The sequence below is a fragment of the Carya illinoinensis genome, chromosome 1, assembly GCF_018687715.1.
Source record: "Carya illinoinensis cultivar Pawnee chromosome 1, C.illinoinensisPawnee_v1, whole genome shotgun sequence".
NCBI lineage: Eukaryota > Viridiplantae > Streptophyta > Magnoliopsida > Fagales > Juglandaceae > Carya > Carya illinoinensis.
The window spans coordinates 52,484,271-52,605,394 of record NC_056752.1 but is presented as its reverse complement, the minus strand read 5'-3'; the positions used below and the strand labels follow the sequence as shown (position 1 = coordinate 52,605,394).

The window sequence follows — 121,124 nt, the reverse complement described above, 5'->3', positions numbered from 1 at the left end:
GATAAGTGTTGTATATATATGGCAAATGAATGGACTTGGAAAAGAAAGGACAAACGTACGTTTGTGATAGGAATTGGGTGCATCAGATTCAAAAGAGCCTCACCCACATCACATGGCATTATCATCGATAATAGGATTTCTGACTTTAAGTCCGTTCACTTTTATAAAATTTTTCTATCTCAATTTTTTTAATTATTATAATTTTATTAAATTTTTACATTAAATAAAATATAAAATCAATTTTTTTAAATTTTAATATAAAAATAATATATTTTAATAATATTTTATTTAATTTTTAACTTTAATCTTATTTTATCTCTGAAAAAAATATAAGTCTTAGGATGATGGATGAAGAATAATTAAATATATACCGCCCCAACTGCGCTTTTAGCTTATAAAATAAAAATAAATTAAGATATTAGAAATGGATCGGTCCAAAATAGGGTTAAATAAATAATTGAAAAGGGCTATCAATATCGCTGAGCAGCTAGGGTTCTATTGGTATATTTCCCTGAGCATGCAGTACTTGAGAAATCATGTACTACAAATATATTATCATGTTTTTTTAAGTATAAAAATAAAATAAATAATATTTACAATTATAAAATAAATAAATATCGCATATTTTTTTAAAATAATATAAATAAGTATAAATGTACAACACTTATCCAACTCGTAATTATATTTAATATTATTAAAAAATTAATTTTCAAGGGGCGCGTAAATATATTTTATATTTATACATGTTTGCCTGGAATCAAACCAAAAATATTCACACATCATGGAACTTGGAACAGATGTTCAAACAACCCAGCTCATGACCTAGCTATCCATCCAAGTTAGGTGGGGTGTCTGACCCAATACCAACTTTGTGAAAGGATCATGATCTTCAGTTCATGTGTTGGACTATATAGCATATTATGTATATATATATATATCGGAACCAATTATTTATATGTTTAATTATAACCTAATTGATTGTTGACATATATATATATATATGACGTCACTATGTATGGGTGGATAAGGTATAGGTATTGAAGAAAGGAATAATAGCCATTTTATGATGGAACACTCTTTAATTATTAAGCAACCTACCTCACACGTTGCTTTATAGATAATTACAGTAGCGCCCTTTTAATACGACGTACGTATGCTTTCATTCGAGTAATATTGCATGTATTGATTTGGCATTGCCTAATGGTAGATCAACTCTAATTTTTTTAGAATAATAAACTATACAAAATTAATGGATATTAGTATTACATTAATACATGCAGTACGGTAAGAGTACTACTACTCATGTATGATATTGAGAAAAAACGACATTTAATTATAACTTTGGGTCATATTTCTATATGCGTTCATCCCCACTTTAATAAATGTAACACTAATTTTCATATTTTTTGAATCATCATAAAAAAAAAAAAAATGCAAAATGAATGGACAATAAGAACGAAATAAGAATAAAAGGATAAACCGTTTGGATTGAGAAATATTCTCATTTTATTATTTCAGTTTTTTTAAATTTTAACATAAAATATAATAAATAATTCAATTTTTTCAGATTTTAAAAAATAATATTTTATTTAATATTTCTTAATTTTTATTTAAAATCATCTCATCTCATCTCGTATCATTATCTAAAACAACTCAATGCATAAGAATTTTCAGATCACTTCAGTTAAGAGTGGCGAAGGCATGTGAGATTATATATACAGTCGCTTGCTTTCAGGGTACGTACGTATGTAATTGGTTAGATCAAGACAGTCCTTTTAAATTTGAGGACGATTGCTGGAACAATTCATGTAAAAACTCTATTTATACAAAATTGAAATTGTCTCGTCTATAGACAATAAGTAATGTTATGTATATTTATATTTTTCTTTATAATTTTATTTATAAAACTCATTTTATTAGTATATTTTTAGATTTAAATTTTAAATTTCATCATTTTCACTGACATGTAAATAAATAAATTTTTTATAAATTTTTCTTAAGTACATTAATTTTATATTTTTCACTGTTTATAAGCCTATGCCCTTTTCACCTTTATTTTATTTTATTTTTTACATGGAATATTATGAGTTTACCCTTCGCTTTAAAATACTCATCTGCATATATGCCACTTCTTCACAGGGTTATAAACTTGGCCATCAGTTTTACGATTCCTCGTCCATATTCATAATTCTCAGACTTTCATTTCATTATATATGCCTCTTCAAGAATTTTTATTCAAACTCTAAGCTGACAATGCAACCGTTCTTAAATATTTTTAACTATTATTTATTATTATTTATAAACTATAATTTAATATTATCGGTAAAATATTAATTACTATTTACAAACCATTTCACTATTATTTATATATTATCTAAGATATCTTTAATATTCAAATTGTATAATAAATTAATTTTTATAAATATTATTAGATAAAGAATTAATAATAATAATAATAATAATAAAGCGGGGCAAGTATTGGATCAATCTTGTTCGATTCTTCACATTAAAACAAAAGCTTTTATTTCCCACGTGATCAAATATATAATATGCTTCAAAATTCAAACGCCCGACTTTGTAAGGTAATTGGCATATTCTCGAGAATTTAATTTACCTATTGTCAGTCAGAGTTGACAGGCTATTATATATCTCTTGATTTAAGGAATACCTCTGGACCTTTATGAAAAACTCCGCCCATTATCTAAATAATATATATGTTTGCTTTAAAAAAAATAAAAAAATAAATCAGTTCGGATATATTACTATCATATATCTTTGAAAAATGGTAGAAATCTAAAATGGGATTGCTTTTGTGACATTAATATTAAAGTAGTGGTGGCGTGCTGCCTAATTTTGGCCGTTGGTTGTGTTCGTTAGCATAAATTCTTTATCTTATTTTTTTAATATATTTAAATATTTTTAAAAAATAAAAAAAAATATGTCAATACACTATAAATTATTTCATTAATCATTAAGTAAAGCAATAAATTAAAAAAAAAAATTAAATAGATGAGGGGTTAAAATGAAAAGACAAATCCAAATGCCATACTAAACATTTTCCTTAATTTGTGAAAACGGTAAAAGGAGACACAACAACGAGAGAGAAGGAATCATTCGTGGCATCTGGACAAACAGCTTGATATGGTTCTCTTTATCAGCCCACGCACGTTCATACACAAACATATAATATAATACAGTATTTATTTTAGTACATATGTTATATACAATTTTAAGGTACGCATTGTGTGATTATTGCGTACTTTTTTTAAATAAATTTTCTAGTCTTGAATCATAATTTTCTCATTTTTTTTTTGGAAAGTAATATTGTTGCATACAATAAAATTATACAAATCATTTACTTTTTTATATTTCTTTGTTACCAACTAAGTGGGCGTATGCAGATTAAAGAGTCAAACGCAAACATTGCAGGTTCCATATATTATTTCTAATAAAATATTTTATATTATTTCTAATTAATTGCACATTGCATTGATTATTTTCCATTAATTGAAAGAGAAAAAACATGGAATGGGTATTGAAATAAGGAAAAATATAGTTATAAGTATAATTATGTACTAATATGATGTAATTGATCAAAAAATAAATTTTCATAAATAATGTTAATTTAAATTTTAAATATAAATTAATCAATATTAATATATAAATTAATACGCGACTGTGCTTATATATAATAAAACTTTTAAAATAAAGATTGAATGGTTATGTTTATTTACACGTATGGTACTATAAATATTGTTTTCGGCATTAAACATTTGGTCATTTAAATAAAGCCACGTGGCTTGATTCCAATCTAACATCTACCCAGATTGAAACCTCATATCCATCTCTCTCATCTCATTACTTCTATTTTTCATTATTATCTCGTTATTTGATAATATGATATTAAATAATTAAAAAGTATTTTTAATTTATTCCTCCCTATATCATGAAAATGAGATGTGCATAAAAAATTAATTAATTTTTTAATAATAATTTTTTTTTTTTTTCCAAAAGAATGTTTACACGCTCATATATCCATTATTTAAAAAAATAATAATAAATCCATACACAATCATAACGGTTGTATTATTATGATAAGCATGTAAGCAGTGACCTCAGAATAATACAGTGGATGTAACTCTCAAACATCAAACTCATGGCATAGTGGCCACCGAATCTGGTGGAAGTAACCCGAGATAACCCAACCCCCACCATCCAAAACTATTCAGAATGTCAAACTTTCTTTTTTGTTCGATCCTCTCGTTTATCTCCAACACTCCGGTAAACAAGGACCGACACACGTGGAGGCCGCCAGATCATCTAATAACGATTGGCTTGTCTTTCCACTTATCAAATTTAATTATATATATATATATATGAGTAGATTACAAATTAGTTACTATTTATAATTTCACACTACATATCCCACACTCATACTTTTTAAGAAGTGATTGTTTTTCATAGAGTGTATAGATATTTTTTTATCAAAAACTTTACTTACAATCACTTTTGTGAACTATTTTATACATTCCCATTGATATGATTAATTATGTATTTAAAAAAATTAATACAGTCAATCACATCAATAAAGTATGTAAAAAATACGTAAAATAATTTTATGTAATATTATTTAATTTTTTATAGAGTGTAGAGTGTGAATGGTAAATAGTAATTGATGAGAATAATTATTCTATATATATACACTGCTAATGTTAAATAAAGTCATTAATTGTATAAGTATTGTGCATTTATTTTAAAAAATAATAAAGTTTATTATTAATAAATTATTATTTTTATACAGATCTTATATTTATTCATTTTTTTTAAAAAAAATGTACAATATTTTCATTTACGATTACAAACATTATTTTTCTTCATCGCTCAGCAAATATCAAAAAGTTATTCTATTTCATTTTTAAATAATTTTATTTCATATTTTTGTTTTGATATCTTTATTGATAACCTAACAATAGTAGATTAAAATTTAAAAATAAAATAAAAAATTCAGCTGAGAGAGTGATAAACGTATAAATGAAGGGTAATTAGTTACGATTAACGTGCCGCCGCAAAGTCGCCGTGCCGGCAAAATTCTCTTTTTTAATTTTTGTTGTTTTTCTTATTCATAATTTTTTAACATTTTTAAATATTTAAAAAAATATATACTAATCATCACTTTCTTAATTAGTAAACAACAAAAATTAAATACGTAAGCAGCCAAAATGAGGAAACAAAATGAAGGGTATATTAGCATTATCAATATATAAAAGTGTAATGTTAGATATATTAGCATTATGTAAAATATATATACACAATATATTTTATTATGAATAATATTAGATATAATCTTAAAATGTATAAATATCGCATACTCATTTAAAAAACAAACGAGATCTTTCATTAAATTTTTTTTTTATGTATATGTTATATTTATTCACTTTTTTAAAAATAAATACGTGGTATTTACATATCTTATGACAGTAAATATCATTTATTTTTCATAATTACATTTTAAAATAAGTGTATATTTTATAAAATGATGTTAATTTTATGATTTATTTTACAAAAACAGATATCATTTTAGAATAGAATGTTGTAAAACATACTACATATTTCTCATTTTCCTTAATTCTATATGGATATTGAAATTTTATTATGATGTGAAATGTTGTAAAAATATATTCTCATTTTCCTTATTTATATATGGATACTGCCATCTTATTAAAGCACCCTTTGGATGTTAAAATTGACTCAACACATCTCACATCATCTCAATATCTAAAAATTAGTTAAATATAAGTATTTTTTAATTTTTAATTTTTAACTTTTTAACTTAATAATTTTCTAATTATTATAATTTTCATAAAATTTTAAATAAAATATAAAAAATAATTTAAAATTTTCAAATCTTAAAATAAAAAATAATATTATAATAAAATTTTAAATTTTTCAAATTTTAAAAATTATATAAATATTTTAACTATTATTCATATATTAATTCAACACTATTCATAAATTTTGAAAGCTATTCTCAACGCCCAAACTTGACGTAAAACTCAATTGAAAAGGTGACGAAGGGCGACGTGATCAGTACGTAAATATCGTACCCGCATTAGTTATGAGCCTAAATAGGTAGTGACATTTATTGGGAATGATGGTGGGCAGGCCATCCCTCATTCATCCTCTCAACACTGCCTGTCCATTTTCAAAGCTCCGGCAAATAGTACTTTTATTTTTTATTTTTTATTTTTTTTAAAGATAACACGAAGCATTTTCTTTAGGGTTATATTGAGTTGAATTGAATTATTTTTTTTTATAAATAATAATAAATTAAAATAATAAAATGAGTTTTATAAAATTTATTTAAGATGAATTTAAATGTATCTAAATATTAAAATGAGTTTAGTATTATTTATAAAAAATTAAAAAATATTATGTGTTTCATATATAAAGAGATATTGAATTGAAAAAAATAAATTTTAAATTAATATGAGTTAATAATTTAATACTTATGTATTTAAATATTATATTTAATTTAAAATTAGACTAAATTAAATTAAACTAAATAAAATCTAACAACTAAACTAACCCGTAATAGCATGACTCGGAAATAATTCTGCTGGCATACAATAATTAAAAAAAAGAAGAAATGTCACGTATTGTAATATTGGATGGTCAAAACGACTTATATATATTTTTTAATGCGAAAATAACAAAATCTGAAAAAAAAAAAAAATTTCCTGTTTTTGATATGTGTAAATAAATTATAACCTCCTAACAATACGTGGCTGCCAACAAGACGTGGGCCGCACATTAGTGCACGGGTTAATATCCTAGACCTTAAAGTTTCACATTTACCTGTCTCTTTCACTGGGTGGGTACGAAATACGAATGATCCGTAATTTCAGTGAAAACCGTGGCTATTTTTACCTTTTCGTGTCAGTGGATATCGATGACGTGGCTCTCTGTGCTACTCTGTACTAACTAATAGCAGCAGGGACATTGAAAAAAGGGAAATGCTACACATCATTCCACACCACACATTTTATATATTAAAATAATATTTTTTATTTATTTTTATTTTTTATTTCATTTTATTCTTATTAAACTAATTAAATTATTCTATTTATCATCTACACACTACATATTTATTATAGAAAAAATGAAAAAAAAAATTAAAATAAGTGTGGTGTGTGAAGTGTGAGGATGATAAGAAGAATTTTCCTTGAAAAAAATCCTCCCATTACAGGCCCCACTGAGGCTGCTTTTGATTTTTCAATTCCTTTTAATTCTATCTTAATTTAATTTATTTAATTATTATAATTTTTAATATAAAATATAATAAATAATTTAATTTTTTAAAATATTAAAATAATATTAATATTTTAAAATAATATTTTATTAAATTTTTAATTTTTATCTCAATTCAACTAAATCCAACGCTCAAACCGAGCCTAAAAACGTGATCTACGATTTATGCACCCAACAGATATGTCACTGTCACATGTCTCTCCTATTACAAATTTAAGACAAGATAAATAAATAACTCTAAGTTTAAAAAACTAAGGTATGATTTGAAAAATCAATCGTCCAACTTTCTGAATGAATTGTCATAGGGCATTGATTATTTTAACTTATACTGTGATTCAATTCCTATAAAATGTTGCAATCATGGGCTTGACAGTTTCATACATATATATATATATATATTATACGAGTACAAACAATTGATTTTGAATTACAGTCTAACAACTTTTGTTGACTTAATATACTAAATTATTTTATCTAAAGGTCTTTACACTACATCTCATCTACGTGGTATTATTTAATTAAAAATATAAAATTTGAAACTTAAATCTTATAAGACAAATCATGCCAGGTTAATAATGTACAGTATAAAAATATTATACTTAATTATTATATAATTATTATAATTTTTTTTAAATTTTTACATAAAATATAATTAATAATTTAATTTTTTTAATTTTAAAATATTAATTATATTAAATAATATTATTCTAATAATATTTTATTTAATTTTTAACTTTCATCTCAATTTACTATCTAGACCTCCTCTTAATTTTTTTCTTTTATTTTATTTAATGGGAAGAGACAAGAGTAGTCATTTGAATTCATTAACTTTATATCCATAATATGAGTTTATTTAATAAAAATTTAGTATTTAATAAATTGTGACATTATTTAATTTTAAATATTATAAATAAAAGCTTAGAATGACATGCTCTATATCGATAATAGAATAACTTTTATACTTTACCTAAATAACTAAGATAAAAGTTATGTTCGAGTGCATATAGGGAGAAGGCATCCACTTTCCAAAATTTTATTATTATTTTATAATAATAATAAAAATACTGTCTGACAACTGATAACGTTCTTTCTTGGCCGAACAACCACAGACAACTTTATTCAACAAGTAATGTCCTCGAACGTTAGATTGTTATTTATATAAGGAACCTTTTTTCTTTCTCTTCTTATATTTTTTGTCATTAACTCATTTATTCTTCCAATTTCTCAAAAACATAGACTTTCTCGCGACATGCTGTCTTTAAGTTCGAGATATTTTGTGGATTACCATTATCGCGATATTATATAGGATTAAAATAGTAGTTTCATTATCTCGGATCTGGTGAAAGTCTAATGGCTTGGCTCTTTATCGTCGTTCAATACCGTTTTTCCCACAAAAACTAATAATAATAATAATATAGAATATGTGGCGAAAGTGACATATCCTGAAAATTAATGTTGATGAAGCTAAGGACAGGCGAGCCCCCACTCTACATTGTTTGTGGTGTGGACCGTACAAAATTTTCCAGCTTTTACCCCCCTTACTTTTTGAGTAATTTCCCTTTTTCCGCCCTGATGTGGAATTCACAACTGGATTGTTTAGATAAAATTAAATTATTTTATTTTATTTGATAATTTTTGTAAATTTACAAGCAAAATATAATATTAATAAAATTATATTATAATAATATTTTATTTTATTTTTAATAAAATATTTTATCTCATCTTATTTAAACTGTATAATAAAACGAGATACGTAAAAGATTATTTGTAATAAATAAATACAATATATAAGTTTATAATACACTTCTCATTCTCATCATCATCACATACATCAACGATACGTCACAATATAATATAATAAAATAAAAATGTGTATATGATATTATTGTTAAGGAACAGTAAATTCATTTCCTTACAATTGATCTTTTGATCAATGATTGAAAAAAAAAAAAAAGGTTCTACAATGAAAACGTACGTTTTTAATATAACGGTAAGAAGTTATAGGTCCATGTATGTATATATATATATATATATATATATAATATTGATGCATTTTTCGACGTCGACGGTAGGGTCAGATGACTTGCTTAGTAACCAAACGACTAAAAATTTTAAAAAAATACATATTTACATAGTTCAGTACTAAAACTTACGTCATAGGTCTTGATGTAAACTTATTCTTAATTTATTTTTTGAGATGAGATCAAATAAGTTAAGATTAAAGTTAAAAATTTAATAAAATATTATTAAAATATATTATTTTAATATTATTTTTGTATTAAAATTTGAAAAAGTTAAATTATTAATTTTATTTTTATAATAAGATTTGAAAAAATTAAATTATTTATTTTATTTTATATGAGAATTTGAAAAATTAAGACTTGTTCACTTAACTCTATGAGATCATTAGCTTTGAAGCTCTCGTTTTCCCATTCTCCACATAGTCCCTTCAAACCTCAAATGAAACATGTCACTGTCTTTGTTACCTCTCCTATTTCTTTAGGTCACTTTTTATTATTTTATGTCATGTCTTCAAACTTTATGTCTCATTTTTTTATTTATTTTTTAATATTGGATCAAATATTGTTATTGTCATTTTCAGACCCTCTATTTCTCTCTTTGTTCCTATCATAACGAGTTTTCATCTTCCATTGATCTTCGGTAGGCTTTACATTTGCGCTCATTTTACGTCCTACTTTGATGGTATCGCGGGTTGAAAGTAGGAGGTTACGGCCTAGAAACTTGTAGATGGTTTCATCACACGGATCTGCAGCTAGCTTACAGTGCTTACTAGTGGGCAAGTGGGGTTTGATTAATGATCATCCAATTAATAGAGCTATCGATCCCATGACGTCAAAAAAATAAAAACGACAGCGACACATGATCTAAGATTTATGAACATGGATTGAAAAGAAAAGAGGGTACGTAGGGGGATGGAAAGAACAAAATTGGGAAAATGACAGGTTATATTGAGATACATGATCTCTAGATTCATTTTGGGAATTGATAAGAATGACACTGAGCAACCAATTAAAAGGTTTCCTTTTCATCCCTAGCTAGCTTGCTTCAAGTGAAATCATAATATTTAATTATTACCATGCATAAAATTATGGACAAAATAATAATTACACAAGCTCGATGATCTGAAGATAAAGGGTCCCTTTCAAAATGCGTTTCCATGAAACTTCTCACTGTCAATGGTTGGCATCATCAACACCTTTCCTTAATTTAAGGTGTCTCAATCGGACAAAAATGCCTTTCTTCTTCTTCTTTTTTTTTTTTTTATTCTTTCTCGCCTTTCTTCTTTTCTATTATTACTATATATTATTATTATTATTATTATTATTATTATTATTTGGGTGTAAAAGCATGCACGAAAGAATGTTCATGTGGCCCTCGGGGCTTGGGTTGTGATAAGGTTTGATAAGGTGAGTTCTATAGTTGTAGTGAGATGGCTGCTAGCTGTACTTTGGCCGAAGAAAGAATTGCATGCAAACTCAGGTCATTATATTTATGGGTTCATGTACACGCGGGCAGTGTAGCAACGTGGTACTGTACGTGAATGGCCGTTAATGTTATTTATGAAGTTTAATCAAATAATTAAAAACTATTACAAGATACATCAATAATTAATATAATTATAAATGACAAACAAAATGTGCGATGAAAAAAAAATGATAATCATAATTAGTCTAAATTATAACTATGTTTAATTACAAGCTTCGCTACATGTTTCATATAATCATCTCACATACCACGTGACAACACATATTATATTTGTTTTTATTTATTTATTTATTTTAAATTAATTAAATTTTTTTATTTATTATTCATATACTATATATTTGATAAGAAAAAAAATTAAAAAGTTATGTATAATATATAATAAGAGAATAATTTCTCAATTTTAAATCACTAATTCATGCATGGTCCTAATACTTAAAAAGAAATTAAAAAAGAATAATGCTATATACAATCGTAAAATTGTAAACGTCGTGTAATCATTTAAAAAAAAGTGAGATTTACGATTAAAAAATTAATTTTTTTATATAAATTTTATATTAATTTATTTTTTTCAAAACGATTACATGTTACTTATAAAATTATAATTATAAATATCATTTTTGATTAAAAAATGAATTAAGTATGAAAACGCAGTACTGCATGCAGTAGTACTACTCGATCCTGGGCCCTCGATTGTCATCCTTTATGAACTTCACGAGCATGACAGATCAGATGATAATATCAACGCAATGAATGGCTGAGTTTGCAGCCAAACGTATAAATGGGTCCCTATACGTACAGAAGATGTCATATAAAACGCACGTACAAAACATAAATTAACTAAATAAAACAAACGCGTCACTGCGCGCATTGATGATGAAATTTTTTCATGTCAGTATATAGAGCGAGGGGTAATGATTATCTAGAAAAGTGCCTCCTTTGAGATGCCATTGGCCATTCATTGGGGCAGCGATCCTTGGATATATAAGACTTGGAACATTAATTAATGGGTTTTGGATGTTTGCGGATCTACGTACTTACGCATCCTATGATCGCCTTAGACGCCACGTACCGATCTTAAATAGTCAGTCATGCATCGATCGATCTGATGATTCCCATGCATGCATGTATGGACCATCCCCCACATTACATACATGCAACATAAATAATACATTTACATCATATTCTTTTTTTTTTTTATTTCATTTACATCATATTCAAACTTGCAAAGATAGCCCTTCATATAATATATATATACTAATATCTATAGTGTTACAATTACAATGAAATTTTATAAAAATAAATTTATAAATTAATATAATTGTATTTAATACATTAAGGCCTCGTTTACTTTTGCTAAACATTTCATCTAATTATTATAATTTTTTAAATTCTCATATAAAATAAAATAAATAATTTTAAAATTTTAAATTATAAAATAAAAATAATATTAAAAAAATTTATTATAATAATATTTTATTTAACTTTTAACTTTTATTTCAATTCATTTTATCTCATTTATAAAAATAAATAAGACTTAAATTTGATTTATAATAAAAATAATTCTATAATTTTAAAGTATCAAATCATATTACATAGCTAAAATATTTCTATGTACCATATAGAGCCTCAATTGACCTTAGGGCTCAATTCTAGGGTTGAAAAACCCTAGCACTATTTTTATTTCTTCAAAATAAAGTGGTCCCCAACTAAATCCTATCCATCTGTCTATTTTAGATTTTCTACTTTAGTTGTCAAATCATCAGAAATACAAAAATGTAAGACTTTATTTGAAAATAAAACTATTATTAAATATTATCAAATTATTTTATTATTATTAATAAATTATTTATTATTATTTTAATATTATCTAAAATAATCCTACGCCAGTTTGAATCTCAAACTTCTCTCAATTTATTTTAACTTATTATATCTAATTATTATAATTTTTTAAAATTTCAATACAAAATATAATAAAATTTTAAATTTTTTTAAATATCAAAATAATAATAATACTTTAATAATAATTTATTTAATTTTTAATTTTTATTTTAATTTAATTTAACTCAGCTCAACATTTAAACTGAACGATAATATCCAAACGAAATCTAATATTCAAGAGAAAGAAGTAAACTAGCGCTAAGGATGCTGATGGAACCTTCATTATTACCTTTGATTACTTTCCAATTGATCATAAAACAAGAAAAGATAAAAGAATAAAATGGGTACGCGATACTCACCACCTTGTACAAAGTAACTAAGAATTTGATGCATAATTGAGGATAATTGATAAATCAATGAGAAAAGAGACCTAGCTTTACACGTAGTAGCAATGTGTGAATCATGTCCTACGTCCTATCTTGTGACTTCTGTAAAGTCTTCAATCATACAACTCGCAAAAAGAGAGAGAAATAAATCTCCCAAGTGCTTGTAATTTGGTTGGTCTCGTTCTTTATACCTATAATAGTTTCTTCTTATCCTCTTTCTCACGAGTCACGAGTGTGTGATGGGTATCGGGTTATGGGAAACAGTTTTCCTCGTATAATTATTTTTATAAAAATTGACTTAAAAAATCTGGTTTGAATTTAAAAATAAAATAAAATGAGATTAATTAGTTTTAAATAAAAGATAAAAATAAAATAAAATATTATTATTATTAATTTTAAATTTAAAAAAATTAAATTATTTATTATATTTTATATAAAAATTTAAAAAAATTATAATAATAAAATAAAATAAAATAAAATGAGATTAATTAAAATGAGTTGACATGAATTGCAATCCAACCCAAAGTTAAAAACAACGAAAATAGAAGCTAAAATGAAAAGCCTTTAAAACTACGTACGGTCGATTAATAGAATGGCCCCACCGTTTGAATTCCACAACCAGACGAGGAAAAATGAAGAAATAAAAATAAAAATTCCACAAGCTAGAACTAGAAAGTCTACAGCTGTGACGCGCACGCGCTTACTGACAGTTTCAAACACTGTTAGACGTGACTATGTCTAGGTTGGATAGTGAGTTGATGTAAATCCATCTCATTGAAATTATTTTAATTTTTAAATAAAATATAATATAATTTTTCATTTTCTTCCATTTCAATTTAATTTACCGTCCAAATCTTTCTTGGGGACACACGGCAGCTTACGACGCCTGGCCCCTCCCCGCGTCTCACTCTCTCTCTCTCTCTCTCGTAAAACCAATTAGTTCAATCGGCGGAACATGCGTGGGGACCATTTTCCGGACGCAACTCACACGCCCACTCTGTTTCCTTTTCAGTGGCTCTTGCTGGATAGCGCGCGTGAGCATCCAGTTTTTGCACCGAAAATTGTTGCCCAACTTGCCCTTTACTTGCACTACAATCTACACCTTTTTTGCAATCAACGGAAATTATTTCCACGTACATAATTACACCTCTCCAAGTACAATGCTATAATGAGTATTAAATGTGCATATTAAATGTTTATATTAATATAAATATTTTTTATTTTTAATTAATTTTTAAACATATTTAATTATTAAAAAATTAAAAATATATAAATTTACTAATATTTATTTCTTTAAAAATTAAAAAATAATAAATAAAAATATATAAGTATAAATTTGATAAACATATTTGATAGTTATATTATTATTTTTATATCTATATATTATCATTTTCTATATCTATATATTACCTTTACTTATTCTTTAGATCACATTTAATAAAGAAAATATTTTAGTCACAAAGTTATTATACAAAAATAATTTTATAAATTAACATAATTTAATATGATTCGTCAGATTATAAAATTATTTTTATTATAAAATAAATCTAACGAATTAAATAAAGTTACATGAGTTTGCAAAATTATATTTATGTAATTCTTTTATAAATGTAGCAATACTCTTAACACGTAAGTAAGAAGAGTCGTCCACCGATAATATTATACGGTCAAATTGAAGTGATTCGTAGGTGTATTTTTTGAAGAAACACCGAGTCATGACATTATCTTAATCGTAACAATAATTTAGTAGGAAATTGATTAATAATGATAATGGCATGAATTAAGCTTATTCCTTTAGCATTAAATCAACAATAACTCAAATAGGTGACTTTATATTAATAAGCTAGTCAATCATAGCGACTTCATTCACCCACTCTTCCATGATGTAATAACGAATGATTCAAGATTATATGTCATATTTTATTTATAAATTAATTATTTAATATTGAATACAAAATATCAAAAGAATGATAATGAAAAGAATGATAAAAATGAATTTTTTTTACATAAATTATCTTTATTAAAAATAATAATTTTATCTCGTTTAGATAGTAAGTTGAGATAAAAGTTAAATAATATTATTTTTTAATATTATTAGATTTTATATTAAAATTAAAAAAAATTATAATAAAGACACAATATCTTCGATCGACATGACACGCCTGTAATCCATTTCCCTTGCTAATATACATACGGACAATTTATATAGTACCGCGAGTATATGCCAAAAAAGCAAACACAAAAGTTACACTCACGTGTAATATGCGTGCATTGTTTGGTAGTAGGTAGTTGTTTATTTAAAATAAAAGGCTGAGTTGCATTCATGTTACAAAGTGACAAGTGGGGCCTCCACATAAATCCATTAGGTGAAATGAAAGACATCATCAATCATCTTACTCAACACCATCCTAATAATTTCCTGGCCTTTCCTCTATTTAAACAGCAAAATTCTATATCATATCATCTTAAATGTAACATCTGCATCGTGATAGTATTGACATGACAAATAATAAGAATAGTTTATATTTTAAATTAAATGATGTCACATAAATACGATATTATATAAAATAATATGATCTATTACTAATTTTTATTATTATTTTATAATATAATAGTAGATAACTAGAAATAATTTATTATATTTTATTTATAAATTTATTATCTAATATTATATCATGAGATAATGAAAAGATGATAAAAAAATAATAAATAAATCTTTTTAATAAATTTAATCTATACACAATAACATTTTAATTTCCAATAATAATTTTAAAAAATATTCAAAATTCTCAGCCACGATAAAGTAGCTTATTATTTACCGCCGAGTATCTCGTTTAGTATCGCAATCATGAACGGTATTACTGTATCACGTGATAGATGGTAATAATTATGTGTAGTTTAGTACAACTACCGTGAGTGGAACAATGGCAACGAGAGTAATATTGTGGCTATTCCCGGGGTCGAAGTTTATGGGACTCGTCCGAGACAGCTTGTCGTTTCATGAGGGATCTGAGACACAGTAAAAATCGCTTTCTCGGACATTTTTCAATTTTTTCTCGAGTGTTCCTCTACCTTGTTTATGTACCGTTGGATGGGTTTCGGTAAGTAGATAAAATTTCAGTGGTTGAAATCTACCGCAGCAAGTGAAGGGTAGTCGTACGTACTTTATGTAGTCCATTCTTTCTTATTTAAGTCTCGGTCCAAATCAAGCTGAGGGACAGCTGTCAGCTAGAGATTCCGAGCCGATGACCTCGACAATGTCTAGCCGGCTAAGTGGGACCCGTCCTGATTGGACTTATAGATAATCAAGTTGACGTATCGCCATAACTTGGATATGTGGAGGAACGTATCAGTTGATATGTCCACTTGCTTATCAGTGCTTTATCTGTCTGCCTCCTATAAAATCCCCATTTCTGAAAGCTCAATGTCTCATTATATAATTGTCTAGAGAGAGACAGAGAGAGAGAGAGAGCGAGTTTTTAGAGAAAGGAAGAGAGAGAGAGGGGGAGAGAGAGCGTCATACCATTCCATTCCTAGAGGGGGAAAAGCTTCTCTTAGCTCTCCCTTCTGTGCGCTCGTGTTCGTTGGTTTTCAAGGTAAGGGCCTCCTTCAATTCTCTCAACCTCTCTCTGAAACTTAGAATCTTTAACTTTAAAGTCTGCAGTTTTTTAACCCTTTTTATTTTTTCCCGGGGGGGTGGGGGTTTTGCTTTTGCATCTTTGATGCCCATATGGTCTAAAAGCAGCCTTCTCTTCCGTGAAAAATATCACCCTTGATTTTTTTAAAATATTTTTAACCCGATGTTAAGCTTCACCCATGTCGGTATTTTCCAACCAAAAATGGGTTTCTTTTTTGTCCGATGGGTGGTAGTTGACTGATCTATTTCAGGGGATAGATTTGAATCTATGTGCTATTTTTTTTTTTATTGCTTTTCCAATAATTAAGCTAGTCAGAGATGGACCCTTTACGGATTTATCTGTCGCTTATGATATTTTTTCAGATCTAGTGCCGTTCTTGGTGATTCGAATTTTTTGAATCGAAGAAGACGGGGCGACTACCATGTCGTCGCTTAGTAGAGAGCTTGTATTCTTGATTTTACAGTTCCTCGATGAGGAAAAGTTCAAAGAGACTGTTCACAAGTAAGCTACTTAAGAATTTAGCTTTCTTCTTGTTTTTATTTTTATATTTATTGTTAAGTGATTTCGAACAATTGATTATGTACTTTTGTCTCATCAGTTGCTTTGTTTATGAAATAGGCTTGAGCAGGAATCTGGGTTTTTCTTTAATATGAAGTATTTTGAGGATGAGGTGCAAAATGGGAATTGGGAGGAGGTTGAGAAATACCTTTCCGGGTTCACAAAAGTGGACGACAATCGGTACTCAATGAAAATCTTTTTTGAGATAAGGAAGCAAAAGTACCTTGAGGCATTGGATAAGTAAGCTTTCAAGTTTTAGGTTATTAATTATCTAAGCGTCGGTTTTATGAAAAGTGATTGTTTGTCTTTTGAGATTCTGTGGCATATAGCATGTGAATGAGACTGTTTAAATTTTGATAGGCATGATCGTTCCAAGGCTGTGGATATATTAGTAAAGGATTTGAAAGTTTTTGCCACATTTAATGAAGAGCTTTTCAAGGAAATCACTCAGCTCTTGACATTGGAGAATTTTAGGTATGATGAATTTGTGTTCAAGTCTTGCACCTTACATTTGAAATCAACTATAGAAAATGTTGTTAAAATGGGTTTGTTTTATCAACAGAGAAAATGAGCAACTTTCCAAATATGGAGATACCAAATCTGCCAGAGCAATCATGTTGGTGGAGCTTAAGAAACTAATTGAAGCAAATCCTTTATTCCGTGACAAATTGCAATTCCCAAACCTTAAAAATTCAAGGTTACGGACTCTCATCAACCAAAGGTAACTCATTTAAAGATGCTTTATTCTTCCGTCTAAATGGAATATCTTTATGCTAGCTTCAAATTGACTTTGAGGTGGTTTTACTTGGCAATGAACTTATTTTGGTGTCTTCATGTCTCTTGAATGGCATTTGAAATGACTATTTTATAATTTTAGCTAATGATCATGATCTTTTGACCATTTCTTTTATGATTGATCTTACCCTGTAAGTTGGGACTGTGCCATGAATGCTGGGATAAACAATGCAACAATAATCAACTTTCCAGTGATGCCAAGAGTTTAGGGTGCTCGGAATTATATTAATTTAAGAGAAACTTCATTAACATTACTGTTCGTCATAAGCTAGTGTAAGCTTACAATCTGATTTAAGTTCTACAATCTGATTTATCATTGTAAATTGCAGCTTGAATTGGCAGCACCAACTGTGTAAAAACCCTAGGCCAAATCCAGATATAAAAACCCTATTCGTGGATCACTCTTGTGCACAACCAAATGGTGCACGTGCTCCATCACCTGCAAACAATCCACTGCTTGGATCCTTACCAAAAGCTGGGGGTTTCCCTAATCTAGGTGCACATGGGGTAGGTTACATATTGATTGGTTGCAATAGTTGGATTTTTACAGCCTTTCATTAATTTTCTTGAACATATGTTTTCAGCCTTTCCAACCTGCACCAGCACCTGTGCCAACGCCCCTTGCAGGTTGGATGTCCAATCCTTCCACTGTAACTCATCCAGCAGTTTCTGGAGGAGCTATTGGTCTTGGTGCTCCATCAATCCCAGGTATTGTATTCATTTGTTTAGGTATTAGCTACCAAGTACATCTACAATTTTTTTTTTCCAGATATAAGATGTTGTTTATGGTTCCAATTTTAACTATGGAAGTGTTTCTTTGACGTGAACAGCTGCTTTGAAGCATCCAAGGACTCCTCCGACTAACCCTTCACTAGACTACCCATCTGGGGAGTCTGATCATGTTTCTAAAAGAGCTCGACCAATGGGGATTACTGATGAGGTATTATACTTGTGCAAATGTAGTTTCTCATGTATACTACCTATGTACCTGGGCTTTATTTCTATAAATATAACTTCTTGATTATCTATCAAAAAACTTGTGCAAACATATTCTTGTTCATTGGGTTGAGAAATCATGTTTTCACATAACTCTTCATGTCCCTAAATTATTTTCAACCTTTTTTCGGATGTTAAAAATAATTGTCCATGATTACAAGTGAAAAAGTAACTTTAATCGCATTTTCAACATTATAGTTCTCATTGTAATAATTCCATGTTGAGATAATTATGATTTCTCTAATAAAAGTACTACCGATAAAAAAGGTTTCTCTAATAAAATTACAATGAGGAGAAAATTGGAATGCTAGAATACAATCAATCGGTGTGCATTCATATGATGGACTCCAGTAAAATAGTCTGATGTTTCAGAGTGGTCTAAAATTATCGGACGGCCAGATCAGAATCATATTTTTCTTTCCAAGTCTCATCATTTATTGATTACTGTTCATGTGTGCAGGTTAATCTGCCCGTTAATGTGTTGCCAGTAACATTCCAGGGTCATGGTCATGGTCAGCCATTCAATGCGCCCGATGACTTGCCAAAAATTGTTGCTCGGACCTTAAATCAAGGGTCATCTCCCATGAGCATGGATTTTCATCCTGTTCAACAAATCTTACTTCTTGGTTGGCTCTCTTTTAAAGCCTCTTGATTTTATATATAAACATATAAGCTTGCTACCAAGTGTTGTAAATGTTATATTTCCTTCCTTCAAGTGTGTGGTGTTTTATTTAGGGATTGTGCATTGAATATTTTGCATGTTGTGCTTCAGTTGGTACCAATGTTGGGGACATTGGGTTGTGGGAAGTTGGTTCTAGGGAGCGGTTAGTTTTGAGGAATTTCAAAGTTTGGGATCTCAGCGCATGTTCAGTGCCTCTGCAGGTGTGTCCCTTCTTATTTTCTTTCATTAATGATACAAGTTAATGTTAGTGCTTTATCCTTGATGCCTATAATAGTAGAGTAATTGGAACTTGATTACCGATAAAAAAATTGTAGAGTAATTGGAACTGATATTGATGGATTTCAGGCAGCTCTGGTTAAAGATCCTGGTGTATCTGTTAACCGTGTGATTTGGAGCCCTGACGGTTCTTTGTTTGGTATGCTTAATACATTGGAGTTTTTCGCTTCATGTACACAACCAATATATATCTTAAAGGCGAACTGGACAATTAGATGATGTCTTCTTTCTATTCCAATTACAGGAGTTGCATACTCCAGGCACATCGTTCAAATATATTCTTATCATGGGAATGATAACATACAGCAGCACCTGGAGGTATATCTAATATGAATTTTTCCATTTCATTCTTTATTTACTTTACCTTCTGTGGTATTTGAGATGCTATACTGAAAGTTGCTCTAAATTTGCTGATATAGATTGATGCTCATGTTGGCGGAGTAAATGACATAGCATTCTCCCACCCAAACAAGCAACTTTGTGTCGTAACCTGTGGTGACGATAAGACCATCAAGGTCAGTTGGTCTTGTTGCATGTTTGGTTGTTTTGATGTTTTGAGTGGAGGTAAATTTGCCATTCCTTCCTAATCTTGTTTGGTAATTGTAGGTGTGGGATGCTACTACTGGTGCAAAGCTGTATTCTTTTGAAGGTCATGAGGCTCCTGTTTTTTCTGTCTGTCCTCACTATAAGGAAAACATTCAGGTATCATTTTCATTTATGATTTTTTTTGTTATGATTGTTTTAGTTGAATGCTTTGAGCTTATTGTGGTTATTGGTTTGGCCTTCCTCTCATGGATTCTTCCTTAAGTCTCAGTATATTTGTTCCTAACATCCTTTTTGTGCCTTTATGCTTAGTTTATCTTTTCAACTGCACTGGATGGAAAGATAAAAGCATGGTTGTATGACCACTTGGGATCTCGAGTTGATTATGATGCTCCTGGTCGCTGGTGCACGACAATGGCTTACAGTGCTGATGGTACTAGGTAATAAAATGGACCTGTTGTGTTGGTGCTGCTTGTCCTTTGCTCTTTGGTGGGGGCATGGTCAACTAAATAGGGTTTTATTTTTATAACCTTTGTTTTTCTCTGTTTATTTGTTTTTTTATTTTATTTTATTTTATTTTTTTGCGTGGGTGGTTTGTGGAAATTTCAGGCTCTTTTCATGTGGGACAAGTAAAGATGGGGAATCGTTTATTGTTGAATGGAATGAAAGTGAAGGAGCAGTGAAAAGGACCTATCAAGGATTCCGTAAGCGTTCTTTGGGTGTTGTGCAATTTGATACAACTAAAAACCGGTTTTTAGCTGCTGGTGATGATTTCTCTATCAAATTCTGGGATATGGACAACGTTCAACTTTTGACTACTGTTGATGCCGAAGGAGGCCTCCCAGTAAGTCCATTAACTTTTGACTACTGTTAATTGAAAGTGTCCCTTTGAAATATTAGTTGCTCAATTTTTCCTTTTCTACTTCCTAGGCAAGCCCACGTATCCGCTTCAACAGGGATGGCAATCTCTTGGCTGTTTCTACCAGTGAAAATGGAATTAAGATTTTGGCAAATGCAGATGGCAGTAGGTTGTTACGCACCTTTGAAAATCTTTCTTATGATGCCTCAAGAGCATCTGAAGCTGTGACAAAGGTAGCTTTATCAGATCATTAGTTATTGTGGCGCCTTACCTCAGCATGAACTAATCTTGTGTCCATGCGTGACATCTCTTACAGCCGACAATAAACCCAATTTCAGCTGCAGCTGCTGTGACTAGTGCTGGACTTGCAGACAGAGGTGCCTCTATGGTTGCTATTACTGGAATGGTTTGTGGCATTTACTTTTCCCGCTTCATATATAAAATTTATATAAGTTGGACCATCATAGTTTTTCTGCTTGTCATAGTTTGGATAGAAATTACTATTCAATCACAGAAAATATCGATATCATATTTTTCTCATATATGTTTAAATGCATTTTGTATCATGAATTATTATTATTCTTCTAATATATATTAAATTGACATTAATATTTCCAGAATGGGGATGTCCGGAACTTAGGGGATGTGAAACCTAGAATAACAGAAGAATCTAATGACAAATCCAAGATTTGGAAGCTCACTGAAATCAATGAACCATCTCAATGCCGGTCTTTAAGGCTTCCTGAAAACCTAAGAGTGACTAAGGTGTGATATTTGCTAACTGGCTTTATTCTTGGGAGATTATTTTACATAACATTGGTTTGATTATGTTGCCAATCTGGCTTTCTTCTTCCTAAGGCACTTCAGCTCGTTCAGCAACAATGTGTTCCTCTTCTACAATTTATTGATATGTGCCGTGCTTACTACATTCTTTCATGCACACAAACTGCTGCTTATTTCAAATAAAGCTTTAGAAGCATTATGAAATTTTTTGTGGTGTCTTTCTGTGCACTTAGCTACATTACTCTTGCTCTTTTCATTAATCGAAACTCCTTAAAGTACATAAATATTAGTTGGATAGCATGGTAATCTTCTTGTTAGTGAGAATAAACTTTGTGAGTGCAACTGATGATGAATTTGTAGGTGTAATTACCTAAAGACTCGAATAATTAATCAAGCATACCTGGCATGCAATAACATACGATTAGTAGAATAAAGTTGGTACTTTTCAATTGATGAATGCTTTGTGATTGGCCAGTTTAGCCTAGCATACACATAAGTTCACATTCAAGCCATCTTGCCTTGCAAAAGCTGCTTCATCTGCTTCAACTCAATGGATCATTTACAGTTTGCTTCATCTCCCTTTGCCTTGAAAACGGAGTGGACTGGCAAGTGAGTCACGGCCATTGGTCTTGATTAGACACCGGCAATTCACCTATCAGACTCCATCAAAGGCAGGAGAGGAGCCAAATCCCTCATTTACTTTTCTCAATACTTTTAGGTAGAAACAACCGAGTGTTAAGATCCAGTTAGCACAGAGATTGTCCTTGGCTTGTTCAGGTGTATCATTCTACCAGAGTTTGAACTATAGTAAGAAGGTTATGCACAAAATAGGTGGATTTGTAGAGAAAAAAATTCAGTAGGAATGATATAATGTTTGCAAAAAGAAGAGTTGTTTGATGTGGTATAAAAGAAGAAAAATATGTGATTGGTACAATATGAAACTGTAGATACTGAAATAAGAACTAGGAGAGGAAAACTACTAGAAAGAATGATCTACAAGCAAGAGGGGGGAAAAAAAAAACAAGAAGAGAGAGAAAAGGGGGGGGGGGTGGACAAAGCAGTGATGAAGCACTATATTTATTGATGAAAAAAATGTAGTTTTAATCTTAATTCAATGCCATGCATGATAACATGATCAAGAGGATTAATTAACTAAGGAGGATTGACTTTGTTAATTTTAATATACTTCCAACTGAGGAAGTCAGCATATTGGGGCTAAATCTACTTGTGTGCTAATTTGAAGATGATAAGTTGGTACAAATAAGTATTAAATTGAAAAGAAAGTCGACATTCATATTAACTAAAGGCTCATGAACTGTAGAACATCTATAGTAGGTTATGGTGCTGCTCGGCATTTGTTTATTACTAGAAATTAGAAGGGCAATTGAATTCAAGAAGCATAAAATGGGATCTCAAGCTGTCTGGCATTTAAATGTTATGCAGCTGTTTAATTTTTCTTCAACTTTTAGCCTGCTGTAATTTATAATGGTTATTTCAGGATAAATAGACATATTCTATTGAACTCTCATTTTGCTATAATCTTAAACAGTAAAAAATCTCCGTTTGTACCTATGTGATTGCTAAATATACCTGGCCTTTCGTTTTTGTATATTGGCTATCCTGTTACCCTGTATTAGATCGAACTTTCAACTTCATTTTGACTCATAAATTTTTATCATATTCCATCCTGTCTCCAACAAAATATCCTCATTAGCTTCCTCCATGATTATTACAGATATCAAGGTTAATATATACAAATTCAGGTAATGCCGTTCTGGCATTAGCATCAAATGCCATTCATCTGCTCTGGAAATGGCAACGAAGTGATCGTAGTACTTCTGGAAAGGTATGAGGTGTCAACCCTTAGTGGTTCTTTCATCATAGACGTAAGGAAACTCATTACATTTTATCTACAAAAACGGTGCTTTATCTTGCAGGCAACTGCTAGTGTGTTACCCCAATTATGGCAACCATCAAGTGGAATTTTAATGACCAATGATGTTTCTGACACTAGTCCTGAAGAGGCCGTGCCCTGCTTTGCTTTGTCCAAGAATGATTCTTATGTTATGTCGGCATCTGGAGGAAAGATCTCCTTGTTCAATATGATGACATTTAAGGTAAGCCATAAGTCCTGTGTGGCATTTAAGTTTATTTTCTTGTTTCATTCTGACCAATTTCAGTTTCTTTTGGTAACCGCAGACAATGACAACTTTCATGCCACCACCACCTGCAGCAACATTTCTTGCTTTCCATCCTCAAGATAACAACATTATTGCCATTGGCATGGATGATTCCACAATTCAGATATACAATGTTCGCGTAGATGAAGTATGATGCAGCATATTGTCACAATAGAATTCATGGTTTGAAATGTTATTTACTTTAATTTTCTTGATGCAGGTTAAGAGCAAGCTTAAAGGACACTCTAAAAGAATAACTGGCCTTGGCTTTTCTCATGTACTGAATGTTCTAGTTTCATCTGGAGCGGATGCTCAGGTAATAATTGTTTTATTCAGATGTGTTTTGTAGTTTGGTCTTGCATTTCAGATCACTTGTGAACTTTGATTCAACCTAATCAAAGTCCCCAATCTCATTCTGTAATGAATCTGCAAGCATCATTAGATTTCAGCAAGGCAGAGCTAAAGGTTGATTCTACTGCTCTCTAAAAGGCCTGCTGATTCAGCCTTTATACGATCAAAGGATTAATCAATGTTTCAACTTATTTGTGTCGCATCTTTAAATAATTTCAAGATAACAATCATGCTTATTTCGTCTGAGATGCAATGCTTTAACTAACTCATGCATTATTTATTTTTTACTGTAATTATCCGTATCTTCGATTTTTCCAAACAATCATTAAAGTTCGAGGTACTATTATCAACAAATTACTCATATATTTTGAATTGGGCATGATCAATAATTCTCAATTCTAGAAGGATTTTTATGTTGGTTCACATAAATGGTACAATACTTTCTCCAGCTCTGTGTATGGAGCTCTGATGGATGGGAAAAGCAGAAGACTAGATTTCTGCAGCTTCCACCTGGAAGGACTCCTGGACAGTCAGACACTCGTGTACAGTTCCATCAGGATCAGATACATTTTCTGGTTGCACATGAAACTCAGCTTGCCATATATGAAACAACAAAACTCGAATGTGTCAAGCAGGTATTTTAATATCCAGTGTTTTATATTTTGGAAATAACATTTTTCTTCCCTCCCTCTTCTTTTTGTTCTAATATGAATTCTTCTATCTGTAGTGGGTCCCACGTGAATCTGCCCCCATCTCTCATGCAACATTCTCATGTGATAGCCAGTTGATATATGCCAGCTTCTTAGATGCGACAGTCTGTGTGTTTACTGCTGCAAATCTCAGACTACGATGTCGAATCAATCCTTCTGCTTATCTTCCTTCTAGTGTCAGGTACTTTACCTAGGCCAAGCCAACTGAGGTTCATTTCAGATAAATTCCAGCTTTGCTTAGATTAGATTCATCTTTTTGTGCTGTTATTGTTCACTTCCTTGGTGTATCTGAATGGTGAAATTAAACCTTTCAGCATCTGACACTTGGATCAATTCCTCGACTGTGTAGGATATCCATACCAATTAGAAATATTGTGCAGATATTTTCTTCATACTAAAAATATACTGCTAATTGTAATAATAATGGACAGAACCTTTTCACCATACCACTGCCCAACCAATCTTTTGGTCATGTTAGATAATTGGGTCCTACTTTTGTGAGACCGAAAAAATATCGGTCAAAAACTTCTTTGAGCCCTATGCACTAAAAGATTCTTTAATAAAGTCTCACATATCTCTATCGAAACTCAACTATTCCATGCACACGTGTTCAGCTGAAACTTTCAGAATATTTTTCTTTTTTGGAAAACTACACAAACCACCATTTGTTTTTGAATTTGCATCCCAAACCATCAAAAGTCTCAAGTTGGACCCTAAACTATATATATTTTCAATTTGCACCCCCACCGTTCATATGAACAAAAAATTGCCCCCATGGCATAATTGCAACTGTCGATCTAAAGCGACAGTACACATTGAAGGAATAGGTGTTTTGGGGTGCAAACTGAAACTTAGGCACAATAAGCTGTGAATATACTTCTTGATAATTGAATCCACGGACAACCGAGGATTGACTGTCAGAATAAGGTTTACAAGTTGATGGTTCTGGGTGCAAAGTGAAGAACAAGTCGTAGTTGTGGTAAAAAGTTTCATTCCCTCAATATTTTTAACCCTAGATAATTTACTAGACTGCTGAAGTTGAGGCTCCAAAATATGTCAAATTCTATGCATTGGCATCTAAATTTAAAATTTTGATCAAGCCTATCTTTTAACTGGTAAATTGCTTGTCCAACGCCAAATAATTTCAGTTCAATATGCATCTTTTTCTGCAATTACTTATTTGATAGGTAGAAATTGCTAGTTTGGCTGGGGAAACTTGACTGCACTTACCTACCTATGTGAGTGGTAGATTATGACCCTTCGTTTACTCAATGCAGCAGTTCTAATGTACAACCACTTGTGATTGCCGCACATCCACAAGAACCAAATCAATTTGCATTAGGGCTGTCAGATGGGGGGGTTCATGTCTTTGAACCCCTTGAATCTGAAGGCAAATGGGGTGTTCCCCCACCTGTTGAGAATGGGTCAGCAAGCAGTGTGCCAGCTACTTCTCCAGTTGGAGCTTCTGGTTCGGACCAAGCCCAGAGATGATCAAGCAGCTGCCAGTGAGAAGTTCTTTTACATGCTTGCTTGCTGGCCCGTCTCGAATTCAGGTATGCTGTACATGGCTTGTTTTGCTTGTTTATAAGCAATGTAGGTCTATCGAATCTCAAGACTTCAACTTTAAGATATCATCTGCTTGTGCATTTGCTTGTTATGCAGTTTGCGGGTCACGACATGTAATTTACTGAAGGACGGACGCTGCAAAATGTGTAGAGTTGACATTTTTAATCAAATTCTAAGGTAAATGCTGTAGTAGTATTAATAGTTGAAGGTCAATTTAGTTTTTGGAAGGAAATTCTTCGAAAAAGAATGTCTTTTGCTCTCAATCTCTGCTACGAATCATTGAACTATAAATTATGTGATAGGTATCAAATATCAGTGCAGTCTAATTGGTCATTATTTACTCAAAAATTCTAAGTGCAGTCATTTTTGTGCACTCCAGTGATATGATTAGTTGGATATTAAAAAAAAAATTAATCCAACCAATCATATCAGTGGAGTGCGCAGGGAGTACGCAAAAGTGACTGTACGTAGCATTACTCAAATAATGAGTGAAAATTTTCAAGTATTCTTGTAAAATTATAAAATTGTCTACTAATTTTCTTGAACAAATTGGTTAGATTTCAATTATCAAATATTATATAACAAATCAAATACTTAAAATAAATAATCAAACTTGTAAGACATAATGATTGGTTAAGAAGGGAAATTCTTTAAAGAATTTTTTAAAAGTAAAATCTTACAAGACAGTCAAATTTAGGAAAGTCAATCTTATTGTTTAAAAATCAATTACAAGTAATTTTTAATTATAAAATTTTTGTAACTTGATTATCTTATTTGTCCAAACAAATAACTTATTTGTCTTCTACAGTAGTAATCAGAACTTCTGGCGGTCTTCAAACTATTGGCTTTCTTTCATTTCAGTGGTTGAAATCCAATCAATGATTCTTCACACTTGAAGTACAATCACATTCAAAGAGATCACAAATATAAAAATTCAATAAGGAATTTTCTCATCAAAATATGCACTAAAAAGTATTCTAGAAAACATGTAGATCTGAATCTCTACCAATTCTAACCAATAGGATCTCTTAAATAGACAATCTGAAAAGAGTTTTAGTTAAAGTAAGATTTACTGACGGATAGAATCTATTGCGAGAATGTCTCCTGACGAATTACTGACATTTCGTGATAACACTCTTTTGCAATAACTGATCTCTGTTTAACTTTCATTATGGATAAATACAGAGCCTTCTAGACTCAATTTTTTACCACAATGACTTATTTAAACAACTTTTAAGATTCCTAAATAAACTCAATAGTTTAGAGATAAATAAATAATTATTTTACATTTGCCTAATAATATCAAATATAATAATAAGATAAGTCTTATCATATAATCATCTAATTCTAACCAATTTTTACTTTTACAATAAGTAAATATCAGATTCCAGAGTGCTTGCCTGTTGAGTGCACAACATTTCTCTGTATCGCTACTCATTTCGGGTCCTCTGAAGCGGAGCAAGGAGTTTACCCGGACGTGTAATACCATCCATAAATCGGTGAAACTAGCTCTGGACCGAGTAATTGAAAAAAATGGACCAAATTAGTTTTGGGCCAACGACCTCAAAAAAACAAAAAAAAAAAAAATTCTGAAAAATGGTCCGAAAAGGAGCATTGTGGCCCAGGTAGGCTGCAAAATTTCCCAAGCAAAGGCGGTAGGTTTATTTGACTTCGTTTTCTGAACCGATTCTGACCCGTGTGGCTTAAGAGATCGATCATATCTAGGGCTGTAAGACTGGACTGGACCGATAATTTTTTTATTTACTCGGTTGGTTTATTTTTTTAGACTGAATCAAAACTAACGGAATTTATATATATAAAAATATTTTTTATGTATATAATATATTATATTATATACTAGTTGTATAAATTAATTATTTAATTTTTATTCAAGGGATCGTTATTGATTATATATAATGAAATTATCTAGTATCTATTAATCATATATAAAATATTTAAGAATTTAATTAATTTTTTGTATTTAAAAAAAAAAAAAAAAAAAAAGTAAAAAAACGTTTATGGATCAACCGGACCGATTCCTGAGGTTCTGGTCAGCAAAAATGGATAGAAAATAATTTTCAATCCGTGACACCGACCTCCCCGGACCGGACTGACAATATATCCCTTCCTAACTCTTCAATATTTCGCTTTTAAAAATAAAAAATAAAAAAATAAAAAAACTCATCAATATTTCTAAATGCTATTTGTATTAAAATTCTGGCACCCAAATATCATCTAAACGATCATAAGCACCTTCTGCAATTTTGCGTGCTTGCGAAAAAATAGAAAGAGATTCGTTCATGGAAAACAATCCAACTATTTGAAAGCTTCTTGTACCCACTTAAAAGAAAACGTTAACGATGCCCAAGTGTGCCTACTTTCCTATGCCTAACGCTATTACTGACCAGAATAGAACTAAATTCATTTCTAAAGCCTATATCATAACATTCTGCAACAAAATAACGTTCGTTACCCTTCAGCAAAAATTAGGGTTCGGGTGGGACCAAGTCAACCAGCAGTAACTGGAAGGCAGGAAGAGAAGAGCAGCAAGTAATTTTTACAGAGATTTTAATAGATAGGCCATCAATCGAGAAGCAAAGACATTTAAAGGGAACTGCAGTATATATTTATTTATATGTCAATAAATTTGGTGCAATACCAGGCACATGATGATATATGTACAAACCAAACCACGGCTGAAAATAGCCCATTGCCAAGGAAGCTTTTATCTACATTTTCTTTTGCACCACATTTGATTCAAAAGAATGCTTCACACAAAGCATTGGGATAATTCCTGGATTGCTTACTTCCCAAGCCAAATTCTCTAATCCCCTTCATGTTTAACCATATGTACTGTACCTCAAACGTCTCCTCAACTCAAATGTTATTTTTATATACATAGCTACCCCCAACACCAAAGGTCGCTTCACACACAAATCTTACACACCTCCATGGTTACTTGGGACGGAAGCTCACCAGATTAGGCAGATCAGTTGACTGTAGCTTCTTCATATCATTTGCTGTCACCTTGCAGGCATCCATTGTTAGTGATTTCAAATTCTTCAGAGTTTTCAAATGGCGCAGTCCTGTACTGGTGATGCGAGAATTTGTAACATTCAAAGAGACCAATCCTGTCAAGCCTGCATTCACATGGAAGGATGTGAGAGGATGAACAGAAGAAACCCCAACAAAATCCCTATAAGACGTAGATAGTGGGTCAAAATATTGTTCATGAGAAGTTCATCCCCAAACAGCGTTTAAGAATATAAGCGGGCCTGTAGATTCTTCAACAGGCTGCAGCATGCCAACGGTGTAACCAATACAATTTTAAGGCTGGAGCCACAAAGTCATCCTTGCAAATTTAGCTTGGTTCCCATTATAAAGAAAAGCATATTCATTTAAAAAAGAAGAATAGCATTTTCTTGCAAGTCAAGTTGTCCATTCCACTTCTGGTTGAATGATAGTGCGCCCTAATATACTGTGTAGGTACTTCATGTTTTCCATTTGCAGTAAATGATCTATAAGTAGCTTAGACAAAAAAAAAAAAAAATGATCTATAAGTAACCTTTTAATACAAGTGCCCCAACTTATTTTAAAAAACAGAGCCTTAGAGGAAATCCATGCAAAGATATTGGTGGTCGGTTCAATAGATGTGGGAGATAATATTGGCCACATAAATTTCAGGACTAATATTTCTATTATGAGCCACACAAGAGAATGCATTTCTTTCTACCGCATAAACTAAAAAGAAAAAAAAGTTCATGGAGCTACCAGAAATCAACTCCAAGGTTTTATCTGTCAGGTTGGAGTTTTGTGAAAGATTGAGCACCATCAGGGACGAAAGATCCTTGATATTCTTGACACCAGTATCTGTCAGTCCACCACCACATATTTCCAGGGACCTCAGGTTCTTGAAGTCTGGTTCATCAAACAAAGGGAAGGAAACACATGAGAATTAATCTAAATCAGAACTTGCCATTCATTTGCAAAACCGAAGTTCAAATTGTTTCAAGAATGTTGCTTGTTAAGTTGGATAAGGCCTGTCGTTATTCATAGTTCTAAACTAGTGTGCTCTCATATTCAATCATCAACGGAGGAACAATTTGTATATATTTTTTGTAAGTAATTTGTTGCCATATTTTATAATTAGTATCTTGTGACTAATAGAATTCCAGATCTCTTTTGTGTTTAATTAGATATAAGTATGTTATAACATAGGTGTAATTAATATAGTACTCAGCATTGTTCTCTCAGACATAATTCAGTGCGCCCGCGATTGCTATGTATGATAAAGAAATTTGTTAAGATTGGCAACCGCATTAGCGTGCTAACTAACATACTTCGCAGATGGTTTGTTCCAGCATCTGTAATACGTGCTCCAAAAAGATCAAGATGAGTTAATCCAGTCAAACCTGCTTACAAAAAAGCATGGAAGTGCATCACTAAATTTAGAAAAGAAAAAAAAAATCAAACATTTACGTAGAACTAAAAGCATAATCATGCAATCCACAATAAGCTGCAGTGTAACACAAAGAATTGAATTTTATGAGGCTTGAGGACTCGCATTCATATCATAACCCAGTTGTGATCATTAAGAGGCTCAGTAGCCCAAATATACACGTTTGTTCTAGGTTATTGAAACATTTATATTGTTCAGTATCTACTGAACCAAAAGAAAACATTTTTTTTTTAAGGAAATGGTTCAAATTACAATAAAAAATAAAAATATAGATTACTCCCACCGCATGCATTCTCGCCAATGTTGATCATCACAATTCCATTATGTTCCCATTTAAAACACCAGGTCCACTAAGATTTAGTTTGAATACAGAAACAGTTTGATCTCATCTCATCTCATCATAACTTTCCCAAATTCCCACACAAAATATAATAAACAATTCAACCTTTTCAAATCTCAAAACAATAATAATATTAAAAAATAATATTCTAACAATATTTTATTCAACTTTTATCGAAAACCATCTCATCTCATCTCACAATCCAAACTACACCTAAATCACTTACTGGTAAGAGCTGCAAGTCCAGCATCTGTGATATGGCGAACATCCAAATTAAGTGACTTCAGTGATTTGAGTCCAGCCAATTTTCTTAAACCTCCATCAGTAATGTCAGTGAATGATAAATTTAAACTCTCCAGATTGGTCAAACCTAACAGGAAACCGACAAAAAATTTCAGGTTATCAGCAAAATCTTTTGGAAAAGACAGTTTTATTAAGATGGGCACTAGGGCCGCAGCCCAAGTACACAGGAAGCATACAAAGGAGATACACCTAAGACAAATGAGAAGAACAAGAATTTAAAAAATCTGCAAAAGATGTCAAGGGATAGCATAAAAAGCTTTTCTTTCTGCTTTGATCTCTTGTTGGGGCTACATAAGCCGAGAGACAACCAAATATATAGCATGTGCAAGTTGGCTAAGAGCAAACTTGGCAAAGGGAGTTATATGTTGTGAATATGGTCCACGCTGCTCTATGCACGAAAGAATTCACACCATCACTATGCAAACCATAAGAGAGAAAAAAAGAGAAAAGAAAAAAGAAAAGAAAAGAAAAAGAAGACTACTTTAATCTAGATATGCTGATTCTGTCTAACGTACCACCCATCTCTATGCAAACCAACATTTGGCTAAAGAATTTAATCAAATTCAAATACCTCCACCTTCAGTACCCAACTTGAAAACTTTTTCATAAATTAAAATAAACCAATTTCTCAGGACCATGATATTATTCAAACAACTTTATTTATTTATTTATTTTTAATAAATTATATCATTCAAACAACTTGCTCCGGAAGCAAAAGTCCAAAAAATAACTATATAAAACATAAATTGAATCCAAAAGGCCATAAAACCCATTAATCCTACATAACAAAGAACAACCAGTTAAGCTTGACAAGGCTCCCAGAAAAGATTTGCTTGGTGCGATAAAATCTTCAACAACAATAGTGCAACTATATAAACAAGCATGGAATTTATCGACAGAATGCAGTCTACATCAATAACCCAAGTGAATATGCCACACTGAAGTTATAGAAAAAAATACATATGGAAACCAGCCATATTCCATAATCTATCTGCATATAATTTGTTTATACTTCATAATCTGTAAATAAATAGAATGTGAACATCTAACCAGATAGATGGCGAAGTCCATTACTTTTAACTTCAGTATCAGATAACACCAAGCATTTCAGATGTCGAAGGCCTAAACATCAAAGCATTGCATATTAAAAATTTCAGTATTATTTACAAATGAAGGGGGAAACAAATAGAGGAGAAATAATGGAGAAATAATAATACAAAAGGAACAAAAGAAATCGAGAATCTTATACGCAAATGAAAAGAATAAACTAAGCTGAATTTGCAAGTCTTTGTGCAATGCGGTGACAACGTTTTCAAAAACTTCTTACTTATCATGTGATGAGTGTTGAAAAAAACAAGGATCTAGATGCAAAATATGGTTTGCATGCCTACACATATACATCACCCCTCAAACTATTCTGAAACAATGCAAATTAGAGCCGGCAAAGACAACTACCCGAAGAGATGTTAGCAATTTGACCCTACTAATTTATTCATGTTACCCAGATGAAAATAGAATCATCAACCTTGAAAAAACTAGTATGCAAGATGGGAGAATTGTCTTTTCTTTTTTTTCTTTTTTTCCTTTCTTTTTTTTTTCAAGCAAAAAATGTATATCAAAAGCAATGTTTTGAATACCGTACCGGATGTCGTACCGGTCAAGGCACTGGAACGAAATATTTCGGTACCGGTACCGTTTCGGAATAGTCGATATATAAATAAATTATATATAAAAATATATATATAAATTATATTTCAAAATAATAGTCTATATACGAATAAATTATAAATGAATAAATATGTATATATAAATTATAAATAGTTTAGTATGAATTGGGGGTCAAAAAATAAGATTATTGCTTAAAAAAATGAAAAAAACCGGCCGGTATTTCAGCCGATACAAAATAAGTACCATACCTGTACCGGCCTAGTGACCGGTACGGTACAGTACCAAAAACACTGATCAAAAGCACCTTCAAAAGAGCATGCAACCCACACACACAGTTCATAAACATGAGAGACCCACAACCCAAACTAAGGAAAGTTCATTGCATGTGTGGGTGAGGTTTTAAATGCAAATATAGCCATCAGAGCAGCTCTGGTATTAAATCACATGGCACACAAGCAAGCAGCAATTATACTCTCTCTAAATGCAAAGGAAAGAAACACAAAAAATCAAGTATTTTGTGCAAGTATTACATAAAATAAATCTTTTTCCAGACCAATTTGGTTGGAAGCAGAATGGTTGCAAAATCCAGGCAGAAAAGAAATTTCATAGATGATAAGGGAAACCATTTGAACACCTACCTGTCAAGTTAACCAGCCCTTCATCACCAATCCTACCCGAGTCCAAGTTCAAGCTTTCCAAAGTTGTCAGACCTGTTTGAAGCAAGATCAATAATTATGTATAGAAACCATCATTCAAAATGTAACAAACACAAGCAGCAAGACCAAGTTATGTGATAACTTATTCAAGACATCACATGCATGCACTCTCAAACTTCTTTTGCACACTTTCATGAACTAGCCATGAAATCCCAATGCTCAAAGCAGTTGCAGAGGTGAACATTGTAGAAACAATTAAATTCTCTGTCGACAAATAATATTGCTCATGCTTAATTGTCAACAAGAACATTAATACATTAATAAAACAAGAAATTAATCATTTCTATCTTGTGCATAGAATGAAGAGGAAGATCTCACACCCCAAATACCTAACTGAATCATGGAGACTGCAGTTAATAAATTTTAACAGACATGGAATGCTTCCATATAATATAAGGCTCAACCCTTAACACTCAAACCAACTCTTCCATTGATAGAAAATGAAGACAAAACGGAAATTAAAGACCAATGTTTTTGAACTTGTGTAGGGGAGTGAAAAACACCAACCTTTCAAGTGCACCAAGCACCCATCTGAGATCTCATTGAACCCCAAGTTTAACACTTTTAAGTTCCTAAATCCTACAAAAAAAAAAGGTATGCTAAAAGTTCAAGGCAAGGTTCTTCTTTCAATAAATAGTAAAGTAAACCACCATAATAGAAACATTCTCGATAAACCGCACAATATATCAGTCTTAATGCTACTCACGGGAAAACTTCTCACATCCATCATCAGTCAGATTACATCCATTAAGATTCAAATATAAGAGGGCAGAAAGAGCTGGCACCAAAAAAAAATGCAAGTTAGATATCAGGCCAAAACAATTCTTGAACAAAAGATTGAGATCATATAGTCTAGAAAATGAACACTTCTTCTGAAATTTTAATTGACAATGAAGTGTATAATTTCATGAGATACTGCTTCAACCATTATCAATTTAACATGCCTGGTTCAAATTATCAATGTAGTCTAATTCACCATCCCATCAAGAACTTAATTTTCTTTAATTTTCACTCCATGTCACCAGAACAATGTGAATGAACATATAATAGTGAATTTGAATTACATACTTAAAGCATCCAATTGAACCATAAAAATCCCTTCCTCACCCAGCAAAAACATTTCTAGGGGTCAAAAGAAATCAAAGCTACTTCACCTTCAGAAGCATATCATGCCCAAGCTCCCTGTCCTTTAGAGCCATATATATTTCCACAAACTAAAACTTCATTCGTATACATGCACATTGAGAAGAAACTTCGAGTGCACATAAACGTGATAAAAATATCTATAACAAAGTAAAGAGTTATTGGCAATATTTTCTCAAAAATAAAGTGAAAAAATGTTTGTAGTTTAGGGCATGTAACGTGTGGTTGGGGGGTAGGGAAGAAAGAATGAAGAGAGACTGGAGAAAGGTAAGTTGGGTTAGACAATAAGTTACGATATTTCAAATCAATAGACTCGACAAAAGTAATAATATATGTACAACCCTTTTTACAACCCTTTATACAACCATGTTTTAAAATGAGGGTATTTATGTAAAAGTGAAATTAATTTTATAAGTTATTTTACAAAAATGCCCCTCATTTACAACATAGTTGTATAAAGGATGGTAAAAAAAGTTGTATGTCTATCATTTTCCTCTTTTTTTTTTTTAATTTTTTTTTTTTATCAGTGCTTATTGCCTTTCATGATAACAATTACAGAGATGCAGAGAACATGAGAATGTTCGAGAATGATATCCTAGAGCTGCAATTACATCATATAAATAACATTGTGTAATTAAAAGCCTTATTCATATTGGAATAAGAATAAACAGATTGGCAGACCCTTGAAAAGAACTAAAACCTGAAAGAGAGTCCAAGCATGCAACAGTAACTGGGCATCTCTCCAGGTTCAACATAGAAAGCTTGCACAGCCCTACAACACACAGAAATAATATGACGGAAATTACAACAAAGAAAGAAGAGAATACAATGTTAGATCAAGAGAGACCCAAAATCTTTTCCCACAAGTTTAAAAAAGAGACCCTGATTAGAATACATTGAAATAATTCAAAACCAAAAAGCCAAACAATCATGAGAGTATCCGTATCATTCCCATCATTTCAGTTTTTGATTTTTTATAAGTCATTTCCTTCATTAACTTAGCAGAATACAAGAAAGAAATCCTAGATATATAGAAGATGAAAGGCTTCAGCCCAGAGGATCTCCTGCGGCCTGATTCACAATCTACGATAACCTTTAGGGCTTGGATCAAGTGGTAAAGGCCTTGGGCTTGGGGGTATGCTCCCCCTAGGTCTAAGGTTCAAATCCCCTTGGGTGCAAACAATCTCTAGGGGCCATCGGATTGGGGGATTTTCCCCTCAAATTATCCGAGATGCACTTGCGAGAAACTCATTGCTGAGGGCATGTACACCCCCGTTCTGGACACCGGTGCCAATTAAAAAAAAAAAAAAAATCTAATTTCTACGCTACAGAAGGAGAGGCAACATCTTTCTTTTATGAGTATTGCATAAAAAAGAGACTTACAGCTACTCATAAAATATTTGTTAACAACCAAGTTTTCTAACCGAAACATAATTACCAAATACAAAACCAATCCAAGTTAAGTGCAAACAGCTGTCACCAGGATTCAAGGAAAAGGTGGCACATAATTAAAATGTCTGGTTCAGCTACCATTACTTTCTTGGCAAGCTAGTTCCAGCCTGACAGCTTCATACCTTTTTTAACACAGAAAGAGAACCTTCCACATTAATTTTCTTTCTTTTCATTTTTTTTCCCATTTAGTAAAAACAGAACACCCCAAGGTAACCGGATAAGCCCAAGGCATGGGGCCATGACCATTACAGGGTTATCCTCATAACATGAAGGCTAAATAAAATATAACAACTTATATAGAAAACATAACTTATTAGAAAAATATACCGATGGTACCTTTTAAGAAAGTAATGCCGAAATCAGTCACCTTGCTGCATGAAATCTCCAGTCCTTTCAAGCTGATAAGCCCTGAAATTTTATGAATGAGTGATTCACACAGTTCCACAATAGACCATCTCAATTACTAAGCACAAATCATAACTCAAAGCACATGCCAGCACAACAAAAGCTTTAAATGAAATTATCAACATGTATTTGTCGTAATTCCACAAGCTGTTTAACTTCACAGTCCACATATGATGCAGGAGCTTATCAGAATATATTTTTTAGGAAAACACGGGAAAAACCTCTTGGGTAAAGCTAAATGCTCAAGTTTTATTGCAATCAGAAGAAATCCTAGAACCTTGATCTGGCCCAGAATTTCAAACACTCCTAGCCACACATCAGCTTAAAAAAATAATAATATAAAATAAAACCCTTAAGGACCCCAGCTAGACTAACACAGTCATAACTGTTAAAACACTGCCACAATGTCCGAAGGAACATTTTCTTTTATTCCCATATTTTTTTTCATGCGTCAATGCACCACATTTATAGTCTTAACAAACAATTCTTCAGAGACAGACAGACAGACAGACAGACAGCGAGTGATGATAGCCATACAAGAAAACAGAATTTTTTATTTTTTATTTATAAGTAACCATACAAGAAAACAGAATTACGGGTCATACCACCACTAAGAGAAAAAAATAAACTAAAAGAACCCAAATTGTAAGTTACCAGAGAGAGGCTTCATGTCATCATCTGTAATGCAATTACAGCACTTGAGATTGAGAGACTCCAACTTTTTTAAACCTGCAAAAAGATATATGCCGCACCATCAGTAAGAAAGCAAAAATTGGCTGTTGCGTGTGATGTTCTTGTTGTCAAGGGAAATCTAGTGTCAGCAGTACCCAAGTCCTTTATAAGTTCATTTTTAGAGATATCCGATGACACCTCTTTCAAGTACTCATTTTGTTTGAAAACAGAAACTTTCAACAATATTTCATTGAATTTTTATTTCCACTCTATGGTCAGCTTTGATCATCTTTACAAAAGAAACTCTACCATAATTTCTTCTAAATTAAAATAAGTTTAACCGGGTAGTACTCATCCCTTCAGATGGGGGAGGTCTTGGGTTCAACCTTCAGGAGGGAATAGATTTGTAAAACGAGAGCACTACCCACATTCTGTATCCCCCAATTAACATTTAATCTAAAATAGTATTAGCTAACAATATCATTTATTTAATCAACCGCCTAACTCATCATAATTCATGAAAGCATTTGTGTTTTTTCTTCTCTTTTTTTGGGGGTGTGTCCCGGATGAAAGTACATGCAGATAATAAATACCTTTGAGATGAACAAGCCCACCATGAATCTCAAGACATCTCTCCAGATCCAACTTGACCAGGTTAACTAGACCGGAAAAGGCACTCATTCCCTTAGCAGTAATTGCATTGTTTCTTCTAAAACTCAGACTTGTCAAGTTTGAAAGACCTGAAACGTTTAGTAATTGTCATATACAACATACATAAACCACCCAATTCAAGAATACAGCGAAGGCACGATGGCAATTCACATCTATCTCAAGTTTGAGGAAAAGTTCAAGAGCACGGAGGAAGATAAAGTTAATTTATGTAGAGTTATGCCCAAAAAATAAATGATTTTAAGAGAGAACATCTGACAAGATGGAAAAAAAAATAATAAAAAAAATAAAAGGAAGAAAGAAGAAGAATTAATCTTGCAGTAACATATGGTAGACAAAATGCATGTCATAAAACTACAATCTCCAACACGTTACCCAGAACTTAGCACACCAATGACATGAAACCAATCTTATTTGATTAGGAACATCTGGCTTCCTTTCCTCTCAGCTAATGTAAAGGTTGAGCATACAGTTAAGAGCCCCTTTGGCTCTGAAGAACCGAGACACCTATGTCTGAGTTTGGTTTTCAGATACTTTTAGACTTCTTGATTACCTATTAAAAAAAAGTCTCTTCTTTTATTCTTTTTTATAAGTAATAAAGGGTTTTATTGATGAGAATATTAGCCATAGCCCATGTACACGTTATGTATTTTTCTATTAAGGGAGCATCATTAGTCTTATTCTCTTTTTCTACACTCTACCCAGCACTTCCCCTTTACCTTGCATCCAATTTTCATTCTTTTCTTGATTCTTCTGTAAGTAATACCTTCTTTTTGTAGATACAACTCCTCGTACTACAGTACATTCACTATCAAATACTTCTGCTAATCATCTAGAAAAATTAAATTAATGAGTAAAAATAGAAAATGACCAAAACCAACACATTAACAGAGAAAGCACAGGAATGACTACCACTAAGGTATTCCAGCCCACGGTTGGAAATTTGGTCGCAACAATTAAAATATAAGGCTTGAAGATTTGTGCAATCCTTGAGATGAAGCAACCCGGTATCAGTAACTTCAGAACCAGACAGATCAACAGAAAGCAAAGATGACCCCTGTGAAGAGATCACATCCATCCAATTATCATTCACCCCAGGGTATTCTCCCAAGTAAAGATCCTGTCAAGCACATGAAGGAACACTAAAGCATGGCAGACTGAGAACTAATGGGAACTTACTTATCAAAACTTGGGAAATTTAACACCAGCAAATGAACTAAAGCCAACTTTCCAAATAATTCACCGTGAATTACCTGAAGAGCACAATCTCGAAAAGCTTCCAGAGAAACACCAGTTAGAAGCTGGCAATACACCAATTCATTAAAGATCTGCTGACTAATATCCCTTGGGAGCAAAGAAAAGGTTCCATACCTATCAATGTCCTGTGAGAGAGGAGCAAAAGAGATCAGACAAGGGGTTGGGATCCTGCACCAAGCATGATATATACAAGAAGTACCTCACGTATTTTACATATACACAAGTCCATAAGTGATGGGCATTTTCCTCTACCCAGGTGATTATCTATAGCAGGCCGTAAAAATGAAGTTGCCAACCACTTCGAGCTCCCACTTTTACAATATCTTCCAGATGAACCTCTAAGTAAATCGTCTTCATTGTCTACCTGGTCTCTCTTCCTCGAACAAGCTCCCCCCATTGAGAAAATGTCTCTTAATCAATACAAGTCGCAAAAAATGCGGCAGAACACTACTTAATCCATTGAATTATAAAAAAAGAAAGCATGCATTCATCTTCATCCTGTAAAGCAAACAAAGCATATCAGAATAAGTATTCAGCACAAGCGAACAGTAAATCAGCTATTTAAAAAAAAAAAAAAGGTAATAAGAGATTATATTCTGAGTAAATCATCTAAAAAATGCCTTTAAAGAAAATGTTTTTATGAAAAACTGACCATATGCACATAACCAGATTTGTGTGATAACAGGACGAAGAAGAGTAGATATTAGAAAATGCGAACAGAACCATGGAGATGATGCAAAAATGTGATTTTCTACACCAGGTGCCGCTGCAAGCCAAAAGAAATCTTCCTAGTATATTCAGGTGTGTATTATTAACAAGAATGCTCTGACCTATATACTTCAAATGTTTTAAAACTTAGGATTAGATTTTATCTCCATTGCGGTTTTAGCACTGGAATGGTGATGGGATGCACTATGGCAAGGTTTTCCATCTGATTATCCGAATCTCCTCATTAAGCTCACAATTTACAAGTTTCCCTCCATTCTTGCCACAAACAGGCTGGGGGCAAAACATTGATCCCCATCAACCCACCAGATGAAGTCGTCTATGCCCAGATGCAACCCACTGCAACTAATTTGGAAAAGAAAACAAGATCAAATTAGATAAAAAGAACCCCTCTTGTATACTTCCTAGTACGTGGGCTATGCCTTTTGATTTTTATAACAAAATCTTTGATTCAAGAAATGAGGAAAAAATAGATAAAAATGATGGTTACTCTTCTTTTTTTTTTTCTTTTTTAATTGGCACCAGGTGTCCAGGAATAGCGTCCCGACTAATCCCAAGAATGCACACGCCATTAGCAAGGAGTTTCCTGCAATTGCACCTCTAATAATTCAAGAGAAAAATCCCTCAGTCCAATGGCCTTTAGAGATTGTTTGCACCCAAGGATATTTAAACCTTCGAACGGGGGGAGCATACCCTCAAGCCCAAGGCCTTTACCACTTGAGCCAACTCCTAGGGGTTAAAATGATGGTTATTGCTCCGCATGAGCTTGAAAGACAGATAAATTAGTTGGGATAGGGTCTGTACCCCCGTACAAAGTACAACCCAGCCCCATGCTAAAGACCTGTTGGTTTACAATACTCGTACCTGCCCCACCCTCCATTTATCGGACTCTAAATGGAGGGACTCCTTGTGCATCCATTAGGTAAAGTGGTAAGGCAAGCGACCCTTTTGGCCCACCTCATGGCCAACTCTTTGGAATAATAGCCTCCAGCCATAATGAACTCGATCATATTGATCTACACATTTATTGTTACATCTTGTTCCCAATTTTTTTTTTATTGGTACTAGGTGTTCGAGAACAGCGTCTTGACTAATCCCGGAGGTGCACAGTCCTTCGGTAAGGAGTTTTCCTTGAGTGCACATCAAGTAATTTAAGAGGAAAATCCTCCAATTTGATGGTCCCTAGAAATTGTTTGCACAAAAGAGAATTTGAACCTTAGACGTGGAAAGAACATACCACCAAAATGATAGTAAAGCTCAAACTGATGACTTCCACCACGTCAAGGTAACACTCTACCACTGAGTTATATCCCTTAATCCCCATCGAGAAATAGAACTGACTAATCCTAAATCAAAGGACCAAGGCTTTTACCACTTGAGCCAACCCCTAAGGGTTAGTTGTTCCTACATTTTTGTTTGGGGAAAAATAATAATCCTAATAAATAAAGTCCATATAATGGCAACCTAGAGATAACGAATCACATAAACATAAGTCATGCCTATGTAAGTCCTGCATTCAATTTTCCAACAATACCAGAAATGCGCAGATTGCACAAATATACAACTAAACCGTGTATGGTATATGTGTTCGCACATGCATGTATATCACACTCCAAACAGCTACACAATATCACTTCAGTATCATATTTTATATTTCTTCCTAGGTTGCCACACTGATACGGTAAGGTAACTAATTAAGAAAACTTTTACGGAAAATTCACATAATTTATCATCTCAACCCGTTCGACTGCTATGGAACACATTTATAAACTCTACGATTTCCCTTCCTTCCACCAAGTGGCTGCGCACTCATCAAGCATAAACTGAATAAGCCCTATTGGTTAAATTTAGCTCAAAGCAGCGTATGCGTAAGTTTTCTCCTCTCTCTTTTTGCTCAGATGAATAATATCTCTTGAAAAAAAAAAAAAACGTTTAGATTATTTCCTTTCCAAAACTTTTTCAGCAAACAAACATGAACCCATCATTGATATAAAAACATAAGTACGAAAGGAACGCACCACAAAATCATCCCTTCAACTGTAACAGGAATTCACCAAAAAGGAAAACAACCCAAGACAGAACAACATCATACAAATCGAACGCAAGGAGAGGACACTAAGATCGCATAGCACACGACACTTTACGCCGTTCGATTCCCGATAGCGCCTTTCCACCGAAATTTTACCGGAGAGAGAGAGGAAACATATTTAGCGTAAAGATTAAACTCTCTCGGCACCGAACATCACAACAAGAACCACTCGATACATCCATTAACATGGACAGGGAGACGAGAAAACAAAAAAAAGGCGATCGTTTCCCAACCAAAAAACTTTCCGGGAAAAGTTTCCACGGAAAGAAACAAGTCCAAAATCAAAAAAAGAAATAGAAAACGCCGATCAACCGAATATACCTCATCAAGATCAATAACCGATGACCAACACGTCTCTGGGTGGTTTTTTTTCGGGAGATAGACAGAGAGAGAGAAACTGCGGGAAGAGTGAGGAGGGGACTGAAAAAGTGCCGGGTTGCGTAAGACCGAGGCGGAGTCCAAAGCAACAGATGAGGGACAGGTGGAGTTTATTGGGCAGATACGAGATGGTTCGGAGTTAGGTTTGCTGCCTTGGAAGGATGAGATAAGAGAGAGGAAATAGTGGGTCCCGTTTTGGGCCTTTGCTTTTCTCTGGGGTTTATCCATTAGGGAGAATGGGCCACCGGGGGACTTTGGAGGACTTTGGACGATTGTGTACGCAACGTTTTCTTAATTAAAATTAATTAATTAATATTCCAATCTTAATCATTTTTGCACTCTAATGGCGGCATCATTAATTATTATTATTATAAGAGTAGGTGAGGATAAGAATGCTAGTATTACTGACTGTGAGTTCGGGGTGGGTTGATTTGAATAAACATCTTTTTTTTCCTAACCTCGGCCCAAACTTATTCAACGTCTCTTTCTTTTTCTACAATTTGGACATTGATAATTATATTAGTTAGCACTACATATTTTTAGCTGACTATTTCTTTAGATGGTTGACCTAAAAAAATTATTTAAAACACCTATTTTTATTGGAATAGGAAATTTTAAAGGTTTTTTAATCATAATTTTGATATTTAAATACGATAATTACTACAGATATAAAAATATTACATAAATATAAACCCACAAACTGACATGATTTTACGTGATGTGTTAGATTTACTTTACATTAGAAGTAACTTTACAATCTGACGTATTGCATCAAGCCACATCAGTTTATAAATTTAATTTTGTATAATTTTTTTGTTGTTAAAGTATTTCTCTTTAAATACAGGCACATATATATTTAGATATTTTTTAAAAGAGGGATGAGATGAAATTATTTTAGATAAAAGTTAAAAGTTAAATAAAATATTATTATTATTTTGAAATTTGAAAATTTTGAATGAGAATTTGAAATAATTAAATTATTTATTATATTTTATGTAAAAATTTAGAAAAGTTATAATTATGAAATGAGATGGGTTGAAATTATTTATCAATCCAAACGGCTTCTTAATATTTATGTTTTAGTTGATGTAGATCATTTTCTTAATACGTGTAAGTGCATCTAACATTTATATTTAAAAAATTTTCTAGTCCTCATACAAACGCAAATGAAATCGAGATAATAGTTCCTCTCGCAGCTAACTTCTAGTAGTTATTTACGTACCCATCGTTAAAATTATCGACATTTGTCATCTACACCAATAAAAATAGAAAAATATTATAAAGAAACCTTACATTATACACATTCATTTAATTAATATATAATTTGTCATTCTTATTTAAATACATATATAATATTTAACCATTAAGATAGAATGATAAAACACACCTTAATTTTATGAAAATGTGTGATGTAAAGCTTTCATATAGAATTTCATGTAAAAATAATAACAAGAGTTCTCTCCCTTATACGAACAACTTGCAAGCAAAACAAAACCACTTTCTAGGAAGTTTCTTAATTTATTAGCCAAAATGACAATCTACCAATAGGTCGGCTTAATAGTAAAGCCATTTAGACCGTTGCTTAAAATCAAACCCTGTGCAAGATCTAAAAAATAAAAATGAGGTTAAAAAAATTAAAAACAATTTTATTTAATAAAATTTTAAATAATTTTTATATTTTTTAATATGTACAAGGCTCCATAATATTAAATTTAATATTTGATATAATGAATTATTTATATTTTTAAAGATCTTGTTAAATTTAAGCACAAAGTTTGCATGGAGGGCTTCTTTTAAATTGTTGTATTAAATATGAATTCAAAATTTATTAAAAGATTTTAAATTAAATATAATTTTCTTACAATTTTTTAAGAATATTCTATTTAATAATTTATATTTTATTATATTATAATTATAAATAACTAACTTAAATTTCATCTTAAATCTCAATTTATAACAAGCCACCCCGGTCTACTGGCGATCATTAATATCCAATCATGAGATTAGAACTGGCATGATGTGTTGGGTCCTATTTTACAGCCCTTGCATTGTGCCAGACAGTTCACAACCCTCCTGAAGCTGTGTTTGGTTAGCAAATCTAACTTAATTTAATTTATTTTATTTAATCATTACAATTTTTTAAATTTTTAATGTAAAATATAATAAATAATTTAATATTTTTAAATTTTAAAATAATAATAATATTAAAAACTAATATTTTAAACTTTCATCTCAAGTCAACCTACAATCTAAATCTAAATTTTATAAATTAAATCTTATCATTTAAGTGAAGTGAAATGACATGCTATATACAATGATTTGATAATAAAATAATTCTAAAAATAAATAGATTATGAATATTAGCACGATGTAATGAAAATAAGTTGATTAGAAAATAATATATTATAATAACATAACTCTTTTAAGAAAACGGGCCACCCCATTCCTCCATAATTTTCTATATCTATACGTTGGATTCATTTCTGACCAACCACACTGTTTTATATGGGAAAATATTGGGAGCAGCCCCTGTTTGGGAGCAGCCGGGCGCACACAATACGTGGCGTAGTCTAATGACGAAAATGACCCTGCTTTCCATTCCCTCCCTCAGCATTCTGGTACATTTGATTTTTGAGAAAGAGAAGAAACAGAGCTCGTGTTCCCTCCTCTCTCCCGAACGTAAGAAGTCGAAATCCCTCTCGCCCTCCCGAATCTCCTCATCCTTTTGATTTTTGAGAAGGTTTCATAACTGGGCGCTCTAGTTAGCTGATCTCTCCCGAAACGTGTGTTCTCGGTTCTCGAAGGTTTCATAACAGCACTCTCCCCCTCGTCTCGCAAAAGCTCCCCCTCCCGAAAGCTCCTCAGCCCTAGAAGCCAAGCAACCACCGACCTCAACCCTCCCCACCAAGACCCTCAGCCCTCCCGAGGAGATTAGTCCCCATGCCCTAGGTCCCTAAGTCTACAGATTATTTGGTACCGGTAAATAATCTGTGATTCTAGGGCTTGGGCAAAATTAATTTTTTTTTTGTCTATTTGCTTCATTATTTTTTGCTCCGTGTATTTGCTAGAAACTAATGGTGAAATTCAGTTCGTCTGTCATTTTCTTTTCAGGAACTGGAAATGCTTCAGGAAGAATTTATTACTCGCTATCCAGGTTATAAGTTCAAGCTCCTTCATTACAATGTATCGTTTATTTTGTCTAATTTCTGACTGTTCTTTTAGATTACGTCTTAGACCTAAATTATGGTAATTGTATGTTTTAAATATTTGAAGGTTATTAGTTTGCACATTCTCGTGGACAAAAACTACTTTTGACATCACAATTTTATTGTGATGAATACTGTGATATGATATGAAAAAACAACATTGTTGCTTGGGTAATTGTAAGCTAGCATTCAATGATTCACAATTTGATCCAAACAAAACTGCTTGACTTGCAACATTTCATTTCATTTCATAAACTGGACAAGTTTATGAGGACTTTTGATGCTTGTTTGTTTCAATTGTTGCATGAGATTTTGTTCCTCGGCAAGTTCTTATTGTTTAAAAAGCTTGATTGTAGTTTAATGCTTGCTGTTATTTTAGATTTACTTGTTTTTTTTGTCTTCCTTTTTTAATTTTTTTTTATTAAATTTTTTTTTTTAACTTTAAAAGCCTCAAATAATGTTCTCTGCTATTAATTTGCAATTGATTTAAACTTTCAGGTACCTCCTTACCATTTTAGCAAGAAGTCTCTCTTTATGTTCTGTTTGTGCTTCATCTGGTGTGGAGTAACTTCTGGATAGCTTTTTATGCTAAGCTAGTTTTTCCTGAAATTCTTAAGATGGAAAACAATAGCTATTCCAACTTTTTTTTTCATGCATTTTCTACTGGTGTTTAGGTTATTGTGCATTAGACTTTCTGTGTTCTATAGTTTCTTGTCCATGAAGTTCTTCATAAGCCCCAAAGCCACACCGATTCTTTAGATTTATCAAGGTGTGAGTTTTTCTGATTTCAGTCAATTGGGTATGTTCTTTTCCTCAACCATGATATATATATATTTTTGATATATAAACAAATTTTATTGACATCCCGAAAGGCACAGCCTGAATTACAACTCTGATGCCCCACCTAAGTAGGTGCATTAGAGGCAAGAAAGCCTCCTACGGCCAAATTCTTTAAATATTTTTCCTCAACCATTAGATATTGAATGCATATTTTGTCATGCTTCCACTGCAAATGAGTGCGCCTCTGGCTCTATCAGACCTTTAGGTGTCTTAGACGAAGTTCACAAAAATTTCTTTTGAACTCTACAAAGGAGCTGAAAGTTTTATGCCATTTTCTCCAGATCTTATATACTTTATTTGGATTAACCGTCACTATAGCTGGAAAGGAATTCTGGAATTTGTAATTGTTATCCTTTTATTCAATTGGCTCGAGTTTTAAACCATGCTGCAGGTCCCCCCGCGCTAACGTAATGATGTCTTGATGATTTAAAACACGTGAATGTAAGTTCTCAGTGGCTGCACATTCATTGGTCTGAAAACCATCATTCTGACCAGTACACTTTATTGGTAACATGGGTATTATTTTGCTATTTCATCATTTTTATTTATTGGTATAGAACCCGTTTATTTACTTCTCACACGCACGCACAAATTTTATTTGCTTTTTCAGAATCAGCCATGTCAGCATCTCAATCATCATCTGTTGTTAATGATTTTCGCATGGAATCTCCAACTTGTTGGTGTGGTTTGAAAACACAACTAAAGACATCTCACATGTCAAAAAATCCCGGAAGGAGATTTTTCGCTTGCCCAAACTATAAAACGGTAAAGCCAAATTTGATGTTGTGGTTTGTTTTGTTGTGTACTTCCAATGGTTTGATGCTTGAGGTGTATTAAGACAGTACTAATTGGGAATTAATACTGTGTAGGGAGATGCAAGGTGTGAATTTTTTGTATGGGCCGATATACTTCATTTGCTAGATGAAAATTTTCGTGCCCGTGAGAATAAGGCGACAAGTTTTTTGTTGAATGATGTATTGCAGCGCGAGTATGCTGTTCGGAAACGGGAAGATAAAGTGAGAGAGATGGCAAAGAATCTGAAAAAGCAAAAGCGAAAACTTCTGATTTTGTACTGGATTCTGACATTTGTAATAGTGTTTATTTGGTTTGCATAAATTATATGTAAAGTACTGTGTATGATAGAATGTGTGTTTTGCATGCTCCTTTTGAAGTGCACATGGTTGGTGGACCAAGACCATGTATTTAAATTGTATGGTGTTAAGACATTAACTGTGTAAAGAACTTTAGTGCAATTATCTTGTCCTTGTAGACTCGGTCTAGGTGTTATTTAGTGACATTGCTCAAAAGATGCAAGATATTTTATAACATTCAGTTCTTATGCAATTCACATATTGGTGTTGGCTATAACTGATCCTAGTCTGAGTTGAAGGGCAAGGTGGATTTTTGAATGATTATTGCTTAGCTACGTGTTTCGACGTTCAATGGCAAAACTTACCCATTATTTTGGTAGTTCTAACATCCTGATGGCACTTCAATATTTACCTCATCATTAGGTGAGATCCGGTCCCACTTTCACAAAAAGATATCATTAAATAGAATGAAGAAAATGTACATGCAGATTCACCTTTAAATCTATAAGTCATTCAACATATTACCCCGTACACTCTCAGCTATTAAGTGTGGCTCCATTTTCAAGTGCCATACAAGAAAGCTTTGCATACATATCCATTGGACTGTACAATAAATTCCCCTCATCATCTCTTAAAATGAAAGATATACAAATGAAGTACACCAGGCACATCGCACTTGATGGACATTATATCAAGCATTCAAAATATTTAGGGTAAGAATTTTTAAATCTTCAGTTCAGTGCAGCTCCTGGACAACTTCTGGATAACTATCAACCATGAAGCAAGCCCACGTTCCTTTGCAATCCAACTTCTCACATATTCATTGGCTACAAAAATAGGAATAAATTAGTGGTATTCTTGGTTAAATGTAGCATAAAAAATTACGGCTACATCGCAGCCGTAATTACGTAGAAGCTAAATCTCTAAAAATCAATAAATGCTCACAATTGCATTATGTTTATATTCAGCTTTCAATAGAAATAGAATACCACCCTTTTTATTGTTCCTGAAATAAAAATGGTACTTTATTTGTGTTATAACTTCTTAACAATACTGCTAGAAGTATTGTGACAAGTAGGGTGAAGCCATTAAACTAACATCATAAGTATGCAGCAGTTCAATAGAATCAGCAGCATCAAAACTAACATACAATCTGGGCATTTGTCAAATAGGTAGATGGATGGACCCAAGAATTTGACATCCAAGATATACAAAGAATTTAGGTCAAGCCATGAAATTCTAAAATGCATACACCATACATACTTTCTCCATCTAAGCTTCTCCCATTCGAAGGCATATATCTCAAAATTCCAGGTCAAGCCATTTCTTACATTGCTAACAATAAGGGATAATTAAAATTTTCATATATGAGAAGAACTACCTAGGGGTACAAAATTGCAGTATTGTGCAATCAGCATGGCAGTATTCTGCTTGTCACCAGTTAACCTCCTTTGTGTTATTCCTTCTTTCCTTAGCCTTTCTCACTGTTTAACCAACACCATCCTGAAACCATAAATAAACCTCATCAGCATTTAAATAAGGTTGACATTTAACAGATGAACATAAGTATCATAAGTTGTTTTCCTTGAAACTTGGTTGCTGTGGAGCGTAAAGTTGTTTTATTCCCATTAAAGTCTGACAATAGAATCCTGACACTTAATAAACTGTTTCATATTATTGTCACATTTGATTTTTTTATAAGATAGTTATTAAAGCAACCTATAAATTCCTGCAAATATCCAACACTGTTTATTTGGATGTTATTCACATTTTCTAAGGTTATCCATCTGACCTATCAAAAAGAAAGAAATAATTTCACAATTTCTAAATCAGGTTTTTCAGTTCAATAGAAGAAATCAAAGATTGAGCTTGTGCCTCACAACATGCACACAGAAAGGGCAAGTTAAAGAGGATAAAGCCCTTTCAGTGGACTTGAAGACAACAAGAAAAACAGCAATTGGGAGATGGCAAAAAATTATGAAAAAAAATTTCAAAAAGCAAGTGGCCTGGAATGACAAAGTTACTCACCCAATAAACCAAAAATTGAAAGCACATATATTCCATTCTTCTTCCAAAGAAGAAATAAGGCTCTTTCAAGTAGTGTAGAAAATGGCTTCATCACTCAATATATAAATTAATTGAAAGTATTTAGGGAACAATTGCACTTTGCATCAGAATGTCCAAATAGAACTTACCTATCAAGAAAAGGATTTATAAGAGTTCTAAAGAACCGAAAGCTCTATTGTACCCGTGGCAGTTTTGTTGGTCTTTGTTTTAGTAGAATGACTCAATGCAATAAGTAATAAATTACCAAGATCCATGTAGACAGTCGTATTCATAACCATATAGATGCCTAAACAGCATTTGTAGAATTGCTAGAATTATGTAGAATCTATTAGAGACTACAAATGAAACTAAGAGTGGGAATCAGCTCTGTGTAAACAAAACATTTTTCTTAGCAATAAGTGATATTCGCATTCCCTAATTTATTATATATAGACTAGAATGGGTCAATTATGAGACTTGAACGAAAAATCATGAACAAAAATATCAGATGCATCAGTTTCATGCTCCAACATGAACTCAAGAATCTGGATATAATGCTGATCAAAAGAAGTGTAAGTAATCCTTTCCCTACGGAAGAGCTTAAAGCAAAGAGTGGTGGAAATATAACATGTATTGGGAGTCTTCATTAGCTTTCTCTAAAATTCAAACTAGACCAGACACTAATTTTATCACATTCAAGTTTATATCTTGCCCGCTATAAAACAGTTAAAACTTCACAGTCTAAGGAACCCGCACCATTTCATAGACTACAAACACACTGATCTGCTCTAGGCACTGCAAATTTTTTTTTTTTTTAGTTGAAAGGATAATCAATTCCACAAGTATACCACATTCATCTAGTCCATCAAAATGGTCATATTTAGTGTCCATTCTTTTCGGGATTTACATGCTCTGTAAGTAGAGGAAACTGAACATCATGCAGCATGAAGATGAAAATAAAGGCTTCTTTTCGGGATTTACATGCTCTGTAAGTAGAGGAAACTGAACATCATGCAGCATGAAGATGAAAATAAAGGCTATAACTATTACTTATGCCCAACATGGATAAGGTTCAAGCTTAGCCCACCACTTCGCTTAAACTCCAATAAAATTTTTGAAGATAAAGTAAGAACAGCTTACCCATTTTTTTATCTAATGATGCATGCATTTTCCTTACAATGCAAAAACTCTGCACTATCAGAAGACCCAGCTAGCAGTACTAACCTTGTAAAAGGCACAACACACGATTAAGAATGTATGAAAAACATGCAAAAAATTGATTCGAAATACAAATAATCATCTTCAATCAAACAATGTATGAATGAGATGCTTGAAAACAGAGGTCCAAACCAGAGGTCAAACACCATGCAAAAACTGATTTTTTTTTTCCATGCCCTAATCCAAAATATCCATCTGAAAAAACCCAAAACTCACCTCTCCCAGTACACAAAATGAACGTAACCATATGGAAATTCACTGGTCTGAAAATGTTTTACCTCCGTATGATCAACGACGGCGGCGAGGGACGGGGGTCTTCGCACTCCAACTGTTTGCTCCTTTCAATGATTTCCACGCAGTGGCTCCTCTTTCGTGTATGAAGTAGCGTCGCTCGGTGTCGTTGGGGAGAGAGACGGCGTCGCTGGTGGCGCTGGGCAGAGGAAGGTGACGCGGGGCCGAGGGAGGAGGGGTTTCGCGGGAGGAATTCGAAATTTTCTGTTTCGTTTCAGCCAACCGAAATATCACGTTTTTACATTTCTAAAACGCACGTTTGAAAAAAAAAAAAAAAAAGATTTAAAATGACGCCACGTACGGTGTGCAGCGTGTGCAGCTGCACAGTGGCGGATGCGTAGTCTTACTCGTTTTATATCTCACTGATTTGAATACTAATCACAGTGTAATTTCGTATTATACATGGATGTGCGTGCATACGGCACCACAAAACCATACCTGTACTTGTGTCGTAAAGGAATCTGGAAAAAGGTGGTTGGAGCCCAACTTCCATGAAATTTCCGAGGGAAGGAATCGACATTATGACGTTCTTGAATGATATCATGTTAGATCTAGGATTTCTGGGGAGAGAAGAGACAGATCTGCCATTCTTCCATCTTGTTCATACAGTGGGACATGCATCACGAAAAAAGCCTTCAATTCAACAGCTACACTGGTTAAAAGGGGAGCATGTATTATGTATAGTACTACCAGTGCTCAAACTGATAGATCAACATATGAATATATGCCTATGCGAAACAACAGATGCCGTTCTGATTCTCAGAGCTCCTCCTCAAATTTGGAATATCTACTCCATCAAAACCAAATGATCCAAGCAAGCCTTTCTAGAATCTTGAGCTCACTCTTCACGCCATATACATATATAATTAACTAACTGCAGACAGCTAGCTTACCATTTTCCAGCACCGAGAGTAGAAGTAAAGATCAATTGGAAAAAATTATATTTTGCAAGGAGAAGAATGTGGTTTGTAAGTTTAGAATTAAATCCTCTTACATATCACATCTTATCATGTGAAGGGCGTGTTCTGCTATCAGAGTATGATCACGGGGACATGTTTCTCCTATAGCTTGATTTCGGAGGCAAAGGCAATGCTGTATAATCTGAAACTGCTCATATATCTCATTCACCAGCGTTCTCCTTTCTTCCAAAACCCCAAAAAGATCTTTCTTCATAGTTTCAGTTTCTTCTTCAAGGATCTCCAGTCGTTCGTTAAGCTGTTCAACCATACCAGTCTGCATCACTGCCTTCCCCTTGCAAGAACTGATGCAAACTTTGTTCCCTGAACAACCCAGCGGCTTCAAAATTTTATTTGGAGCTGAATCCATTGGACCTGCTGACAGTTTTATACCACGTGAACTATTCACTTCCAAACTGCATTGATCTGGTTGTTTCTGCTTTCCAGTGATTGCATCTGCCTCAAGACACAACTTATCAAACTTACCGATGAAATCCCTCAAAATTTCATTGCTGGACCAGTATCCATCATTAGCCGTATGATTTCTCACACTGGTGGTTATAAAATTCTTGAATCTTGAAAGCTCCATTAGTGACGAATGAATTTGTAACTCAAGCGAGGTCGACATGTTTATTTTCCTCCTGCACAAAGTATGTACACGTGTTTGTACGTGAGAGATATAGATCAACTTCTGGCCCAACTGCTGTGCAGAAGCTAGCATAACATCAACATACCAGTGTTGATTAGATGTGAAGATATCAAAGAAACTTTGTAAGGAGGCCCCAAATCAATCTTAAATGAGCAAGCGTACATTTCATGTGTGTATACAGACCAAAATACCGAAGACTCTGTTGAAAAAAATGCAGATGCAAACAATACAAAAGTTAGAGAACGTATTAATAGTAATTGTGAATGACAGTTGCTTGCCTGAAAAAGTTGCAGTCTTAAAAATCACACTCAACCGAACCTCCTTAAAATTTATCCACCTTTTGTTTTCTTGAAAGAACGAGGAGGGGCTATGGAAAAGTGTGTGTGAAGACATTTTAAGGCAAGTGATGTGGAGAACAAGTTTCTTTGCTCGTGTTTGTGGGTTCTTCCCTGTACAATTCAACATTGACATCAGTGAGAGGGTGCGAGTCCTAGGAAATTGCCGAGCACTTGCATAGATCCTGTCTTTACGTTTAAATTTGTCTGCATTGATATTGTAATTATTTTCTTATTATTTTTTAAAAATTAGCATTGATATTGGGAGGCTGTTTCAGCGTGATCTAACCGTAAATTAAAAGCATTTGGTTCTGGAGAGAAGGGATATGATATGGCTTATTGAATTTGATGGTTTTAACATGCAGATTTTGGCTCCATGACTGCCGAGTCTTGCCATTAAGTCTGAAATTATTATTATTATTATTATTTATGTCAGGAATCTCTTTATGGCAGGGTCCTTTAGATCCATCACTGCAAAGTAAATCTCGATCATGTGCACCGCACCCTCAGAAGTTTTCCTACACAAAACTAGTTATATCGCTTACTTTTCACCAAGGGTTATAGTCCCAAAGAATTATTTGCATCCATGAGGTGTTGAGCCTTGAACCTTGAAGAGAGCGATATCCCAAGACCAAGGCCTTCACCACTTAGGCCAACTCATTGGGGTTAATTATTCAAATATTGAAACCTTAACACTTGGTCACAAATAAAAAGAAAGAGATGCATTTCAGAGAGAGAGAGAGAGAGAGAGAGAGGAAACAATTTTCAAATGGCATTTTCAATTGATCGAAAGCTTAAATTTGCTGCACTCTTTAATATGTACCAAATCAACTATCCAACAGAATTTAGTGAATCAAAGATTGCTTTCAATTGAGGAAATTAGAAAAAACCGAGACGCTTGCACTTCAGAGACTGAAGACAGGCCCGAGATTTTTGGAATGAAGCAATAATAATGATCAACCATTTATTTTTTATAGTAATAATTACACAGGTTGTTTATTTTATATTGCTCATCGATCAAACATTTTTTTGTGAGCAAAAAGATGTATTAATACAGGTGTAATTGACATGAATTTTCTACAAGGATACAGTTGAGTTTACATTTCGTCTTGAGCTACATAGCAACAGATAGCAGGGCTGGCTGTATTAGTCAACTGGAACTTCAACCTCTATTTTTAAGTCAGAACTGCCAAGAACCTGTAACAGATGTGAAGAAATGATGGTAAACATTGAAAAAGAAGCAGAAGAAGAAGAAGATAGTAATGCAAACTCTGAAGAACAAGCATAGTCATGCAAATCCATGGCAGTTTTTTAAGGTATACATTCCGTCAGTGATGTTTCTTTAAATGCAAGTTAGCCAGGGTTATAAATGGTCAAGCTGAAGAAGAGAAGGTGTGCCTTTGCATGTGAACAACAGTTTACTTCAAATGATCCAAACCAGGGCCTGGGCATCTATCTGATTCACTGGTTTTTAACAAGACAATTAAATATGGTGAGCAGTACCCAGAATCATGTAACTCCAATTTATCCCTTTTTTTCTCCACTTTCTTCTACCCTTCTTTTACAGGGTGTGAATCGTTGCTAGATATATGGAAAGAATTAAGTACCTTAATGAAGTCATCCAACATTAAATAAGATTCCTTTGTGTAACCCGTTTCTGCCAAGACTTGGCTCAATACTTGCTGTGAACCAAAGAATAGAGTGTGGAAGTCATGTTAGGCTTCAGTAAAATCTAACCAAATAGAAAATTAAAAACTTTTGGGTACAGATAAGCAAGTGATTCTATGCCACAAACATAAACAGTAAGTATTAGAATTTAGAAAGAAAGAAGAAAATGAAGCAATATAATAAAATTCATGAAGGAATTGCAGCTGTTCTTTTCTCATGATAATAAGTAGGATACTAAGATTTCATCAAATTTTTCAAAAGTTATCTTATTCTCAAAAGAGAATTGCCATGCCTACACAAAGTAGTGGAAAAAACTACTTTGCAAACTTACATGGCTTAATGTGGTACATCAAAGTGTAAAGCTCTATTCATGTAAACTGGATTTAGGCCCCGTTTGGATAATGAGAGTGTTTCATCTCATCTCATCATTACAACTTTCTCAAATTCTCACACAAAATATAATAAAAAATTCAACTTTTTCAAATCTCAAAACAATAATAATATTAAAAAATATTATTCTAACAATATTTTATTCAACGTTCAACTTTCATTTAAAACCATCTCATCTCATTATCCACCATTTGCAAACAAAGATTATCCACCATAAATTATCCACAATTTGTAATTCTCTTTGTAAACCTAGTATTTCTCTTATCTAAGAGGACTGAAATGATTCCAAGGAACCACCCAATTTCATCAATCACATAAATCAAGAAGAATGCCAATTTGATATTAGACTCCATAGGTGAGAAAATAGAGGCAGCCGTTTCAATGCAAGAAGTGGAACAGTTCCACTAGTCTTTGATTTGGCACTAAAATTCCCATCGATTAACATTTTCAATCTTTGTGATTATCTTTGTACACTTTAACCAATTCAACTAATCAAAGTGACAATCATGTCAATCAATGATACAACCCTCCATTCTTCCCCAGATTTTCCAATATAAGATAGTGTTCTGTCCAGGCTATTCCTCTCTTCCATGAACAAACCGTGCATGGTGAAATATGCAAACAATTTGGTTTTAGTTTGAAAGCAACAAAAGGGTATATAGGATTGGAAATGTGTTGAAACCAGTTCTGATAGTGTCCATTGCGGCATTGGTATTGGTATGATACAAGTCTCCTTAATACCCCAATGCAGAATGCAAACTCAAAAAAAGCAATCACCCAGTTTACTGTGAGACATTCATCCAGTTCTCTATTATGTCAATCCACATCAATCAAGCTAACAGAAAAGGGTTTTCACGAGATTGGTATAGTAGAAAATCAGGCAACACTACTTTATCCATCAGTCTCAAAAACTTCACAGGATCAGATGTATCCCACATCAAGGCAACCACCTACAGGTGCACCCACAGAGACACACACACACACCCCCACCCCTAGTTCAATGTACCATACCAAACAACGGCAAGGTTTGGTAAGTGATCTGGAAATTAATTTCTAACAAAAAATCAAGAGAAATATTAATATTCGTAATGATATTGTAAAACTCACTGTGTAACAACCTTTATCCCTTATCGTATGAGTTAAGGATGAAACAAAACTTATAATGTTGCATCCTTTTTAATACCTCTCTTTGCTTATCAGACAGGAATGAACCTGACAAATCCCGAAGCACTTCTAATATGTCATTGAAAGACACCTTTCCATTACTGTCTGAATCATATACTCTGAAAATAACTGGACAATAAAAAAACCAGTAATATTAATATAACACCCAAACATTTTCAACCCTTCACAGTTCAAGACCAGTCACTTCTTAGAAAAACCACCAGATATAATTTATGATAAGAAAGCATGTTTTTTTAAAGTACGAAAGCACAAAAAATTAATAGAATAACAATGATAACAACAACAAAAGCGACATCAAGCATAAAAAAGAGTGTTTTGTTAAATGACATCACTGTTCATGTATGGCTATACCAGCTCAATTAGTTAACTTCAATCCTAGACAGTATTTTCTGCTATCAAAACAATTTTATTCAATCTATTTAGCCCTTTCTTTTATCCCTGGCTAGCAATAAAAAACTCAATCGGATCCTTACAAGCTTTCAAATCAGGTACCACACAATTTATAACTTTATTGTTAAATGTACATTCATTGCCAGGTTTATTGACCTAACTAGACATTACTATTAAGAGTTGCCACACTTCTTCAAAAATTCACAAAATTTTATAGCATCAAAATTCTAAACCTATTTAGACTAAAAACACCCGCCTCTCTTCTCAATTTTATTTGTTGAGACTTTTTTACTACTCTAACTAACAAATACTGCTTTCCTCTCCTTCCCTTTTTTAGATGTTGAAAGATAGATAACAACATTTGAAATTGTTCCCAAATCCAAATTCTCCAATCTCATACTTAAAACAGGCTGCAAACCAAAAGGAACAACATATATAATGCATCTAAATAAACGTAGGCATTGCTCCACATGTAGTTATCATGCAATAATACGATCCTTATAATATCAAATACCCTTTTTATGAAATTGCATCAGAAGCACGAATAATCATGATAAATCATGAGATAATCAGCACTTACACTCAATTTTATGTTGTATAGTAGCTTTAGCACTAAAGGCCGACAAGAAAGCTACGAAGTCCTTGAAATTCAAGCCATCCACCATCTTAAGCAGCCTCTGAAAATGATTACCGAGTCAAGCTCTCAAATTAAGATACAAATTTATCATGCATCATCAAGAAACAACAGAATTAGGCATCACAAAGACTCAAATACGTATTCTTTTAGACATCCCGAAGCTACCTGAGAAAGCGGATTCATGGCAAACTCAGGAACCGATAAGAATTCATCAGCCGAGATAAAACCCTTTGCATTCCGATCAAGTTGGCAAAATCTTTGATATAAAGAGACTATTTCTTGCTGGGAAACTGCATTTCATAGATAAAACACTTCCAAAAGATAACTAAATAACAAAATAAAAGAAACCCATAGATTAAAGACAAGGATAACCCACATAAATTATAAGACAAGGATAACCCACATAGATTATTGCAGTGTTCCTGCACTTCCTCGATATCATACTGCGTTAGCATAGATGGAGCCTGCCCCATTGGATTTTACTGTATAACAAAAATTCCAAACAAACTGTAATTCAGAAATCATAAGTGAACAAAATTTTCTCTCCAGAATGTTGGAAGAACACTGCTGTTTGATTGTAGAGAAACTATGATACGGAAAGAAAAGCCTTTGTTCATGTGAATTCATCACAACCATATGTCAAAGTTAAGTATTCAGTTCAGCAACAAAAGCACGGGAAGGAAAGAAAAAGAAAGAAGAGGATGAAGGAAGGAACCTGAGAATTCGAGCTGTTACGTGGACGGTTAGAAAGCAGAGGATGATATAGAGATTATCATCGACGCATTAAAATGCAGACATTGTTCGGCCATAAGACGTGACGGAAGAGTTCAGTTGATCGCACGTGTCTCCGCAGTACTGTGCTGTTTGTATTTGGTGGTTTGGGCCAAAAGATATGCTAAAAAGAACAAAAATGAGGGTCGGATCATTCATACAAGCAAACTTAAAAACCTAGATAATTCGACAATGATAAGCCTAGATTCACACACCACGCATCAAAGTTTGGGCTTGCTACCAAGAGATACAGAATTGCCTAAATAAGTTGACATTTCCCTGGATCTCATTACCAATGGGCCCAAGCCATTTTGAATTTATCGATATAATTCTATGTGCTGGGCTGATTCGATGCTGCATTTTTCACCGGAAGTTTTGTCTCTTTATAATGTAAATTTTCTAAAGAATCTCCCTCTCCGATATTCGAGAGAAAAGTTGAAGATTTTCAGTATTTTTGTTGTGTAAATTTTGGATAAAATGTTTTTGTTCTAAGCTGACGTTACAATCTCTCTCCCGTTGTTTAAATTCATGACCTCCTCGTCATGGTCCGTATCGCACCTCCATCACAAAATTAATGACATGTTGCATTGTCTTTGTCCCGAAGAAGATAGACTTCTGCAACTCTAACCAATGATCTCCAAGGAGAATCTCGAGTTTATTGACAAAATTTGCCAGCAAATAATTACAATGCGATAATCAAAGATGGAAATGATGTTTGTCTTCTAATGGATTGCTGAGTCAGATATCACGACTAACTTCTGTTGGCTTGTCTTTAATAAGACATTGAGCTTTGTGATGTTGCTTTTCATCAAAACATTTGCTTGCTTTGGCTCAGCCACCAGCTTGAATAAGCCAAGCAAGCACACAAACTTAGCTACCTAGCTTTGGGGCAAAACATTGCCAAGTCTCATCGTATCCGACGTTGGTTCTATTAGTTTCAGCACACGAGCAGTTGATGCAGAGGAAGTATTATAAACCCAACATTTTCTTTTGTTTTGGGTTAAGCAAAAAAGTAACAACTCTGAAGAGCACAAGAAGCTATTGGCCATTTGGGTATTATATATGGAAAATTCTATGTGCAGTCATTTTTGCAGACTCCTTTGTACACTCCAGTGATATGATTGGTTGTGTATTAAAAAAAAATTAATCCAATTAATTATATCAGTAGAGTGCATAAAAAATACACAAAAATAATTGTATGTAGCAATACTCATTATATATTATCTCACACCTTTATCATTGAAAAGTGATGTTAGGCAATATCTGCCACATTCGTGGGCAAAAGAATAAAAGACTTGGTATTTAATTGATGTTTTTTTTTTTTTAAATACCGTTTTGATGTCTTTTTTAGTACTTTAAAAATAATTTAAAATATTTATTTAATTATTAAATAAAAGTAGTCTAGACACATTATTGGACCCGTACCATTTTCTTAACTTCTAACAACACGTCACTACAACACTGTAAAAAACGCCATCAATCAAGAGCCTGAGTACTAGTCAGGAACTGAAAACATGGCCGGAGTTACCTTTCTCTCGGCGGAGGTATTGCTATCAAAGCGCGTCCAGGATATGGTCCTCAATGGTGAAGAACCACCACCACTATATATTTGTAGAGATGGTGATGCAAACGAAGATGTTTCTTCTGCATCATCTTCGATTCCCATCATCGACCTGAGTCTCCTCTCATCTTCAGCACCAGGCAGTAAACAAGAAGAGGAACTAGAGAATCTTCGGTCAGCACTCTGTTCATGGGGCTGCTTTCAGGTATGTACTCATTATTCAATTGTGTTCATATCAAGAGAACGCAGTTTTCTGCAGTTTGGACGAAATACTAAGTTGACCTGCAATTCTGCAATCGGTTATGTAATTAGATTTGCTCTTGTTTTGATGGTCACGCAATAGATGCTAGGACATACCCTGAAACCGAAAAGGTGATACCAAAAAGGAAAAAAGATTTTTACTTTGCAATTATGGTTTCCATTTTACTTCTCCATTTTCTAAGTTCATTGTGGCAGAAAGCAAGTAAACTGATAGCCAGTTTGTACTCAGTGACGGCTAGATGTGCCATGATGATTCATAAGACCTATTTTAAATGTTTGATGCGAGTTGTTTGTGTTTCATGATATGAATTTGAAATTCTTTCAACAGTAATTACAGTTTTGTTCTGGTTTTGCAGGCAGTGGGTCATAACATTTCAAGTTCATTTCTGGAGGAGTTGCGTCAGGTGGGAAGGGAATTCTTCCAGCAGCCGATCCAAGAGAAGAAGAAGCAAGCTAAAGGGGTTGAAGAGTTTGAAGGGTACGGAGCGGATCCGGTCCCTGAAGAAGGTCAGCCCCTTGACTGGTCCGATCGCTTGTTTCTTGATGTGTACCCAGAAGATCGAAGGAAGACCAAATTCTGGCCAGAAAACCCTGCATCCTTCAGGTGCGCTTCCACCTTGCCCCTTTTACTGGAAATAAAAACCAAGATATTGTCGAAGAAACATAAAAAGTTGTAACAGAAATCAAATCCTGCAACTTGCATCATTCTGTTTGCCATAATAACTCTTCATAAATCATCAAATGTCATCGAATAATTGACAACAGAAATATGTTTGAGATACTTGAAATTGTGCAGAGTTGTTCTAGAAGAATACACTGTAAAGATGAAGATGTTTACAGAGATCGTTTCCAAAGCCATGGCAAAGTCCTTGAGTTTAGAAGAAAATTGCTTCTTGAATCAGTTTGGGGAACGAGGACCGCTTCAAGCGCGTTTTAACTACTACTCATGTTGTCAAAGGCCTGATCTTGTTCTCGGCCTCAAGCCTCATGCAGATGGATCAGGATACACAGTTATCTTGCAAGATGATGTAGAAGGTCTTCAAATCCTCAAAGATGGACAATGGCTTACAGTTCCTACTATTTCTCATGCTCTCCTAGTCCTCATGGGCGATCAAATGGAGGTATTTTAATATCTAGCTAAATTGTAGTGTGGTCTAAATGCTATTCTCTTAAATTCATAAACCCTAACTGAACATACTTCTCAAAGACATTCATCCTATGCGGCATTTGAACACTCTGGAAGCATTAGATCATTTGATGACACGTCAAGGGATAATGAATAGAATTTCTCTATAAATTTAAGAAGTTGCAGTGGCATCGTGGACTTCTACAAAGTAGAATGTCATATTTCCAAAAATGGAAGCATAAAAAAAACCAAATCTGCATGATTAGAATTTTTGCACAGATGAAAAATAAAACATGTTAATATTTTATAACTGGTTCTCTGTGATATTAACAGATAATGACCAATGGGATGTTCAAGAGCCCAGTGCATAGGGTAGTGACCAACTCGGAGAGGGAGAGAATTTCTGTGGCTGTGTTCTATACGCCTGAACCAAACAAAGAGATTGGACCAGAAGAAGGGTTGGTCAGCGAGGAAAGACCAAAGTTATTCAAGAAGGTGAAAGACTATGCAGATACACACTGGGAATTCTACCAGAGAGGAATGAGAGCACTTCATGTTGCTAAAGTCTAGGATTTTGCCCTCTTATTAAACTGATAAGGCAGTTTGCTTACATGTTACTGCACCTATAACTACTAGCCAATTCTGCTACAGATAAGCAATTTTGCGGACACCTCGTGCACACATGCTGACATGGCAGGGTAATTAAAAAAAATAGAAAAAGAAAAATCGAGGTGGTCTTGCTGCACGTTTAGATGCTTTATGTAGTAAATACTCGAGACCATCTGATCTCAATAAGCTTCAACTAGTATGGAGCCGCCTGCTTTTGGTTCTTTGTACAATGATTGTACTGAAAATATAATAATAAGAAGAAATGATATTTGCAGTTGGTTATGTAAGCAACGTGCAGTCGCTTTGAAAAAAATGAATTAATATGGGACCTGTATAAAAAAAAACTAATTTTTTAATTGTAAACCCTACTCTTTTTCAAAGCGATTGTGCGACATTTGTAATTCTATGACGGTATGTAATATTGCCATAACTTATTTCCATGAATCAAATTATTGTTTTGTTTGACCAAAACTCTTCGCTGCTTCGCATCCTTCCAAGTGCTAAAAACTTGGAAACAAGCGAAAAGTGCAGCTCCAAAAGCAGAAATCAAGAGACCACTGCGCCATCTCGAGTTGTCCAACAAGTTGCTATGCATAACAGACTCCTCTAAACTCTAAAACTGCGATTTTAGTTCGAAGAGAACGTTGAAAGCCTTCTCACAATGAGCTTCTTGAACCAGTTGTGTTTCCAGAAGACAACTTGATAGGCAGGGGTAAGACATCACGGTTTATCAAGTGCACAGACTATGAAATTTATCAGTTCATGTGAACCTTTCGTATGATGTGAACATCCAAGAAATAAGTTCTCTTTGAATGATACTCTTTTAGTCAACTTGCCAAAAACTGAATTTTGCATATCAAGCTCGATTTTCGGAAAGAAACTACCATATATCCGGAAGAATCATTTCCCAAAATTAGTTCTCAGAGTTCATAATTGAATCCAAACACTGCCTTAAAGGCGAGAAGGATAGTGATACAAGAAAAAACGCAAGTTAATAAGCCTCTTCCGTCAGACCAAATAAAAAAAAAGGCAAAATGGAAATAAACTCCCCCCTCCTACCAGGGAAACCACCGCATCCATGATCCCACCCTCTCAGAAGATCTTAAAAAGCAGGCCGCCGTGTGTGGCAAAGAAAGGAGCAAACACCAGAGACTCAACTGCCATGAGCTTAATGAGGATGTTTAGTGATGGGCCGGAGGTGTCCTTGAGCGGGTCTCCAATGGTGTCACCAATCACAGCTGCCTTGTGTGGCTCAGAACCCTTTGGGCCAAGGCTCCTTGCATGCTCCGAGGCACCAGCCTGACAACAAGATCCCAGAGAAACCTGATTAGTTCAAAGATGGAATAAACAGGACCTGACCTATACATAACAACACTAGCCTGCTTTAACCATCATGACTTTGTACTTACCTCAATATACTTCTTTGCATTATCCCATGCACCACCAGTGTTAGATGCAGATATTGCTATCTGTAACACAACAAAACCAAAAAGTAACATATAGCAAGCAAGCAAATTCACCGAGCACAAACAATATGCTTCAATATGCTAGCATTACCTGAACACCAGAAACAAGTGAACCAGCCAGAACACCAGATAGTGTTTCCACACCAAAGAAGGTTCCAACAATAAGAGGTGTAAGCATGACAAGGGCACCCGGAGGAATCATCTCCTTGATGGATGCATCCGTAGAAATCTTGACACAGGTAGCATAGTCAGGCTTGGCATGACCCTCCAAGAGACCTGGAATAGTGTTGAATTGCCTGCGAACCTCCTCAACCATTTTCAAGGCTGCACTTCCTACACTCTTCATGGTCATGGCAGAGAACCAGTAAGGAAGCATGGCACCCACAATCAGTCCAATGAAGACCTTGGGGGTTAGTACGTCAACAGTTGAAATTGCAGCACGACTCACAAAGGCACCAAATAGAGCCAAAGACACAAGCGCTGCAGATCCAATAGCAAATCCCTATAAACAAATGAGAATTGAAGAAGCTCAGTGGTATCCATAAAGAGAAAAGCATGGGAAAAGGAGACAATTGTTACTTGAAGATCAAAACAGATTACAAATCGCAGATAAAGGTAAAAAGATAAACGGTAACAGCAATCACATGAGTCTTCAGCCTAGCTTATGTGAAAAAACAAGAAGTTTAAGGCCTGTGGGAGGCAACAAGCAGCTTAAATGCGCCCCTGTCCAGTCATGATGGAAGTCACACCAGGGCAATCTTTCCAGACTATACAAGGCCAGCTCCATTAAAAATTAAGCTGTAAAAAGCTCTTAGTTGTTTGGGAGTATTTTGGGCCTTATGACTCAACTACTGTAATTTTACTGAAAAGAATTGTGACATTTTCATCCTTCAAACATTGAGCATGAATGGAAGCAAGAGAGGATGGTGCAAGACTTTAGACTTGACTGAAGAATTGATACTAACAGTTCATCATTTGCAAATTTACACTAACCCCCAAAAAAATCATTTGCACATTTACAGCAAGAACATGAGCTACTTATAGACTCGAGGCCAAAGCACACTCTATGAAACTATAAAATGTACCTTGCCAATCGCAGCAGTGGTGTTCCCAGCAGCATCAAGGGCATCGGTTCTCTCACGGATTCGATGGCTCATGCCTGCCATCTCAGCAATGCCTCCAGCATTGTCACTGATGGGTCCATAAGCATCAATGGCCAATCCAGTAGCAATGGTGCTCAGCATTCCAAGGGCAGCCACTGCTATACCATACATTGCAGCAAAGCTAAAACTAACAAAAATGCCAACTGCAATGGCAAAGATTGGAATGATGACAGATTTGTATCCCAAAGCAAGGCCAAATATAACATTGGTGGCAGCTCCAGTCCTGCAGGAATCAGCAACATCTTGCACCGGGCTGCAAGGAAGTTCATAGGTTTAATACCCAAAAATTAAAAGCAAAAAGATAGAACCAAAAGCAGGTTCGTATTTTAAAATACCTGTACGCATTGCTAGTATAATATTCTGTTACAAACCCAATAATAAGTCCAGCCCAAAGACCAACACCCACGCACAAGAAGAGCTCCCTGCACACACAGATGATTTCAGTAGTCGCACATCAATAATGTTCTACAAGCTCAAGGAACCAACTTATGCAATTTGAGCAGGTTTAAAGCAGTATGAATTGAAACAATTCTTAGTCCATGATTAAATCAGTGGGCTCGTCATCTTCAATAATTGCTAATCCACATTGATGTTCATGTTTCATTTAATACTTATACAGCATGTAACAATCTGTAAAGAGCCTCACAAAGATATGAAGGCAACTAGCAAATAAAAGAAGAATACAAAGTACAGATAGCTATAGGTCTGATTTTCGCTGACCCAATGTCTCAAACAACTGAATCAAGATCAGAATGACCATAGGTCTGATCATTCCACTAATTCTATGTGAATTATGCATACAAAAACGTAAACACAAAGCTCTTGAAGCCTTTTTGCTTGGCACACAATTTACTTAAATACAGAACCTTCTTTTTTTATCAGTACTTAAATACAGCACCTCTATACACTACATAAGTTAGATGGAGTTTCAAGTAAACCTTACCAATTTTTCACAACTTTTTGAACACCAAAATTGTAAATTGTGAAAGATGATGGTAGAGCAATCCAGCTAACAATCGCAATTCCCACGGTCATGAGAACAGTGGAGATAATGAGTTGCTTTTTCAGTGCTGGTTCAATTTCCTTGACGGCCTTGATCTCAAAGAAATCAGTTGCAAAGAGGGTCGTGACCAAACAGACAAGGATACCCATAGAACTGATGAGAAGTGGATAACACATTGCAGTGAAATCGTGGTTGATTCCAAAAGAGGAGATGGAAGCAACAACGAGGGCAGCACAAGATGATTCAGCATATGAGCCAAAAAGATCAGATCCCATTCCAGCTATATCACCCACATTATCACCAACATTGTCTGCGATCACCTAAATGAATGACAAAACTTGATCATTACAAACATGAGAAAATCGGCTATAACAATTAATTTTAGTGAATGGATATGGCTTACAGCAGGGTTTCTTGGATCGTCTTCTGGAATATTCCTCTCAACCTTCCCTACAAGGTCAGCACCAACATCTGCAGCCTTGGTATAAATACCGCCGCCAACTCTTCCAAAGAGTGCCATGGAGGATCCACCAAGGCCATAACCAGTGATAGCCTCAAAAAGGCCTTCCCAATCATCACCATAGTAAAGCTTGAAAAGATTAATGGCAATGTAAAGAAATAAAAGACCATTTGCAGCAAGGAGAAAGCCCATCACTGCACCAGATCTGAATGCAATAATGAAGGCTTTCCCTACGCCCTTTCTTGCTTCCAATGTAGTCCTTGCATTGGCATAAGTAGCAATTTTCATACCAAGGTAACCGGACATAACTGAGGTGAAACCACCAAGCAAAAAAGAGACAGTGCTAAAAATTGCAGTTGCAAGTGCTGGCTTGCACAGTTTTTGGGAATCATAAGTGCAGGGACGGTTCTTCATGCTGAATCCCTCCACAGAGCCAAGGAAGAGGAAGATCAAAATTGCAAATGCAATCATGAAGACCCCAACATACTGATATTCAGTGAAGAGAAAGGATGTCGCTCCTGTTACAGTAACGCATGCCAAAACTTTAATGAAATATAGATATGAAGATAAAGTGTTGCATGCAATATGTACATAAATTTAGCTTAATTGCGAAAATCCTGAATCGAGATTGTACGCATTGTTCATAAATTAATATTAACTACGAAATAATAAAAGATCGGCACCAATAAAAGCAATGCATTGCACAGGATCACGCAGCAAAGTTAGCCATATATCAAGTTACAAATAGATATTAGATAGCCAGTGCTACCCAGAATGAAGTAGTGAAGATGTCACGGTCGCCGCATGTTAACCACCATAAACACACTTCTAATGCCTTCCCCACGCCTCCCTCCACCGTCTTCTTTTCCACCTCCATCTCCCCCTCAGTGTGCAAACCACAAATGCCGTCGCCAACACGCGTGAATCCCATTCGTCGAGACGGATCTTTTTTACCTTCTCGTTATCGTAAGGAGCGCAAACTAGCGCATGCTCCTACTACGTTACGAGAGTAGAGATCTTCGACAACTTCTAAGATCCAGTCAAATCCGGTGTGCTTTTCTGTCGCATCTCTTAAGGTTCTTTGTGGCTACAGAAGATCACTTTTGGGGCCACAAACTTCTATCCTCCAATCTAGAGAACAAAAGTCCCATTAAGTAACTTTTTGCAAACATCGTCCTCCAAGACTTTGGAAAAAATTACACATTGTGGTGTAAGAGTTTAACCATGATTAAGGGGAAGTATATCGACTGCGTATCCAAAATACCACCAGGGGAGTAATAGGGATGTCATCCAGAGAGACATAAGACTAAATCCAACGCGCAGAAAACTAGAGTATATTAGCATAATAGAGGACTGCATGCCCATATTTTCTTGTAAAAATACAGGACGTTCAATCCCCGTGTCTTCTGTTCTTTCTATTCCATCATTATCCCCGCAGAACTTTTTTTATTTTTTGGCGGTCCAACCACTTCTCATATAATAACCCTTGTTTCCATGCACTGCCAAAGCTGGAACTACTTTATTAAATAAATAAAATCCGAACACATATCCGTTTCCACATGCCAGATAGTGTTGTTCTTAACAAAATAAGTACCTCTATATCAACCGATTCAAAACCAAACTTGATTTAGATGGGATAAGAAAGTTAAACTCTCAGCTAACAAAACATGGTAAAAACGAATGACCTTCTACACACCTAAAAAAATAAGAAAATCCAAGGAATAAAATTTTGAAGAGGAAACTCATTTTACAGGTAATATATTATTTTTTACGGTAAACAAATCGTTGTCTTCGATGCCCAAAGTTGCACACGCCTACAGCACCAAAGCCACGTATCGTGGATGACATTATTCAAGTGTGATGCACGTGCACCACACACTCACAAAATATCAATAATAACAGTGATACCCTAAAAGCCAAATAAACTTATTTAGATGAGAACAAAAACCATAAACATGCCAATAAATAAAGTATACATCGACGCGTAGATCTAAACTCGGCAAGAAATTGCTGTATACGACTTACGAAAATAATAATAATAATAATAATAATAATGTGTCAAAGCAAAAGGCGAAAAAGCAGATCTATGATAAGCGCCAGCTCAGTAAGAAGCAGAAAAAGATGAGAAGTTCCATCATCTATCTATACGTTATTCAAAACAAGTACAAAAAGCAGATGTTTTCAAGAGCGATTTATTTACCTTAATGAACCTTAACACTCGTTTGGTTTCCGTAAAACATTAATTTTTAAGCATTATTTTTCAACTTCTTTAAATCCGAAAATTACAATTTGAACGGAAACATATTATGAGAAAGGACAAAAAATAGTTCACTTTTTAGCTTGTTTTCTCAGCAGACAAACGGGCGCTAAAGTTTGATGTTCTTTTGATACGAGAAAATATGTGCATACTAGAAATTTAAATGTTACTTTCTTTTACACTCCTCCATTTCCCTAGCCAGCCAAACAATGTCGAAATCACAAGTTTTTCTCGAAGAGCAGAAACGTAAACATGTAAAGAGCCTAGAAACAGAAAAGGAACGACAACAGCAAGAGGCACCAGATCTAACTAAATCCTCATGATCTACACGTTACGCTTACCTTCAGAGATGGCGCTCTGAATCTCAGCGCACTTGAGGACGACATTCTGGTCGTTGATGCCTTCCTCCTCTTCGATCAGGTAGTCGCCGTAACCATTCTTGTTTGCGGACGAGGGAGCGTTGCGCTCAGGAGTGAGTTTCACGCGCGAGACAAAAAGCCACTGCACGAGTGAGAACGCGATTCCGACCAACGCGCAGACCGGGATCACGATCTCCGTTGCAAGCTCAGAGAGCAATGCCATTCTCACAGCCCCTCTCCGGTGTACTTAAACGCCGGAAAATGCAGAGCCTCGGCTAAACACAGAACAGAAATGAAAAGACTACGGAAGAGGTAAGAAGAGTGGGGGAGTCACAGAGAGAGGAGCTCTACGGGTGCGGCTCGGGTGGATTTATATTAGGAACTGAACGAATTACCTACTTCTTAAAAATTATAAAAAACAATTAAATATCCGAGAATTAAGGAGAAGCACTAGCGTGTAGATCCTTATTTTTGGTATTACGTCGATTCTATAACTCTCACCGTTGGATTATGCCTTTTTGATTGGTGATGGACGGTGAACCGTTGCGAATTGAGAATGAAGATGTGGGACCGGGTTACATGGCGAAGCTGGGATGATGCGGACAAAATAACCAGCGCACATTATTTTTTTTTTGTACAGAAAGACTAATTTATTAAAATCATAATGTTAAACGTTAGATTTATTATATAATAAAAATAATATTATAAATTTTTTTTTCCAACTAAGAATCAATTTCAGATGTCTCTCGTTTAAGTCTCGAATTTATTAACTTGCATTCTTAGAAAAACTACATATTAGGAATGTCTGAATATTTAATACCAAACAATATTATATATAGTTATGGAATGCATAAGTATTATACAGCTATTTTAAAGACAAAAATATTATGTATAAGTATTATTGTATATTCTTTTACGTACTCTACTAATATAATTAATTGTATATTAAAAAAATTGATTTAATCAATTATATCAGTGAAGTGAGCGAATACACAAAAGTAATTATATATAATATTACTCTTTTGAAAATTAATAGAATTCACTATTGATTTTTTTATAAATTTTATATTTATTTGTTTTAAATAATTATATAATATTTATGCACTCATAATTATAATTATTATTTTTCTTACGCAATATATTTGTATAGTTAATAACTAATATGTTGTGATGGAATGAAAGTATATGATCCGTATTTTTAGATCATTTAATATGTAAGCGTCCTTAAATTTTTATCTAAATTTAAGAATTTTTAATAAATTAAATTACAAAAATAAATCTATTTATTACTGAAAATGTGAACTAAATATGTGCATGGAAGGGACACTAGTCGTTGGATAGGAGAGGAGCAGGGGTGTGCTGTGAGTGTGCAGCGGAGCTCAGTATTATTACTGGGGGTATGGTAATATAATATTAAATATTGTTGTTGAGGATAATGTGTGGATATGTATTTTAGAACGGTTGCAGACGATGGTGACGTAGCATGTTTTGAATGGCGTGCAAATACTTCCGGATAAAATTAAGAGTATCGATTCATATTAACGGTCGTTTTCGTTTAGTATCAAAATATATATATTCATTCGATCCGTTAAATTTATTATATCAAAATTTTAAATTTTAATGTGATCCATTAATATAATAAATCATGTCATATTAATCTATTTTAATTTATTAGTAAATATTACGAAATAGGTTAAAACGACACAATACAATCCGTTTCAAATTGTTTATGTAAATGGATTAAATATATCCGAAATTAATCCGTTTGATTTGATTAAATTTAGTAAAATTTTATATAAATGTTAAAATCATAATATCTATAAAAATTATAAAACTAATTACAAGTTTAAAATTACAATCTAGATAATAAAATATCGAAATTGAAATTTTAACAATTTACTTTTAGGTATAAAGGTATAATTATAACTTTAACTTTCTTAACGTGTCAAAACGGGTTGACTCGTTATCAATTCATTAAATCTTAACATATCAACAAGTTTTTACTCGAACTCGTTAAGATCAAACCCTAACCCGTTATTATCGTGTCGTGTTCGTATTTAAATAACAGTTCGTGTAATATATTTGTTACTCCTAAAATAAATTCAGTGTTTCTTTAGCTCATTTTTCTTTTTTCTTTTTATATTATTTCCCAATATCTGTTTCTCCACTCTAGTCTCAAGTCTCCTGTCCTGTAAGTGGGAGATGATCCAATAAAAGAGAGAAAAGAGATCATACTTAAGTATACAAATGTCGTCGTATAATTATTTAAAAATTAAATATATATATAATTTATATTTTAAAAAATTAATTTTTTAATAATAAATTTTACTTTCTTTAAAAATAATTAATACTTGCAAACTTCATGAATTTTAATAAAAATAACCTAAAAGAAAATTCACAGTTGGCTTTAGATTGCATCTTCTTTTGGCCGTTCATTTTTCTATCAAATTATTTGGCATCCCTTTAATTATTGTCTTTTCATATCAGAAAATAAGGAATTTATATTTTGTTATTCTTAATAATGTTTATTTATGAGAAATGAATTCTATTTTAAGTAATAAATATTAAATATATGAAATAAATCACTTATTATATATTATTTGTGGTGAGGTGTGGAGTGGGTCCAGTGGGAGCAGCAAAAGTACTGGAAAGCGGCCGTAGAGACTAAACTGCGCGGTGACGTTTTTTTGTAAGGATGCACATATAGTTTTGTAACTTTTGTTTGCTTTATCATGAAGAGAGAGAGAGACAGAGAGGGTGTGCGCACCAGGGAAGGTGTGGTGTGGGCCGCGCGAGAGGCTTGGTTAAGACAGGGCTGTCAAGGGTGGTCCCCACGACGCCAAAACCCAAGGACGGAGGAGATGGTGGGGCTCACCTAGCTGATTGGCATTTTAATTTTTTAAACCTAACGTAACCAAGACGTCCCACCTTACTCTTTACCTCTTTGGGCTGGGGGCTGGGACAATCCGACCCCAACACGAAACACTCCACGACCAAATTATGTCATCCATTTTATGTTTTTTTTTTTTTTTTAACTCTCTTTTCCACGTGGCTTTTTATTTGTGGTCAAGGAATATGAACATGTACTTTGGCCGATTCCCTGTTTTCTTACCAATCTTCTTGTAAGCATTACATACGTTGTAATGGAACGAAGAGACGTGGGTAGAACCTGTACAGGGATTGTACAAATACGGTTTTGACGCATTACGTTCAGGGAAAACAATACTCGTGATAGAATAATTGGGAATAAATTATTTCAACTTCACACGTTAGTCCAATGACAACGCTTTTATGGTGTCTTCTTAAAGGATGAGGTTTTACTTTCACCGTAAAAACCACATTTTTTTAAACCATTTTAGAAGAAAATATAGTGTAAAGTGAGACAGATCATTATGTCCATCAATTGAAAGCAGGATTAAAATCATGTTTAACCTTACGTATTGGCAATATTTCACGGCTTCTCTGTTACTTTTCAACTGCATGCATGCGATTAGGGAAGAGACTACTCGTAGGTTAGGGCCCTCCAAATTTTTTCCAAAAATTCATATAATATATAAATATATATAATTAAAATTACCCCTCCAAATTATAAAAGATAAAAAAATTGCCTCCTAATATTTAAGCATTTAAAATTTTTACTAAAATTATCCTCCCAAATCCTAATAATCACCTAATCTCACTCTAACTTTTTACTTCAATGACACCCAAATTTTCAACTTGCCAATAAACATCAAAAATGAGTTTGAGAAATCTGCTACAACAACCTGCAATACTGGAAACGAGACCCCAATAGAACAAGAAACATCTAAATTTGCTGTGCTGAACTTATAACTCCATATTTTTTCTTCTTCACGCAAACATTTTATTTAAAGAATTCGCAGTCTGACTCTTTATTCTTTGAGCTATTAAGAGGACTAGCAATTTCATAAAAGTTAAAATATTTAATATTTGATTGACATGTTAATTCGTTTAGTATTAACTCTTCCTATTTCTACTGCTACTACTAAACGAACATTTTCTGCCAATAAACTTTTAAAATCTAGATTGCGTACTCGAATAGAATATTAGTTTCTTATAGGTCATTTGCTAATTTATATTGAGAAAGAAATTATCAAGAATTTCATTTCAGATATGATAATAGATAAATTTTATTTTATAAAAAATTGTCGTCGAACTTAATTTGAAGATGAAATCTTAAGTTGATATTTTATTTTATTTTATTTTTTTTGTAATAGTCTTTAGCAAACTATCAAAATCTTAAGAAAAATTATTTTATAAGATAATTTGTAGACATGTATTTTATGTATACAATTTTATGACATATGATTATTGTTTTCTATATAATCACATACAAAAAATACATATTACTTGTACTCACACATACCACACACTTTGTCAATCCCACCCCCAAACACCAAATCCCAGTTTCGTCCTTGCATGCCATCGCGTGAATTATTATTATTATATATATATACGATAGTTGCAGTTATGAGTGCACAAACGTCATGCAATCAATTTTAAAAAATTGAATAAATACGATATTCATATAAAAAAATTAATTTTTTACTAGTGGATACCATTTTTTTCAAAATGATTATATAGTACTTGCACACTCCACGATTATATAAAATATTACTCTTATATATATATATATATATATATATATATATGATATAGACATTGCTTCGATTGTTTTATAAACAATTAAAACAAGGAATACCGTATTTATTAAATTTATTTAAAGGGACATATTTTTCTTGCTATATATAATACATATATATATATGATATAGACATTGCTTCGATTGTTTTATAAACAATTAAAACAAGGAATACCGTATTTATTAAATTTATTTAAAGGGACATATTTTTCTTGCTATATATAATACATATATATATATATTTTTTTTTTCTTGTTATATATATATATATACAAGAAAAACATATTACAGAAAAAATGCATTTCTTAAAAAAAATTCAATAAATACGTTATTCCTTGTTTTATATGTTTATCCATCTAAATAAAACAATCAAAAAGGTATTAATGTCTATATATGTGTGTATATATATATAGATATATATATACTTCTGTTTTACAGAGTCTCGCATCTCAGTACGGTTTTGTCATTAGAGAGTTTAGAAGTTTTAGACATTGTCCGGCGCAATGAAAATTGTGCACGGGGGAGTGTATAACTGATGGGTAGTTGGCTTGTAATCGGTACTTGTTACCCGTTATTATTAGTTACAGCTGTAACTTCTTTCATTCAGGAATGAAATGAAGTCTATTTAAAAAAAAAAATTACTTGTCATCTTCACACCACATATTATATAAAAAATTTTAATTTTTTTTCCTATCAAATGTATGGTGTGTAGATGATGAGTATAATAACTTAATTAATTTAGGAAGAATAACACTAACAAAAATTAAAAAAGAATTAAAAATTTTAAAATAAGTATAATATATAGAAATAATGAGTAACAAATCACATATATCTCTATATGTACGCATCTTTGGTTATGAGTTTAGAGTAATTTAGATACCGTATTAAAATGTACAACTTTCACACATTTTTATTAAAAAAATAAAAAATAGGACCTACCATTAAATTTTGAAATATAAACTTTTTCCTATAGACCTTAGTAAAACCGTAAATATCACATGTCACAAGAAAATCAAGTAGACTATTACAAGATCTTGATAACGGGAGGAAGACAAGTACAGAATGAAGAAAAGCAGGAGAACACATTTTCCCTCGGGTCCTTGCCTTGCATGCTTCGTTTTCCCCTTTTAACTTTACCCTTTTTGTTTCTTTTTTGGGTATACCTTTTCGACTTTTCTTGCGAGATTCTTACAGGCTTTTGCTTTTGTGCTAATAGTCTATTACACGCTATCACTACAGCATATTATAAACTCTTACCCGATAAAATAAAAATGTACTTAATAACTATATATAAAAATCTCATTAAAAAATAGAATATTCAAAATAATAAAACTAGATAGAATTTCAACACCTTATTTGGTGATTTTACACCTATACCCCTGCAAAAATGAGAAGTAAAAAATAATAATATTATTTTTATTATTTTACGAATTAAAGAAGTTATAAGTTTGGCATTATATGTTTTGTCACCTAGGTAATGATGGCCATTAATAATTAGCAATTTATTGGTGGGAAATGAAAGCGGGGCATGTGATCACTGAGTATATGCGAATCATTCATGGAGTATATTTTAATTCCTCCGTAATTCTTTCAGTCCCACCGAACCTTATATGGCTAGTGTCGGTTCATTTGAAGCAACTTCTGTTCACGTGCCCTGACTTCAATTATAGGGCTCGACCACTTATTAATTTAAATGGTCCAAACATGTTATAATAATATTTTTATAATTTATTTTTGATTTAGGATGTCTATTTGGAAATAAAAAAATATTAAACCCAAATCTAGAGCTTCTCACAAATATCCGATGATGTTGTCTCAAGATTGTTGAGTTTGTTAGTAAGTTGAGAATTTTGAGTTTTAAGTTAAAATATTAAAATATTATATTTTAATATTATTATTATTTCAAGATTTGAAAATGTTAAGAAAAGTTGAATTATTTATCATATTTATATATGAGAATTTGAAAAAATTGTAATAATGAGATGAGAATTTTGAGTTTGAGATAAAAATTTTAATTGGCCAAACCGAATTGATCTTGTTAACGTCATGTTTCACATATTTTTTTGCTGGACCTTTAGCAACTTGAGTCTTCAATCTTGAGCCTAGACACACCGCGTAAGTGAGTACAGAGAGTTTAACTTTATTCCGATACCTAAGAGTCATTTTTATACATGGTTCTTGAGATCAGACGTCCATGCTCTGTGGTAGGGGGAGGGATTCTCCCCATAACCTATTCAATTATGTCTATTTAATACGACGTGATTTTCTAAAATTTGCATTTAATGTGACATAACTTTTTAGATGGTGCATTTAATACGACGTGACTTCCTGCTTTGTTCTACTAGTGGATGCATGTAGTTTGGTTCTTTATTTTTTTCCTGCCAGAAGATCGAATGTTTCCTGTGATTTGTATTCTCCTGTCTACTTAAGGTTAATTGGGATTCAATTCATTTGATGTGACCTGTTTACCACCTTTTGTACTGGAGTGATCTTTCCACCCTTTTCAGGTAGTAACTGTCTTTACTGGAGATCAAGAGCCCGTTCATTGTTCCGATGGATCGCTCGATTGGCCTAAACCTTTTGTGATATTGGATTCAGGCTCTGGTCTTAGCCCAGAAGAAAAACCCCCACGTTTCATTCACCCCTTTGTATCCATATATTTTCGTATCTATTTGGGACGTTTATGCAACTTTTTTTTAATCCTCATAGTCAAAGTATGTGTACCTCTTCCTGATTACTGAGGAAAAAAATTAAATATTTCTGATAAAAAAAGATTCAAACATGTGTGTGTCTTTTTTTTTTTTTTTTGACAGAAAACCATTCTCGTATATTTGTATTCCTCAGCTATTACAACTTTTGTCTCTAATCAAAGAACTTGTAATTACATTTGGCCCTTCCTCTATCCATATAATTTCTCCATCTAAAGTTAAAGCATGTTTTGCCAATAAATGGGCTACATTATTTCCTTCTCTCCGTATAAACCTCACCTTCCAGTCCTTCCTACCTTTTAGAGCTATTTTTACATCTTCAATGATATGCCCCATCCATGATAAGTCCTCCTCCACATTGTTTACTTTCTTTATAACTGCTTCTGCATCACCTTCTAAGATCACCTTTGAAAAAGCAAGATCCTTACAGACTTCAATTGCCTTCCAAAGAGCAAAGCATTCAGCGAGTGATGGATGAACTACGTTGAGCCTCTTGCTGCAGAATGAAGCTAGAACCTCTCCATCTGCATCTCTAATGACAATCCCCATCCCCATAGTCCTGTTCTTTGTGTCTAGAGCGGCATCCCAATTGGCTATGACTTCATTTGTTCCAGGTTTCTTCCATCTCCTTCCCAGCCGACCCCTCACCCCACCTGATCTGTTTTCCTTCAGTAATATATTGGCAGATCTGAAATCTTCCAACCCTTCATTTATCTTCAAAACCAACTCTCGTGGACTGTAAAACTTCTGCTCAAAAATGAAAAGATTCCTTCTTAGCCATATTTTGCGCATGGTTGTTGCTACCTCTTCTAACTCATCTCTATTGAACCTGTTGATGAGTTTTCCCCATAGTTCTAGGAAGTTGTGCTCTGCAACTGCACATTTCTACACTGGACTTGTGAATTCTGACCATACATCACTGGCTGAAGGGCAACTCCATATAGCATGAATCACTGTCTCTTCGTGTTTTTGACAGATTGAACATAAAGAACTATCTCTAATCTTTTTCCTTAACAAATTGTTTCGTGTGGGAAGGATATTGTTTGCTGTCTTCCATATGAATTGCTTTACAACCCCTGGCACATTCATCTCCCAAATACTTTTCCATTCAGCCCCATTGGTCACTACCTCAGAGGGCTCTCCCTTACTTTTCCTTTTTCTGTCCATGTCCACATGGTATGCACTCCTCACAGTAAACTGGCCATCCTTCGTGTATCTCCAAATAATTCTATCCTCCACCCCCGTTTTACTTATAGGAATGCTACAGATCTGGTTTGCTTCCCCTTCTTCGAAAATGTCATGAATTAGAGCTTCATCCCATTCCATGGTTTGTCCATTAATGAGCCTTTCCACTCTATCATTCCTATTCAGAATTTTAGGGGCTGATTGCACGCAAAAAGAAGAAGGGGTGGGCAGCCATTTCTCCCCCCATATCTTGACTTTAGACCCGTTGCCAACCCTCCACTGCAAACCTTCTTTCAGTAATCCTCCTGCGTGCCATATGCTCCTCCAAATAAATGAGGGACTTCTTTCTAGTTTTGCCTTTAGAAAATCTGTGTCTTGAAAATACTTTTCTTTGAAAACATATGCTACCAAAGAGTTTGGGTTTTGTAGAAATCTCCAGCCCTACTTAGCTAACATGGCAGAATTGAAGCTTTCTAAGTCTCGGAAGCCCATCCCTCCTCTACTTTTCTGTATTCCCATCTTCTCCCAATTCCACCAATGAACTTTTCTTGCATCATCTTTATAGCCCCACCAGAATCTCGAACATAGCATATTCAACTCGTAGCATAAATTTCTGGGTAGCTTGAACACACTCATAATATAAGAGGGGATAGCTTGCAAAACAGCCTTGATTAACACCTCATTGCCAGCTTGAGATAAGAATTTGTTCTTCCAACTTTCCATCTTCTGCCACACCCTCTCCTTCACACTTCTGAAAGTATTATATTTAGACTTGCCCACCATAGCAGGAAGTCCTAGGTACTTATCATAGTTGCCACACACTACTCCTCCTGCACCTTTTAAAATGCTGCTCTTCTCCACTGCCCCTGTGTTGGTGCTGAAAAACAAAGAAGATTTCTCCTTGTTTAAGACTTGACCCGATGCAAGTTCATACCTCTGAAGTATTTTCATTATTTCACTCTATTCTTCCTTCTTTGCCCTCCCAAACAAGACACAGTCATCAGCAAAAAGCAAGTGATTTACTCTCAGCCCTCTTTTTGACACCGAAACTCCTCTAATTATCCCTCTCTGATCAGCCTTGTTCAACATAGCACTCAGCCCTTCAGCACATAAAATGAACAAATAAGGGGATATGGGGTCCCCCTGCCTTAATCCCCTTGCTGGACTGAATCTTTCACCTGGTACTCCATTCACCAAAACTGAGTATGTCACTGATGCCACACAACCCATCACAAGCTTAATCCAATTTTCATTAAAGCCCAACTTCCTCATCATTTGTTCCAAGAACTTCCACTCGATCCTGTCATATGCCTTGGACATATCCAATTTTAAGGCCATACTCTCATGCTTGCCTCTTTGTCTTGACTTTATAGTATGCAAAACCTCATAGGCTATCATTACATTGTCAGAAATAAGCCTCCTAGGCAAAAAAGCACTTTGATTTTGGGAGATTACATTAGATAAAACAAACTTTAGCCTATTTGCAATTACTTTTGATATTATCTTGTATACTACGTTACAAAGGCTTATGGGTCTGTATTCACTAACCAAACTAGGTTCTTTCACCTTTGGAATAAGAGCAATATAAGTATAGTTGAGAGAGGAAGGAATTGTACCATCATTTAAGCATTTCAGCACTGCATCACAAACTTCATCTCCCACGATGCTCCAATGGGTTTGAAAGAAGCTAGCTCCATAACCATCTGGTCCTGGTAATTTTAGTGGAGCCATCTTGAAAACAGCCTCCTCCACTTCCAACCTGGTGAACTTCTTGCTCAGATTCTCATTCATTTCAAGAGAAACCCTCGGTGCAACATCTCTTATACATTTCTCAATATCAGACTCTGTGGGATTAGTGGAGCTAAAGAGATCATCAAAGTAAGATTTGAAGGCCTCTTCAATCTCGGCTTTCTCACTGACCATTCTGTTTTCCCTGTTTAGGATCTGCTTGATGGTATTCTTTTTCCTCCTTTGAGTTGCACATGCATGAAAAAATCGAGTATTTCTGTCTCCCATCTGGTACCAGCTTTTTTTGCTCTTTGCTTCCACTTTAGGTCATCTTTTTCTAGCAACAACCCTACCTCCTGCTGAAGTCTCTTTATTTCTGACACATTGTGCATTCCTTCCACTTCCTGGAGCTGTTTAAGACTTGTTGTCTTCTCAAGTATTGCCTTCCCTCTATCTTTAATCAAATGTCTATTCCAATTCCTCAATGCCACACTACATTTTTCAAGCAAACTCTATACCCTCAACCCCGTGTCTCTCATTTCCCCACCCTTCTTCCATTCTGCTTCAATGACACTCCTACACCCCTCCTCAAGGGCCCATGATGCTTCATATTTAAAGCCCATACTATTAATTCTTTCAAGACTTGTAAGTTTTTTACAGCAAAGAATGATAGGTTTATGGTCTGAACATCTTGAGACCAGAATCTCAAGTTCCCTACCATCATATATATTATTCCAACTAGCATTAACCACTGCTCTATCTAGCCGTTCCTTAGTGAATGTTTCATCACTATGTTTATTACTCCAGGTGAATCTATTTCCTCTCCACCCCATATCATGCAGCTCACACACTTCGAGAGCCTCTCTAAAATGTGCCATTTGAGACTCCTTTCGTGGCCTTCCCATTTCCTTTTCTGCATCCATAACAATTTCATTAAAGTCTCCCAGAGCACACCAACCTTCCCCTTTTGAAGGCTTAAAAGATTCCAAGAGTCTCCAGGCCTCCTACCTGACAGAGATTCTAAGTTTAAATGGCTCTTAACTGGCTTTCATATGTGCGTCTGAACTTTCTGATCGCGGACAAAAAAAATAATAAAGCATACTTTCTGATTAAAAAAAAAAAAAACTAGTAGTCATTAAAAAACATATCAATATATTGGTTAAGATCCAGAGTTTGTTTATAATTATTTCGATGGTATTAATTTTCGGGTCAATTTGTAAATTTGGTAAAGAGAAATTCTAAGTACAATTAATCAATATGTAATTTATCATTTTTATAATTTTATTTTAATGTTTAAATATGTATATTTAAATAAAATAATAAAAATGACAAATCACTTGATTAAGTGGACGTGTGTGAGGTGTAAAACTTCCGCATAATATTTCTATTCGACAAAAGATCTACGTGGGGGGCGAAAAACTTGTCTCGTCGGTATATTATAATTTGGTTCAACGAAGCGTGTTGCTTTTTATATTTCTTCAAGGCTAAACAATAGAACATTCATACTGGATCGAAGACTCTTTGCATTACCCATTTCATTTTTTTCGTCTTTACAATCATTTTCAGTGGTGGCCCAAAAATAAAAATCTCGTGGGGCTGGCCCAGCTGGGTCATATTAATCTTCAAAACAAGCCCATTATATATGAAGCCCTCTTCGAGAACAGCTGATACTCTCTTAGTAATAGCTATGTCGTGACAAATAAATTTGATCTCGGAATCCATACGATGGATAATGGCCCAATGATGCTGAGAAGGGGAAGCGAAGCTGAGAATGCGAAAGAGATCGTAAGGAAGATATAAAGGCCATAAAAGGAGCCCGAGAGGATAACCTTGTAGTTGTAGGATAAGGAGTATAGAGTGGAAGGAGCCCAGGATAACATCCCGTGAGTAAAAGAGGAGCGAGGAGGTTGCAGAAATGGTCTTAGAAAGAATTATTCAAGATAACGGTAAAGGAACACACCAAAGGAAGAAACTAGAAGGAGCGTTTATCTATAAGAGTAATATTATATATAATTACTTTTACATACTCTTTACATATTCTATTGATATAACTGACTGAATTAATTTTTTTAATACACAACTAATCACATTAGTGAAGTGTACAAAAAAATATATAAAAGTAACTGCACTTATAATTTTTGTATCTATAAATAGACGTGAGCCACATAGAATATTAGTAGTGGGTTCAATAAAATTTAGTTAAAATTTGATTAGGAAACTCATTTTTATAAATTTAACTAGTCACTTTTTAACAACACTCAATTACAGACTTAATAAATCTATCACAATTCTATTAAAATATTTATTTTGACATTTTCATTTATTTTAATTATGACTGTAATTTTAATATTTATTCGCTATTAAAAAAATTACACATTAATTTTTTAACGTTCCTATTATTTAAACGGATAAAATTTTCTAACGGTCTTTTTTTACAACGGTTATATTTTTGTTATATTAAAATTTATGATTGTATTAAAATTATAATGGTCTCCTCAAAATGGAGTGTAGATATTAGAGATACACCCATCTAGGACAACAAATCAGTAAAAGGACACAAAAGACGAGGTTTGGTTAGCAATTTGATATTATGAAGAAACATGTAATGTCAAAATGATCCAACTTGTAATTTACAAAATGTGGACAGTTTCTAATTAAATGAATAATAAATTTTGAGATTCTACGAGTCAAGATTATTATTATTATTAGGTTGGGTAAATGATGTTTGGATGTTGACAGAATAAAAAAAGAGTATCAATGTTCCCTCCTTTTGTAACGCTGATACTCTATTTTCTAATACAGTCAATACTAGTTGTACTATATTCCCATTATAAGTACGAGTAAATAATAATTTGCAAAAATTAGATGGGCTGCTGATTAACACTCATTAACTTGAAAAGCTAAATTATTTATGCAATACCAAGCATGCAAACGTTTGTCGATCTGACTCAACCCAGTCAAATCTATACGAGCACTATTGTCTGAACTATAGATGGATACTGACAGAGCTCGACCTCACATCTGAACAAGTCAATAAGTCCCACCATATACTAAGGAACAGAATACTACCTTGGTGCGTACACCTTGCTCGATTTATATCGAATAGTTAAGAGAAAATCCAACCCTTTTTTGTTCTTTAATCAAATGGTCATATTCCAGTAGTTAGTTTACTTGGAGAAGGAAAATGAAATATTTTATGTCAAAATATTATTTTGGCCAGCAGCTAGGGCTTAATAAATTTGTTCAGTAGAATTGATGAAAATTAAAATTATTGTAACTTTGTCGAGTCCATTGTGCTTCATAGTGAAATATTGACCAAATTTTGATTTTGTTAAACTCACTACTAGTGCTCTTAGAGCATTCTCACCGGGTTATGCATTCCTAAAATATATTGTACTTTTTGACTATTAGATATTAAACACACTTGCAATAGATTATCTATTAACAAAATTTGTAGCTTTTAGCTACAATATCGGTAAAGAAAATATCAAATTTGGTCTACACTGTACAAGCAGGAAATCTTATTTTTTAATTTTTTTATAACACTCTCTCTCTCTTCTCTTTATCTACATCCACAAATTTCTATAAGTTTCTTTAACTTAAATAGCAAAATGTGATAAACTAAAATAAACTAATGATTAATAATTAAAATATGATAAAATAAAATAAATTAATAACTACAAAAATTAAATATTTTTTAATTATTAATTACTCATTACTATATAATAAATAAATATATATCCAATGGAAAGATTTGATGTAAATAGTTAAAGTTAAATTTATCTTATATTATTTTATTATTATATAATAAAAAAATAGCTATTTCAATATAGAGACTTATATAAATAGAATAGTCAAAATTTAAATTCATCTTATATTCATCATAATTTTCATTTACATATATATAATCCATTAACAATATTCTAAGGTCTTATCAAATTTCAATTGTACAAAATATACGAGATTTGATGAAATCACAAGAATCATGATGTATCAATCAGGTGGTGGGTGAGTCCGTGAGCTTTTGAACAACTGGATAATAGCATTGGCATCCCCATTTTGGCTGCAGAAAATTAAAAAAACAAAAAATCAGAACTTATAAAGACCCATGCATTATAAAATGAGAAACGTTTCACGTCGGTCGGGCTGTAAATGAGATAAAAACAGCCCTCTATTCACGTAGTGCCACGTAGGAAAAAGCAGTGTTAGACAAATGGGGTCAACCACAGGAAATCATCAATTCTTCAACTTATTTCCGTCTGTTTCTGCCTTCTCCCGAACGCCCTCCCTTCTCGCATAGCCCTTCTCCCGGATGCCCCATCTCAGCACGACGCCGACGGACGCCTCGCAGCACAATGCCGACGGACCGATGCTTCTCAGCATCGTCTGCAGCTCAGCATGGCCCCAAAAGTGTAGAAGACGAGTGGGAGAAATCGTCTGCCATCATGAAACTCGTCGTTCGTCACCCATTAATATTCACTTTAATTTACCAGCCTCATTTGGCATAAAGAAAATCAACTCTTCTATTTAAAGTAGAAGAAAAGACAAATTTATCAGAGGAAGTTTTGCAATTTTCAAAATCTCGTTAAGATTCAGTCGGTCGTTTCTCCAAGTGCAAACTCGTTCACGTTAACTCAATTAATCTCTCTACGCCATTGATGCAGGTACTTGGTTCTGGGGCAAGCTTGTTGCCATTTAAGGCTGATGGAGGACGCCATGGCTCTCCTCCAGACCGGCAAGCGCCTCGCCACTGCTGTATTCCGCCATGAAAGTATATGCCGGTCCGAAGACAGCTTCTCCGTCTCTTCCGCCATCACCATCTCCATCACAACCCCTCCCACCACTTTGCCGAGTGATCCGACCGATACCGAGAGCGTAAACCAACTCATCAGCCACGTAAAGCACTTGCTCCGTTTTGTGTTTCTGATTTCAAATGCCCCAAATAATTTTCACATGTAATGCAGGTCTACGGAGGTCTCGGTGGAAGGCTTACGTGTTGAGTTTTTATTGGCTGACTGTTTTTATTTCATTTACAGTCCGACCGATCCTAAGGTTTTCTCTTATAAAATATCTATGCCTTATCCAAGAAGAGGCCAAATCTTGATCCTGAATATATGGGAGGGAGGAGATGATTGGGTAGAGGATGTCATGCCCGATTGTGCGTCCCACTATCATTAAGAGTGAAAAAACAAAAAATGTTATTTCTACTTACATTTATTTATAGGAAAACTTTAGTACTACAAGAAGAGTGTCTTCTACTTTCACTTGGGAAGATCTCTTATAATTTCTTTAAAAATTTGTCAAATACTTAAATGACTTTTATAGGCTCATTACATGCTCATTCGCGACTAAAAAAAGAGGATATACCAGTTAAATTACAAGTTAATTAAAAAGTAATGCAACATTTAAGTGACTTTTTTTAAGGGGTGGGCAGTGGTATCGCACACCCCGCCCGCATGGTTGAGAGGGAATCGCGTCCATCCATGCAGGGTGGGCCTCAATCTACATACATTAAAATATTTTTTATAAATATATATTAATAATTTTGCTATATATAAATATAATAATATGTATTAAATATAATTTTTATTTAATATTTTGTGCAAGTTACAGTAAATGTGGCTTTTATATAAGAGGTAAAAGACAATAAAAATGCCTTATTTAAATCGTGTAAGACTGAAAAATTAACCTATGTAAATAAAATCTTAAATTAAATGGTCAATTTATATAATCTCGAATTTATTTTTTTTAAACACTTACCATTCCTTGGGAAACTCAACCAATATGGTTTAGAATTTTTTTATTATTTTTTTGGGGGGTTGGTTTCAATTATCAATTATTGGTACAACGGTATTGACCACTACCAGCAATCCCTGTTTCAATTGTCGCTATCCATGTCAGCAAGCTTCTCCGGCACTTAATGCGTTGTTTCCTCTTATCTTTGGTTGTTAGCCAACTATTATCTTATAGGACTTTGCCTTCAATAATTTAAATGCCTTCAAAGTTTGTTCTCAGCCATTACAAACTTTTAATCACATCTTATTATTATTAAGTAAAATAAAAAATAAAATTTTCATATCATCTCATTTTATTATTATTATATTTTTAAAATTTTTATATAAAATTTAATAAATAATTTAATTTTTTTAAATAATAAAAAATAATAATATTAAAAAATAATATTTAAAATTTTCATATAAAATTAACAATTCTTATCTCATTATTGAACTTATCTTTAAAACGGATTCGTATAGCCGATGGGAAACTCTAAAATTCATACATCACGGACTTCTTAATGTATCCTTTCATTTCCTTGACTTTCCTGTCCCTTATCCGAAAGCAGAAATAGGGGAATTGCAATCCTATCGGAACTGGTCAACGATGCAAGTGGCTTCTGAATGCAGCCTAGAAAGTCGAGCAATTTGGAAATGGTGACACAAGGAAAGTAATAATGAAGAAATAACATTATTCCTCCCAATACAATGTTAAAATTCAACAACAATTACATGCAGCATTGCTCTTATATAAAGGACACACGTCAAATTGGATATAATTCATTTGAATTTTGCGTTTTTTTTTTCAATAAATTGAACTTGAATGAAAAATGCAATTCCTATGTCTTATAAGAGAATTAAAAAAAAAAAACTATTTTACAAATTAATATTGATGTAACACGTTAATTTTATTTATTGTAATGTAGTTTTTCATGAAAAAAAGTTTAAAAATAATTTGATATTTTAATTTGAAAGAGATGTTGCAACTCCTTTTCAAAAGATATTTATAATTTAATGCAAGTTTAATCTATAAAAGAGTAATAAATAATAATAGATACACTACATTTTTCACAATTTTATAAATAAAAATATTGCAACATGAAAGTATTTTTATAAAATATGATGCTCTCTTAAACTATTTTATAAGAATCGCTTAATTTAAAATAAATTTTAGGCTCATTCTTTGAGGCCTTGTTTGGTTAAGCAATTCATATGAAATGAGATGAGATATTTTAAATAGCAGTAAAATTTTTGAATTAAGATGATATGAAATTATTTGTAAAAAAAAAAATATATGTTTGGATAATGAGATAAGGTGAGATAGTTTTTACCTTTTAAGATTTGAAAAATGTGTGGGTTCCACAATATTTATATAATACTTGAATATATGCTGTTTATGTCAGTTTTGTACTGTTCATATCAATTTTTACCATTTTATAATGTTTATTTATTGTTCATTTAAGTTGATGTTTTCAAAATTTAAGAGATGAAATATTGTATCTGGATAGTCAAAACTACTCTATGGTATAACTCCAAATTAAATGAGATGTTTTCATCTGAATTGACTAACCAAACCATACCTAAGTTGTCTACAGAAGTGGAGCTGTGTAGATGATAGCTTTTTAATATATAAGAGGGGTTGGTTGTAGCTTTAGAAGAATCTCAGTTTAAGGATATTGCTTATGTTATTAGAAGAATATCGTTACGAAAAAACGAGTGTCTTTGAAGACAAATTTGACACCCCAGGTATGTGTGGATTGAAGGCTAGGAATGAAAAAAGTAAATTCTAGCAAACATAATTGAGCAACAGTCCAACAACTAAAGAATTCACTTAGAGGGCATGATAAGAACCAATTAGATGGAAAAAACTTGAACTAAATTGGTGTAAAATTAATTGGAATGGAGCTATAGATGCTAACAGATGCAAAATAGATGGTGGTATTGTGATTAGAAATTGGAAAGAGGAGCTAATGGTTGATGCGTGCATGCTAAATTTGTTGTAACTAATTCTTTATATGCTGAGATATTAGTATTGGAGAGAGCTGTACAGCTATGTTATGAGTTAATGATAGATAATATCATTTTTTATGAGAATGCTTTAGCAATAGTGAGAGCAATAAAAGCCAAAGAAAATAATTATTTACGGTATGGACAGATTATAGGGGACATCAAAAAATTTTTGAAGGTAGAGATACTTGAAGAATTCAACATGTACCTAGATGTGAGAATCAAGTAGCTCATAAATTAGCTAAGTTTGCATTATTTTGTGAAAATGAATATGTGTGGGTTAAAGAAGGAGCTTAAGTGATTATGCAATATATCAATTCTAAAGAACCATGTAATCCATAAACGAAAGGTTGGTTTATTTAAATAAATAAAAAAAAACGTTAAGCAAAAACAAATATTTTTTTTAATTTTTTTAAAAAATCATTTTTAATACTTTTAAACATTTTAAAAAAATATAAAAAAATTATAACAATATTAAAACAAAATTATTAATGATTAAGGAAAAGAAAAGATTAAAATAAAATAAAATAGAGCCAGCAATAACCCCAACAAGAGCCACCAGCGGTAATCCTATCATTTTCTTTTTTGTATAATTTTGCGGTGCCACAAAATCTGGCAATAGTTTGACCAAATTCTAAGGTAATGATAGATTGATAATTTATTTTATAAACAATTTTAAATATAATAATAATTTTTATTATATTTTAACACATCAAATAAAAAAAAGTTAAAATAAAATTTAAAATAATATTATTTTATTAATAATTGTATACAAGTTGATAATTAGAATAAGTTTGTCATTTTTAAATCGTAATTCCACCTATCAGTCACGTTGGTGTCGGTCAACGATACGCAATATGGCCACGTGGCAAGAAAATGCGGAACGAATATTGTTGAGCAAACCAACAACTCCGGAGTCATAAATGTCCTAAAGGGATTTCTCGTACTTTCCGTCCAACACCACGTCATCCTTTTTGTTTTGTTTTGAAAAGAAAGTGAGGTTATTTTTTTTTCCAACGGAATAAAGGAAACTTCACCTCGTTACATTTTTATTTGAATTTTTATCTTAACTTTTAATGCCAAAATAAAGAAATATTAAAGTCTTGTTTAGTTATAAAATATAAATGATCTCATTTTATATTATTTAATTATTATAATTTTTTAAATTTTTATACAAATTACAAAATATAATAAATAATTTAATTTTTTTATTTTTTTAAAAAAATTAAAATTAAAAAAATTATATTTTAACAATATTTTATTCAAATTTCATCTTATCTGTATAACAAAACGAGTTTAAAAAAAAATAATTTATAAAATTATATGTATGTGTGTGCATATATATATACATAGTAGTGTTATATATAAGCATAATATTATATATTGAGTAATAATCTTATTTTATAGGTTTTTTAATTCAAATTTTAAATTTCAAAATTTTTAATATTTTAATAACTTATTTATGTAAAACTGTAAATATAGATAATATTTTACATATATATGTATATTTGTAAGGATTATAAATTCATATTTAGCCGTCTTATGAGGAACTTATTTTAGTAAAATACAGCTCTAAATGATAAATAGAAATAAGTGCGTGCCATATTTAGTGAGTCTTCAATATCTAACTAATGTTTATTTCTAAAAAAAATTAATGTTAAAATATACCATATTTATTATTTATTTATTCATTTTGTAGATATGATATGATGCATTTTAATTTAATATGAGTAGGAATCACATTTTTTTTTTTTTACTAAATTTGTAACTTTTTTATATATAAATATATTTTCATCATAATCCGCATAGTTTTTTCCAAAGCAAAAGTTATCAAATGTTCCAATCTCCTAATTATTAGTCAGTATGGAAATAATTATCAAATATTTAATTTTTAAGGCATAATTATTAGTTAAAATATATAAATAATATCGAAGTTGACAGGATAGACATCGTGTACCTTTTCCAAGAAAAACTTGCCGGTAAAACCGATAACCTCTCCACTTGTTTGTCACCGCGGAAGCTCCTCAGACTTTTCTTCTCTCAAACTCCCCAATCTCTGTTTTCATATACTTTTTCTTCCTCAATAGCCCAAAAGAAAAAGCTTTACAAACAAAAGCGGGAAGACGTAGCGGAAGAGAAAGAAGAAGAATAATGTCAAAGGAGGAGGCTGTGTTTGTTGGGTCAATCGACCAAGGAACCAGCAGTACCAGATTCATAATCTATGACCGCTTAGCTCGCCCAGTGGGATCTCACCAGGTCGAGTTCACTCAGTTCTATCCAGAAGCCGGGTAATTCATCGAGTATCATCCACACCCTACTTTCTTTTTCTCTCTCCTTCACTCTCAAAATATTCTCTCGGATGTGTATTGTACAGATGGGTGGAGCATGACCCCATGGAGATTCTGGAGAGTGTGAGGGTTTGCATTGCCAAGGCAGTGGACAAGGCAACAGCAGATGGATACAACGTGGACAGTGGGTTGAAGGCTATTGGTTTGACCAATCAGAGGGAAACAACTCTGTTGTGGAGCAAATCCACCGGTTGTCCGCTTTACAACGCTATTGTTTGGATGGATGTTCGAACTAGTTCTATTTGCAGGTATTCCTCTGTCTATTTGAAGCTTGATTTTATTATTATTCGGTGTTAGTTTTAGTCTTGGAAATCCTTTATCTTCGATACTCTAGTTAGTTGGTTAATCTGGTTCCGAATTGTTTAGTAATTGCGTTTAAATTTCGGCAATATCCATCGATGGAATTGGGCTGTTACTACTTCTTTCTAGAAAATTTGATGCATACCCTTTCCTTGGAAAATCTGTTTATAAACTAGGTGTCAGACTGATTGTTATTCACGATTATTTTTTTTTCTGTTTGATAAGTCTGAAATTGTTTTGTTCATCCGTCGGGTTCTAATACTTTTCTGAATTGGGTTTGATCTATTTATGAACTTCGTTTGATACTCAATTATTGAAATCTCTGCTCATGAGTGGATTCAATTATATTTATGAATCCATTTAATGCCCTTCTAGGATTGGGATTGGGCTATAATTAGGTTGATATCCAGTATTAATAATCTCGGATTAAGGGTTTTTTTTTTTTTTTTAATAATTAGGAATACATGCTTGTCCTTTTCTGGGTGAATTGAATTCTTTATTTGGGTTTTTTTGTTTGTTTTTGTTTTTATATATACAGAAAATTGGAGAAGGAATTGTCAGGCGGGAGAACTCATTTTGTGGAAGTTTGTGGTCTGCCGATAAGCACCTATTTCAGTGCACTGAAGCTCCTCTGGTTGATGGAAAATGTGGATGCTGTCAAGGAGGCAGTGAAAGCAGGGGATGCTCTGTTTGGAACTATAGACACTTGGTTGATCTGGAACTTAACGGGTGGGCTAGCTGGAGGAATACATGTCACTGATATCTCAAATGCATCAAGAACAATGCTCATGAATCTCAAAACACTTAATTGGGATAAACCCACTTTAGAAACCCTAGGGATCCCAGCTGAAATTCTGCCCAAAATTGTCAGTAATTCTGAGCTTATTGGAAAAATATCCAAAGGATGGGCAGTTACTGATGTCCCAATTTCAGGATGTTTAGGTGACCAACATGCCGCGATGGTGGGGCAAGCTTGTAGGAAAGGTGAGGCTAAAAGCACTTATGGAACTGGTGCTTTCATACTTCTCAACACAGGTGAAGAGATAATCCAGTCAAAGCATGGGCTTCTAACCACCGTAGCATTCAAGCTTGGCCCTAAAGCTCCAGCAAATTATGCTCTGGAGGGATCGATTGCTATTGCTGGGGCTGCAGTTCAGTGGCTGAGAGACAGTCTTGGGATTATTAGTAGTGCGAGTGAGATCGAGAAATTGGCATCAGAGGTTGAATCCACAGGCGGGGTTTATTTTGTTCCTGCTTTTAATGGATTGTTTGCTCCTTGGTGGCGTGATGATGCTCGTGGAGTTTGTATTGGGATCACAAGGTTTACAAGCAAGGCTCATATTGCTCGAGCTGTTCTTGAGAGTATGTGTTTCCAAGTCAAAGATGTGCTGGATTCAATGCACAAAGATGCTGGGGAGAAGGGTGAGGTTAAGAATGAGAAGGGAGAATTCTTGCTTAGGGTTGATGGTGGTGCTACTGTTAATAATCTTTTGATGCAAATTCAGGTTTGAAATTTCTGTCTCTTTTATTATGATTTTTGCCCCCGGAGCAGCTTATTGTTGAACATTACCAAATCCAGCCTCTTTGTTTCATTTTTTATTGACATAATTCTAATAATTCTTTGCTAAATTCTTCCCTACTTGGTGTCTCTTCCTTTGTAAATAGATTTTGTTACCCTTTCTATGGCTGTAAAAACTGTCCTTTCCTTGGTAATTCTGTTGACTTATGTTGTTCTTATGCCAGAATGTAGGTCTCTAGTGATTGGTAGATCACTGAATGTGAACTGTAAATAGTAGTGAAAAAGTGGTGAAAAGTAGGTGAAAATTAATGATAAAATATTGAACAACATATCACTCAACTACCCAAACACAACCTTATACTTACAAAAAAATAGTTTTTATGAAGAGTTATGTTCAGATTTGCTGACTGTATGTCATGCTATGTTGAAGTTTCACAGAACAATTTTTTGGTAAATGTATTTGGCTCTCCGAGTCTCGACAAGAAATCAAAATTATTGAAGAAAATTTGAAAATGCAGAGAGTTATTTTCTTGCACGTTAGTACCAGTCTCTAAAAAATATTTGTATCCATGAATTTATTGTGTTTCTAAAAAGTACTTAATATTTTGCACCATATAGATACCATCCGTTTGAAATGAAATGGAGAGGATTCTTATCTGTTCGAATAGAGGAGGATAAATGCTTTTTGTGTCAGATCCTATTGGGCTGTTTAAATTGCTATGGCCATCTATATACATGCATATGGATGTATGTATGCATGTGCATATGTATATATTGATATAATGTATTTGGTCCAATAAATGTACATTGTATTTATTATCACTTTTTGTAGGGAGACTTGTTGGGAAGTCCAGTGTTGAGACCAGCTGACATAGAAACAACTGCTCTTGGAGCAGCCTATGCTGCTGGATTAGCTGTTGGCATTTGGACAGAAGATGAGATTTTCGCTTCCGAAGAAAAGGTTAAAAGTGCCACCATATTCAGTCCAAAATTGGGTGAGGAGTTGAGGAAGAAAAGGGTGGAGTCTTGGTGCAAGGCTGTTTCCAGAACTTTTGACTTGGCTGATCTTTCTCTTTGATATAAGCGTGTGAGCCGAGTCTGAATCCTGCAACCCTTAACTTTTATTTTTCTGTTATTGGAATATGATGGTAGCCAGAATTGTATGAAACAATGAATAATATTTGAATAAAACTGATTTCTGACTTTTTATACCCAACAGCAAATGATTGAAATGTTGTCTCGTTGCTCACATATTGGTGCATCCACTCATCCCCCTCGGTTCAATCAGTGTAATAACATCAAGGTAACCTAGATTTTTAGAATTCTGAATTCTATTGTTTTGAAAATTGGCACCTCTTTTTTGAGGCTTGGCTTCTAAGAGATTCTAGCTTTCAAGCTTTGATTAGAGGACTGTTGTAAATTATGCTGCGGAGAGATTGATCTGCCTTGGGAATTCGGATTCTTGATCAGGTAGCAGGCATTTCATTACAGGTGACCTTGCAGTTTGCCTTAGATATTTTTACTAGCTATTTATAATTTATTTTTTGAATAATGCTAAATAGAGTCTTAAAATGGAGTTCACTATAAAAAAATTATTATTTGTTTTTTATGTTAGTTTTGTATTTATTTATTTTATTTTTTTTAAATTACGCGGCGCTTGGTGCTTACGATTGCAAATATCATTTCTTGAGTTAGTCTTTATATAGTCTTCAAATGGGACATGCTCTTGCAAGCCTAAGCAATTATGTTTAAAAGAATAAAAAAATTCAATACCAAACTATGCAAGTAAGCACTAATTTCGGCCGTCACGATTTGGGCTGGCCCTGGGGAAATTATTTTTTGGCCATAAAATATTCTTCCCGCAGGAATTCACTCACTTCTGCGCGAAACCTCCTTCACAGAGAAAAAATATAGTTATAAATATAATTATGTACTAATCTGTACATTAATATGATGTGATTGATCAAAAAATAGATTTGATTGAAAATAGTATTAATTTAAATTTTAAATATGAATGAATCAATATTAGTACACAGATTAATACGCGACTATGCTTGTATATAACAAAACTCCATCCACAAAACGGGTCCTTGCTTTGTTAAAACACTACACCATCGTTGCCCAAGGTCACGGATAAAATCAAGCGGGATCCTTTCTTCTGCCACCGTCGCCGCCGAACGGCTTTTAGTGAGGCCCGTTGTCGCAGAACGCTGTTTCTTTTTGTCTTTGTCGATTCGTTTGCATCGGGACCCAGATTTCTGTACATTACTCTTTTTTACTTTTCCATTTCTTTGTCGATTTTGGGTCCAGTACTTCAAGTCAAGGCCGGCTCAATAGGAATGGGACTAAGGCTAAAATTTTTGTTGGAGTTTTTTTTTTATTTTAAAAAGTAAAATTAAATAAAATTATTTTAATTTTTATATTATATTTTTATTTATAAATAATTCCAATAGTTTGTCAAGTAAAATTAATGTTTAAGATTTTATACTACATTTTCAACTAATAACAGACTTAATTTTATCAAATCTAGTTTAACAAATTGTGCTTAGACTCTTAAGAGCCGTTTGAGAACACAACTGCTTTTAGATAGTTTCAGATATTTTCAAATTCAAATTTTTTTCTCTCATTTATCAAAACGAAACAAAACATCTTAACTCAAACTATTTTACTATTATTCACATATATTCTTAATATATAAATAAGCCCTAAAAGCAATTATAATTATAATTGTCAATAAAGTTATATAAATAACCTACACATTTGGAAAAAAGTAGGCCCTTGCCTTTTCAAAGATCATACTAAATTTTTTCATAACACTCAAAAATTAGATTTTACTATTTATAATTTTTACATTATATATTAAATTAATAATGATAAAAAAGAAGTATATTTTTAGAAGAAGAATACTTGATTAATTATTATGTTTGATATTTTTAAAACTAATAATTACATAATATTTATTTATTACTTTTGATGTTATCTTATTAGATTAATTAATTTTTTTAATTAAATATTTTTTCTTTAAAAAAAATCTACTTTAAACTTTTTTGAAAGGGGCCAGCTTGCCTAATTAGTCTTAGAGAAGAGCCGGCCTGCTTCAAGTTATAGATTTTGGTCATTTTGGAAGCCTTATCTTATTTGTTTTGTTTTTGTTTTTATTCTCGTTCATTTATTACTGAGGATTCAGATCTTGTACCAATTGGTTGTCCTAGAGTGAGTTCAATATTTTAATAGAATTAAAATAAATAAAAATATTAAAATTAATATTTTAATAAAATATTAATAAATTTAAAGAACTTGTTATTTAGTGTCGAGAAGTAGATAATTAAATTTGAATTTCTTAATAAAATATTGGTCAAACTTAAGTAGGCCGCTGCTGGTGCTTAAAGGCCCAAAGTCACATCTGACACGCCTGCCAATTGCCCAAAACCTCCCCCCCCCCCCCCCAAAAAAAAGTCCAAATTATACAATAATAAATACCAATCTCATCTTAACAGCTGTTCAAACTTCATATAAATATTTTTTATAATCATAATAATAACTTTATTTTACATTTGAACCTTATAAGTCATATTATGTTTTTAAAAATGTCATCATTCGTTTATAAAGAGAAATTCATATCTGTGACTGGATACGTGTAGTGATATTTCTATATCAATCATTTGGAACTCTATCAGTATATTACTGAATTGGTATAGATTTCACTGTTACTGATATTCTCTATAAACAAATGTCTAAGAGACAGTACTCTACCTAAATAGAAACTCAATCTCTACGGATAAATTATCTAAGAGACGAACACTTTTTTTTAATATACAATAATGAAAATAAGAATAAAAAATAATGGATTACAATTTGAATCAATTTCGATAAACTTTGATGGCATGTGAAGACAATTGTCTATTTTCAGCCACAAAAGTTAAAAGTGAAAAGATTTGGTGGTGCAATTCCAGTGATCTGGCAAGAAGAGCTGCAGGGCATGTGGGGACCACGCACAGTGATTTTTATAAAATTGCTACTATCCTCAAAACTATTTGTAGCCTAAAATTCTACTTTGTGTTGTGTGTGTCTCTTGAGAGTTGTCGGAAAATTTAGATTTGACTTTTTCTACCTTAAAGGAAGAAAAATAAACTAAAAAAAAAAGAGGGAATGAGGGAGAAAGAGGAGAAGAAAGGAGAAATGAGGAAAGAATAGGGGGAGAGGCCGCCAAAAGCCTGTGGCTTAGATGACATAAGACCCAACCCTCAAAAGAGAGGTTTTGGATTCGATCCCCCTCTCCAAATCTTGCAATATATATATATATATATATATAAAGGTGGGGGAGAGGCCTCCTGCAAAATTTAAATCTAGAGGCTTTTTTTAGGAGTGAGAGAGAGGGTTTTAGAAGGAAAAGATACCCTTTTATAAATTATATTATGTTAAGTAAATGGTATATAATGTAGAGATTTTATAATAATATTATAATCATGATAGAGGTTTTACAATAGCATTACTGATTAATGAGAAGTTGTTGAGACAATTTCCAAAAAGAAAATCGAGTACAAACAAAAGAAGAAACCGCAATAGCATTGCTTTTTATCTTTTCAAAAATTTCATGCGCAATAGCATGGAATTAGAGGATGTCTTTTACTCGTATTCTTTTCAAATAATTTGTTCAAGGCAACAAATTATCTAAAAGCATTTTTGTTTTGTTTTGTTTGGGCAGAAGGTCAACGACGGCCAAAGAATGCCGCTTTTTCACTCCTTTGCAAATTACCTCCATGACTCGACACTCCAAGTAAACTCCCATTTTCGTTACTTGGAAACCACCCATCCTGACCGTCCATATCTCGACGGTGAAAGATTGGGCTTTATCCTTCAAATTTTGAACTAATAACCCTGCGTCGGAGGAATCAGACCCGTCGATTTAGAGCAGCCACTTTACACTAATGTCATCATAGTCCTGACAACATCGTATTAATTACCCAACTACAAATCCTAGCCGTTTGTTTTGTCGGATATAGGCGTAGTTGCCTTTCCCTAGATCTATGCCGGTCACTAAATCCAACGGCCTCAATTTTCAGCTAGCCTTGTCAAAAATTTAAATGTAAAATAATAATTGTTTTCTTAAAAGGAATGTTCTTCTTCTTCGTCTTCGTCTTCGTCTTCTTCATTCAGAGCTGCAATGCAAATTGCATTGAATGGAATGACATGAATAAAGAAATGAATAAAACTAATCAAATCAATACTCGAATGAGTAATAATTAACGAAACATATATTTCAATTGATACTAGAAGATTAAATCCATAGAACTATAATTACTTTGATACAAAATTATTAATGAGAATACGAATTGTGATTCAACAGATCTCTAGGAGAATGCAGGGGGAACAAAGTCAGAAGCTCAGGAGGGTCAGACCCTCTTGGAGTACTGAGTGGACTCGGGTGCAAATAGAAACCTTTTTCGGCAATGGCCCTCTCTTCTTCCTCCTCCAACTCACGCGGCGTCCTCGGGCTGCCACGGCCGTATAACTCCAAAGGAGACACTGGGGAGAAGATCATAGTCCTTACGTGAGACCCAGAAGAAGAAGCCGATGGTGCCGATGATGGTCCGGAATTGAAGCTGGGCTTGGCCATGCAGTGCTTGTTGAAGGCAGCAGCGTGTTCGATGTTGAGTTCGAGCTTTTTGGTGGCGTGCCGGCGTTCATGGAGCTTGAAGGTGGGTTTTCTGGGACCCATCTCGGTGGCAGCGGCGGCGGTTGAGTTGGTGGGTTTAGGGGTGGTGTGGTGGTGAGCAGGTTTGAGGGTGAGAGGGAGCTTTAGGGCAGAAGGGTCTTCAGGGGCTCCGGTTAGTTTCTGAACCACAGCCCGGAAATTTGAAGGATCGGCTTGGACGAAGGTGGTGTTGGGTGAGGTTGGGTCGGATGCATAGGTTGGTAAGCGCATGATGGCGTTACAGTTGCTGGTATTGGAAGCCATCACAGAGAGAAAAAGGTAAGTGATCAGAAAGAAAGCGGGAAGGGAGGCTGAAACGTGAGGTTTTATACCTGCTAAGAGAGAAAAGGGTTGCTTTTAAACATATAAATACATATATTTTATCTTTTACTTTCACTTACTTGTCTTGTTTATTTTTTCAACCTCGAGTTTTGGCCTTTGGGGTGCTCTTAATTTATGGGTTACTGTGTGGTGGAAATGTCAGACTGAGGCATACGGGTAGATCAGAAGGTCAGACGAGAAGCACGTAATGCAAATTAGAATTATTCTATTTATCAAACACTATACATAATATTTTTTAATATATAAATATATATAGTTTTATAAAGAATATATAATATATGAAAGATAACTATAATAATTCAATTAGAATAAAATAAAATAAAAAATAATTTTAAAATATTTAAAATATATAGTATAAGATGATGACTAGCATCTCTTTATAAATTATAATTTCTTTGTACCTTGTGGACGTATTTTATTACTGTTTCCACTCTGACTAAAACGTGGAGTTGGTGCCATTTTTAATTATTTGTTCTCATTCATGTTAGGCAAAATAAAATAGTGGCATTGAAGTCAATGTGTTGCCGGGCTTGAGTTTCATAGAAAGCACCAGGCAACCCCCAAGCATCATCCTCGCATATATTTTATATATATAGAAGACAGAATTTTCTGATGCAGATCCTCTCGTCTTAAACCCATATCTTGGACTCTTAACAAGTGCCATATTTATGTGGCCCTACACGTATTTGCTTCAATAATAGCAAGCAAATCCGCTAGAAATGAATAATGAAATTCTGGATACATTTATGCAAGGGAGATTTGCTTCCTTTCATGCAATGCTTTGAAGGTAAATAAGAGTAGAAGGAGCGGAAAGGAAACAGTAGTTTGAATTTTTTTTAAAAAAGGACGAAAACAAAAGGAGTAATGAATGAAGAATGAGCTGGCATTCAATGATGATTCACGCGGGGTCAGCGGGGCATTGAAACAAGAAACGATGTGAATGACTACACAGACAGCAGCCACAGAGTCAGACCCTCGTCAGAGGATACACCTCTCTCTCTCTCTCTCTCTTTTTCTCTCCTTACTTGCCACCTCTGCCTTAAATGTCTGAGATTGTGGGGGTGGAGCCTGGAGGGATCAATCAATGGGGAAAATTTCTAATTCTCTTTTTCCCATCTTTTTCTCTGCCGTTTCCCCCTTTGTTTGCGTGAGGGATTGTACTTTTGACATTATGGACAAAAGCTTCTCCTGCCTTGTTTTAGGTCCACTCTAGCTTGGTTCCTTGTAATTTCATTGCTTTACTCTTCGTGTTTTTGTATTGCTTTTGGTGTCTGTTTTTCTGAATATTTTGACATTTGTTGTTCCTTTACTTTCGCAAGAGGCTTCCTTACAATTTCAGCTAGTTTTTCTTTGCTGCTTCTTTCGGTTTTTTCCCATTTGAACGTTTACTTTTAAATGAAAGAAATTAGCAGTTAGATTAGAGCATTACAACATTAGTAATAGACTCAATAAAATTAAAATATAACCAATATTTAACTAAAAAATATAAAAATAGACTATAGTGGACTTAACAAAATTATAATAATTTTAGTTTTCATCAATTTCACTAGACAAATCTGTTGAACCCTAACTGGTGGTTAAATATTATTTTAGCATAAAAAATTCCATCTCCCTCTTGATTTTCAATTCTTACCTTCTGTATTTCCTAATTTATGTTTCCTAAACATATTTAATCATTTGGATAGATTTTTACTTTAATTTACATCTATACTATTCTTGAAAGAATATGATTGTAGAAAAAATATATTAGTTGAAAAAATATGACTGTTATAAAAAAAGATCGTCAAAAAAATCTTATCTGTTAGAATAATATAAATGTTAAAAAATTAATGTGTAATTTTTTAATAACGAATAAATATTTAAATTATAATTAGAATTAAAATAAATAAAAATGTCAAAATCAACATTTTAATAGAATAATGAGAAATTTTTTGAGTGTGTTATTTGGTGTTATTGAAAAGTGATTAGTTAAATTTATAAAAGTGAATTTTTTAATTAAATTTTAGTCAAATTTTGTTAAACCCATTAGTAGTGTTCATTGATTTCATCAAAGATATCTTCAAAATTTAGCTAAAAGTACATGTCGTTCATAAATTCCAAACCATTCAAGCCATGACTCTATATTGGATTAATCAAAATAATAATATAATAATAATTTTTAATTTTTTTTTCATATTTTGTAACTACAGTAAGTTAATTAATAATTTAATTTTTATTCAAAATTTAGTTAAAAGTACATGTATTTCACAAATCTAAAACAATTTAAGCCATAACTCTACATTAGATTAGTCAAAATAATAATATAATATTATTTTTTAATAATATTATTTTTTTCATATTTTGTAACTACTAACCATATGTTAATTAATGATTTAATTTTTTACTTAAATTATTGTTTCTCAATTATTATTTTTTCTCAACCTATTTATTTATCAACTATTATTTTTCCTCAACCTTATAAATTATTAGAATAAAATATTCTTTTGGTTATGAATACTATTACTTCAAATATGTAGATAAGTTTACATATACCGCAGCTCAAATGTGAAACTAACCAATTTAAGAGATATAAAGCCATAAATTTAGATGCACAGTGCTGAGGCAAGCAATTTTAATTAATGCTAAAAAGGGATGAAGAGTACTCGTAGCAGGGCACTATTTACCTTTGTTCTCCGGTGCTTGTGCTACAACCTTTTTTTAATATATATATATATATATATATATTTTCATGTTGTTATGTTCAATTAAAAGAAAGAAAATCGATTTTGATATGAAATTGTTGGTCCTAGTCTGCGTTTAGATGTTGAAATGATTTTAAATGATCTAAGTTAATTTGTAAATAATAATATTTTATATTGAAATGTATTTGAATATAAATAGTTTGACATATTTGTTTAAATATATAAATTAAGTTAAGATGAGTTTAAATTTTTATAAGAAATTAAAAAAATAGTGAGTCCCGTTTATAATTAGTTTGAGATAGATTGATGTGAGTTTGTATTCTAAAGATAACCTTAATTTAACTAAAATATAATAAATTAAAAAGTGGTCGTGTTATTTTTTTTATGAAAACAAAAACAAGTTCAAATAAAATATGACATGGGATGGAATAATCTGTCATGTTTGGCCTAAAATTCCCAATAAAGAATTCGCATCATCATATACTTGTAAAGAGTCGACCTATGAAATTATTAAGCATCGACCACGTGCCTTAATGATAACCATGTGATTAATAAATATATGCCCACTATGAGCTATGCTTTCCAATATTCAGAAACACAAAGAAACTGGTATTTTTTTTTTTCATCTCCTTTCCCATAGTCAAAAGTCACTCATAAGATGTCATCTGTTTGGATCCCATGAAAACCATGGAAGATGCCAAGGGAACACTCAATCATACGAGGCATCTATGGAGGACAACATGATTGGAAAATAGACTATGGTTCAAAGAAAAATGCTTTCTTGCTTGAGTGGGGTTTTAACAAACCAACACATTAAACTCAATATTCTGAAACTCAACAAACAACCCACTAAGCTAAAAAAAGGGGTCTTAGATCATGTGGATAATCATTCAAAGTAAGGAGCTTTGGTTTTATAATGTTCTTTAGTGGATGACTTTTGCTTTGGGGACAAGTGTTGGGTTTCCGTTACAAGTGGTACCAAAGTCATGGGTGTTTGGATATCAAAGGACTACTTGTGAAGAATGAAAGATTGACCTTTTATGCTTAAGGATAAGGCAAGATCGAACATATACATCCTATCCATTTACCACAATTATGGTTCTTATTTTCTATCATAGAAATAATTAATGATAATTTAGGGACCTTTATCTGCAAGCAACTTTCTTATGAATATTTAAGTAATTAGATTAGGTCTCATTTTGTTATACATATGAGATGAGAAGAGATGAAAGTTAAAAGTAAAATAAAATATTATTAAAATATAATTTTTTAATATTACTTTTATTTTGAGATTTGAAGAAAGTTGAATTGTTTATTGTTATGTAAAAATTTAAAAAAATTACAATGATTATATAAAATGAGATGGTTTGTGTAACCAAACGAAACTCAACTTTGTTCAAATGCAAATATGTTTTTACATATGAACAAAATCGAATTCTGTGTTCGGGAGACCAATACATATTACATAAACTAAATACCAATTAGTAAAGGATTGTTCTTAATTGGTTTTCCTTTGTCTTTGACTTGGTAACACCAACGTTGGCTTGACATAATTAGCTATATATGGTATTTTGTAACACTGATTAGAAAAAAAGAAAAAGAACAAAAAAACAACTTAGGTATGATGAGTTGTGTTCCTTTTTTATTATATTTTTCCCTAGAGCCCTCTCTCCCAAACCCCCTTCCTCTCCATAAATTGAACCTAAAGGCTAAAACTTTCCCCTCGGAAGAGAGGCATCAGCACTTTTTGGGACTCATATTAAGTAAACATAGATGAAAATGGGAACAACATCATTTCCCCAATCATTTTGGGTCCACTCCATTATCTTTGCGTAATTGAGAAACCTTCGTCTGTTTGAAGAATATGGCTTCTCAAATCAAAATCTAATATGAGAGTAATCATCACCACCACCTCTAATTTTTACCCTTCTAGCTAGCTAAGCCATTTATCGTTCTTGCATGTGGTTATAATTACCCACTCAGATGTGACATGTCACCACTACTGCTTTTATTTTTTTGGCCATAAAAAGAAACGAAAAACAAAGGGATCGATATCCTTCAATATGAGAATTAATTACGTACCATCCCACTCTCCAACCTCTCTTTCTTCCTAATTTGTCAAACTGTGTTCTTTATTCATGGATTGGCGTGAATATATTGGCAACTGCATGCTTTCTCAATAAGCCTTACTGTTGCAAAGAGATATATATAGGATGGAGGAGAAAAGAAAAGACGACTAAAGAAAAACTTGCTCGATTTGTACGTTTAGGAGTCTGGCCGGGAAAAAAACACAGAAATTTGGAGCGCATGACATATACATGCGTGAATGCGAGGTTTTTGTCAATAAAAAGAGCGAAATGTTGAACTCTTTGCTTAATGAATGTGCGTAGCAAATTATGACTTGGCTTAGCATAATACAACGAAGTACTCAAGCTTACCTCCTACTTAGAGAACACGAAATTGAAGACGGAAATAAACACATGCATTAAAGTCTTAGCTAGCCATGCAACAAAACAATTGTCAAGATGGTGCATTATTAATTTGGACTATATATCGTATTCTGTTGAACTTAATGTTGCCCATTTTCCTTATCTTTGAATTGCAGGTCAATATAGAATCTGTGAATAGAACACAAGGGTGAGAGAGATTGATGAAGTCATAAATATGCCAGGAAGGTAGCCAACCCTATGATTAATGCTAGATCGTAGTTATTCATCAATGGCAAAGAATCTTGGTCGTTGCAGCCTCTGACATGTTTGTGATTCTACTGCTTGGGATTAATAACCACCGTATTACACTGGCTTTAATTTGCAAATAAATATTCAGTAGTAACTGGTTTAACTGTTGGGAATTTGGAGCTCTAAATTCACTCCCCTAAGATCTACTATTTATAGGAATAACAAAAAAAAAAAAATAGAGAAATAATAACAACACAAGAAATTTACGTGGAAACTCAAAAACAGGAGAAAAACCATCAGACTCAGAGAAAATTCATTATGTAAAAAATTGTTACAATCACATAATTTTTCTCCTCACCACAGCCACAAATCTACCCCACTAGTAAATCTTTAACTCTACACTTCTTCCCCTTTTATAAAAGGCTAATAGAGGAATTTAACTAAAGTTAAAAGTTACTAGATAAGTTTTCAACTGGTGCACTTAAATTAAGAGGCTAAGCCTCTTATTTATAACTCATGAGTCTTGCCTCTTCCTCACTCACTACCAATGTGGGACTCCAAAGAGCAAAACTCAACAATCTCCACCTTGCGACTTTGACTGGTCCCACAGCCAAGCTCCACCTCAATGAAGATCTTCATAACTTCCGCTATCATGCTTCACCATAAAAGCATACCCACTCAGAATAAACCAATTCCAAGCATTTCACTTCGACCCATGTCGAAAAACAATCTTGCTGAAAATTATGGTGTAACTTCCACGTTTGACTCTCCTGGAAGTTCATCAGCCATCGACATGAATTTCCACCACACACCTTGCATCAATGCCAAACCAATGCCTGTGTACAAACTTGTGGACCCGCTAATATTAACACATCCTCTATCATGGCAACTTTGGGAATTAGCGGCATGCCATGAGGATGTACATGTCTCTTTTTAAAGATCGAAATCTTCCATGGAGAGAGACACAATATTAGCATCAATATCAGTATCTCCATTTACTGACTTGGAGCCACTTGCCGAACCTGCTCTGCTCCAGCTCTTGGACAATTTTTCTTGATGTGCCCAGATTGTCCACACCCCCAACAGACTACTTTCTTCTTCATGGAGTTCTTCATCTTTCCATTTCCAGCTGCTACAATCGCAAAGTTCTCAAGTAGAACATTACTTCCACTACTTAGTCTTCTCTCTTCAGAAAAGATTTTACTGGTAACCTCTGAAAGAATTATTTTCTCCTTCCCATGTATCAAAATAGGTTTCATGTGCTTATAGGAAGGTGGAAGAGACCATATGAGTCTCAAGGCTTGATACTCATCATCAATTTTAACTCCAATAGCTTCTAGCTCAGCAACAATGCCATTGAGAACGCTTAAATGATCTGAAATAGTTGTACCTTCACTCATTCGCAGTGTATGAAACTGCTCCTTCAGGTACACGCGATTTGAGATGCCCTTCGTCTGATACAACTCTTCGAGTTTTTCCCAGAGTTCATTTGCCGTAGATATTCCATGCACATTTGCAAGAACATTTTTGATCAGGCACAGACGTATTGCACTTGCTGTTCTCAAATCCAGATCCTCCCAATTTTCATCGCTCATTTTAGATCTGCTACTTTCACCAGTCACACTAGTACCAGTGCTGACTTCATGTGTTGGTCTGCCCTTCAATACCTTGTGTAATCCTGATTGAATCAAGACATCCTTGACTTGTACTTGCCACAAGCCAAAATTGATTCTCCCATCAAATTTCTCCACCTTAAATTTGACAATATTTGAAGGCATACTTCCTGACATTGCTTTGATGAATTTATTGTAGAAATGAATAGTACCTCACTAAGTCAGTTCCCAGGAAAGATTGGAGGGTCACAATGGACACACTTAAAATTTCCAATCTCTTAGACAGAACCTCCTTAGACTGTACGTATCCACACTACCACACCAAAACTCCACTCCACAAAAAGAGCCTAGTGGCTCTGATACCAATTGTTGGGAATTTGGACCTCCAAATTCACCCCCCAGGATCTACCCTTTACATGAATAACAAGAAAAATAGAGAAATAATAACAACATAAGAAATTTACGTGGAAACTCCAAAACAGGAGAAAAACCACCAGACCCAGAGAAGAAAATTCACTATGTGAAAAATTGTTACAATCACATAATTTTTCTCCTCACCACACTCACAAAGCTACCCCACTAGTAAATCTTTAACTCTATACCTCTTTCCCTTTTACAAAAGGCTAATAGAGGATAGGGCTGAGCAAAAATCCGAAAATCCGACTCTGACTCCGCTCCGGCTCCGACAAGTCGGAGTCGGAGTCGGAGTTCAGGCGGATCCGACTCCGACTCCGCCTCCTATTCTGACTCCGACTTCCCACCGATTCCGACTCCACTAATATATATATTTTATAAATAATATATGTGTTTTTCTATATATTAATCATATAAATATAAAGTCAAAAATTATTAGATAAGCTTTTAACTGGTGCACTTAAACTAAGAGATTAAGCCTCTTATTTATAACTCATGAGTTTTGCCTCTTCCTCACTCACTACCAATGTAAAACTCTAAAGAGCAAAACTCAACATTAACTTTGTCAAAAAGAAAAAGACAAGTGAAATACAAGATTGAGGTCAAGCACTGTAGGCATTGCCTCGAGTAAATGCATCATTTATAACTGCAGTTTTGCATGAACATATAGTAATAGGTCTTTTATTGTCCACGAACATTAATGTGACACCCGATACCATAATCATATTTTATTGTGATTTCTGCCCAAGATAATAATTGTCTTGTTGAGATATATATATATGTATATATATGTACAGTCATTTTGTCCTAAACTACTTCAATCTTCTTAATTCCTCCAGTTAAAACAGGTCAGAAACAACCAGAGATCAGTTCGGATTTTAATACCGGGTATGGTAAAGGGCCCCAGGCCAACACCCGTATCATAATGTACCATATAATATTATACAAGAATTTTCAGAAATATAGCTATATTTGTATATTGAATTGAATTGAGTTGAATTATGAATAATAATATTTTATAAATTTTATTGAGATTAACTTTTTTTAGTTGATATGAATTTAATTTTTTTAATTAAGATATATTAATTTAGTTGAGATGAGTTTAAATTTTTTATGAGAAGTTGAAAAAGTAATAAATCATATTAATAATTAGTTTAAAATAAATTGAGATCAAAATCAACACTCTATATGGACTGAAATATATTGAATTGTGTTGTGCTTTTCAGTTTTCATTGCAGAAATCTAAAATCTGCAGGAATTGATCCTAAGGAAGTACGACACAGAAAAAATTGGCCGGTGGGAGGTTTGGTACAGCGCCAAAACCTCCCACCTCTACTTTAGAGTATTATTATTAGATTATGCATATGTAAATAATACTTTTAATAAATATAAAATGAATTTAATTTTGACTATTTCATTCACATCAAATCTCTATATTGGATTATTTATTTATTCATAATATATTAATAACCTAAAAAAATATTTAATTTGGATATTTTTAATTTATTTAATTTTATCATGAATTTAAAATTTAATTTTTTAATTATTTAATTAATTTAACTCATGAATTAAATCTACTGGATCTGGTGCAAGATGAAATTAAAGCTACTAGGATATATCTATGCGAGAGAAGAGAGAGGGAGAATTACAATAAATTAATAAAATAAGAATTTGATGATTATACAGTTGCAACCAAATTTGATATTTTCTTTCCAATTATTGTAGTTAAAAGTTAAAACATTTGTTATTACATAATCCGATGCAGGAGGTTTGATATCTAATAGGTAAAAAGTGAGTTTAATTTTAGATTTACATATTCCGATAAGGCTACTCTTATGAGGTTTGGATACGAAAAAAGTATTTTAATTTATTTTATTTTATCTTATTTAATAATGATAATTTTTATATAAAATACAGTAAATAATTTAATTTTTTCAAATCTTAAACTAATAATAATATTAAAAATAATATTTTATTAATTTTAATTTTTATCTCAAGTTACTGTTCAAACGTGTCCTAAATGCATCATTTCCAAGGTTGTCAATTACCTGGAACGCCACCTCAAGGTACGTGTACAATAGTCATTTTTCAATTCATCAAAGCATCGGATTAACAGAGAATATAGAAATAATAAGTTGAAATTCCAATTTTATTGTGGGAGGAGAGAAAATCACAGGAGAAACGGATCATGAAGTAGGGGAAATCATTAGCCAATTGGCTTTTTATTGATCAACTAAAATCTCGAAATCAGAGAGAAATTTCTACAAGGGTTATTATAACGTCCCATGTGAGCTTATAAACCAATAGAATGAAATCGAGTATGACCAAAACTTCCCTAAATATAACATGTGCTACTGTTCAAATGTGATGCAAACAAATTCACGAGACCAGAACTTATTGACGAAGAGGCAATCCGTGAATAGGCAATGCCACTCTTTAACGAACAGAAGCACAGATGGATTGCTGATTGTACAACCCAGTTACACCATCCCTAAACTGCTGCCTGTTTCTTCTCTTCTTTGGGACAGCTATAAACCCTTCATCATCCCCATTAGTCTTATTCACGTCTATTATTTCCGGCTGCTTAACATCACCTGTTCGAGAAACCAAATCCTTTCCCTCATTCCCGTCGAGAATTTCTATAATTGCACCATCATTTGCTACTGCATCCGAAGAATTCTCTGAATACTCAAAATTCTTCTCGTTAACTGCAGGTTCCTCCACAGGATCCATATTTTGCTGAACTGACTGTACAAACAAACTAAGCAATATCTGACTCACAAGCTCCGACTTCTCAGACTCAGTGAAGCTCTTTTTTGAAGCACTATGTTTAACTTCATTATTGGATTTATCATCCAGCTTTTCCTCTTCCGCCCTACATGTTTCAAACATAGAATTTGACTCGGCTGAAATGTTAGGATTAGCATCACCAGGATTTGTTTGCCAAGCTCTCCCGGGTACAAACTCGGGTGCATGTGGGTTCATGATTCTTGGAGGTCCAAATCCACTTCTTTCCTTGCCACGGGTATGATATCTCGGAAAGCCATGTTTCATTCGGAAAGAAGAATTGTTTCTCAGATACAGAGATGATCTAGGTCCGCAAGGAATCCTGTCAACAACTGGAGTAAGAGCAGGTTCTGCAAGCATGCCTTGACTGATGTTTACATCATATATACTTGTTGCAGCATGGTTAGGCATGGGCAGTGATCCTGGATTAAATGGTTCAGCTGCAGCAGAAAGCTTACTCCCATTTGTTTCTACCAGCTTTACTTGATCAGACGAACACGAAACCTCTTCAAGTTTTGGGGTAGTATGTTCCATTTGATCGCTTTTTTCACAATCTTCTTCAACCTCAACATCTTTTGGGATTGCTTCAACTAGAGAGCTATTGCTACTTTCTTCATCCTTTGATATCTCATGTGGAATGTTGAGCATCTGGATTTCAGTTTTTTCCTGATTTAATTCCTCTACTTTCTCTGGTAATGGTTTTCGAATGGTACCTGGAGGTGCCAGAGCTACTTCTTTGTAAGAAAGAGATTTTGAAGCCAAGGAAGTAAGAGTTGCTGGACTGGAGGGAACCTTGGAAGCAGGAGCTTTTGCCTGGGGATTAATTGAATCATCTCTAGAACTCAAGCTGGTAGCCTTTGACTGCTTCAATGAAGACAACTCAGTTGAGATAGTCTTTGGAGTTGTTCGCACTGGTGAAATGAGATCCCGCCTATATACGCTTCCTTTAAAATTTGAATATTTTGCATTGTTAACATTCAGCTTTGCAAGAACTGGTCGCCTCCGGCCAAATTTCCGGCCTGTAGTATTCCCTGACCGCCCTTTTGAATTGGCTTCTTGCCATCCTTCATCTGAAGTAGATTCTTCAAAAACTCCAATTACAGTTTTTGGTCCACTTCTTGTAATATCATCACTTTCTTCAGGTTCTTTAGGTTTAACTTTGCCAACTCTCCCTACTTCTTTATTTCCATCTGTTGTATCTGTAGTATCTTCCGAGCCATCATAGAACATGTCACCATCTGCCGTAGCATCATTTTGTGCTTGATGGGTTTTATCACTTGACTGAAAACCCTGGGAAATTAGAGATGAAATCATGATAAGCATGTTCAATTCCATAAAGGAAATATTTTAAATTTCTTTATTTAGGGGATCTATTAGATGAATGACTCTAGATATGCAGATATTTGGTAGACCATATCTAGCATGTTCTGAGAACAACCTTAAAAGCTTGAAATGTGACAAAAGAGGTTCCCGGAATGTCTAAAGCTCAACAAGAGCCCAAGACTACTGTCATTAACAAACAAATTTCTAAAGAACGCCATAAAAGAGGGTGCCAGTGTACCTAGGGCCTTCACCAAGACTGACCATAACAAACAAAAATGGCGTCAAGACAGTTTAGTTGAACCTACTCTCTATGACAAGTAGGTGATTATGTTGGGGGCAAGGAGGTTATACTGATCACGAAAGAACATTAGTATTGACATTATGTTCCTAAATCCTGATAAAGCAAGAAAAAATATCTGCCTACCTTTGCACGCCGCTGTTTCTTCTGTGCATCACTCCCTTTTGAATCTTGAACAGGATTTATGTAATCCAGGAGATCCGATACGCTGCAAGAAAGGATAAAGGGTTTTGGTGCCCCGAAACGTGATAATTCGATTTGAAACTAAGTAATTTGGGAATACCATATCAATACCTAAGGTGACCTTTGCTTGCAATTGATGTGTCTGGCTTTGGAGTTCCAGTTCTTGCTGCTTCTTGCTGCTCCAGGGCCTTTGATTCAAAGTATTCAAGCCATGCTGCAGCATCCTGTATTAACAAGAAAACAGCATCATCATACATCAACTACAAAAATTTGGACCTCCCCATGCAAAAGTGAAATGGCTGAAACCATTCCTTCAATTTAATCTGCCATATTGCAAAGCTATCTTACTGAACAGATTGCAATACAGACACAAAGGTAGAAATTACTACCTGATAATAAAATCAATAAACACAGGGAATATCAAAGCTGTGACCTGAGTACGAAGATCTTCTGGTCCAAGTTTGGCTTGAAGTATCTTAAGAGTAGTTTGCTCATGTTGCACACTTAGGGAATATGCTTCCATTAATGAAAGAGCTATGGCTATGGCATGATAGCTTGCAGCTGTCTGTAAGGTAAAACAAAACATTTTACTCGGGAGAAAATTGCATGTGATGTAGTTATACATATAAATACATCTACATATATGCATGGAGAGAGAGAGAGAGAGAGAGAGAGAGAGAGAGAGAGAGAGAGACCTGTATATGATCTGCTCCTAATAATCTTTGGTTGCATTTAAGAGCTTCATGCAGGTATCTGAGAGCAACATGAACATTTCCCATGCCCTCTTCCATCATAGCTACATTTATATATGTTGCAGCTGTGTTTGGGTGAGACAGTCCACATGTAAAATGAAGAAGGAACAGAGCACGGTTTACGTACCTGCCAATTACACAATAGGTTTAATCAAGAGAACCAAAGGGCGCACAATGAATCAATTACAAGTATACTGGAACTACGGATAGATTTAATAGGAAATTCAGATTTACCAGAAACTCTGTATTTAGTAGTATACAGCATCATTAATCTAGAATGACTAAATACAAAGATCCTTATTTTCGCTAAATGCAGAAGTTCGAAACAGCTTAGACTTACTTCAAAGCCAATTCAATGTGTTGTAGTCTGTAGTAGAAAACAGAAAGATCCCCGTAGCTTTTCATTGTATCTGGATGGTCAAGCCCAAGTTCTTTCTCATTGATATCCAAAGCCTTTTGCTGATATATAGTTGCCTAGGAAATGGAAAAAGAACTTGAATTTAGAGAACAAAACAAATGCAACCACTCACACATGGTGAGACTTGGTGACAACAAAATTTAAAGACAGCCACAAGACCATTGGCAGTAACATCAATTGTAAAATGCTTGTGCAATGACGTAGGTCTCAGAGATTGTTCATTCTTCAAAATAAAAATCTTAAAAGTGCATCATGATTTGAATGCAACTTCCAAAGATTGTAAAGCTTACTTAGGCTCAACTTACTTGTAAAGATACTGCAATACTACATCTGCTATATATCAAACTCGAGAATTTTGCATTTTGTTAGCCCTAGACAAAATAATCTAGATTCTTTAATTTAAAGTATGTTTGAGTAATAAGATAAGATGAGAAATTCTCAAAACTTCTCACAATTTTTATTCAAACTTCAAAACAAAACAAAAAAATCAATACAACTTTTTTAAACTTAAAAACAAAAATTATATTCAAACAATTTTTTAACTTTATAATATTTTTATTCAATTTTTTCTCTGTTTTCCCAAAACCCAATAAAGCATCTTAACTTAAACAATTTCACTACTATTCACAGCCCATTTCACTACAATTCATAGAATTTTGAAATGCTCCAAGTGTCCAAACAAGCTCTTAAACGATGACAATTAGTTTTTTTTTTTAATTAATAAGAGATTTAATTACAAAGAATAGGCATAGCCTAAGTACATAGAAAGTATACAAGAGGAAAAACCTACATACACTCTAGAAACTGAAAATGACTAAAGCAAATCGAGAAGATTGTCTCCATTCAATACAAAAACGCACATTATGACAATTAGTACTCCAGTTCAAAACATGTAAGACGGATGCTTAGCTCTACTTCCCATAAATAAAGCCAAAAAAATAAAGATTTTGTTACCTGATTAAAGTCTCCTGTGTGGTAAAGTACTACGGCTAGAAGACTGTAAGCACTTGCAGTAGTTCGATGGTAGGGACCGCATACAGCTATCATCTTTGCTAGTGCCTTCAAATGAAAGTAATACAACCTGAGATAAATTACTGTTTTCCATCTAGGAAAAGAAGATATGGGTTGAGTAGGAGAGTGGAAAAGTACCTTTGCTCCATAGTTAACAGCATCCTCTAACTTTCCTTTATCAAGAGCAACTTTTGATGACTCCAACAGATTCCGTCCATCAGCAGAAGAGCATCCAACATGCTGTTGAAAAAAATTCAAAAATCAAATATATGTTGGAGCCAATGTTAGCTGCCTAAATGAGATGGTAACCATCAAATCAAAAATAGGATTATCAAATATTTAGGATATTTTCAGGCCACTATTAGCAGGCTCAAAGAGTTGGTAAATGAATCAAAAACAGAATTGGAGAGTGAGACCAATTAACACCTTACACACAGGAACCATGCTGATGATATCATATTTCCTGAAGGGGTAAGGACATTCCATATCATAATCTCTCGAAATCAACTCTAATCCAACCTGTGAAAAGAATAACAAAAAGGAATGACAATCATGCATTGACTAAACTTCAGCAACAAGAGCAGTCAAAAGGGATAAATACCTTATGGCAAAGCCCGCGGAGAATTGATAACTTTCTCACATGAAGAAACTCGTCTTTTATTGTCCAACCAAATTTTTTGGCTAAAACCATTTTTAACCACTCAAATCTGAGAAGATGATCATCGTTCAAATCTTGGTCATCTTCCATCTCACAGCATCCAAGTAAAAAGTTTAGGGATGAAGCAATTGCTGCAGGTAAGTCCTCAACATTGTCAACAGAGGCAACAACTGCTTTAAGTACATGCTTGAAAGCTCGTGTAATCATCTCATGGATACAAAGTGATTGTATATGGGGAAGTTTCTCTGCAAGTTCAACCTGATTTGCACAATAAGATTAGAGCCCACTACAATAATTGTACATTTAGCCATTCCAAAATCCTACAGAATTTCAAAGGACCAAAACCAGAGGAACTTTGGCTAGAATGTTGTTAGGTGAGGCAGGGTGGGCCTGGGAGAAAGAAATAGAGGGATTGTTTTCTCACCACTCGACCCAAAGAGCGCATCTGCAGTCCCCTTAAATGCATGAAGTCAGTTAGTGTACGGCCATCAACTGGAGAAAGTTCAAGTGATCCAAAGTCCGTTACCTAACAAAGTAAGAGATTTAGTTCATAACCCTGCATAAGATCCTTGTAAACTTGAGTACACAGAAAAAGTTAATAAAAAAAACATTACCAGTTTTGGTAAAGCGACTTCATCATAGTATTGCTGTGCCAGCATGATTAGCTCATCTACTGACTGTTGGAAGAAGCAAATTAAATCAATTAGCCAAAAAGATAATAAGAAACAATATCAGTAGACATGAAGCAATACCAGTTCCATAAAAACAACACAGGAACAAAAAATACAATAACAGTGAAAATCTTAATCATAAGAATAAAGAAAGAACAAAATTTAGTTTGTAAAGTATTCCAGTCAAAATGAGAACGCCCGATAGCATAAATGGCTTAGAAACCAAATCAAGAATGTCGATAATGTAAAATTTTTATCAAAATGATGTCAAGGGAACCTTTAAATGAAAACCAGTTCCAGTTTCTTTAAGGCGCAAAAAAGCATCTTCAGAAAGTAGTTTATCCAGTCCTGCTGTGCTGCAAAGTTCCCCATTGCATAGCTCTCCGGAATCAGTTTCCACATGCAGATTGCCAGGTCTAGAATCATTTTCTTCCTTATCCCACGTACAACTTACAGTACTTTGTTTCTTTTCCCTTCTCTTCAAAAACTTAAATTGCTTTCCAAGACCTTTGACAGCATGTTCAGCCGCATTAACATCATCAGGGCCTATAGAACTCTTTTCTGATAGTGTTTCCTTCTTTTGTAGATGTTGCATCCAACAAGAGCCGAGTTCCCATCTGATAGACCTCTCAGAGTCAATTGGTTTCTCCTTTAACATTTTCAAGCTCTCTTTAATTACTCTTCTTACAAGACATCTAGACGTTTCTAAACCATCCAAGGTAGACTGAGGTGAGCAACCTCCTCTGTATGACTCAGCACTAAACTTATGAAGTAGAAGCCTCAAGCTGTAAAAGAATTTTGTATTCAATCAGTCTGTAGGGTAATATACATTATGGAACAGTAAAGTCTTTACAACAATATCTTAAACTCTCAAAAGCAATACAGTCAGTAGATTCAATAACAAGCTAAAAACTAAGGCTAGATAACAGTGTCCGGGAACTGAACCAAATCCCTATTTTTTCTCAACTTGCCATCTTTTCATGAGGACAACCAAATCTATCTGAATATGCAGACATGTGGTTAGGAGAGGATAAACAATCAATTTCTGCTTCTCAGGTTTCTTAGTAACAACTAGGACAGGAGAATGATCCGATGCGGCCGACATGCCTGGTATACTATTAATCCCTGCCCACAGTATTGTGTGATAATACATGCATGTAATTGCAAAAGGTCAAAACCAAGCTGTTGAGTAATGAGGCAATTGGATTATAGTTCAAACCTGTTAATGTTAAGAGCATTCGCTCCTCCATCTGGTTGATCATCAATTTCAATTTCTTGGGTCTCAAACTTTGCCTTCTTCACATTACCAACCACTTTTATAGTTGCAGTGTATCCACAATGTCTTACTACAACAACACCCAAGGAAGGAGTATCCTGTAAAAGTTATAACTGCTTGAGATAATTTTGGCCCATGAAACAAATATCAGCCAGCAACATCGTGAGGGATGATGAAGTTTAGATGTTAAGAGACATTACAAGGACAAGGACAAGACCAAAAAAAATTATTATTCAGTGGTAGAATAGACATCTCTGCCTTGATATCAAAGAAAAATATTATCCTCAATGAAGAAGGTTGGACATAGAATATATGAGGCTTAGGGTAACTAATTTGGAAAAAGTAGACATGCATTTGCAAAGGAAATAAATTAAACTGAAAACGCTTAAATAAACCTAGGCTTATATGCGCGCGCGCGCACACACACACACAGAGAACAGCTCAGAAATCAGTGACACTCAAGGAAAAATGAATAATTCAATAAGTAGCACGACGTAGAGGCAGCTGTTAATCAGATACATAAACTTAGATTCATATTCCTCATATTTTCAACATACATACTTCCAACCTTACAGCACAGAAGACAGGTACTTACATGAACCACTACACTCTCATCTGCAGTCAACCCTTTGAGCAAATTCCTTTGAGCAACTTCCTTGTCAGACATATTGGAAAACCAACTGCCACTCATTTTTACTTCAGATTTTAAGCTTGCATCAATTGTATCACGTTTCACTGTAATGGATAAATCCCCCACGCGATCCTCATGAAGGACTGAGCCTGGCCGACAACTGTGTGAATTGTTTGCTTGCATAGTGGAATCGACAAGACGACGTATTGTTGCAACAGCTTTAAAGACTGAGACATCAACAAATTGACTATGAAGCAAAAAAGCTTTCCGGTCTCGGACCACCCTCTCCTCTTCAGTTTGGCAAGGTAGGCGAGCCAATATTGAAAAATCTGTTGCCCATGGTCGAAGATTATATTCACCATTTCTTCCCTGGCCGCCGCCATTGCCACCCCAACTTTCATCTTCTGTTGGTAGAATTAGGAAGTCTGACGGAGAATCAGCAACGGATGGAGGAACAAGCCATGTATTTGCTCGAAATCCATATGGAAGATTACCAAACTGAAAAGGGAGGGAACAAAAACAACATGATGAATTATTTAAAAGCTTATACATTTTTTCTTTTCACAACATTTACGTGTAAAATGGTCATTATGAGAGTTTTGCTACTCATAAGCCTCACACACCACACACCTCACTTTTTTTATTTTTTAAAATTTTTTTAAAACTAATTCAAATTTATTATTTATTATTTATATACCAAACATTTAGTAAAAGAAAAAAATTAAAAAAATTGAAAAAATGGTTGGTGTGTGGTGTATGGGCTTATGAATAGAATTTTTCTAATTATGATGGGAAACCGACCTTGTTGTGTTCTGCAAAAGCTTTCATTAAAGATTCATATGCCTGCATCAATCACATATCTGTTAGTTACAGACTAGGCAGGTTAGTTCAAAACAGATAAGCAACATAGTATAGCCAGATGAAAAATATGCCACTTGAGTCAAGTCTCAACCAACTGAAACAAAACTCAGCAGAATCCTATTAAAAAGAAACATGGGTAACTTCACCAGGCAAAGGTTATCCAGCAGAAATCAACAAATTTGGTTGATATGCAACCCCACACAAATTTGAACATTAATACTGATGGAAGAAAATTAAACTTCTCCCATGACAATTCAGCTATTTATTCCAGAAAAGAAATTGAATTAGAAAATTGTAACCTGGTTTTTGGTAGGGCTTTCAAGATTTTGGTGAAACTAAGCATATGATACCAAATAAGTTACAACATGTGGTGATTCAATTCACCGTATACCGACAAAGTTATGAGGTTTCTCAAAATCGTTAAAGCATGCCTTCTAAACCAATATTTCTTGCCACTTTGTATACCATTCCCAACCCAATTTCTCAAATTGGCATACTCTGAGTTGATTCCAAGGAGATAAATTTCCAGCCATATATATGTTGCAATTCATATGCAATGTAGGTAGACAAGTGTATAGAATTAAAACAAGTAAAATACAATGAAAATTCAAGTAACACATAAAAGTACCCACGTTGGTAAAAGCTCTGCTAAGCTGTTGTAGAAGATCCACCAGTGAGTGGCTTTGTAAAATCCGCCTCCCCGTGGTATAGAACCCTTTCACTGATGCAACCACTCGTATTAACTTCCCATTGCAGATCTTAATCTGCATGCATTTGAAGCTTCTTTATTCCAAAGAATTTTTATTTTGAGACTCAAAGACCTTAACTTGTAGGTAGGAGCAGTCACAATTCAAAATTATTAAACAAAGGCAGGCATAAAGGAGAAAAAATGTCAAGGGAAGAATAATATCATACTATATGTCTTGAAGTGCATGTAGTCGCAATGCATCATACTACATGACAACTTTATCAAGAATAATTTCAGGTAGATTACTAATTGTGACAGTGCGGATTAGAAATATGGCATGTTGTAAAGCCATTGTAAGTTAAAAGGTGGCAGCTAGACTGTAAAACACGCTCCTATTCAACTCAAGATCAAGTTGATAAACGACTACATCGGTAGGCAATGTTCAACAACTTTTAATTGGATCTTGGGTAGAAAATAATGTCATCTAGCTCAACTTATCAACTTGAGAAAAGGGCCATCCAATGCTATGCTAAAAAGGAAAATTCAACCACGCTTAAATTGACTCATTGGTGATTTATTAAAAGTAATAGGAGTTTCACTCGGGATAAAAGATGTTCAGGGTCAGAAAAAAAATTGTACCAAAGTCCCAAAAAATTTGAAAAAGAAAAAAAAAAAAAAAAAGTGAATAGTAGCAATTAGCACCTCCATTTCAAAATAATCCCCATCTCGCTTTTCTTCAACATTCTTCTGGTCACATCTCTTCAAATCTGCAAAACAAAAATAATCAAATTTAAATCATTATCCACTTTCCTACTAGACTATTATTATTAAGACGTGACCGTGACTACTTACAAGTCGGTTAAACATCACTTACTAAACTATTAGAGTTACAAAAAATAATTCAAAACATAAGCATTTTTTTATACTCTCTAAATTTCCTCACTATTTGACATGTAATTGAAAATTTTTTTTTAACCAAATAACAAATTCGCAACCAGAATTTCATAAACGTAATTTTTTTTTTTTTTTTTTTGGGTAGCAATTAGCAATACTCGTTTAATGTAAGAGTTTTTGACGTAAGAGTTATTTGTGTGTGCTCGAAAATATAATTTTTCTTTATACAGTCATACTTTTTTTCCCATCTATGAGAAATCAGATTGACCACCAAGAAAACCAATCTAAAGCCCAAAAAGAACAAAGAAAAGGATACTCACGTAGTATAGGAGGAGAGAGGTGAGAGATCGAGAAGAACTCGTAGAAGTCGGAGAGCTTCGGCGTTGGGTGGACGGCGACCATCCCGAGGTTGTCCGCAGAAACAGAGGGATCTGATGACGACGACGACGACGACGACGATCGGGCCAGTCCATCGGACGGTGTGGGTGGGCCAGAGTGACTCTTGGCCTGCTGAGCCCTACTCTTCTTGGACCTGGAATCCGGTGTTGGCGGGCTTCGTCGGGGCTTGGCAAACCTCACAGTGCAGGCCACGATGTCCAGTAGCCTCCGCACATGCGCAAAGGCCTGGGCTTCGTCAGTGTAGTCCTCTGTCAGATTGTGACATGGATGTAATTATTTCGGTTACTGGGGGCAATAGACTTTCTCGATTCTTTAGATATATATATAATAATAGAATAAAAACTTGAAGAATGGTGAAGGGGTTCAGAAAAGTGTCCCACCTTTTTACACCAAATCAAAGATAATTAAATTATAGGTAGCATTGCACTTCGTAGAGGGTCCACCGTATGCGAAAATTTATGCAATGTGCTCGACCACGGTCCACGACAAAACCAATGTTTATTATTTTATTTTTATTTGTACTTATTTATTTCTTGTTTTTCTAATAACCCAAAGTCCAAACCCCTCCTAGGGTTCATCTGTGAATTTGCTCTGTTATTTGAATTTGAAAATCATTATGTTTTATTTACAGTTTACTAAAAACTAAAAACTAGTGCAATGCTGGCAAAACAGACAGAGAAAGACAGATTCTATTTGGTATATTTTTACAAATAATCTCAACTTATTTTATCTAATCATTATAATTTTTTTAAATTTTCATACAAAATAAAATAAATAATTCAATTTTTTCAAATCTTAAAACAAAAATTATATAAAAAATATATTCTAACAATATTTTATTTAATTTTTAACTTTAATTTCAACTCATATCATCTCATCTATAAAAACAAACGAGACCGCATAAGACTGACATCATTTACATAACATGGACCTTTTTTTATGGGCATGAAAGCAAAAGCTTAATGCCATACTCCGTTTTTATTCCTATATATGGTACTTGCTACTACTTTGCCGGGCAGGAAGGGGAAATGTTTTCGCCTCAGATGACAAATGGATTTATGTATAAAGAATCTCATAATATCTAATAAATAATAGTATAGAAACCAACATGAATCCATTTTTCTATTTTGCAAACATATCTAAAAATAATTATATTTTCAAACATGCCCTCAACTTCTTTGTTAGTGATGTACACCACAATTTAAACCCTTTTTTTTAATATTCAAGGAAGGGTGTCCTTTTTTAAAAAGTAAAAATAATTTGGAACCCTACCAACCTTTCGGTTTTTATGATTTTCTTGGTACAACATATATCGTAGAACATGATTGATGACTTTTAATTAATTAATAAATGAGTGATAAAACGTGACCAAACTAATGGTTGATGCTGAATTACTAGTGTGGGAGCTCCACCTACCTTCAACCATTCTCAAGCTGTATGGTTTCAGACTCACCACTTCTACCCTGTTATCCAATCTCTTTCCTTTGACCTGCAAATCAAGGAAGATTTAATTCTTTGAAATCAAAGCAAGTTTACTGTACGATAAATGCGAGATTAAGAAAAATGCAAACAAGAAGTTCGTGAACAAATAACTAAATAAATAAAACAAAAGATATATAGAAGCTCGTGCTTGCCTCATGAAACAAAGAATAATTTGTGAGGTTGCATGTCTCTGCGTTCGCCGCCAATAGCCTCCTTACATCCAGTATCTTGTCAGTGGAGATAGCCTTCAAAGATTTTCATTCTAAATTAATTATATTAAGAAATTTGGGGAAAAAAGGATCTGAGGAGAGAACGGAAAACTGTGTACCTTGAGAATGACTTGTTTATCATTTGGGGTGATGACAGTAATGTCAAGAACACTGGGCGGTACTACTGCACAAACTCGAGTGAGAAGAGAAATTAAGAGAGGGACAAATGAATTAATAATCAAATTAATTTCCTGTTGAAGAAATGGATATAAAAAAAATCAGGTTCTTTTATAAGTAATTTAAATAGGAATCTGACCTTTTTCTTCTTTCTTCTTCCTTTCTGCCTTGGCTTTGTTTGCCTTGCCTCTGCCTGACCTGGGGGCCATTTTCCCTCCTCTTCTTACTTCAAAAAAAGAAAACAAAAATCTGTATTTGGACCCAGCTTCAGAAAGTCATCTCAGATTTATTCATTGGACAACTTCAAAAAGATTGCAGCTTCCGCGTTGAAAACCAATGAAAAACAGAGGAAGAAGAAGGGGGAAGAGAGAGAGAGAGAGAGAGAGAGAGAGAGAGAGAGGAGGGGGGGAGAGAAGGATTTGCGGAGTTTTAAAGAGCGAGACACAAGAGTGTGTGTGAGTGGGGAAAATCTTGTGAAAGGTGATGAAGAAGATAGGATAACCTCTTTATGGATTTGCGAGGAATCCTGACCTCTCCTTCTCGCTAACACGCTCTCCCCTCTCTCTCTGTCTCTGTCCCTCTCTCTCTGAAGCATGTGATGCGTCTTATAGCAGTAGAGGGTGACCCATGCATAGGGCAGATACAAGATTGGTGGGGTTTGTGAGGGTAACGGTGACCCCCTAAGTTACTGACACGTGGCACAATATGATGCAGCCGTTCATTTTTTGTTTTTTCACATGTTGGGGCCTACGGGCCCTACGATCCCCTCATCACTGAGGGGTTGATTTTAATGGACCGTTAATTCGGCCTTACAAGTCCCATACAACATCTCTTTGGCAACTCCATTATTGACTTCTAAATTTGTCATGATTTTCTTGGTAAATTTTCTTTGACAGATTTTCTTGGTAATTAATTTTTCATGAGTCTGACATACATCGCACTCTGGGTGATGAGAGTTGTCTGGTGATTTGGAGGGAGGAGCGGGATGGGTACCAACAACCTTTCATGGAAAGTACTTCTCAGGACTGAGTTTTACAGAAATAATATGAGAAAGATTTGGTAGGGAGGGTGAGGAAAAAAGAGGAGGAGGAAAGGAATCACTCATGGTGGACAGTTAGTTCTAATAATATTCTGATACCACGTTACAATGTAATAAAACTGGTATTTCTCTTCTTAACTTTTACAGTAGGGTTTAGCCTCAATGTATATACATTGTTCATACAAAAAATATTCTCGAATAACGAAAAGACTACAGCTGGTAGAACTGTACAATGGCATGCACTGTACGTGCTATAATGGGTGGTTGGCTGTGGGCAGCTTAGTGGGTGTAGACGTTCTGCAGGATTTCATCCAGTATTGCATGTGTGTGACATTTGCTGTAGTGCTTTCTTCACCAGCTGCGTGTGGTCCATCATCAATGGTAAACATTGCTTGGGTTGCATGCGCTGCATGTGTAAGCATAGCTCTAACAATGCGATACGATCTAGCCGTAAAGTTGATCATTATTAAAAAGATAAAAATTT

The 121,124-nt window shown here is 33.7% G+C and overlaps 11 protein-coding genes and 1 long non-coding RNA gene across 27 annotated transcripts; 4 read left to right on the top strand and 8 right to left on the bottom strand.

Moving 5' to 3' along the window:
• Positions 1–16,510: 16,510 nt before the first annotated feature.
• LOC122284621 (protein TOPLESS) lies at positions 16,511–27,352 on the top strand. 2 transcript variants are annotated; one of them, XM_043095306.1, is made up of 27 exons: positions 16,511–16,675; positions 17,080–17,218; positions 17,336–17,515; positions 17,636–17,749; positions 17,838–17,996; positions 18,400–18,577; positions 18,655–18,778; positions 18,901–19,010; positions 19,527–19,692; positions 19,839–19,948; positions 20,094–20,163; positions 20,269–20,342; positions 20,444–20,539; positions 20,631–20,726; positions 20,880–21,007; positions 21,177–21,411; positions 21,498–21,659; positions 21,743–21,832; positions 22,045–22,191; positions 23,945–24,055; positions 24,147–24,326; positions 24,409–24,537; positions 24,610–24,705; positions 25,190–25,375; positions 25,468–25,631; positions 26,731–27,003; positions 27,113–27,352. In XM_043095306.1, exons 2-26 carry the CDS (start codon positions 17,139–17,141, stop codon positions 26,939–26,941), a joined length of 3,396 nt encoding a protein of 1,131 aa, XP_042951240.1. In that variant the 5' UTR covers positions 16,511–16,675; positions 17,080–17,138; the 3' UTR covers positions 26,942–27,003; positions 27,113–27,352. The 2 variants fall into 2 exon arrangements, with proteins under 2 accessions (XP_042951240.1, XP_042951239.1); XM_043095305.1 differs by having other exon boundaries at positions 26,728–27,003.
• A 2,267-nt stretch (positions 27,353–29,619) lies between these two features.
• LOC122284585 (F-box/LRR-repeat protein 14-like) lies at positions 29,620–43,394 on the bottom strand. Of its 3 annotated transcripts, none has more exons than XM_043095301.1 (16): positions 43,237–43,394; positions 40,300–40,598; positions 40,097–40,225; positions 39,756–39,963; positions 38,768–38,914; positions 38,157–38,231; positions 37,434–37,505; positions 36,346–36,417; positions 35,209–35,280; positions 35,010–35,081; positions 34,425–34,496; positions 33,169–33,240; positions 32,042–32,185; positions 31,357–31,428; positions 30,788–30,934; positions 29,620–30,156 (listed from the first exon to the last, which is right to left on the bottom strand). In XM_043095301.1, the coding sequence occupies exons 2-16, from the start codon at positions 40,495–40,497 to the stop codon at positions 29,972–29,974; spliced, it is 1,737 nt and encodes a 578-aa protein (XP_042951235.1). In that variant the 5' UTR covers positions 40,498–40,598; positions 43,237–43,394; the 3' UTR covers positions 29,620–29,971. The 3 variants fall into 3 exon arrangements, with proteins under 3 accessions (XP_042951235.1, XP_042951238.1, XP_042951236.1); XM_043095304.1 differs by having other exon boundaries at positions 33,193–33,240; XM_043095302.1 differs by lacking the exon at positions 43,237–43,394 and adding an exon at positions 42,845–42,992.
• A 2,407-nt stretch (positions 43,395–45,801) lies between these two features.
• Positions 45,802–48,613, top strand: LOC122303451. Of its 5 annotated transcripts, XR_006240740.1 has the most exons (5): positions 45,802–45,972; positions 46,405–46,447; positions 47,731–47,846; positions 47,950–48,104; positions 48,209–48,613. XR_006240740.1 is itself a non-coding variant. In XM_043115231.1 (4 exons), exons 2-4 carry the CDS (start codon positions 47,852–47,854, stop codon positions 48,452–48,454), a joined length of 405 nt encoding a protein of 134 aa, XP_042971165.1. In that variant the 5' UTR covers positions 45,822–46,447; positions 47,731–47,851; the 3' UTR covers positions 48,455–48,613. The 5 variants fall into 5 exon arrangements, 1 of the variants encoding a protein (XP_042971165.1); XR_006240739.1 differs by having other exon boundaries at positions 45,802–46,447; XR_006240733.1 differs by having other exon boundaries at positions 45,805–45,972; positions 46,405–47,846.
• A 307-nt stretch (positions 48,614–48,920) lies between these two features.
• On the bottom strand, positions 48,921–51,964 carry LOC122284574. The gene is made up of 3 exons (XR_006231940.1): positions 51,617–51,964; positions 49,812–49,933; positions 48,921–49,257 (listed from the first exon to the last, which is right to left on the bottom strand). It is a non-coding gene; the product is annotated as an uncharacterized LOC122284574 (long non-coding RNA).
• A 261-nt stretch (positions 51,965–52,225) lies between these two features.
• On the bottom strand, positions 52,226–54,729 carry LOC122284521. Its single transcript, XM_043095297.1, has 2 exons — positions 52,980–54,729; positions 52,226–52,637 (listed from the first exon to the last, which is right to left on the bottom strand). Exons 1-2 carry the CDS (start codon positions 53,660–53,662, stop codon positions 52,526–52,528), a joined length of 795 nt encoding a protein of 264 aa, XP_042951231.1. The 5' UTR covers positions 53,663–54,729; the 3' UTR covers positions 52,226–52,525.
• A 135-nt stretch (positions 54,730–54,864) lies between these two features.
• On the bottom strand, positions 54,865–59,103 carry LOC122284537 (calcineurin subunit B-like). Of its 3 annotated transcripts, none has more exons than XM_043095298.1 (7): positions 58,911–59,093; positions 58,572–58,677; positions 58,361–58,485; positions 58,139–58,235; positions 57,167–57,276; positions 55,533–55,607; positions 54,865–55,122 (listed from the first exon to the last, which is right to left on the bottom strand). In XM_043095298.1, the coding sequence occupies exons 2-7, from the start codon at positions 58,666–58,668 to the stop codon at positions 55,072–55,074; spliced, it is 555 nt and encodes a 184-aa protein (XP_042951232.1). In that variant the 5' UTR covers positions 58,669–58,677; positions 58,911–59,093; the 3' UTR covers positions 54,865–55,071. The 3 variants fall into 3 exon arrangements, with proteins under 3 accessions (XP_042951232.1, XP_042951233.1, XP_042951234.1); XM_043095299.1 differs by having other exon boundaries at positions 58,599–58,677; positions 58,911–59,089; XM_043095300.1 differs by lacking the exon at positions 54,865–55,122 and having other exon boundaries at positions 55,527–55,607; positions 57,091–57,276; positions 58,911–59,103.
• Positions 59,104–60,394: 1,291 nt separating this feature from the next.
• Positions 60,395–62,810, top strand: LOC122284505 (protein SRG1-like). Its single transcript, XM_043095296.1, has 4 exons — positions 60,395–60,732; positions 61,145–61,392; positions 61,585–61,909; positions 62,248–62,810. The coding sequence occupies exons 1-4, from the start codon at positions 60,481–60,483 to the stop codon at positions 62,482–62,484; spliced, it is 1,062 nt and encodes a 353-aa protein (XP_042951230.1). The 5' UTR covers positions 60,395–60,480; the 3' UTR covers positions 62,485–62,810.
• Positions 62,811–63,355: 545 nt separating this feature from the next.
• LOC122284489 (pyrophosphate-energized vacuolar membrane proton pump 1) lies at positions 63,356–69,599 on the bottom strand. The gene is made up of 8 exons (XM_043095295.1): positions 69,214–69,599; positions 66,559–67,133; positions 66,096–66,475; positions 65,488–65,574; positions 65,075–65,405; positions 64,081–64,491; positions 63,933–63,992; positions 63,356–63,822 (listed from the first exon to the last, which is right to left on the bottom strand). Exons 1-8 carry the CDS (start codon positions 69,452–69,454, stop codon positions 63,616–63,618), a joined length of 2,292 nt encoding a protein of 763 aa, XP_042951229.1. The 5' UTR covers positions 69,455–69,599; the 3' UTR covers positions 63,356–63,615.
• An 8,626-nt stretch (positions 69,600–78,225) lies between these two features.
• On the bottom strand, positions 78,226–78,735 carry LOC122301024. The gene has a single exon (XM_043112083.1). The coding sequence runs from the start codon at positions 78,733–78,735 to the stop codon at positions 78,226–78,228; it is 510 nt and encodes a 169-aa protein (XP_042968017.1).
• Positions 78,736–89,251: 10,516 nt separating this feature from the next.
• LOC122284433 (glycerol kinase) lies at positions 89,252–93,074 on the top strand. 7 transcript variants are annotated; one of them, XR_006231843.1, is made up of 6 exons: positions 89,252–89,581; positions 89,668–89,889; positions 90,480–91,446; positions 92,293–92,547; positions 92,680–92,763; positions 92,867–93,074. XR_006231843.1 is itself a non-coding variant. In XM_043095294.1 (5 exons), exons 1-4 carry the CDS (start codon positions 89,445–89,447, stop codon positions 92,536–92,538), a joined length of 1,572 nt encoding a protein of 523 aa, XP_042951228.1. In that variant the 5' UTR covers positions 89,252–89,444; the 3' UTR covers positions 92,539–92,547; positions 92,680–93,074. The 7 variants fall into 7 exon arrangements, 3 of the variants coding, with proteins under 3 accessions (XP_042951228.1, XP_042951226.1, XP_042951225.1); XR_006231849.1 differs by having other exon boundaries at positions 92,857–93,074; XR_006231831.1 differs by having other exon boundaries at positions 92,293–92,556.
• Positions 93,075–96,693: 3,619 nt separating this feature from the next.
• On the bottom strand, positions 96,694–97,507 carry LOC122303445 (VQ motif-containing protein 11-like). The gene has a single exon (XM_043115228.1). It carries the CDS (start codon positions 97,417–97,419, stop codon positions 96,778–96,780), a length of 642 nt encoding a protein of 213 aa, XP_042971162.1. The 5' UTR covers positions 97,420–97,507; the 3' UTR covers positions 96,694–96,777.
• Positions 97,508–107,077: 9,570 nt separating this feature from the next.
• On the bottom strand, positions 107,078–120,179 carry LOC122284417 (protein TSS). Its single transcript, XM_043095290.1, has 23 exons — positions 119,741–120,179; positions 119,544–119,608; positions 119,368–119,460; positions 119,150–119,222; positions 117,655–117,981; positions 117,143–117,207; positions 116,385–116,516; positions 115,693–115,734; positions 114,856–115,389; positions 114,204–114,358; positions 113,262–113,769; positions 112,928–112,990; positions 112,738–112,839; positions 112,257–112,571; positions 112,082–112,174; positions 111,794–111,895; positions 111,599–111,703; positions 110,567–110,700; positions 110,170–110,353; positions 109,908–110,039; positions 109,586–109,698; positions 109,418–109,499; positions 107,078–108,960 (listed from the first exon to the last, which is right to left on the bottom strand). Exons 1-23 carry the CDS (start codon positions 119,808–119,810, stop codon positions 107,320–107,322), a joined length of 5,130 nt encoding a protein of 1,709 aa, XP_042951224.1. The 5' UTR covers positions 119,811–120,179; the 3' UTR covers positions 107,078–107,319.
• Positions 120,180–121,124: the final 945 nt, after the last annotated feature.

Excerpts from the sequence above, each read along its gene's own strand:
- LOC122284417 (XM_043095290.1), bottom strand. The coding sequence starts at position 119,810 with ATGGCCCCCAGGTCAGGCAGAGGCAAGGCAAACAAAGCCAAGGCAGAA. Across the intron at positions 115,735-116,384 it reads TTAGCAGAGCTTTTACCAAC|GCATATGAATCTTTAATGAA; the intron begins GTGGGTACTTTT and ends TGATTGATGCAG. Across the intron at positions 110,354-110,566 it reads CACATTGAATTGGCTTTGAA|GTACGTAAACCGTGCTCTGT; the intron begins GTAAGTCTAAGC and ends TGTAATTGGCAG.
- LOC122284537 (XM_043095298.1), bottom strand. The coding sequence starts at position 58,668 with ATGGGGCAGGCTCCATCTATGCTAACGCAGTATGATATCGAGGAAGTG. Across the intron at positions 58,236-58,360 it reads CCATGAATCCGCTTTCTCAG|AGGCTGCTTAAGATGGTGGA; the intron begins GTAGCTTCGGGA and ends AATCATTTTCAG. Across the intron at positions 57,277-58,138 it reads TATACAACATAAAATTGAGT|TTATTTTCAGAGTATATGAT; the intron begins GTAAGTGCTGAT and ends TTTATTGTCCAG.
- LOC122284489 (XM_043095295.1), bottom strand. The coding sequence starts at position 69,454 with ATGGCATTGCTCTCTGAGCTTGCAACGGAGATCGTGATCCCGGTCTGC. Across the intron at positions 63,993-64,080 it reads CACTTGTTTCTGGTGTTCAG|ATAGCAATATCTGCATCTAA; the intron begins GTAATGCTAGCA and ends GTTGTGTTACAG. Across the intron at positions 63,823-63,932 it reads ATGCAAAGAAGTATATTGAG|GCTGGTGCCTCGGAGCATGC; the intron begins GTAAGTACAAAG and ends TCTTGTTGTCAG.
- LOC122284521 (XM_043095297.1), bottom strand. The coding sequence starts at position 53,662 with ATGCTAGCTTCTGCACAGCAGTTGGGCCAGAAGTTGATCTATATCTCT. Across the intron at positions 52,638-52,979 it reads CACATGATAAGATGTGATAT|TGTAGCTGTTGAATTGAAGG; the intron begins GTAAGAGGATTT and ends CCTTTTAACCAG.
- LOC122303451 (XM_043115231.1), top strand. Across the intron at positions 48,105-48,208 it reads CTTGCCCAAACTATAAAACG|GGAGATGCAAGGTGTGAATT; the intron begins GTAAAGCCAAAT and ends AATACTGTGTAG.
- LOC122284585 (XM_043095301.1), bottom strand. The coding sequence starts at position 40,497 with ATGGGGGGAGCTTGTTCGAGGAAGAGAGACCAGGTAGACAATGAAGAC. Across the intron at positions 37,506-38,156 it reads TGACATGAAGCCTCTCTCTG|GGCTTATCAGCTTGAAAGGA; the intron begins GTAACTTACAAT and ends ATAAAATTTCAG. Across the intron at positions 31,429-32,041 it reads TGGACTTGCAGCTCTTACCA|GTTTGACTGGATTAACTCAT; the intron begins GTAAGTGATTTA and ends TTTTGTAAGCAG.
- LOC122284621 (XM_043095305.1), top strand. The coding sequence starts at position 17,139 with ATGTCGTCGCTTAGTAGAGAGCTTGTATTCTTGATTTTACAGTTCCTC. Across the intron at positions 24,538-24,609 it reads ACAATGTTCGCGTAGATGAA|GTTAAGAGCAAGCTTAAAGG; the intron begins GTATGATGCAGC and ends TTCTTGATGCAG. Across the intron at positions 25,376-25,467 it reads AACTCGAATGTGTCAAGCAG|TGGGTCCCACGTGAATCTGC; the intron begins GTATTTTAATAT and ends TTCTATCTGTAG.
- LOC122303445 (XM_043115228.1), bottom strand. The coding sequence starts at position 97,419 with ATGGCTTCCAATACCAGCAACTGTAACGCCATCATGCGCTTACCAACC.
- LOC122284433 (XM_043095294.1), top strand. The coding sequence starts at position 89,445 with ATGTCAAAGGAGGAGGCTGTGTTTGTTGGGTCAATCGACCAAGGAACC. Across the intron at positions 89,890-90,479 it reads CGAACTAGTTCTATTTGCAG|AAAATTGGAGAAGGAATTGT; the intron begins GTATTCCTCTGT and ends TTATATATACAG. Across the intron at positions 91,447-92,292 it reads ATCTTTTGATGCAAATTCAG|GGAGACTTGTTGGGAAGTCC; the intron begins GTTTGAAATTTC and ends CACTTTTTGTAG.
- LOC122301024 (XM_043112083.1), bottom strand. The coding sequence starts at position 78,735 with ATGAAAATACTTCAGAGGTATGAACTTGCATCGGGTCAAGTCTTAAAC.
- LOC122284505 (XM_043095296.1), top strand. The coding sequence starts at position 60,481 with ATGGCCGGAGTTACCTTTCTCTCGGCGGAGGTATTGCTATCAAAGCGC. Across the intron at positions 60,733-61,144 it reads GTTCATGGGGCTGCTTTCAG|GCAGTGGGTCATAACATTTC; the intron begins GTATGTACTCAT and ends CTGGTTTTGCAG. Across the intron at positions 61,910-62,247 it reads TCATGGGCGATCAAATGGAG|ATAATGACCAATGGGATGTT; the intron begins GTATTTTAATAT and ends TGATATTAACAG.